The following is a 144179-nucleotide window of genomic DNA, read 5'->3' as shown; positions in this document are numbered from 1 at the left end:
TGGATGCTATCCCCACAGAATAACCAAACCCAATTAACAGGTTGTTCTTCTTACAGACCTGTGAAATCCCCTGGGTGTTCCTAAGGGCTTTTTGGTTTCTGGGAGTGTGGCAGAAAGAATGGAGTGGGAAGCGTATAAGGTGCTGTCAGAGCCCGTTATTAAAGAGCAGTGCGTATGTAAGTAGTAAACAGGGCTTTTCAACCAAGAGTCAGAACTGGGAACCAAACTGGCAGTTCATTACTTTCAGCACCTTTCAGCTTGATTGACATACATGGTAGACAGTCATTTTCAATAAGAGAAATGTGGGTTTGTATCCATTAGAGAAATGGATCGGCTGAGTTACAGAGCACTGTAAGTTGTTTTTGCCTTAGGTTAGATATTACAGAAAGTCAGAAGGATTCCATGGAGCTTGGGAACAAAAATACTAGAAGACATACATTTGTCACGTAATGATTGGTCTTTCTTAGAAATATTCACTAAACATTCAAAAGCCAGTATAAAGTGGGGATAGGTACAAGTTACTTAAATGAGCCATCCGATGAACAACTGGTGAAAATATGAACTATGTGGGGAGCAGGGGGACTAACATTCACAGCATCCAAATTAATTTAAAGGAAGGGCAAACCTCTGGGATCAAATAGAACAAATGTTTTATTAAGGATGCAGATAAAAGAAACACTGGCATGAAGGAAAGTGTGATGATTAATTTTATGCATCAATTTGAGTGGACCGCTGGATGCCTAGATTACACATTGTTTCTGGCTATGTCTGTGAGGTGTTTCCAAATGAGATTAGCGTTTGAATTGGTAGACTCGGGTCTGAATAGAACAAAAGGTGGAGGAAGGAGGAATTTGCCCTTTTTTTCCTGCCTCACTTTTTGAACTAGAGTGTCTCATCTCATCTCCTGCCGTTGGACTGGGATTTACGCCATTGGCTTCCCTAGTTACCAGGCCTTTGGACTCGACTGAATTATACCACCAGCCCTCCTGGATCTCCAACTTGCAGAGGGCAGCTTGTGGGGCTTCTCAGCCTCCATAACTGTATGATCCAATTCCTCATAATAAATCTCTCTCCTCTCTCTCTCTCTACATCTATATCTATATCCTATTGGTCCTGTTTCTCAGGAGAACCCTAATACAGAAGGCATATTAAAATCTTGCGTTTGAAGATTCGTTGTTCCCTAGAGTTGCTCTGGTAACGAAGATTGGAAAAAAATGTGTCAGATATTAAAACAAAGAAAAAGTTTCATTAGTATCACCAGCAATCAATTGCTAAACATAAAGTGGCCAAGAAAGCACATTAGAAGCAGGTGCAAGAGCTCAGGGAAGCCTCTCTACTCTGAGATTCCTTGAGCACAACTCTAGACCATGGGCTTCAGCTGGAAGTCTGGAAGCACTGGGTTAATCAAGAAGATCAAATATAAGCAACAAAGGGATGCACAATTCTTATCCCTGCCAGATAACCATGGAATAAGGGCAAGCAGAGCTATAGGTATGCCACCTGTGCAAGCAGCAGTCGGAGGGAAGGGAGGGGCATTTTTGGATCAAACGTATTAAGCAAGCCCCAAGGAAAAGGGAAAGCGCTGCAATGACAGCCCTGCAAAGGACGCGAACTGGTAGAAACCAAAGGAGAAAAAGCAGGAAAAGCCAGTGATCCTGTGTTGGTCTTTTCAGTTACTCTTTGATATACTGTCAGCTACTTAATCTGCTCTTTCTCCTTTTTTAAGTGAAAGATAATATAAAAGCAATAAAACCATTGTATTTATTTTTTAATTAACAGAAAATCATTGTATTTAGACATTTATAAAAAATATAGGACAGAAATCACTAACGGAGTGTTGCTTAAAATAACTAGTAAAAACATTATTTTAGAGAGGTATGCAAACGGAATTGTTAAACTCTGAAAGACAAAGTACACTGTACACAAATATTGAGAAGAAGCAACTTGATTAGATGATACAGTTGAAGGGATTAAATGACAGAATGTTCCTTCCAGATTCTTGTAGAATGGTAATATCAGTATAGTGACTTTATCCATAGTAGGACCACATATTTTAAGTACCTTTAAAAAACAACGGTGCTGAACATACAATGCATAGACTACCTAGAACAGGTGTGAAAAAAAGAAAACTGAAATAAGTAGAACACGGAAAAATCCCACATTTTGTTCCATGTGAGATAAATTTCTTCTTATACCCATTAGAACTGTCTATAAAAATCAAGCCATAACTTGAGTTCATTTTCCTCACGATATCCTAACAACTAACAGGATGTCCACTTTCACCAAATATAATTTATTCTATGTTTAATTCTGAATCACATTGGGCTGGGTATTATTCCAAACAAGGCCAATAGGAACAATTCATACATTTTAGAAACATAGGTTAAAATGGACAGTGGTAAACACACACATGTGTAAAAGACATACGAGCATAAAACACACCTACTAGTAAATATCTAAGCAACATGAGTATATACTAAACTTAATTATTTCTAGTGCTTTTAGCCCAATATAATTGAAAGGATGGCTAAAGCCACCTGGTTGGCTGAAACACAAATGCTCCTCAGAAGCCTACAGCTTCGGTTTGAGGGGAAGGGGAAAAAGCCTTCGGCCTGTGCAGGGTGGGAGACGGGAACAGAGTTTACACAAAGCTGAGTCTACAAATAACAAAGAGATCTTCTCTTCAGACATACACAGATGAAATTATGTGAGGACTGGAATTTCCTTCAGAATAATCCACCAGTGAGGGAAATGAATAGGGATTACTGATGAAACAAGAGTGGCCATGAGTCAATAACTGCTGAACCTGGGTTATGGCTCCATGAGGGTTTATTATACTATTTTCTCTACTTTTGTATATGTCTGAAATTTTCTAAAATGAAAAGCTATCTTTTTAAAGAACCATAGGATTAAAAGAAAAACCATAAATTATAGAAAGAAATTTGAAACACAACCGACAAAAGATAAGAATCCAAAATGTTTTAAGAACTCCTATAAATCAATAAAAGAAAGACAAAGAAATCAATTGAAAAATGGAAAAGCCATCAATGAGCATTCTATGAAGGGACAAAAAATGTCCAGCAAAATATCAAAAGATGTTTGGCCTCATTAAGTAAGCAGGAAAATGCAAATTAAAACCACAATGAGATATTTCCTACATCATGATAGACTAGGTTATATTGTTGCTGCCAACACCCAATAATCTTATACTAACAAAATTTTATGTCTCACTCACACTAACTAGCCATTTTAGGTCAGTTGGGAGGCTCTATTCATCATAGTCACTCATGTTCCCAAGGTCATACAGCAGTCACTTCCTGAATGTTGTAGGTCTCCTTTCCAGAGGGAAGAGAGTCAGGGAGGTATTTGCATCAGCAATTAATTGCTCCAGCCTGCAAGCGGCACACATCTTTTCATAACTCATTAGTCAGTACAAGTCACATGAACTCACCCAACCACAAGGGGTCAGGAAGTGTAATTCCTCCTTCTCTGTGCTTGGAAAGGGGGATAACTGGAAATGTGGTTATAGCAGCACTATTGGTAAGCAAATAAAAATCAAACTGGAAATAGCTTTCACATGCAGAAACAGTAAAATCGATAATTTTGGGAATATTTATTTATGAGATACCATTCAGTATGGAAAATGAATGAACAAAAGATATACACTTTTATTCAGTTCAATTTCAAAAACATCATATTGAGTGAAAAATATATGTCAAGAACTGTGGTGTTTTGGGAAAGGCTTAAAATAATCAAAAATAATATATTGTTTTAGGAATATAAATAAGTATGTAAATAAATAAATACATCTTAGTGAAGCACACAATTCAACACAGATGTCACCTCTGAGTGGACTGAGGGAGGGGTGTGATCAGGGAGGGACTGATAAGGTGGTAGTAATACTTTTTTTGGAACAATAAGATTATTATTTTAATAATGGAGCTTTAAACATGTGTTTATCTTATTAGTATTCTTTAACTTGTATGTATACATTATATACACTCTTATTTGTGCACACACACACACACACACAAAAATAACAGTGAAATACCTCTCATATTGTGGAGGAAAACCAATCAATAGGAACAAAACAAAATGGCACAAATGGTAGAATTAGTAGTCAAGTTTAAGAAGGTAGAGGAAAGCATGAACACAATGAAGAGAAAAATTAAAAATATTTTTAAAAACCCAAATCAAATTTCTAGAGATGAAAAATTAATAACTGATATAAAAATCCACTGAATGGGATTAATGAATTCGACACAACAGAAAAAAAGCTTAGTGCACTTGAAGGCATAGAAACTGCAAAAAATGAAACACACACAAAAAAAAGACAGGAAAAAAATGAACAGTGCATCAGTGATCTATACATTAACACCAACTGGCCTAATACGTGTATAATTGGAGTCACAGGGGGATCATGGGAAGGGGAGACAGAAAAATATTTTAATAAAAATTGCCTGAAATTTGTCCTAATATGAAGAAAACTATAAATATATAGGTTCAGGAAGTTCAATGAACTTTTTAAACTGATAAAATCTACAACATAGCACATCATAATCAATTGCTGAAAACCAGTAACAAAGAATCTTAAAAGGAGCTGGGTTGGGGAAGGGAAAGGGAGACACATTTTACATACAGAGGAATAAAGATGAGAATTACAGCAGATTTCTCTTCAAAAAAAAAAAAAAAATGCAAACCAGAAGACTGGAGTAAACTCTTTAAAGTATTTGGGAAAAAATACCGTTAACTTAGAATTTTTTACCCAGTCAAAATATCTTTCAAAAATGGAGAATAAAGATTTTTTGATAGATGCAAAAGCTAAGGACATACTTCACTAGCAGTTCGGCACTACCAGAAACACTGAAAAAAAGTCCTTCAGGAAAAGAAGCATGTTACAAAATGGAAACTAAAAAATACAGTTCTAATCAACCCATGGGTCAAAGAGGAAGTCACATGAGAAATTAGAAAGTATTCTGAACTCAATGCAAATGAAACAAGATATATCAAAATTTGTGTTATGTCGCGAAAGTAGTATTGTAAAGGAAACTCACTCCTGTTTCTCCTCTACTTTCTTACAACATTCTGCTCTTAATATACTTCACTTCCGGTCACAAATATGTAGCAGTTTTTTCCCTACATCAAGCAATTCTCAGCATCAGCTGGGTGTCCTATAATTTAACTCAATTCTACCACCATCTACCTGGAGACAGCGTCAAATCCTACAGGTTATTGGCTCAGTTCCACAGACTGTCCCCACTTTAGACACCGATTTCAAGTCCAGGTTGTCACCTGTGCTTCTGACATATCAGTTATAAGTTGGAGGTTCCCATGACTCCCTCCTAGGGTTTGATAGTTTGCTAGAGCATCTCACAGAACTCAAGAAAACAGTTTACTTACTAGATTACAGGTTGATTACAAAGGATATAACTCAGAAACAGCCCTACGGAAGAGATGCATAGGGCAAGGTATGGGGAAGGGGTGTGGAGCTTCCATGCCCTCTCCAGACCTGTCACCTCTCAGGACCCCCATGAGTTCACCCACCTGGAAGCTCTCTGAACCTCATACTTCAGGGATTTTTATGAAGGCTTCACAACCTAAACATGATTGATTAAATCACTGGCCATTAATGATTAAGTCAGTCCCCAACCTCTCTCCCCTCCCTGGAGGTCAGGAGATGGAGCTGAAAGTTCAACCCTCTAGTCACAGGGTTTATTCTCTTGGCAAAAGCCCCCACCCTTTAGGGGCTCTCTATAATCACCTCATTAGTGCAAACTCAGGTGTGATTGAAAAGGATTTGTTCTAAATAAAAAAAGACACTTTCATCACTCTTACCACTTAAGAAATTCCAGAAGTTTTAGAAGCTCTTTCCAGGAACGGAGACAAAGACCAAATACATATTTCTAATTACAAATCACAATATCACAAATGTTTAGAGAGAAATTTATAGCATTAAATCCTTACGTTAGAAAAAAATCTCTCATCTGTGACCTAAGCTTGCACCTTAAGGAACTAGAGAAAAAACAAATTAAACTCAAAGTAAGGAGAGGAAAGGAAACAATATAGATAATAGTGAAAACAAAAGACAGAAAATTAAGTAGGAAATAAACAAAATATAGAGAATATCATTACAATTAAATGCTGGTTATTTGAGACCAATAAGAGCGATTAACCTTTAGCTAGACTGATAAGAAAACAGAGATGATGTAAATTACCAATTATGGTGATGAGAGGGACGATACCACTACAGATGTTGTAGACGCTAAAAGAGAATATTATGAACAAGCTTGTGCCAACATATTTGTCAACTTAGAAGAAACAGGTAAACTTTTTGAAAGAAACAATCTCCCAAAGATCACTCAAGAAGAAACAGATAATCTGAAAAGCTCTGTCTTAGTCTGCTCAGGCTGCCATAACAAAATACCATAGACTGGGTTGTTTAAACAACTGAAATTTATTTTCACACAGTTCTGGTGACTGGAAGTGCAAGATCAAGGTGCCAACAGGGTCAGTGTTTGGTGAGAACTCTCTCCTTGAGGTGCAGACTGTCACTTCCTCACTGTGTCCTCACACAGCAGACAGAGATCTCGCTCTCTTCCTCTTCTCATAAGGCCACAGTCCTATCAGATTAGGGCCCCACCTTTATGACCTCACTTAACCTCCTAAAAGACCCTATTGGGGTTACGTTGGGGGTTAGGGCTTCGACATATGAATTTGGGGGGACACAGTTCAGTCCATAGCATTCTGCCACTGGGCCCCTAAAATTCATGTCCTTATCACATACAAAATACTTTCATTCCATCCCAATAGCCCTAAAAGTCTTAATTCATTCCAGCATCAACTCTAAAATTTTTACTTCTCTAGGATAAATGCCTAAGTGCTATTGCTGAATTGTGTGGTAAACATATGTTTAATAAGACTGCCAGATTCCCAGCATGGCTGTACCATTTTACATTTCTATCAGCAATGTCTGAGAGATCCAATTTCCCAGCATCCATGCCAACATTTGTTATTATAATTCTTCTTTTAGACATTCTAATAGATGTGTATTGATACACATCTTTAGGAGTTAAATTTGTATTTCCCTAATGGCTAGTGGTGTTGAACAACTTTCATGTGCTTATTTGCCAACCATGTATCTTTGGTGAGATATCTATTCAACACGTTTACCTATTTTATAAATAATTTTTTACTTTCTCACTGTTGAGTTCAGAGAGTTCTTATATATTCTACATATGAATCCTTTATAAGATACATAATTTGTCAATTTTTTCTCCCAGTCAGTGTCTTGTCTTTTCAACCTCTTAACAGGGTCTTTCACTGAGCAAAAGTTTTTAATTTTCAATTATCAGTCTTTTAATTCAAGCTGAATTACATTAAAAATTGGATAAAAAGGCCAGTCTCACTATGCAATTTTCAGGTACCCACATGGAGCCTGTCGCTAACTAGTAAATAACACAGTTTAGAGGATGGGTAGAATTTGGATGGGCATCCTTCCAGGTGAGGGACCAATATAAACAGGACCAGAAGTCAATTGGGTCTAGATTGTGAAAGATGCTGAACACTAAGAAGAGGGTGGAAGCCTTATCTGGCAGGCTCTACAGAGTCCTTGGGACTTTCTAAACAGGAGAAAGATGTTACTGCAGGCAGTGTTTTAGGAAGATTCACTGGTAGCAGTGTTCAAAGAGGACTGGAAATGTTGCAACCATGCTCTCCTCTCCTTCCTCCTGTTTCCCTCTCCAAACTCTCAGCCATGAGAGCCTGGTCTGGGATAATGTTGAAAACATTAAAGTTTTCCCCCTAATCTTGAGCACCTTACCCTATCTTGTTATTAAGGTACAAAGAAGGGGCTTAAGATAATATCTCGTAAGAAGCGAGACAGCTTATAGGTATTATTGTACAGAAAATAAATTAATAGAAACAAGACTTTATAAAAGAAGGTTGAGAAAATAAAGTTAACAAAAGTAAGAAAAACTCAGTGATAGAGGAGAAGCTCAAGAAAGTAAAATCTTTTCTTAATATTATTATCCCAAGGTTGACAGACATTTTTAGACAAAAATAGTCTATAATTTTTCACACTGATCAAAAATAGAAAAGACTACAGATTTGATATCAGTGATTAAGAGATATCAATGATTAAGAGATACATGAATGCGGTCAGTAAGTCAGGAGATAAGAGTGGTCTCAGACTGGATTTGTTGGCTTAACAATCTCATTAAGAGCCCAGACACCTTCAGTCCTTCCTCTCTGCCATCCTTAGTGCACATGTGATGGTTTGCCTCATGGTCACAAGATGGCTGTCACAGCACCAGGTATCACATTCTCACATGACACCACCCAAATTAGGAATCAAGACTTTGGGATTTGGAGTGGGGATTGCTGAACTTCCCCTATCTTTTAACAGGGAGGAAAATCTATCCCAAGCCTTCCACTAGAATTCTCATTACAATTCACTGACCAGGACTGGGTTACGTGACCACTTGTAGAACAGTCACTGCCAAAGGGGAAAGGGATTGCCATGATTGACTGAGGTCAAACATGACTCAACTCCTAGCACATTGTTGCCCTGCCCAAACTAAATTGAGACAGCAAACAGGAAGGGGAATGACTGATGGATAAGCAAGTAACCTTGTCTGCCCCAGAGAAGTACAAAAGAATTGACCAGAGGAGTATCAGGGAGTTAGAGAAGCTTTATGGGACACTAGTCTCATAAATTCCAGAATATACTACATATGTTTCCCATCACCACTGAATGTCTGGCACCAACTGTGCATATTGTAGGTGTTCAATACACATTTTAGGTTAATGTAGAATGCAGAAGGTGGCAAACTGAGTAGGATTTAAACATGTAGAAATATTTATGAGGGCTGAAAAATCACACTGACAATAAGAAAGTAGGCTATCTTTATCAGAGAGCCCAAATCCACAGTGTTTATTTTTCAGGAGGGCAAGGTAATAATGAAGCCTGGCTCTTCACCATGACTGGGTGTTGATGGACAGGGCATGTCCAGGAAGAAGACGGTGACCACCAATGGGAAGAAGAAAAAAGGTGGGCACCTTTGACAGCCCAAAGAATGCCATTTGAGGAGAAAGCATTAGTTCCTTCTGCGAATACTTATTGAGACCATGTTATATATCAGGCACTGTTCTAAGTACTCGCAATACATTAGCGAACAAAAACAACGAAACACTTCCTACTCCCATGAGCTTATATTCCAGCATAATAATAAGTTACAGCCTGCAAAGTGAATTAAGTTAGAAAGTGATTAAGTGCTATGGAAAATAAATAGAACAGGGTCAAAGGGGTCAGTAATCCTGGGGTGGGCGCTGTGGGAGGGGTTAAACAGGGTGGTCAGGGACACCTCACTGAGAAGGTGACAACTGAACAAACTCGCCAAGGAGGTGAAGGATGGCCAAGAGGACTTGTGGGAAGGCTGCGTCTAGTATCAGGCATCCCATTTCCCTGCTCTACAGAGGGACTTTATTATTGGCACTTGCCCTTGCCTCCAGCCCTCTAGAAACATGGGCCTTCCCTGAGAGATCTCAATGTATCAGGGAAGTGAGCCGCTGCTTCTCCTTGAAACAAAGTTGAGGACCTCTGTATGCCCATTTCGATTTTTGGCACTGATGTGGATTTCATATTTCTTTGCCATTTCACATTTAACACCAAAATATAGTGCTTGTGTTTAAGTGATTAAGGATGAATTGCCTTAATTTTATTGTTGCTTGTTTATTATCACATTAATATACTTTTCCAGTTAATGTTTATTTGTGAGAACTGTAACCTGGACGGTGTCATGGGAATGATTAGTCCTTGACAGGTAAGCTGAATCAATGCACTAGGTTTAAGATTTGGATAAATTATAAATTCTACAAAAATTTAGAGAACATTTATGAAGTCATCATGATTCTACCCTGATGTTCTCTAAGTGAGACTTCCCAGTTAAGTAGAAAAAGAGATCAGTCTTGTTTTGGAGTGCTACACTTTCCAGTTTTGTCACTGGTTCGTGTGACTTTAGGTAAACTCAATGGGCCTCAGTGTCCTTTTCTGTAAAATAAAGGGTCGAATTGGCTGATCTGTGTGATCCCTTCCAGCTCCCAGATCCTTTGACTCTAAATAATTAGTTTCAACAGGCCATGCACAGATTCCACTTTCTGCTTCTTTAAAAGAGACATTTGTTTTGGCCAAAATTGCATTTTCAAAAGAGTCGAATTCGTAATTTTCAATTACCTTGCTTTCCAAACTACTTTAGGTAGTGATCACTAGCAGTCTGTTTATACAAAATACAGATTAAATGCATATCACGACACCATGGAACTCAGGATCAATTCAGTGATAGTACATGATATGTTACAAAATAAAACACATTGTAACTGCTCTACCTTTTAAAAAGAGTAGGTTTTTTATTTCTTCTGAGGCAACCATCAACCCAGAGAGTTTTCAAATTCCACCATCCAAAGCACACGGGTCTAGAGAAATTCACCCTACCTTCAGGACTAGTGGGCTCTGTGATTGCAGGATGTTGCAGGGATTTGGGGGTTAACCCTGAGTCTTCCTCAAACAGCTGTGGATTTTGGAAAAACCATTTAACCTCTTCTGTGCTCAGTTTCCTTGTCCGCAAATTGAGGGAGCTGAAGAGGATGACGCCCTAGGTCCATCTCAGGTCGAAATTCTGTGATTCTTAGATAAATCACACTCCTGCTTACGGGAGTCTGCAGTAGCCTCTTCTCACCTGCTCTGGAAGGCCTTCTTGCTCCCTGCCACCCAGAAGGCAAACGAGGCTCACGAAGACTGAAGAGCCATCTAATGACTGAATAGGCTTTAATTTGGGCAGCTGGGTTTTCATTTCCTCTTATAGCACATCCCTTGGGGGGAAAGGGTACTTTCCAGTGGAATAATAACTGCACAGGGTATTTCAATGGCTGGAGGATGTCTCATTTGGAAATCAGGTTTAAGTCGCACTCCTCTGATAGTTTTCACTTTCAGAACAAAGTGAAAGCTCCCAAAGGAATGTTTATACTTAAAGTTTACATCTGCTGGAAAATGAAAAGTGTCTTTCAAAGAGTTAAGCATCTGTAAATATTTAAGACAGGATGAAACCACAAATACTACTTCTACTAATCTCTGTTAAGTTCGAGTAGAAGCCAAAAGGAACCAGCAAAATCCCGGGGAACACTTTGATGTTTAACTGTTAACTCTTGCAACTAAGACCCGATGCAGCCAAATAAATAAATATTTAAAAAGTTAACTCAAATCATGCCTAATAACTCATTATAACAGAGAGTTGGGGGAAATGCATAAATTGTCCCCACAAATACACAATCAACTCCGCACATGAGAAAATGGATCACGCAGAGGATCCCGAAGAGTCACTTTTCCTCTCTGATAAACTTTGATAGTAACGCAATCACATAAAGGCCAGGCTACACAATAAATAAAGTCAGTCTTTCTGCCCGAATTTTCATGATTTAGCCACCCCCACCCCTATATACCTGCATCATAGCTTTACGCATTACTCTGGTTTTCTATGACTACGGACCAGACACCATGTTAGATGTTTCATTCACATCACGGTATTTAATCTCAACAGCCCATAAATGTAGCAATTGTTTGCTCTATTACAAGATGGTGGAAACTGAGGTCCCAAGGGGTTATGTGTATGCTGTACACTGCTTTTCCTTCAAATGCCAAAGAACGTTAAGACAGTCCTTGATTATAGTCATTCATTCATTCAGAGACTCACTCTATTTCTAACATATCCTACTCTAAGGAAAGCATACTCTAAACCCAGCCCACTTCCCTTTCCTTATTCAGTTTTCAGTGAAGATGGGAACTCAGAGAAATGATTAGTTCAGTTGCATCTTTGCCTCCATTATCTGATTACCCCTCTATCTTGCCTTTTCCAGGATAAATTATAAAATTTCCTTTCTGCTTCTCTTTGGAACCATTTTTCAAAAGATATCTTCTAAGAGCAGAATTGCAAACAAGAATGAGTAGTTTGGGAGGGAAGAATGAAACAAAAAGATTACCACAGCATTTTTCCATTAGCACCATGACATTTCTAATAATCTACACAGAAGGATTTTTTTTCTAGCATCCTCCTAAGTGCCTCTTGAAAACCTCTGTGACATACACGATAGCTACTGACTAATTTGTTCTGGCAGAAAAATGAGTTCAGTATTACTGAAAATATGTTTCCTATCACCAGATCTTATTCAGGTCATTGAGTGGCATTTCACTGGTAGAAGGGAGGAGAATTTACCTTTAATGAAACACTATTGAGAAGAGAGAGAAAAATAACATTTTGACCCACTCCAACATTAGCAAAATGCAAATCACAGTCAATTTTCTAGGAGGCGATATTTCAACAGTTTGCATTTCTGTGGTTGTGCATCAGTCGGAAGTTTTTTAAAGTAAGGTGAATGAAGGGTGCATGAAACAGACGGTGAATAAACAACTGTGAAAAACTAAGCAGCTTTCAGCTTAGTGACTGAGATAATGCCATTTCCCTAGAGAAGTTCTAAATATAGAGGAATAGTGGATAGCAGTTTACCACAAGCTATGTAGCTGCCTCAACCAGCAGGGGCTGGGCATTGACTGGGGTAGGATTGTATAGTTCCCACAGCAATTTCAGAGATTGATTAAGGATGTACTAGCAACAGGTTCCAATGTGTGTGGTAGGGGAGGGGGAGGGGTGTCACATCTCATTTTTTTTTTTTCTTCCTGTGCAGAGGTATGGGTAGCTGCAATGTAAACTGCAGATGTGGATCATTAGGATGTTAAGTGGAAGAAAAGAGAGCTCTTCATTATTCTTCTTTTGGAAGTAAAGAGGGATAAAATTCAGCAATCATTTCCCTACAATTTGTCAGCACAGCTAGGATACTGACTTCCTTTCCAAAAGTGAGATTACTTCCTGCTGACACCAAGAAGGAGCAGAATGGACAAATGCATGAAAAAGAAAATTAAGCTCAAAGGGTAGCTTTTGTTTTGATGTTTGCTAGACATTTTTTCTTGCGTTAAAATTAGATGTATTGGTGACTGGCAGCCACAGGATTTTAACGCTGAGAATGCAGGGCAGCGTTCTCTACACAGATCCCCAAATGCATAAAACAAGTGTCAGTTTTGATAAAGAATTACGACTTCTTGGACTTTGTCTTTAGCTATGCAGAACCGAAAAATCTCAACATTTAGCATAATGCCATAGATAACTGTGCCAGAGAGTAATAGTCACTTCTATACTAATAAAAAGCTCCCTGGTCAACATCATACCAATAAATGCATATTTAATTAGAGTTTATAGACAGAGAAAAGATTCAGAGGTTCTCTCACAGACGACCTTTATAAGAGATGTCTTACTCTCAGATGCCTCAGGGCAAAATCTCAACCCAAATGAAATAAAACGAGATGTGGCTGGTTATTTAACAAGATCACTGTCATTATACAGAATTTACCTTTTTTTTTTTCAGAGTTAGAGCTTTATACATATTTTGGAGGTGGTTTGGTGATACAGTGGCTTAGATTTACAATTTTCTAATTAAAATCGTATCAATTTTAGAGAAGTAAAAAGCTTAAAGCTTAATCCATTGCATTTAATCATTGAGATCTGTTTTGACATTTTTAGAAACGGAACCTAATACAGAGATGTGATTACTTCCCAACATATTTGCAAGGAAGGGGACACGCCACGTGAGAATTTACGAATAGAGGGAAAATGGACTAGTCTGGTAGGGGAAGGGAAGACAAAAGAGATCGTGATGTCAAAAAATTCAAAGTACATGCATGATTTTCAAAGCGCCTCTCTCTGAAGTCTAGGATAACCTTGTATCTAAACTTTCTTCCATTTTATCATGCTTCACTGCTCTACCCCTGGCCCTCTTTACATTTGAGAGGAAAAAACAAGGTTGAATGTAAAAGTAAGTCTGCTAAACCAATAGCCAAAGGGTGAATGCTTGATCCACTCTGTAGGGGTATATGTGGCTTCCAATGGACCCGTCAGCTCACGGCCTATTGCCCAGCGCTCAGACCCTGACAGGATGCCCTAATACTGTTTCAACACAAACAGAGGGTATTTAAGAAGTGTCCTCTCCAGCTGCTCTGTACCCTATAAGAAATCCACCACAAAGATGAGATTTGTCAACTGGCCCCCTCCAGCCAGCCTAACTTCCTGGTCCCAGATGAGGGAGGACTGTCCACTGGTGACCTTGCTAAAGGGACAGGATTTAGAAACAGGGAAGCAGAGCAGGTGATGTGAATAATCCAATTATTTATTTTAAGCTCCAGAATGGAGGCCACTAGACATAGATGTAAAAAGGATGGGTGTTTTAGTATCAGATAGGCCTCAATTTGAATCTTGATTCTGACACTTAGTAGCTCTTTGACCTTGGGCCAATTGTCGAACATCTCTGTTCTTCAGTTACTTCTGTTATGGAATGGAGACTATGATACCTACCTTTTAGGGTTAGGGTGAGGTCTAAATGAGATAATGTGTGTGGAACGCTTAGCACGGCTTTTGGCTAATAGTAAGGGCTTAATAGCTTTTGTTTTTTTAGGGCTCAGTGCCTTTTTTGTTTTTAGAGTTCAATACCTTTTTCTCAAGGACCAGAGGGTCCTTGTCTTCCCCTCTAACTTTGAAAAGAGATTTATTTTTTTGGTAATTGCTTTTTTTATTCAGGCCGTTAAAATGTATTTGTTTTCTCTGAAATGGTGTCAACCAAGTTTAGACGATAATAAGAGTACTTTATATATTGGTCAGATGTGTACTGTTTTGTCACACCTGGAGTGTAAGAAATGTCCTATCATTTTATATTGTTGAAAAAGAATCCAGTTTGAGCTCACCCTTGCTGAATTTGGAGAGAAGTCTAAAAACGAATGGTTTAAAGGGATATGGAGAAGGGATGGGGAATCTCCCTTCTCCCTTCTCTCATTTAGATCCTAGAACATGCTAGTAGCTATTCCTTATATATATAAGGGAAGGGGCCTGATCTTTGGAATTCACAATCTTTCTGGTCCTACTGCTCTGTCACTTACTCCGTGCAGCTCTGACTGTTGCTCCTTATCTGTCGGCACCCTGCCCTAGGTAGATTACAGACATGCCCCCGTGGCAGCCCTCACCACAGAACACAGTCACGTTCTCAGAGGCTCCCAGCACTACTTGCTGGGTTGAGCCCCTACTGGCACCCATGCTGCCAGATCATATGGCTACAGAGGTTCTGAAACCGTGAGACCCGCTACCTTGGTATAACAGTCAGAATAAACCAGGTTGTGATAGTCCCAAATATTAGTAACCCGACTCACCAAAGGTTCATTTCTTTCCAAGCCTAAAGTACGAATGGAGCCCCAAGTACCATATGTCTAAGTATTTAAAAGTTATAAACCAAGGTAACAAACAAAATATGTTCTACCCTCTTGCATGGCTGTTAGCATAACCAATACCATCTTGGGCCTGTTCAGTTCTTCCTGTCCTTCCACTGAACCTACCTAGGACTGTACTGTGTAGTAAATCTCTTCTCTATTGTCAAAGGCTTTATAGTTAATAGATATTGTTTAATGTTCATTAGTTCTGGGTGGCCTCTATGCTCTGTTAGTCCCCAAACAATGATACTGACGTATTTCTGGCACCCACAAGACTAGTTACCCATCATAAGTCAGATACGATTGCGACTTAGGAATACACTCCTTGTCTCTGAGCACATACCCCCATATCCTAGTTTAACTATAAAAACGTCCCAAAGGCCCCTCAGCAGAGCAGAGAATTACAGTACAAACAGGGGTATCGCCATTTACCCAATTCCACTCTATATGTAATTTATCCTATAATAAACTGATCCATTGATTATATGCAACTGCCTACCTCATTTTTCAGTCTCAAGATACCTTCTTAGTTCAGTGGTGGGCACTCTTCATTCTCTCCGTCTTTGGACACTTCTTACCTTGAAAAATATGCCTTTATAACAACCTGGAAAATGAGATTTGAATTTAGAATTCCACGACTCCTTCCCTAATGCTCTATGTTAGAACATGGTAGTATAGGGCAGGATAGCCTTTTAGCCTGTCCTGCTCCTTGACACCCTATCCTATACATACAAGATCTGTAAGTATTCTCCTTAGACACCCCCCAAGGGGAGCCAGAATCCAAAAAAGATTAGCGTGCAGGCTCTGGAATCAGACTTGTAGACATTTGGGCAAGGAATTCTGAGGGCCGTGTTATCCAAACCATGGAGGCGAATCTGCAAATATGGAATCCACAAAGAATGAATAGTGACTGTGTTTTGTTTTGTTTGCTTGTTTTTGTCAAGAATTTCCTGAGAGAAATGAACAACTGGGTACACAGAAAGAGGAAAAGTGGCGTTACTAACTCTCCTGACCATTCCGGTTGCAAAGAAGCCCAGATTTTGAAGAATCTAGTGTTGAGTTCTTCTGAGAAGAGGAAGGGATCATTCCTTTTCTATTCTTTTTGCTGACAGATCTCTGTGTGGGGTGGAAGAGGACCAGTTAAGCACTGCCAGTTTATATCACATTGGTGATCACTGTGCCACCCACGACATGCCCTGCACAATTAGCCCAGTGCATTCTTCTTATTCCTCAGCTCACTTAGTCATCCATCACCACTCTCTGGGGTGAGGATGGCAGTAAAGGTGGATGGAGTAGATGAGTTGTTACAACATCCACTTTCAGATGAGGAAACCAGAGTTGAGAGACAGGCTGTAGCCAGTGACAGAGACTAGAGAAGGAAGAGACCTTGGAACTGGTCTTCTAGTGCATCCTCTCTTCCCAACCGTTGTGTGCTCCGAGAGTATAGCCATCTTAAATTCAAGGGAGAATCTTTTAAACCCAGAGAAGTCAACCAAGCAGGAGGTTCTGAGCAGTTTAGCCTGAACCACCCTATATAAAAAACAACATGGGCTTCCCTGGTGGCACAGTGGTTAAGAGTCCGCCTGCCGATGCAGGGGACACGGGTTCGTGCCCCGGTCCGGGAAGATCCCACATGCCGCGGAGCGGCTGGGCCCGTGAGCCATGGCCGCTGAGCCTGTGCGTCCGGAGCCTGTGCTCCACAATGGGAGAGGCCATGGCAGTGAGAGGCCCGCATACCGCAAAAAAAACGAACAAACAAACAAAAAAAACATGACGTTTCATGTCATTGACTGAGCATTCCTGCCGAGGACCACCCTTCACCTATTTCATTTGTATCCCTTTATTTGGTAATATTACTTAGTTCTTGAAGTTCTTGGAAGCCCTCAAGAGGTTACAGAACCAGAAAAATAGAGAATCCCTTTTCTAGGCCAACTCTTCTTTGAATCATGCAATTAATCACAGGCACAATATTTTGTTAGTAAGGAGAGCCCCTGGACTAACCACTACTGACATCAGGGAAAAATAAAATAAAACCTGAATAAAACAAAAAGAGGAGACATCACATGCCATTTCACCAATTTGGTTCCTTTGATCTCTGTTTATCATTTGTAAATTTTTTGCCTTCAACAAATGAATAACTTGCTTGCAATGGGCCAGGCATTGTCATATCAGCTCTACGTGCAAGTTAGTAAATCCTCAGATCAGCCCTGTAGGGCTGTCCTCTTTCCATATATGAGAAACTGAAGGCTTAGAGAGGTTAATTAACACAGCAAAGGTCACACCGCTAATGAGCTGGGATTCAAATCCCCATCAGTCTTCTCCATGAGCCATGCTGTGCCCTTAATCAGATACTCTAGTGAGCGTACTGGCAGGTTCATCATCACATCAATACATACCTTGCAGGGCTGGCGTGCAAATTAAAGAGATGATATATATGAAAAGTGTTTGGCAAACCACGAGGCCCTGCAAAGCTTCACTGTGATTATTTGTCAAGGCTTTACACAGAGGCAGCTCTGCTGTCCTTAGTGACCAAGTCTATACTAATCCCACAATTCATCCTTAATCCACCAAAGTCTTGTTTGCCTGGCTTTCTCTATAACCAAAGGGAAACTGAAAATATGCCTTCTGTAAGGAAGGCTTAACACCTGCTGCCAAAGGGTGCTGGATCATCAGAGGACACCAGATTCACTTACAAAAGATGTAGATGAATTTGGACATTACTTCCCTACATAAACCAGGCACAAGAAGGCAAGCAACCCAGGGAAGGATAATCGTGCTGAGAGTGGAAGCACTTATTATAAATAATTACCATGTAATTATCCACAACTTCCCTGAGGCTGTAGCCTGTGGCTGGTCTTAGGAGGTGGCCCTTCCTAACTAAGTGTAAGGAGACTGAAGCACTTCCATAAATTTATCAGGGCACGTGTCTGCGCCTTACAGCTGGGTCAGCGCCACCTGGGCCTACTTCTCAAAGCTGATGGCCAAGGGGCAGAAGAGCTGTGGGGTCTCAGCCACTGGATCCACTCTCCTCTCCTCTCCTCATAGCACAATGACTTTTTTTTGCAGGTGTCTGAATGCGACACATCTGACTTCTTTTCTGAAGCAACCGGCTTATAGAGCAAGTTAATACAATGGGCAGGCCGTGACATTCCTCTTTCTGACGTGCCTCCCAGCTGTGTTCTCAAGCCATGAGGCGCTGTTGAAGATACTAACAACACTTAAAAGGAGCAACGGCAGAGGCCATGACAAGTGTAGGGAGAGACAAAGACACTTCCAACAGCGGCATGGCTGTCTACGAGGTTAATCAACTCCCTTGGTTTTCATTCCAGGTCCACATTATCTTGGCGGCAGCAGCTACAAACGTGAAAGCCAAGACGACTGAAATTGTATTTACCTGCTTGAGACATGGAAACGAGCTACTCTCTGTGTCTTCTTAGACAGGATGTAAGACGTACTGCAAAGCTCCGGCAGTAGGTCAGTGAGGGACACACTTTTCTGTGGTGTCCAGATACCATGGAAGACACTGGGGGAGAGGACACAGTTTAGCACCTTTGGTGAGACAGCTGAAAAGCATGACAGTCACAGGACTGAAATCTCACAGACTGTCATGCTCATCATTACTATTGCTATAGCTATGGTTCATTGGGCCCATTCTATATGACAAGTACTTGATGGACACACTCTCATTTCACCCACTTAATAACACTGTGAGGTAGCTAATATTATTTTTACCATGTGTGGTTGAAAAAGCTGAGATTAAGTAACTTGCTGAAGTCACCAGATGGCAGGTCCTAGATCTAAACCTGGGTCCAACTCATGCTGTGAACCACCAGGGCTTAACAAACTAGAACCTTCCCAGGATATGCAGGTGCAAAGAACACAAGGGCTTAGGGGACCCTGAAGTCATCTGGACTGATCAACTGGCCAATTTAAAGTTGTTCTCAGAAAAGCCAATCAGAGAAGAAGGCTTAACCAATCTTTTTACACAGCCATTCTTTTGTCCACCTTTGAGAACTCTTGATACAGAAATAGGCTAAAAATACTATTTCCAGCAGTTTGATCCTCCTCTGCAAGTCATATATTTTGATTTTTCAGCTGTTAGGTTGATTACAATTATGGTCACTTGGAGAGAAATGTAAAGAAATGCTCTCTAAAGTATTAGTAATATTTGACCAGCTATGCCAAACTATGCCAGTGAATAGTGTAGAAAAGGAATACGTTTGTCTCTAAGGAAAGAAACGCACCAAAATCATCTCTCCCACGCTGCTGCCAATTATACCTGCACAGTCTGGATGCAAGCACACCCTACCGATGATCTCCTCCACTGCAGTGTCGTTTCCAAACAGAATTTGCTCATGGGTTCACTAGATGTGTCATTTCAGAAGCCACAGTTCACTGGAGAATGGGTGTGAATAAAGACAGGGAAATGATTATTTCATGAAAATGTACGGGTTCATCCTTTTTGCCCATCCCATGGTTAGCTGTCCCCAAATCCTCTCAATGCACCTAAATATCTTTCAAAGTTGTACCCTTTCCATAGGGAATGTAGTGGGTTGAACAGTGTCCCCTCAAAATTCATATCCACCCAAAACCTCAGAATGTGACCTTATTTGGAAAGAGGGTCTTTGCAGATGGAACTAGTTAAGATGAAGTCATACTGGGTTAGGATGGGCCCTAAATCCCATGACTGGCATCCTTATAAGAAGAGGAGAAGACATGAAGAGACACACAGAGAAAAAGCCACGTAAACATGGAGGCAGAGATTGGAGTGATGCAGCTACAGGGCAAGGAATGCCGGGGATTTCTGGGAGCTGGAAGAGACAAGGAAGGATCCTCCCCCAGAGCTTCAGGAGAGAGAGCAGTCCTGCCAACACCTTCATTTCAGACTTCTCCGGAACTGTGAGAGAATCAATTTCTGTTGCTTTAAGGCATCCAGTTTGTGGTCATTTGTTACAGCAGTTCTAGGAAACTAATAAAGGAACTACTACATACAATTTGGCCCAAGCCCTCATCATCTTTTGCAGGGATTCGTTTTAGTGAATTAATAGCAAGAAAAAATTGGAAGCAATTGAAATGACCAAATGTTGGAAAATGGTGGAATATATTATGGTATGTTCATATAGCTGAACAGTATGCAACCATTAACATCATGTTTTTGAATTAACTATGTGGGAAAATAACTGGGATATAATATGCTACCTGTTAAAGAAGATAAATAACTCTGTATAATGTAATTTCAGTTTTGTTTTAAACACATGTTCGTATAGAGAAAAGATTAGAAAAAAATGTATCATTTGCTTATCTCTTAGGAGTCACAACAGGATTTTTATCTGATCTTTTTATATATCCTCATATTTCTATAATGATAATGTATTATGCTCATAATAAAAAATAAGCAATATAGCTTACTTGAAAAATTCAGAAGACTTCCAGTTCAGTGGTTTTCAAGCTATTTTGACCTCATCTCCTAGTAACAAATATGGTTTGCATTATGACTATAGTAGACTGAGTAATGCCACTCCCTCCAAAGATGTCTATACCCTAATCTCCAGAAGCTGTGAATGTCACTGTTGGGAAAAGAAAAAAGTTCATTCTACCCTTTCTAGGTTCTTCTGGCTGGTGAGAATTAAACTGACATAAGACACTTTAACAGGAAAAAATCAAATTTAATTATGTATGTACAGGGGCCCCATAAGAAAAATGAGGGCCATGGACAAGTTAGTAATTGAGGCTTATATGCCATCTGAGAGAAGGAGAAGGGGGTAGGGGTTTGGGAACCTCAACGGGGAGAACGGAAATTCATATGGAGATGGAAAAACAAATGTTTGGTAAACAAACGTTTGCTATGCCATGCAAAGGCAATGGGACCCAGAGAGAACTTTGGTCTTAAGGCCCTGCTGAGTCCCCCTACCACACCTATAACCCATATTCTTTGTAGATATCTCTGGTGACGGTGCTCTTCCGGGACCAGTATCTAAATTCTCTTAGGCAGCTTAAGGGAGAGGTTAAAAAAAAAAAAAAGACTTCCTGAGTCTTCTGTTTCTTAAAGACAATCAACCTAAAATAATCCTCATGCCAAAGAGTAACATTTTAGGGTGGCAAATTTTGCTTCCCTACAGTTATGCCTTTGAAACTTCCCCAAGAAGTTTCACAGTCCAGAAGTTGAGTTGGTAGATTGTTCCATCTCACTGAACCAGATTCTTAGCCCTGACAATAGGTCACTTCGGCTAAACTCATTTCAGGAGGTGGTGATGCAGGTGAGCTCCCGGAGTTAGGACTATGGTGCAGGCAATCAGGTGTTTAATAAGAGGCACTTCTATGGAAACAAAGTAGAATAACGGCTAGTGATTGGAGCAAAACATAATCCCAGCTTCTGAGTTCTGAGGGTAGCCAGTAAATATTTCTAGATGTCTGGCTCAAAGAGTTTTCAGATAGAGTGAAGGCAGGTAGTGGCAAACTGACAAATTTTCCTAGTTTGCAGTTTGAATGTCTCTTGTGATCTTTCTGAGTGGCTTATATGGCAACAGATATGAAGACTATATATGAGCTATCATGGTGATTTCTCTGAAGTTTATATCAGGTTGTCCAATTTTAGCTTGCATGGCTTCAGAAAAAGGACAGTTTTAGTTCTTAATGATTTCAAGTCAAAAGGGTGGGAGAGAAAATTAGAAATGTTAGCTTGGAGAGTTGTAGCCAAATATTGGAGGAAACTGGAAGAATTCAGGATCCAATCCAGTTTATAGGTAGAAAACAAACCTCAAAGACAAGGGACAGTATTAGAATCTGTAGCCACAAGTATATTACTAAAACATAATTTTTCTCTCTAAAATCATCCTAATTTTTACCAAAGGTAGACAACTTAGGACTAATTTGTTTGCAAAACAAGTTTAGTTTAAAAAAACTTGGCCTGTTTATATAAGTATAGCAAGAATAGCAATTGACCATGTAACTCTTTTAATCTGCTTTGCTGGAACTTTTCATAAGAAATTTCAGATTGGACTTTTAAATGCCTCTTCAGGCCAGGAAGCCAAGCTAAGGACTTGCCATCAGACTCACGTGCAATACCTACACATTTCAGTGAATTCTTCTCTTCTCGAGGTCCCCCAAATACCTTGAGGTTCCTGTACCTTCCAGGAAGTGACCATCCTTACACACCTGGTAAGGCTGCCAGGAACCCTGTAAGTGAAGTACCTAGGAGGAATATGTCATGGGGTTGGGGGTTATGTGTTGTTTTACAGAGTACCTCATTACATGGAAATTTTCTTGAGGTTGGCAGGTGATCTAGTGCTGATCTAACCCATTCCGTGACCAACTTATCCTCTCATGGGTGCCTTTATGAGGTGGCAAGCACCCTAATGGCTCTTAAATGCTCGATCCATGTCAACCAATTTTGTGGCTCTGGCTTCCAAGATGTCCCTTAGCAATAGCTTTTAACCTCATGTGCCTATTAATCCACAGCAAAGTTTGTCTAAACAGATGCCAGTCTGCTGAGAACTGTGAACTCACTAGTCTTTGAGGCTCAAACTGCAGGTTCTAGGGCCCTATACAGCCTATGCCTCTGTAATTATTCTGTGTTTTTTCCTCCTTATGACAAACATAAAAGACAAGGACAAAGAAAAAACAGTGACTGTCTCTGGGAGGAAATGGATCATTAAAGCCATTTGGTAAATACCAAAGTGATCAGAGTCACTAAGTCCAAGGTACTGCAGTTCCACAGATATTTTCTCCTACTAACCTATATTTAGAAAGAGAGAGTGAAAACATTCACACCACTTTTGCTCTACCAAATCCCACACACAGAGATTCTGGAAGGCTGATATAATAGGAAATCTTACCTTCTGCCAGCTTTTATCAGATGTCCCAGGATCTCTTTATCTGCAGTGGTCTTCTGGAAAGCAGTTTTTCCAGCCAGTGAAGGATCCTGCTGGATACACCACCTATTTAAAAAAAAAAATTTCCTCATACTTTTTCTAGGTTCTTCTAGCTTGTCTAAAAATTGAATTGACCTGAGACAGATGAACAGGAGAAAATCAAATTTAATTACATACTTACAAGGGCCCCATGAGAAAAATGAGACACAAGAGACACACTTTGGGGTGGCAAATTTTGCTTCCCTACACCCTGGATTATCTGTTGGGCCCACTATGATCATGAGGATCCTTATAAGAGAGAGACAGAAGGATCAGAATGATTAGTAGGAGACGTGAGGATGGAAGCAACGCTTAGAGTGACGCAAGTACAGGGCCAGGAGACAAAGAATGGGGGCAGCTTCTAGAAGATGAAAAAGGCAAAGAATCATATTCTCCCCGAATCCTCCAGAAGGAATGCAGCCCTGCTGAAACCTTGATTTTAGACTTCCAACTTCAGACAGTTAAGTTTGAGTTGTTTTCAGCCACTAAACTGTGGTAATTCGTTACAGTACCAACAGGAAACTAATGCCATGACACATATGTACACACATTGAAACAGTTTCATAACACATGATATACTCTGATGTTTTCTTTCCCATCTTCATGGATTTCATTATGTTCCCTCAAAAAGATATGTTGAATTCCTCAACCCCCGCCTCCTGGGTACCTCAGAATGCAGCCTTATTTGGAAAAAAGGGTCTTCACAGAGGTAATGAGTTAAATGAGGTCATTAGGCTGGCCCTAATCCAATATGACTGGTGTTCTTATAAAAAAGGGGAGCATCCTATGAAGACCAAGGCAGAGATTAGAATGATGATGCCATAAGCCAAGGAGTGCCTGGGGCTACCAGAAGCTGGAAAAGGCAAGGAAGAATCCTCCTACTACAGTGGGAATGCGGCCCTGCAGACACCTTTATTTCAGACTTGTAGGCTGCAGAAGTGCGAGACAATAAATTTCTACCGTTTATAGCCACCCAGTTTTGGGTACTTTGTTATAGCAGTCCTGGCAAACACATGCTCTTCTGTTCTGTTCTATTCTATCCTATTTCATTAAGAAAATTGATTTTCCAGTCTACTAATTCTGAATGTCATCAGACTTCATTCAAGCTTTTCCCACACCAATTTTTAACCTCCATTTAGCCAACCTCTGATCCATCCCAAATGCATCCAGTAGCTCCAAACAGTCAATCATTCCCAGAACATAGCATCAATTCACAGACGGCATGCTATGTGCTTGTGCTATACCCTTTCCCCTCAATGTCTATTATTTTTTTTGTTGTTTTTTTGTGGTACACGGGCCTTTCACTGTGGTGGCCTCTCCCGTTTCGGAGCACAGGCTCTGGACGCACAGGCTCAGCGGCCACGGCTCACGGGCCCAGCAGCTCCGCAGCATGTGGGATCCTCCTGCACCGGGAAACGAACCCGTGTCCGCTGCATCGGCACGCGGACTCTCAACCACTGTGCCACCAGGGAAGCCCAATGTCTATTCATTTTTAATGCCCAGCTTCATGTCACCTCCTCTGAGGGGTTTTCCCTGGCTCCTATGTAGAGTCAGTTGGTTCTCTGTTCCTACAGCGATTTTAATAGGCCTCAATGATAGTACTTAGCATTTAAGTGTCAATTAAAGGATCAATTTAAGTGCCTCCCTCCACCTGCCCCCCCAGCTAAACTCCAAGTTTCTTAAAGACTGGTAAACAACAAGGGTCTGCTGTATAGCACAGGGAACTATATTCAATATCCTGAGATAAACCATAATGGAAAAGAATATTAAAAAGAATATATATATGTATAACTGAATCACTTTGCTGTATAGCAGAAATTAACACAACATTGTCAATCAGCTATACTTCAGTAAAGTATACTGGGACTGGAGCTTACTGGGAAAAAGGGAAGTGGCTGCAGACCAGGGGCTGGAGACCAGCTCTCCCTGCATCACCACATCTAGGTGCAGATCATCAAGAAGTTTGTATCTGGCCTTGCAGGTCATTACAAAGGTATATTTGTCAAGGTAGGAAGGTTGCACCTATTCTATTTAATAGTTTGTTAAGGGTGGTCTGATTTTGGTCTTAAAGGAAATTTTTTTCCCACCAATAAATTTTTCTCCATAAAAAGATAAGTGTGTAGAATGTACTTTCTTGCATAGTGTATGATGGCAGATAGTAATGGCTGCAGCCACCCAGCACATACTCTGGGCCAGATGACTTACATTTAGTGTCCAACACAACCCAATAAAGTAAGTATTTATGAGAAAACTGAGACTCAGTGACATTAAGCAAGTTGTTCCAGATCCGAAAGTTAATGCTACAGTTAGCCTTAGTGGCATAACAAACTCCCCAAAACTGAAGTGGCTTAAAACAACAGTGATCTTTTTTTCCCTGATTGGTGGGCTGCCCAGGCTGTTCCACTGCTGGTTTCACCTGGGCTAGCTCATGCAGCTGCACTCTGCTGCAGGGTGGGCTGAGCTGGAAGGTCCCAATGGCTTCTCTCACCAGTCTCCCAGTTGGTGCTCCTGTCTCTGGGATGCCTCGGTTCCCCTGCACATGACCTCTCACTCTTCAGGAGCCACACCTGCTTCTTGTCATGGTGGTCCCAAGGCAGCTGTCTCAGAGCAGAAGCTGCAAGGCCTTTTGATTCCTGGGATAGAACTGGCACTTGCTCACATTCTAATGGTCAAAACATGACACAAAGCCAGTCCTGATTCAAGGGGAGGGAAGAGAGACTTCACCTGTTGATGGGACGAACGGCCAAGTCACCCTGCAAAGGAGCATGGTGACGTTGTTTTGGCCAGCTTTAAAAACAATGGATCAGAGCTAGTAGCTACATAGCAGAGCCAGGATTCAAAGCCAAGTGGCCTGGCTGGGATGCTCTAATAACTGTGCCTTTTCTGAACCACGGGACCTGTTGGGGACTTAGTCATGGGAATGATGACACTCCTGTATTTTGTCTTATCCCCTTGCTCTTGCAATCTCCTTACCTATTTAGTCTTAAAAAACAAACTTCAATCAAGTAAATTTGAAGATTTAATTGGCTTTGTTAAGTCGTGAACTGGGTAGAATCCCATCTGAATCTCATCCAGCAAATAGAAAGGAGTCCCAAAAAGCTGCAGAAAAGGAAAAGTTTTTAAAGGCGGGGGTGGGGGTGGGATAGGAAGTCATAAATGAAAAAAAATGCATTATTTTAGGCTATTTCAGGCAACTTTGCCTTCTTTTGGAGGACAAAGGGTCCATCAGGTGAATTACCTCACTGGTGCTGACCAGGAAATTTCAGACTGCTGGTTAAGATTATGTTAATAGGGAAGGTTGGAATTGCAATCAGGTTAGGTATTAGGTCTTGGTTTGGTGACAGGGGCTTAGCACAAGAGACCCCATTTTGGGTCTGTTGTTTCTTTTTTTTTAACAAGTCTCTGTCTTCCTCCAGTGTCTGGCTTAGTGGCCAGCACCTGGTGGTGGTTAATACTACCTACTCAGGTAGGTCACTTACAAGAGATGACCCTGAATGGGCTCCTTAATCTCTCTAAGTCCCAGTTTCCCGCCTGCAAAGTGAGGATAGTTATAGCACAGAACACATCGGGTTGCTCTAATATTCCGATGCAGTAAGGCAGAGAACGCACTGGACACAGTACTGGCTCTCAGTGTGTCCCCAGTGTTAGCGCCATTACCATGTGTAATAACTATCCAGGAATGCATGTGGGCCTTTTAAACGGGGGGAGTAAAACCCCACTCTGCTTCCAGATGCAAACACCACGCTTGCAAGCACGGGCGTGAGGACATTATTTCAAAATACGGTGGAAATTCTAAGATAGCAGCTTCAAAAAAGCACGTGAGGGCTTCCGTGGTGGCGCAGTGATTGAGAGTCCGCCTGCCGATGCAGGGGACGCGGGTTCATGCCCCGGTCCGGGAAGATCCCACATGCAGCAGAGCGGCTGGGCCCGTGAGCCATGGCCGCTGAGCCTGCGCGTCCGGAGCCTGTTGCTCCGCAACGGGAGAGGCCGCAACAGTGAGAGGCCCGCGTACCGCAAAAAAAAAAAAAACAAAAAAAAAACAAAAAAAAAGCAGGTGAGAAAGTCAAAAGGAACACAAAGGAACAAACAAACCAAATGGAGCTGCACCGTGGTCAGTCTTTTCTCTGTTCATTTTTAAGATTTCACTCTGCGACTGCTGGCTTCTTCCACGACGGAAAGCGCTGACCGGGCGCGGCCAGGTCGCGGGGAGAGATAGGTGGGGACTTACCTTTGGCTCCTTAGGTCTAGGTCACGTGGGTCTCCTCCTCCTGAGAGAAGCACTCAAAAACTCGCGGGCTGCAAGGCACGCGTGACTGCGAGGGGCGACGAGGGGAGACCGCCTCACTCTTTCCGGACTCGGGAACCCGGCGGAACCGGGTCTCCGCGCACCGCGAGGCAGGGAGGAGCGCCGTGTGCCCTGCGTAAGTGCGCGGCTCCGCGGGGATTTCTGGTCCCCGGACGCACGGAGCGTAAGGAGGGCGGTCTCAGAAGCCTTCAGCACCGTAGAGAAAGCAAGCCCGGTGAGGTGAGATTGGGGTCAGGTGGTTTGGGCCGGCAAGTAGTTTCCAAATCGGAGTCCTGGGTGTGCTTGGTATTCTGCTCTGTGTGCGCCCGGCCCGGAGCGTGCTCCCGAAGGCTTCTGGCACAATCTGAGGAGGTCGACCCCGAGCTTGCAGGCCAGGCGCCCCTCCAGGGAAGCGCGAAGCTGTGTGGTCCACCATGACTCTCAGTGCGAGGGGTGGGCGTCGGACACGACCTCCTTCTCCTTCACCGAGTCTCTTTGGGGTGTTTTATTTCGTGGGTGCTGTGGAGGAAAGTGGAAAATGCCTTTAATTAGTGCGTGTCCCACAAAAGGAGACTTGGCTTGAGTGAAGGAAGGCACACGAAAAGGCTGTTTTTCCCGGAATGTAGGATTAGGAGAAAACCAGGGGCACGGCACAGGTGGAAGCAGCTTTCTGCCAAGTGGATTAGGTCCTTGCAGGGGAATTCATAGGAGCCAGAGGGACACGTAGAGATGTGTAAATGGAAACATCCAGTGTCTTTCAGGTCAGCTTGGTGTCCTGAAAAAAAGCTGCTTTGGCGTATGAATGGATTTGAATCCTAGCTCTGCCTTTGGCGAGTTGGTGACCTTGAACAAATTATTTAAGCTTACTAAGCTTCAGTCTCCCCATTTGAAAGATACTTGTACAACTGCTTTTTACTTTTTTTGGTGAGGGATGAGGAAGAACAGAGATGTAAGGAGAAAAATAAAATCCAAGGAGCATTTTAGTAACTTGAAAAATAACTTTTAAGAAAGCTGTTCAAAATGGGAATTGGAATGCTTTTGGAAAAGTAGATTGCACAGGCTTTGCTGGCATATGAAAGTCTGAAAAGTTGTCAAAACCCCTTAGCTGATTGGGCTTTCTAGAATTGTACTGCAGGCTAATCTAAGTGCAGTGGAAACCCTTTATAATGTGATGCAAGTGTTCTTAGCAAGAAGCTGTTTTATTCTTCTTTTATAGGAGTGGGTTCTTTTGGAGGGACGTAATTGGCCCAACACTACATATGAATCCAGCTTGTAAACCAATTTACAGTGGGGTTCTATTAGACTGATTTTATAGCCCGAGAAATAAGTGGACTTTGACTGACAGGCAGTTCAAATGACTTAGAAGAGTGTTTAGGAAGTCCACTGGGCTTATCAGTTCACTGCCCTTGGGGGGAGAAAAAAAATGCAAACAGCATAACAGTATTTTGTTAATGACTGTTTTTGTTTTGGAAAGTGTATGATTTGTTAGAAGAAAAGTTGTGTTGCATATTACCCTGGTGTGCATGAAACTAAGACAGTAAGAGAGAAAGAGCTTAGTTACTGCCCCAGCTAACATCAGATACCCCTTTATCTTTTCCCAAATACCCAAGGTAAATAGGTAATGACCCATTCTTAATAGGAAGTATAGTTCATTTTAAAGAGCAAACATGATTATTTTTAACATTCCCAGCAGTTTACAAGAAGAACTTAAGAAGGACAAGTTTCCCATAATTAGAAAGGTTCCTCTAGAATTTGTTCTAGAAGAACAAATCATTAATATCTATATTGATTCGGGAGAGGTGGCTAAGAACTGTACTTGGTCAAAACAAGTGATGGAGTTTGAACTTTCATGCTATATAGTTGCAAGTTCAAAGCTTTAAGCAATAGACTCAGTTCACAGGACAGTGATCAGGTGCTTTCTTCATAAAACCTACGCTCCTGAGTGTAACTGAACCAAAACCAGAATACTGAGATTCCTCTGCCTTGAAGATATTGCAGGTGCTGCCTTGGACGTGAAAGCACATGCTTTTCTTTTACTGCTTTAACCTTAAATCTGGGGAGCAAGATCGGGGTGGTGGTAATAAGTCTTGATGTCCCTAGATCCTTTAGCCTGAAAAAGCAAATTCTTAGCATCACATCTTGCCAGTATCCTTAGGTCTTACCTCTTAACCTTCTCTTTGTGTTCTGATTCTAGTTAGTGGCTGTCTTTAAATTGCTAAGGTTGCTTACTGGCCAAAATATTTATTTAGGCATCTAGGGGCTAGCTCTTCCTCCTTTCCCTTTTGCGACTCCATATTCTGTTACTCATCTTTCAGAAAGACCCCTTGACATATCTTCTTGTACCTGTATCTGGGGAGGATAACCCACCTCCCAAAAGATTTATTCTTTCATCCTAAATGGACTAATATTTTTACTGATGTTTGATTTTGAAAATTTTCAAACATTCAGAAAAGTTGAAAGAATTTTACAGTGTACTGTATACTCCCACCTAAATTCTATTATCATTCAACTGATATTGATTTAGTGCCTACTATTTGCCTGGAGGTAAAGACATAGAAGGCAGAGTAAAGTTGGGGAACACAAAAGGGTTTGATTTGGCTGGAACATAGAGTTTATGAAGGGGTCGTACCACTTTGCTCTGGAAAGTTATGCCAGAGTCACATTGTGGAAGACATTGAATTACATGGCAGGAAGTTTATACTTTATTCTGGTTGCAGTTGGGAACCGCTGAAGGCATTTGAGGAGGGAAATGTCTTGTGCTTTAGAAAGCTCACTTCGGCATCAGTGTTAGGCTGAATGGGTGTGGAGAGGACCTGAGGTCTGAGAGACAAGTTAGGAGGCTTTGCAAATGTCCCCAGGGCAAGTGAGGGTTGACTTATGAACCAAAAGGGAAAAAAAAAAAGAAGAGAGGTGGGATTTTGTGAATGACTTAACATGAGCCTTGGGTGTCGTTAGGAATCAGGAAGTTAGAGGAGGGGTAAGTTCAGGGGGGATGTTGATGTTTTGTTATAAGACTTGATGGGTTTGAGGAACCAACTGGGTACCCATGGAAAGGAGCCTTCTGAGTGTGGGGAGCCTAACAGCAAGGTCAGGAACAAAATTCTGGACTAGCAGTTAGTGATCAAGGGATGGTTGAATGAGAATGTACAGAAGGAGAGAAAAAGGGCAGGACCTTGAGGAAAATCTGAATATATAGAGTTCTTGAAACAGAAAAAAAAATACGTGTTAATTGTCAGTTTGTATATTAATGATGGTTCTATCTACGGCGTTATTGAAGCCACAGCTCTCCTTGATAACTTATAACAAACTAAAAAATGTACCCATATGAATGGAGTGGAGTCTTTCCTACTCCCACTGTAGGAGGCACAGGGGGAGGGTATGAAAAGAGGATGGAGAATAAGGTGGCAGAGGGCAGGAAAGAGGGAAACTGAAATATTTTTTGTCTTGGACTTTTAGAGTACACAGAGCTTTATCCATGTCAACCAAATATCAGGAAGCCAGGTAATTTAATGAATTTGTCTATCTTTTCAGAAGGCAGTGCCTACTTAATCTGGGAACCATAACAACCTATTGTGATGGTGGCCATATTTTCCAAATGAAACCTCAGGTGGGACACATTCTGAATGCATGGTCACCAAGCCTTTATCCAAATATTTAGCAACTAAAACTCCCCTCTCCCTTTTTATATTAATATTTTCATATATGCTTTATGTGTTGAATAAATATTCAGGTCTGCAAACCCATCTTATTATAATAATTCACTGACAAGGCAAAGGAAATTAGATTTAATTAGCATCTCTTCTGTGGTCAGGGACTGTTCTAAGGTCTCAGAAGGTGAGGGCAGGGACTGTCTTTCATCTCTCTGCTATACCTGGTATGAGTTTATATATGTACGATATCATTGTCACCATAATAATGAGTGGTAGTGTGCGTCCACTCAGTATACAAGTACTTTGTCTAGTGGTACAGAGTTTTTAAGTGACAGAGCCACATTTGAAGCTGTGTCTAAATTCTTTCTGCTCCTCCCATTGGACTGTATTACCTTCCCAAATACTTACTGACTGTGTGCCAGGCATTATATCTGGTGTTTGCACATGTGGGTTCCTTCATTTCATCCCTCTGGTTTAGTAGGTAATTCCAAGAAAAGCTCAAACCAAAATTGCTCAATTGGTTATTATTGGTGGGGTATCTACCCTCTTGCCCTATTTTATTTTCATTCAACTTCTTTTTTTTAATTTATTTTATTGAAATATAGTTGGTTTACAATGTGTTAATTTCCGCTGTACAGCAAAGTGATTCAGTTATGTATATATATATACATTCTTTTTCATATTTTCCATTATGGCTTATCACAGGATGTTGAATGTAGTTCCCTGTGCTATACAGTTGGACCTTGTTGTTTATCCATTCTATATATAATAGTTTGCATTTGCTAATCCCCCAATCCATCCCTCTCCCAACCCCCCTTACTCTTGGCAACCACAAGTTTGTTCTCTATGTCTGTGTCACTCAACTTCTTTAACTCTGCAGGAAGAGTCACACCCTCTCAGATATGCCACCCCCTAAGGCTGAGTTTAACAATCACTTCATTAATTCTCCTGAAGATCACACCTTCAGTCCTCTGCTGATTTCTTTTTAAAGTGAGCTAGAGAAAAGCTCTCTTTTTTATTTGTTTACTTGCTTGTTTCACTCCATCAATCTTCTGCTTTTCCCATTGTCCCACTTGTTTACATATTATGTTCCTCTTTTTCCTTACCCGAGCCCGGAACTCTCTTCTCCCTAGATAGTCACTTGAAATTCTCTAATACCTTGAGATCCTCTCACCTGTCACCACCTCAGAGAGGCCTTCCCTGACCACCCAATCTAAAATAATATCGCTCCTGGGCTTCCCTGGTGGCGCAGTGGTTGAGAGTCCGCCTGCCGATGCAGGGGACACAGGTTCGTGCCCCGGTCCGGGAAGATCCCACATGCCGCAGAGTGGCTAGGCCCGTGAGCCATGGCCGCTGAGGCTGCGCGGCCGGAGCCTGTGCTCCGCAACGGGAGAGGCCACAACAGTGAGAGGCCCGCGTACTGCAAAAAATAAAATAAATAAAATAAAATAATATTGCTCCTTGACCCCATCCCTCTGTAACCGTTCACCCTGGTTTGATGTTCTTAATAGGTTTCCTCTCTCTTGTCTCCATTATATGGGAAGCTTCATGAAGGCAGACACTTTGTCTCTCATTTTCTGTGCCTACATTGGAGTCTAGCACATAGTAGGAGCTAAAATATATTTGTTTATGGAATGAATAACTGGTCCAGTGAACTTGGAATCTGTCCCAGCTCTGCTACTGACTAGAGTGTCATTATTTGGGACATTGCTCCATCCACCTGGGCCTCTGTTGAAGAGCTGCATTAACTCCTTTCAAGAGTGGTGGTGAAGATCCAATGAGACTATGTGTAGAGAAGAGATGTGGGAAGTACTGGAATAATCTAAGGGAGTGTTGCATGGAGATTACTCCCAATGACAACATTATCTCTTTTGGAATCAAGGAGTTACCTGTCACCTGGGTAAGGTGACAACATGGAGTGATTTCCCAGGATCATCCTCATATAAAATATTCTTATCCATTATACCCAGTCTTATCCTTGTATTTGCCACACTGTGTATCCTGATTTTTTGTATGGAAAATTTAGTCATAGTAGATAGCAAAAAGGAGGATCGTTTTAAAAAGAATAGGGCTACATTTACTTCAGCAAAAATAAGGAATTTCTCAGTGGAAGACATTTCTTTTGCCATGAGGATTGAGGGCTTCATCCATCCCCTCAAATTATTTTCAAAACAGAAGGAAGCTAGATATTCATTTTGAAGCAATCTCTGGTCATGTGAGTTTCACTTCTTTGCAAATAAACGTGCCCTTAAATCACTTGCAATTTCAGCCCCTATAAATTTTGCAAATGGCATGCCAAGGTAATCCAGTTTACCCAGAATTCTGCTTTTGTCAAAATTTGATTGGAGGCAGATTTTGTTGTATTATGTCATTTATATAATGATATATGAAAAATACATGGACTTTGGAATCTTCTAGATCTGGCTTCAAATTCGAGCTTTACTATCTAGTGGTTGAGTCGGGGGCTTGAGAAAATTAAACCTAGTGCTTGAGAAACTAGTCAACCTAGGATTTAGTTTCCTCATCTGAGTATGTCTTATATAAATCTCGGAACTTAGGGCCTAAGGATAGTGACACAGTCCAATAAACACATGCTATCCAGTAGCAACTGAAAGGCTCGGAAATGTTCATTCTCTAACCAAGAAACCCGTTTAAGTTTGTTTAGCCCAGATTTTCCCAAAGTTTTGTTCTTATAAACTCTAATTATATATTGCTGAACTAGTATTCCATAAAGGATTCTGTGGGAAATCCTGGCTTACCAGAATGCCAGACGTGTCTTAAATACAAAATCAATTTAGCTTCCCTTTCCCATTTTATTGTTGACCTCTCAGAATTTTCGCTTGGATGCTTAATAATAACTTAAAGTAGAACTGTTTAAGTTCCACTCTTTGTAATCTCCTCCACCTTGACTCCTTCCACAGTCTTCCCAACTATCCGTGTATTAGTTTTCTAGGGCTGCTATAGCAAAGTACCGCAAACCGCGTGGCTTAAAACATCACAAATTTATTGTCTCAGATTTCTGCAGGCTGGAAGTCCAAAATCAATGTGTTGGTGGGACCATGTTCCCTCTGAAACATGGGGGAAGAATCTTCTCTCATCCTCATTTACCTTCTGGCAAAAATTTTATTTTTGTATATTGTATTTCCAAACTTACCTGAATTGGGAGATAAGCCCCTGGCACACATAGCACATTTTGGGAGATGCTGGTATGGGACTATAGAATGGTCTTTGAAAATTGATTGGTACCGGCCTCAATTCGTTGCTCTACTGCTTTCTAGCTGTGTGACCCTGGGCAAATAACTTAAATTCTCTGAGGATCAATTTCTCATCTGTAAAATGGGGTGATAATAGTACCTACCTGGTAAAGATTAGAAATAAAAATATAAAGCAGTTAGCACAGTTCATGTACCTGGAGTGCATTGAATAATTGGTAGCTTTTACTGGTATCGTTCTCATGAGGATGCCCTGGATCATGGGGATGGTCTATCTGTTTCAAAGCTGGTATTAACATTTTGGGACATGTCTACTTTGTACTTCCTACCCCCATGCCAATTTTCCTTCTGGTTGGAGTGAGATTTCAAGGTAAGCTCCCTACTATAGTGTCAGATAGTATTACTTCCTCCTCTTCCTGATTCTTTTTATTCTCTACCTGCCACATAACTTGAGTTTGTTTCCCTTTCCTGTGAGCCCAAGGATATGGTGGCAGAGATAGGGATGACTAATTCAACCAGCAAGATTAGACAGCACTGTCTGATACCAGAGGGGTAGCCTGTGGAAAGGAGATAGGCATGTAAGTCTCAGTGATGCTTCAGCAAAAGGTTGCCCATCACCTTGTGTCATGTACTAGTCCTTTCTGGGAAAAGAGTGCTTCAAATATCAATTTTAGAAATTAAAATGATGTCCAAAGGAAAATGAATACTGGATCCTTTGAAATAAAGGTTTTCTTTTACCATTTGTTTGCATGGAAATCCTTTAACAAAAATAGCTAGACTTGGGATTTGGGTTGGTATTTAATTCAGGGTTGCACAATAGCCCTTCATTACAGGATTCAAATGCTTTGGATATACCTGAATAATCTTGTGAGGTGACTGAGTCTTATTTGGATAGAGGGATCACTTCTTTTCCCTTTCTTTAATTACAGGTTTCATGGAAACGTCTGTTACTAGTTGGCCTGTTTTTTGTTTGTTTGTCCAGGGGAATGTTTTTGTTATGTTGGGAGCTATTAAGGCCAGTTAAATATGTGAGGGGACTCCAAATAATTGTTTTAATTGCAGCTATGACATTTATTACATGAATGATTTTTATCCTTTGTTTGGAATAATCTATAATGTAAAATGGAGACATGGGAAGGAGAGAAGAGGAAAACATAGGGCTGCTTGACACGTTTGCTGTTTGTTTCTTTGTCCTCATTCTGGAGTTTTTGTTTATGATTCTTTTTTTCCCTGGTAGAACACACACTTTCCAGTGGCTTTTTCAGGTTTCTTTTCTCTAAGCCTTGCCTATCTGGGCGTGTTACTGGTTGCTTCTACACACGGGTGACAACTTGCCAGATTTTCCCCTTTTGTCTCTTCTGATCATTTCCATTAGATTGGGGTGTGAGTTGATGGAACGTAGTTTCCAGCTCATTTTTCAAATAAGGAACGTGAGACTCACATGAGCAGGTAAATGTTGAACATCTCGTTCCCTGGGGTAGGGTGGGCAGGGGAAGCCCTGATTTGTGGCGTCTCTGATTTCTGTGGTGTAAATACTCCCACTGTGGCTGATTTCAAGCTACGAGATGTTACTGAACACCAGGTTGGAAAGGAATGCACAGTAGCAAACCATTATATAATCTGTCCATTAGACAAATACGAAAAATATAACTCCAGAGCATAGATGATGGTAAAATGTAGTAAAATAGTTAAGAAGTGATGAGTTTTGAGTATTTATTACTTATGTTTTTAATATAACTTATTTAATGGTAAGCTTTTATAGTTTAAATTTAAACAATGGCTGTGTTGAACAGCTGGCTCTCACAGTTCCTGGAAATCTAACCATTGGTTTTAACACATTGACCGGGACCCAGAAAAGTCAGTGTCCTGCCCAAGGTTCAGTGAATGAATCGTGTTAGAACCTGAATTAGTACAAATCATTTCTAAAACCCAAATTTCTCTAGAAAGATTTACTTATTAATGCTTCTGTATATTCATTTGTTTATTTTTTTTTACTGCATGCTATAATGATCTAGTGAAAGGGGTTTAGGACTATAATAGACTGTTACTATCTACTGAGACAATAAGAGTCAAAATATTTGAATATATATAATCATAACCAAAGGTGGGAGAGTGGAAAGCAGATTAGACTTAGAGCCATGAGTGAGTCCTGGCTTTGAGTCTTGGTCCTACTGCTCACCAGTGGTGCACTCTTACTTATAAGCTACTTGCTTACTTCTCTCGTTGTTCAGTTGTCTAGTCTGTGAGATGAAGGAGTTGAACCATATGAGCATGTACTATCGCCCATATGTCTAACATACCATGATTCACTATTCAGACCCACCAATTCAACACATATTTGCTTAGTACCAATTATATGCACATTCATTATGGACTCTACTCCAGGCAGAACTAAATATAAATATAATAAGAGTAATTATTATTAGAACAGCATCTCACATTAGTGTAGAGCGTTCTAATTCACCAAAGACAGACTTTACTTTGAGTCTCTGAGGTTCTATGGTTTTAGGAGATCAGGACACATCTTCACAGAATGTTAGAGCAGAACTTATTCTAAAAGAACAGACAGAACTCTTACTCCTTGGAAACGCGAGAGGTCATAACCAGGTAGTAATAAGGAATAAGGAACAAGCCATGCCTACCAGTTGCTTCACTGTGTGATAAAAAAGCAAAACCGAAAATAATTTTCTTCTAATTATAAGGTTAATTATTGTAGAAAATTTAGAAATTCTTAAGTGTATTAAGTAAGGAGAAAATACCATACATCTATTTTAATAGTCTGCTTTTCTTTACCTAATATTTTAGTATATTTTCCAAAACATTCTCAGTAGTCATTTTAATTGCTGTATATAATTCCATCTTTTTGATGTACAGTAACTTACTTATCTTAAATTGTTTACACTGTTGACAGTTTTTATTATTCTAAATAACACTGTGATAAATAGCTTTGTTTATATCAAAAACATTTACATTAGACACATGATTTCCGATTATAATATTTAAGGCTTAGTAAGACAGTTTTAGTGAATCACATGGTTTTGACCTTTAGCTTATTTGAGTCTGCCAATATTGTTTTGTATCTGCCTAGATTTTATTCAGTTTCTGAACATTTATTAAGAGGAACAGTTTGCCTGAATCCTTCAGTAGGATGTATTTGAACTGGAAATAGCACACATGTTTTCATATCACTTCAAGTAGCCACAAGATACACTGTAGGGTTAATAATTTTTTTTTTCACTCTCTGTGGGCAATAACTTCCAGTACAGGGTTTATTAGTTTAGAAAGTACTCAATAAATATTCAATAAATAAAAAGATTCTGGCTAATTTAGGATATGCAAAAACATTTGTAAAAGATGTTAAAAAAAAAGAAACACTTCTCCGTTCATGATATGGCTTTCGTTTTCATTAGGAGAGATGACAGCTAAGTGCAGTTCAGGAATTCTGACTATTAAATGAAACAGTGAAATGAAGTATGTTGTTGCTTTAATTCACCTACATGGGAAGCCATGACTCTAATAGTTATTTGATCAAATGTCAATGGGAGCTCCTAAATTGACCCAACTCTTACTTTTATGTGTTAGATTTATGTCAGTTAAAACGAGACTGGTTTTACCTTTCTGTCTTTAACATCTTTGAGTCAACATCTGCTTACAGAAGAAGTGCTGTAACTACCCTGGTTATTTTAATATTAATGACTTCCGTTAACGGGGGCTGGATGTTTGCAGCAAAAAGATTGAGAAATTAGGTGGTATGATTAGTTTCTTGTTTCTGCCCACGGGAAAAGACCTTTTAATGGAAGAGCTTCTTCCAACATGTTTCTGATACCACAGATTTTTTTTTTCCCTGCGAACCTGTTAGAGAGTAAGATTGTTGATTCAAGCATTCCTTGAAAGTAGCTGTTGGTAAAACGTTAGCATAACAAGTTCTCATAATTAAAAAAAAATGTATTATTAGTGCCATAGTGATCATTAAATTACCCTTGGGCTTCTTGGGAACCTAAATTTAGTTTCTAAATTCATTTTGTTCCTTATTATAGTAAATAATAGAGAAAAGCATTTTTTAGCTACATACTCTATTTGGTTGGGCTTGTTTACATTAAGTCTGGGAGGTTCTATTAAGTTAACCATGAAAGACTTGACAAGGATTATGTATTCAATCAAATTATAATTATAAACTTTTATCTTATTGGGGAAATGTGGCTGAAAAGCTTTTTAAATTTTCTGCAAGCAATATTTTCCTATTATGCCAAGTTGGGTTGTGATGAGCATGTGATTAATAGATTTCTACACATTTTGAGTTTTTAAGGCATTTTAGTGGCTTTGTATTTTAAAGCACTAAACAGTCAAAAGCGGACATTATATTCGCATAAATTGTATATTTCTTTTTGCATCCAGAAATCTGAGTGAGCAGAGTATTTAACTAGCCGCAGTGCAGAGTAATGTAATAGCACTGATGTAGGCATTGTAATACTTAGCAGAGTCAGGATTAAGGGGAAGCAAGTGAGGTGCCTGCCTTGGATATAAAATTTAAGAGTGCCAAAAAATTCAGTAATCAAGATAAATAGTATTTTAATGCAATACTTGAAAAAAATCAAAAATAGTACAAAAAAACCCCACGATAGACAAAGTCTCAAAATTTTAAAAAAGACTAGTTCGCACCCTGCATCTGCACTCAGACTCACCTTACCGGGGTCCCGGCCCTGATTGCATACGAGTTCCCATTTCTCTACTTTGATGTCCATGGATAAGGCACTCCTTTGAGTCAAGTTTTCTTTGTCTAAGATGGATGATAATAATCCTTGCTTTCCTGCTTGATTTATTAGGATGTTCAAATCAGCTAAAAATACATGGGAAAGCCCATTGTAAATACAGTTTATGTGTTTACAAGTTTAGAGAAATCACCGTAAAACTTTACGCCATTATTATTATCAGCTCAGATGAATACTCTAAGCAAACATCAGAGTGGAAGATCCTTGGAAAGCTTTGTGTTAATGAAGTGTGAAGTCTAACTCTTGAGTTCATTTGTCAGCTAGCTATAGGGGCAGGGGCCTGAAAATTGTTGTAGGACCCTCCCTGTCTCTTTCTTTTTTGTTCTTGGATGCAGAGTTTAGTGATTTGTAAGAGATAGAAACGTGACCAGAAATCACATGCAAAATGCCCAGGGACAGCTCAGGTCTCACCTTTTCTCAAGCTGTGCCTCCTACCAATGATGCCTTCCCCATTTCTTCTGCCTAGCTGAGTTCCACCCACCTTTTATTCACCTCCGACCTTGGTAAGGCCTTCCTAGGTTCTCTGGGCCTGAAATGTGTTCTCAGTCCTCTGCCTGTAGCAGATGACTGTCTCTCCCATTCATTTCATGATCTATTTACAGAGTCCCTGTTGTCTTGATGCTTCATGTAATCCTTCATCAAATTTACTTTCCAGACCACAGTTTTAGAAATATAAATCGTTTCTTTAGTTGCATTGTAAATCCCTTGAATAGACTTCCATTAGACTGTTAATTTCAGGGTGAGCAAGGATTGGGTCTTTCTTATTTAGGTTGTATCTAAGGTACTTAGCAAAGAGCTTTATATATATTTTTCTTTGAGTAACTAAATGAATGTCTTGCGTGTAAAGGGAATTGGTAAATTTTTACTCTGTATTTATTTGTGGAATGTTATTGTTTCCATCCTAGGTCTAGACAGACGGTTGGTGCCATGTGGAAGGCGCTTGCTTTGCTGGCCCTGTTGGTGCTCAGCCCTGGTGGTGATGGGCTGTTTCGCTCCTTATACAGAAACGCGCATGTTTCCACACCACATAAAGGAGATCCAGGACAGCCATTATTTCTAACTCCTTATATTGAAGCTGGGAAGTTTGCAGAAGGTAAGTTTAAATCAGAAACTTACCTTCTGGTATAGTTTCAACAGTTGGTTTTTTTTTTAGCAGTTGTCTCACAGGATCCAAAATACATTCTAGTATTTTACTCAATTGTTTATTTCAAATATTAATGATTTGGTGTCATATAGTATCAGAGTTTAGAGCTAAAATGAAAGTTCATCAGGGTCAGATTAACCAGTGGTTGAGTCCCTGCATATCTATTTATAAAACTAATATAGGGTCTGTCTACAATTGGTTACTACATGTCAGTTACTGCTTCCAAGCATTTGATATAAAAATCATTTTAGAATCGCAGCAAGCCAGGAAGTGCATCTGTTTTACACACAAGAAAACTAAAGCAGAAGGAGATGAAGTTACTTGCCAGAGTCATACAGACACCAGCTGGTAGATGCAGGATTCACACCCCAATAGCTTCATTCCAAAGCCTAAGCTCACAGCCACTGTGCTGGGCCCCTTTGCCTGGTAAGTTGACTTAACATCCTAGGACTCAGTTTCCTCATTAATAAGATGGAGAAAAAACAACCCACCCAAGTCTCAGGGATGTTAAAAGAATCATATGAGGAAATGCATGTGAAAACTCTTTATAACCTGTAAATTGCTCTCTAAATATTAGTGTTTGCTGATGGCTTTTATTTAGAGTTTGTGGGTTTTTCTATTATTAATACAAAAAAAGTATCTTCTGATGTCATCAGAGACTAAAAATTATGACGTGCCTCTGCCCTTAATGCTTCTTCATGCTTAGGTAAATCACTGTGTAGGATCAATTATGTAATCTTTCTGGACCTCAGGACACTCCTGAACTATAAACTGGTATATAGGCAGAGCTGTTTGTAAAAGGGAGCAGAGAAATGGGGTGGTGGCTGGAGGGAGTTATGGAGTCAGGAAGGGTCAGGAAGAGAGTTACGGAGGGTAGGAGGTAATGATGGAAATAGTCCAGTAGAGAGGGGAAAGTAGATTGGGGTGGGACGTCTGCTGTGGAACATTTTCTTGAAGGAGATGAGAATCCATGGATGGAGATCTTGGTGTTTGCTTCGGAGTTTATCCCTAGTCACAGGTGGGAAGGCAGAGTTAATGCTTGTGAGGCTGATAAGTTGGTAGATTTCATGGGAATGTGGAGCTGAAACTGGAAATTTTAGGGAAATGATCATTTTAAAGATCTAAAATAAATGTACATACTCTGTATGGAAGTTTAAAATAAAACAACTTTTCTTTAGTTCTCATAGTCAATAGGCTGTCATCACTTTTGTCTTCGGTTTGATTTAAAACCAAAATATTCTCCCCCCCCCCCTTTTTTTTTTTTTTGCGATACGCGGGCCTCTCACTGTTGTGGCCTCTCCCGTTGCGGAGCACAGGCTCCGGACGCGCATGCTCAGCGGCCACGGCTCACGGGCCCAGCCGCTCCGCGGCATGTGGGATCTTCCCGGACCGGGGCACGAACCCGTGTCCCCTGCATCGGCAGGCAGACTCTCAACCACTGTGCCACCAGGGAAGCCCTATTCTCCCCTCTTAAGGGTGCATTGGAGTCCTGCTCATATATCTTTGTCTGAAATATACATTGGCTCCATGTTTCACCATCTCTTTTCTAAGAAAAGATGAAAAACTTGGATAATATAGTCAGTGATAATGTAGTGAGGCTGTGTAGTCCTTTTTTTTTTAAGACTCGTTTTTGCTTGGTGTAGAAAAGTCATGAAAAGATGGCAGCCCAATGGCATAGGCTGATATCACTAGGCATAAATGAAGAGGCAAAATATCATTAACCCAAATCCAGCAAACTGGATCATATGCCTTCCTTTTGGCTTCCATGGATACTGATGACTTAGATTATGTTTATTCACAGTAAATCAAAGCAAATCATTTCGTTTGGAGCTGAAAAGGAGTTAAATACTCATAACCAAACCCTGCCAATTCACAGATGAGGAATTTGAGACTCAAATATTTTACATGACTTGCCCAAGGGGACATAAGTAATAGTAGTAGAGATGAGTCTAAGACCCAAATTTTCTGACTTGCGCTCTGTAATTCGCCTGCTATAATTTATTTTCCTTTGTTTAAGAAGCTTGTCCTCTTTTGGAGTGACCAGATGCACACACATGAAACAATTAAGGAATCAGGCAATGCATACTAAAGTTCTAAAGTATTACATTTGAGGAAGGCGTGCTGGAAATTTTTAGAAGGAAGCTATCCCTGTTGGTTGGCATAATCCAGATAGAAAGTAGTAGCAGTAGTAGTGGTAGTAGTGGTAGTAGTAGTAGTAAGGATAATATCAATAAATAGCTAACATTTAGTAGTAATTGTATCCCGAGTACCTGGCACAGCGGCTGTATGTAATAGGCACTAATAAATATTTGTAGAATTTAAATTTGAGACCTATGTTTCAGACGTTATGCTTTATACAAATTAGCTCTTTTAATCCTTATAGCAACTCTAATGAAAAATGAATACTTATTGTTCCCATTTTACGAATGAGAAAACTAAAGCCCAGAGAAATTAGGTGTCTTGCCCAGGACTATTTAAAGGTAGTAAGTGGCAGATCTGGAATTAAAACCTATTTCTGCTGACTCCAGAGCCTGAGGTATGAACCGCTGTGACCAGACTTGAGGGTGTAGGGTAAGATTTGGGCAGACTTGAGAGCCTGAGGTATGAACCGCTGTGACCAGACTTGAGGGTGTAGGGTAAGATTTGGGCAAATAAGAAAGGGCCTGTGCATACTGAGTAAGACAGCTTAAACAGAGCATTAAGGCAACGTGGCTATGGTGTCTCTGAATCCTACATCTGGTAGAACAAGTGCAAAGAATACAGAGAAATCTGCCTGAGAGATTGTCCACATCCCTCCCATTCCTGGATTTCTCGCCTACAAGCATTTCACGGTCATGGGTGTCAGCAGTAGTAAAGAAAGATTCTGAGGGAGATAGTTTTATCTTCTGTCCTTTTTTGTGCTAAGCCTGATAGATCACCATCTGATGAGTGACAACATTTAAAATATTAAATCTGGTGTAATGTCACTTTCTAAAGTTCTGTCAAAAATCTTTGAACAGAATTTTAAATGACTAATCCAAAATCAGGTACATCTGGGCATTCAACTGCAGTCCTGACAACACAATTAAGGATAATTGTAATCATCCGCTTTACTGAAAGTTCAGGAAGCTCTGGACAGATGGTCAGCTCACTCCGCTGAATCCCTTTTGTTTATCAAGTCTGTCAGAATCTTAGGAACATGAGTCTTAATATCGTAATGGAACATTTTTGAGATAAACAGTAATTCACAAAAAGACAAGGGAAATTTTAATTTTTTAAAAAATCTCCAACATAAACTAACTGGCTTAGTTTTATGTAACTGTAATTGCATGTTTGCTTTCTCTGCAGCTAGAATAAATCCTCACTCTCTGAAACAAAATGAATGTAGGAGGCCAGTTTTAGCATGTTTCCAGACACTGCTTTTTCACCAACTTTAAAGAATATTTTGCTATTAGGTCTTAATTTATTATTACTTACAGCCTGGTAGTGTCCTGTCCATCCTGATTATGATGCAAGTCTTTGCAAATATGAAGTACCTGATTAACTGGTTCAAGCCCTTCTTTGGTCATACTCTAATCTTTTTGAAAGTGTTTCTATCACAAGCACAGTAAATAACAAGTAGGAAGTGAAGTCGCTTCAAAGAAAACCTTTTTCCTTTTTTCAGCTGTTTTCAACATTTGTATTATGAGTCACGGTTCCAGGAAGAAAGAAACTCCTCCATCTTGGGAGTTTATTTTCCACATTCCATTAATAGATTCTAGAAGGATGAACGGGGACATTTGAAAATGCAAAAAATCAATTTAGTTGAAAAAACTTTTATTTTACTGGGGTTTAGTTAAAGGAAATTTAAAACAGGATGAAACACTTTTTTGTGGGGCAGAGAAAAGTCTTTCTAAATTTCTTGAGATCTTAATAAGGCCTGCCTGCCTTAGGAGGTTTTTGTAGAAGTAAGCTAATCCTAGTGCATTGCCAGTGTGTCATGTTTTAGTTCATTCATTCACATTTATTCATTAAAAAATGTGTATTGAACGTCTTAAGTGTATAAACCAGCATACTGTGTCCCTGGAGGTACAAAGATAAACAAGACAAATTCCCTGCTTCCCAATAGCCCCTGATCCAGGAGGGAAGGTAGAAAGTAAACCCCAGTCAGTACAAGGCAGCAGAGAAACAGCTTTACAATGCTCAGAAAGGAAGGACTGAGTAAGCATCTGAGTCATTTTCAGAGCAGGCCAGCAGACCTTGTGTTGTGCTGGTCTCAGAGAGAGAGATAGATTCAATCACCCCATCTCCCACAGTCCATTCCCTCCAGCTCCTTTCTGTTATATGTTTTCTCTTTTTCTCATTCTACTTTGACCTTTCTCATTTTTCTCTGTCTTTCTCAAGTGCTCACTTAGCCCTCTGGGATTCACATCTCACTTATTCCCAATGCTTCAGCCTTTGGTTCTCTGCCCTCCTTTTTGGGGGGGATCTCTGTTGGATTTTGAGAAGATTAATAGTTTTGTGAAAAATATTTCAAAAGTGTTTTAGGTACAAACTGCCAGCTACAAAAGACATAAGTTTCAGGGATGTAATGCACAGCATGGTAACTGTAGTTGATAATACTGTCTTGCTATTTGAAAGTTGCTAAGAGAGTAGAGCTTAAAAGTCCTCATCACAAGAAAAAAATTTGTAGCTGTGTGTGATGACAGATGTTAACTAGATTTATTGTGGTGATCATTTCACAACATATACAAATATTCAATCATTTTAAATATATCTGAAACTAATACCATGTTGTATGTCAATTACACCTCAATAAAAAAAAAAAAAAAAGGCCAAAAGAAGTGTTTTAAAGGCTGCCCAGCCCTGGAGGTGATCTTTCTGTGGGCTAATTGAGAGTGGAAGCAAAGATGGGAAGAGGGAAGGGTGGGGGACGGGGGACGGGAAGGGCAGGCACATACCACTTTCCCCAAAACATATCCCTTTTCTTTTCCTTAAAATCTTTCTTTGTTCTTTGCCTTTTTTTTTTTTTTTTTTTTTTTTTTTTTTGGTGGAGAGGGATAGATCTCATTGGGAAGAGAATGGCGAAGAGGTAAAGAGGTTGGAATAAACAATCTTTCCTGGGGGAACTGGACTGAGCCCCAAAAAGGCAAAGTCTTCTAGGCTATTCTTGAGGTGGCCCACAGGCTAATGAGAATCATCCCTCTCTTTGCCTAAGCCCTTATTTTATGTCCATCTCTGTGCTCAAGGGTCATATGCATGTTTTCATTTGATCCTCACACAAAGCCCAGGGGGGACAAATCAGTATCCACATTGACACCATGGCTTCCTGCATCCTATCTGTGCTGTCACTGAACGCCGAGTTGGGAAGAGATGTCAATTAGCACTCCAGGGCCCATGGGCTCTGGTACCCCACTGAAGACATCTTTAGTTGGTGACACATGAGTAGGATCATAGCTTCCTTACCTACTGTCTACTAAACAGTCTCCAACTTAATAAGTCTCAGACTTAAGTAGCTTTTCTTGAACAATTTTGTTTTTATTGGGGACACTTGCTTTGTTCCCCCTAAAGGACTCTTCTTCACCCAAACTTCCCCACCACACCCTGCTTCCTACCTGTTTACTGTCCCTTCTCCACTCCTTTCCTAATCACTGCTTCCCCCTCCATTCCCTGCTTCTCATACCTTTTGACTAACTCTCTAGCCGAGATGCAGTGTAGCAGGGTAGGGGCAGGGGCTAACTCCGCAGCCCGACTTCTGGGTTTAAATCCCAGCTCTCTGTTGCTAGCTGTGTGACCTCGGGCAGGTTACTTAACCTCTCTATGCTTCAGCTTTCTCATCTGTAAAGTGGAGATACTAATTATACCTACCACGTAATGTAAAGCCCTTGGTATAATGGCCTTGTAGGTGTTCCCAGTTCTATTGATAGTTGTATTGTTTACTCCTGGGCGCTTCACCTCTCTGAGCATTCCCTCTTTCCTCCCCCCTGTCCCTGTCCTTTTGCTGCCCTTAGAAAACCAGGACCTCTGCCCTCTACAGCTGCCCCTTGTCCTATTTGTCTCCTTCTGAGTAGCCACGTGATCACCCATAGTCTCACTGCCTGTCTCTCCCCACCCTCCCCAGCCGGCCCCAGTCATTCTTACTCCCCACATGCCTGGTCCATTTCCCTTAGTGGAAGTGGCAGGCCCTTTGCTTTCACCACAAGGAGAGTGTGGAGAACACAGGCCTCCCCCAGGCTGAGAGCTCCTTAGCTGTTATTTCTCTTTCACTCCTCCCCCGCCCCACCTTTTGGGGTTAGGTGACTTTATCCTGCCTTGGCCTTCCAGGTGGCCCCATGTGAACACCTTGGTTTACTCTTTAGAGTGGAGCTAAGGATAGGTGATTTTCTTTTCTTCTTAAAAAAATTCTTATTATAGCTCATAAGGTATGAACCAAAAAAAAAAAGGTTTAAAATGTCACTTGCCGTTGGCTGAATGGTGAATTTTGAATATGTGGAACTGGCCAGGGCAGGCTGGAAGTTGCTACCAGTAAACACCTTTATACCAATCCCCTTGTAGCCTTTCTGATCACTTCATTCCAGACCTGGCCTCTGGGAGAAGTCTGGCCAAGATGGAGATGGCTCACCCCGTATTTATTATTTGTCTAATCCTCAGGTAAATGTTTTCCCCCCCTAGGAAGACGGTTGAGCTCGGTGGCTCCTTTCCCAGGATGGAATTTGACGAGTTATTCCGGCTACATCACTGTGAATAAGACTTACAACAGCAGCCTTTTCTTCTGGTTCTTTCCAGCTCAGGTAGGCCCGCAACAGCGCCCTCACAGGACACTGATGCTCAAGAGCTGACTCTGTTGCTTCAGGTAGAAACATTGGTCTACAACCAACCTAAGGGTGCTTTTCTTTTCTTTTAAATCTTTTAGATTTTTTTTTTTCTAAAAATAAGTGCAGTGACTCTGCGTGGTGTTCCTGTTTATGTGCAGGAAACAAACGTTAGTGGGGGAGGTCCGGCTTTTAAATTCCTTGCAGCCTTGTTCAGAATATTAATACTGCCACCTTCTTCCTGCCACAGTCTTCTTCCTATCTTTTTGTTGTTTTGTTCTAAAAATACTTGAGGGCAGGGTTGGGCCTTGGGGAGCCAAGGAAGGACAAGGAGTGGGGAGATTCCTGAAGTTCACAGGTGATGCATGTCTAAGCCTGTTTAAATTTAGTCAATTGTAGTCTTATTTGGCTGCTTTGTCTATGGATTTTGCTGTGCCAATTATCATTCTTACACTCACTCCTTCATGCATCCAATACCCATTTACTGAGTAGTGCTCTGTGGGGATACAGAGGAGAGAGAATTGAACTCACTCTGTGGGCCTTTAGGGGAGGGGTGGGGAGGACCAGTGACCCAGGATGGCTTCCTGGATGAGGGGGCTATTTACCTTCTCACATCCATACAGACACAGGTTCGTATATGCTTGTACTTTAGCAATTCTGTTTAGCTCACGTCAAGGTCACACAGTTCTTCAGCAGGAACAAATTACTTTAGGCTTAGGGATACTATTGGGGTTATTGTAAGAGGTAGTGAGATGCATAAACAAATTTTATCCCAACACAGGGTAGTTTTCTATTTTTATTTTACAGATTGAATTTGCGTTAGAAGCCAGAGAAAACAAACAATGTTTACCCTCCTATGGAGGGTAGTATTTATATTTGCATGTGATTTGCATATAACAGCATTGCATATGTAATGACTGGGTAAATTGCTTGAACTAAATTGCTTCTCTTGGTACTGTTGGATCATATTTTTTTGATTTTTCATTTCTACTTTCTCAACCATAGCCTCTGACAGTTCACCAGGTAGTTGTGGGTGGAAGGAGGCATATAAGAAATGGGGAGGAATTCTAGATACTTTATAGTTGGAGCTCATAGCAGTTTTCAGGCTGTCACCCACTCTGGGAAGGCTTCTCCTGGACCCCTTACCTATTTCTTCCTCATTGTTACTGTTGAGTGAGGCAAGTAAGGTGCCTAGAGCACAAAATTTAAGGAGAGACTCACTTTCAGGGTTGTACAAGTGCAAGGCTGGTACCTGAGTGACCTCTAGACTCTCCTGCTGGTACCTCCCATTGGGGGAACCCAGCTGGAAAACAAAGGGCAAGGGAGTCTGGTCCATAGAGATCTGCCAACCAGGGCACAGAGCAGAGACTGGATCTTCAGAAGCAACCAAGTAAATATCCCAATATCCAGCACAGCTATCTTGAGGAGATAAATTAAGCCTAGAAAGATGACCTGTTTCTAACAGGTGGAAATTTTCTTCATGTTCTTGGAAGTCCCTTAAACTCCATGCCTTTCAGAAACCATACTGTATGGTTTGTGATATCACATCTATCCATATCATTGAATACAGGCATTTATCATGAATACAGGCATTTATCATGAATAGGAGTTATATTAGTTTTCTATGGCTATTGTACAAATTTGCACAAATTTAGTGGCTTAAACAACACAGATTTTGTATTTCACAGTTCTGGAGGTTAGAAGTCCAACACCGGTCTCGCTGGCCTAAAATCAAGGTGTCAGCCGGGCTGTGGTCCTTCTGGAGGCTCCAGGGGAGAATGCATGTCCTTGCCTTTTGCAGTTTCTAGAGGCTGCTGGCATTCCTTGGCTAATGGCTCCTTTTTCTATCTCCAAAGCCAACATCAGTGAGTTGACTCCTTCTTACATTGCATCACTCTGGCCGACTCCATACGCATATAACCTTCCGTGCCTCTTGTCTTTTGCCTCCCTCTTCATTTAAGGACCCTTGGGATTACTTTGGGCCCACTTGGATAATCCAGGATACTCTCCCTGTTTTAATGTCAGTTGACTAGCAACCTTAATTCCATCTGCAACCTTAATTCCCCTTTACCGCGTAGCTTAACATATTCACACATTCTGGGGTTTTGGATGTGACATCTTTGGAAGCCGTTATTCTGTGCAAAATGGATACTTGAAAATTTTACCTGGATTAGTGATTTGCAGTATGTTCTCTCTCAGTGATCCTCACATTTTATTGTACTTAGGAATGATCTTCACGTTCCCCCAGAGATTCTGACTTGTAAACTGGGAGAGGCCAGCAAGTTGTAGAATTAGCAGGTGGACCACACTTGAGAAACCATCACTCTAGCCTACAGGCTACCACCCTGGATTCAGTGCTCCTGGCCCCAAAGTGGCCCACGGTTCTTTTATTGGAAACACCTAGAGCAGGCAAACCCCAATAGAGGTGGTACGTTGTCCCACTCATCCGCCTAGGGTGAGGGCTAGAATGGAGGGCCGAGGCGGCGAGTGCAGCCTGTGGGGTCAGCACTCCTAATCCTGCTTCATGTTCCTCTAAGTCCTGCCGGGGCTCCACCTCCGCTGCACCCTCTGCCTCTTCCCACCTCCACCCCAGCCCTGCCAAACCCGATTCCTTACTCTCTCTTCTGCTTCGGTGGCTGGTTATGATACCAGTAAGTTCCCCATTGACTTCTACATGGTGACTTTTTTTTAGTAATGATCCAGATTTGTGAAAACAGCAATTAATGTTGAAGGAAGTGATCAAATGAAAACCAAACAAAGACCCAGTCTTTTCCCTTTTAGGTTGCCTCTGAGAGGTGAACAGCTTTATCTAGGATATTGGTGATTCTCTGGGACTATAAAGCTAGTCAGGGAAGTGGGCTTAGGGTCTGCTGTACCCACTCCTGGTTTCCAGACTGAAACCCCCTGCAGTAAACAATAACTGTGCTATTGGGGCCCCCCTTTTAATTAAATGAAGACCTACCTATGCACCCCCTGACCAGATTATGTTCTTCTGGGCCCAGAATTATAGCCCTAAATACATTCTAAGATGGTCCCAGAAGACATAAAAACCACACCACCACAGCAGGAAAGAAGATGCTTAAGACATAAAAACCACACCACCACAGCAGGAAAGAAGATGGGAGCTTAAGCACATAGTATTCTGTTGGAAGTGATAGACTGAGCTTCAGGAAGAGGCAGAGATGAAAAGATGGTACCATTGACAGCTGTCACCACAGACGGTACTAGGTGTCACCACATGGCAGCTGGGATAGATTTTTCCAAGACCTCCTTACAGGGGAGCCCACACGCCCAGTTAGGTCTCCAAGGCCTCAAGGCAACCATTCCTGCGGAGCCAGTCAGGCTGTAAATTATGGACCAGGCAAGTTTAGGTGAAGGAGATAAAGCATGCAAGAAGGAGAAGCAGTGGTCACCGAGATGGGAGAGAGTTCCTTTCATTTGGCAGAAATACTAGTTCGTTGCCTGTCACAGGGAAGCAGCTGATATGATCATCAGGAGAGAAGGGACCCCTTAAAAAAACTGAAGGTAGAGAAAATGGAAAACCCAGGAAGGATGCCACACTTGTCATATCCTCTGAGTATTTTTTTGGACTGCTGTTTCTGAAATTAATTTTCTTTTCCTGTTATTTCTGTGAGGCTCCCCTGTTATTGTATACAAATCAGTGCATAATGGGTTCCAGAACTTGAAATCGGTCTGCAGTTAGGGACGCAATCTACAAGAGAAATGAATAGGCATTTTGCATGGAATAAAAAATACAATGAAGGGCTTCCTGGTGGCTCAGTGGTTAAGAATCCGCCTGTCAATGCAGGGGACACCGGTTCAATCCCCGGTCCAGGAAGATCCCACATGCCACGGAGCAACTAAGCCCACGCACCACAACTACTGAGCCTGTGCTCTAGAACCCACGAGCCACAACAACTGAAGCCCGCATGCCTAGAGCCCATGCTCTGCAACAAGAGAAGTCACCGCAATGAGAAGCCCATGCACCGCAATGAAGAGTAGCCCCTGCTCGCCACAACTACAGAAAGCCCGCGTGCAGCAACAAAGACCTAACTCAGCCCAAAATAAATAAATAAATTTATAAAAAAAAAAGTACAATGAAGCCAATAAAAATGTCAGCAATTAAAATAGCTGTTCTTAACTGAACGTTGACTATGTGCTAATAAAGCACTCTGCATTTTCTTCTTAAGACCGTACTAAAGCCACATGAGGAGGGAATTACTGTCTTCATTTTACAGATGAAGAGGATTACAGAGATTAGATAATTAGCCCCAAGTTACTCAACTAGAAATGGGCAGAATTAGATTTTAAAATGAGGTCTCTGGTGGAGAAATCTTTGCTCTTGATCATCCCATGTTGATCCTGAGAAAACTAGTCATGAAAGGCAATAGATAACAGCTGTGAAAAGTATAGCTCTTGAGTTAGTCAGGCTTGGATAAAACCTTGCCTCCACTCCTTATGCCAAATGTGACCTTCCTTGGGCACATTCTTAACTTCTCTGAGCATTGGTTTCCTTGTTTTAAAATGAGAATCAAAATACCTTCTGAACAATGGCTTTGAGAGAAATGAGATAATATGATAAAGTCTCAGAATGGTGTCAGATACATAGTAAGTAGAGTTGCTATTAGATACATAGTAAGAGAGAAAGAAGAACAAAAAAACTTCAAAGTCTTATAGGAAAACATAGGCAGAACACTCTATGACAAAGCACGGCAAGATCCTTTTTGACCCACCTCCTAGAGAAATGGAAATAAAAACAAAAATAAGCAAATGGGTCCTAATGAAACTTCAAAGCTTTTGCACAGCAAAGGAAACCATAAAAAAGACCAAAAGGCAACCCTCATTGCACAGGGAGATCAGCTCTGTGCTTTGTGACCACCTAGAGGGGTGGGATAGGGAGGGTGGGAGGGAGAGAGATGCAAGAGGGAAGAGATATGGGAACATATGTATATGTATAACTGATTCACTTTGTTATACAGCAGAAACTAACACACCATTGTAAAGCAATTACACTCCAATAAAGATGTTAAAAAATATTAATAAAATAAAAATAGATGCATAGTAAGTAGAGTGGCTGCTATTATGTCATTATCATCATCATCATCATTATTGTTAGTTTTCCTCGTATTAATACAAATACTCTACAGAACAAAATCAGACACAATTGGGGAGGTTAAAGAAGCAAGAGATAAGGAGCAATTCCAAATTGGAAGGAGTTGGATGCCAGCCAAGAATGTGGATTAATTGTTACTGGGTAAGGAAATTACAAAGTGAAATTGGGATTTTTCATGTTCACGAATATAAAAAGACATATGGATTATTATTTTTTGATATTAGCATCCTTTTCATTGGAAAAAGATATCCAGCAACACGGTCCAGGTCCATAAATCCACAGTGCGGTGCAGGGGCAGTGAGCCACTCTGATGCACATGGCCAAAGCAGAAGGCATTCTCTCTGGGAGCAGGAGAGCAGGTCCCCAGGGGTCCCTGGAAGCCAGTAGAAAAGCCCACCCAGGGAGTGCAGACATGGAATCAGGCTCCACGGGGCCTCTGCACAAAATCAGTTCACTCCCTCCTCTGCGTGTCTGGACTGCTTCAGTAACAGTCAGGGTGGTAGAGAGCAGTAGTTCCCAAATTTGCTACAGCTCATCAGACATACCTGTGGAGCTTTACAAATATGACAGATTCCCCAGCTCAGTGTGCAGTCTCTCCCAGCAGAGATTCTGATTCATTTGATCTGGAGAGGGCCCAGGGATCAGTATTTCTATCAAGCTCCACAGTGATTCCAGTGCAGTTGTCCGTGCACTTGAATTTAGGAAGAGAGAACTAGAGGTCAGGAAACTGGGATTCTAGTTGCAGGTCTGCGGTTCCTCACTATATAACTTGGGACAGGGCATTTATACTCTCTGAGCCCCCATTTTCTCATAGAGAAATAAAGATGTTAAAGTTGATTCCTAAGGTCCCTTCCCAGTCTTACATTCTGTGGTATCTACAGTTTTAGTCGGCTTGCCTACAAAACATCCCTTAATGTGCAACCAAAGTTATAAAAGCATCCGAGAACTCTGGTTTGTGAATGAACTCTTGAATTTGTGGCCTCTGTGGTAACTGGCCTTCAAGAGAGTCCCCAGTGATCTTCATTTCTTGGTATGTGTTCTCCTGTGTAGTCCCCTTCCATACTGAATCAAGGCTGGCCTTAGTGACCCACACATTAATAGCAGAAATGATGGTGTGTGACTTCCAAGCCTGGACCATTAAGAACAATGCTGCTTCCGCCTTGGTGTTTTGGACCACTCGCTCTGAGGGAAGCCAGATGCCATGCTGGAAGGGTGCTAAAACAGCCATATGGACAAACTCTTCTGGAGAGGAAGTGAGGCCTCCACCCTCCAGTCAACATTGGAGTCAGGCCTTCAGACAACTTGCAGCCCTGGTTGATATCTTGACTACAACCTCATGAGAGACCCTGAGCCATAATTGTCCAGCCAGATAGCCCCAAATCCCTGTCCCACAGAAAGCAAGAGAGATAATAAGTGATTATTATTGTCTTCAGCCCCTAAATTTTAGAGACGTGTTATGCAGCATTAGATAGCTCGTAGAGCCTCTTGTCATGTACTTTTGGGCTATGTTTGTGATATCTTGTGACATCTAGAACTTCTGGAGTGGTGACTACTGTACCAGTTTTCTTTTGGTTGTGTGTGTGTTTGCGTGTGCGCTTTTGTGTTTTTTGTACTTTTTTTTTTGTTTTTTGTGTTTTTTGCCTCTCGGCTCCAGTTCTACCCTCTTACCTGCTCCACAGTACTAGAGTTTTAAGTATTTTTCCTATAAAGCAAACACGATATTTTTTTTTGAAGACAAAAGCAAATTTATTTACATATTAAATCATAATGTAAAAGCAAGAATACAAATGCTATCAAAATGTTCACAATGATTTTAGGCTAGGAGGATTAAAAAAACTTTTTTCTGTCTGTTTTATGCTTTCCAGATTGGTTTCTACGAACAAGTATAATCTATTTTAAATTTTTAAACAACTTTATTAAATACACCAGATTCCTTATGGACTGGTTCCTGCATTTTTCTCTAATGTAATCTCCAAACGTATTTTCTTATACTCCCTATGTTCAAATAATAACTGATCAACTTAACGTGTATTGAATTTTCAGTGAACACGATATTAAGCTTTGACAGTAGAGGGTGCTGGAGGGACATTGCAGGAGGAAATTGGCTTCTTTTCCTGCCCCCTTGTCCTGCATTTTGCTTTCTCAGTCTGTCAGCAGTGTGTGTGGAGGGACAACCAGTGGCGCTCTGCCTTAGCTGGGCACCCAGACCGCGAAGACCCTCAGCAAGCTTACAGTCTGGACTCTGTCCCAGTGACCACCTGACTATGGCCCTCGCAAGATAGACACCATTGATCCCAGGTCTTGCCAGGGAGCAGGCTTCCTACAGCCCAGCTTTCTCTGGCACCCTCTCACCAGCCTGGACCACCTGCATCCCGGAGAGTGGCTTCCCACAGCCCTCCTGACGTGGACACCGTGCACTCCTGGTTTTGTGCCTTCGTTCAAGGAAGGAGGCTCCCAACATCCTGACTTCCTCTGCACTCCCGGCCCTGCCACCACAGCCCACTGTCCAGGAGGCCTTTCCTACTTGCCCAGGGGTTGTTGGCCAGCTTTGCCTGGGCACCTCAGTGAACTTCTCAGCTACCCAACAAGGTCTGGACCGTAGCCTTGGGAAGGGCCGCGCCCCACCTTATGAGTTTGTCCATCTGTGGACATTCTCCCTCAGCCCAGGATACACTTTAGAGTTCTCTTTATATATTTATGGTTATTCTCCCATTATAATGAATACCCCTTTATGTTAAAATCTCCCTGTTCCTTGGTGGACACAGGAAGCCTACCTAGCATGCTGGCATTTGGCGAACACTGAGGAAGTGGCTCGGGGGGAAGCAGACCCCTCTGGCATTCTGCCCCTACTCTTGCCCTGGGCTGGATATGATACTCATGGCTGATGGAGGCCAGGGCAAACACTAGAACTTGTAACAGAATTGAAGGTCAGTGTTTCCGGGTTGAAAAAATAGTAGTTAAAAAAATAGAAAAATTTACTGTGTGTTTGCTGAGAAGGCGTCAGGAGCCAGGGCAGCCAGTCTTTCTGTCTCAGCCTTATTCTGTCGAGACCAGTGGGTCACTCATCTGTGCTTCGTTACAGATCAATGTGCTTTGCTTCTACAGGCATTTGGCAGAAGATGGCTACCCTACAGTTTCCAAGCCTATCTGTCCTTGGATTGTACAATCAACAGAGATTAACTGGCACTTCTCCTGGGGGCAAAGTGTGATTGGCCCAGTTTGGGTCAGGTGTTCTTTCTTGGTCCAATCAGCTGAGGCTGAGGTTGCTGGGTCATGTGATAATAAACATGGCTAATGGGCTCTTTCCATTGGTGAATGGAGAGTCAATTCTTAGAGAAGGAAATGTGGTCTGGACAGATCTCTTAAAATATGTCTACCACGGATGACTACAGATCCACTAGTAACAGTAAAGATGTGGAGGTCACAGACATTTATCTTCTTAACTTTCACTGTTTATCTTCTCTTTGCTATGTACTAATGGCATCAGAGACCTAGAAAAGTAGAAGGTAGGTGGAGTGAGACAAATCAAAAAGAAAGTAGCTAAAAAAGATAAATTACAGATTATCCCATCCATAGATATATCCAATCTTTGAAGAAACCTTTGCATGCCTAATTCCCTTTGAGAAATGACAATTTTTTTTTTTTCTTTTTTGGGATCGTGGGCCTCTCACTGTTGTGGCCTCTCCCGTTGCAGAGCACAGGCTCCAGACGCGCAGGCTCAGCGGCCATGGCTCACGGGCCTAGCTGCTCCATGGCATGTGGGATCCTCCTGGACCGGGGCATGAACCCACGTCTCCTGCATCGGCAGGCAGACTGTCAACCACTGCGCCACCAGGGAAGCCCTGAGAAATGAAATTTTAACATGGAGAAGAAAGCAACCTTTTCAGCAATTTCTTTCTGTGCATTAAGAAAGGAAAGTCAGGCCTTTTCTCTAACACCCTCACCTCATTCCTTCTAATGTCCAACTTTCTTGAAGGAGGCACAGAGAAGCCAGAGTTACCTCATGAAGGAATGAGAGCCAGGTAGAAATGTTAATGAGGAGAAAGGTAAAGAGAATTCTAGTGGGATGTGAGTTGGCTCAAATTAATGAGACAATTCAAAGCTTGTTGAGAGTCAGTGGGAGCTTGGGAGTGATGTAAGGAGGCTTCAGAAACAGAAAAAAGTTTGGAAAAGTTAGTTGTCTGTATGATAGTGCAGTGGCAACAATCATTGTATAGGAAGTTTTAAGTGAGTGGTCGAAACCAACCACTGTTAGTAAAATTCCCCTGAAAAGCACTGAATGTCTTAAGCAAGTTGTTTGCATGTGTTGGGAGTATGTATGTAGAATTTAAATGTTATTAGGGAGACTTCTCTGGTGGCACAGTGGTTAAGAATCCACCTGCCAATGCAGGGGACACGGGTTCAATCCCTGGTCCGGGAAGATCCCACATGCTGCGGAGCAACCAAGCCCGTGGACCACAACTACTGAAGCCCACGTGCCTAGAGCCCATGCTCTGCAACAAGAGAAGCCACTGCAATGAGAAGCCTGTGCACTGCAACGAAGAGTAGACCCTGCTCGACGCAACTAGAGAAAGCCCGCGTGCAACAATGGAGACCGAAAACAACCAAAAATAAATAAATTAATTTAAAAATACTATTAAAAAATGTTGTTAGGTACCTAGTTAACAATTCTAGGCACAAAAACAATTGCTTTAAATAAAAAGCTCTGTCTTGATTAATACCATTAGTGTAGCAGCTGAACTGGGATCTGTGTGGCAAAATGGGAGTCCATTCAAACATACTCGGGGGAATTTCAAGACATTTACTTGGGGTACTAATGACTTCCATTATGACAGAACACATTACTTAAACCAAAAATGATCAGCTTCTGCATATAGAAGTGTGAAGGGGGCCTTAATTAATATACTAATTGCACTTCTTATTTTAAGTGGTACATTGATTTGGGTCTATAGTGGTTAAGTTGCTGTTTTCTCTTACAGAGTGTGGTGTTCCTTGTTGGGGGTTCAGGAAGAGGGTGGCTAGAATATGTACCCAGCCCTAGGCATTGGCAGAAAATATTGCCCCAATACTTGTTGGGTACCTAAGATTCCCTAGAGTTACTCCAGCAAGTCCTCTGTGTAAAATACAATGTTGTTACCTGAGAGTACTGAAATTGGCAAGTGTTTAGTGCTCCCCTGGCCCTGATGTATGACTGTACTACTTCATTGATTATGTGTAAGGCCTGAGTAGAAGGTTTTCTCTACCACGTGATGTAGAGGAGGGCCTGGGAGGGCGGAACGAAGATGGGTATGGTTTGATGGGGAGCAGGGATGAAAAGGAAGATTCAGAACATAAGGGGATGCTACCCACGTGGGAAGCAGTAGGGCAGGAGGGTTGAGTACTGGTTTCATTTCATTAGTGTTCCCATATAGAGTCTCCTCTACGCTCACTTAGAAGCAAGGAGAGAGGAAAAAGCTGGGTGTTTCTAAGAATCTCTTTAAGTACAGAATGTTAAGCCAAATAAATGTTTTACTTACTTCGAATGACAATCTATTAAGGCATAGGGTAGATTTTTTCACTATCATAGTGAATAAATAATGGAATGTGCTAATGTGAGAGACTGAAATTTACTTCAGTAGGGATCTAAAAAACAATAGATAACCTGCCTCCTTCTGGGCTGTTCCTTTAGGAACAAACCCTGAGGGAGGAATGTCCAAGTTCATGAATTGGCCACCAGGGGTCACCAGAAGAATTGAAAGGCCTTCTGAGGCAAAGCCATAGTTTCTTGCTCACCAAGAAGAGGGCAGATTTGTGGGACCTGCGTGCCCACCCTTCTGTTGTTAGAAAGACTTCTCACTTAACTATTTATGATTCCTTTGTCCCTTCTTTTATATTTAGAATTTCCTTGTCCCTTCTTTTTGATCATCAGTTCTTGCTACACTACTCTGACTTATATGTCATTAGTAGAGATTTTATTTTCTTTTTAATTAAATATATAAATTTTTATCAATAGGGGATTACTCACCTTTCCGGTCTCAGCTCAAATGTTAGCCCATCACCAGAGGACTTCTTTAAGTGTTCAATCTAACGTCTCTCCATTGCTCTTTCATATCACCTGCTTTTTTATTACCTGTCTTCCCACCTTACCAGAAAAGTAATCAGAGCTAACACTTAAGTAGACATGTCAGGAGCTGTTCAATTGCTGGGCGTATATTAACTCTGAATCTGTACAGCAATCCTGTACGATAGACATTATTATTATTATTTTCAAGCAGAAGACACTGAGACACAGAGACGTTAAGTAACTTGCCCAAGGTCACACAGCTCTAAAATCACATAATTAGAATTCATACCCTGGCAGTCTGGTGCCAAAACCTATGCTCTTAATTATTAAGTATCCTTCCTGTCCATGAGTGGAGCTGGTCTGAATCCCCAGCCCTAGACTAATGCCTGTTCATGTTATATGTTAAATGAATTAATACATTGTCGTAAATTCAGAGTGTCGGACTATTCAGCCAAATGATAATATGTACTGATACGAAGATATTTCCACAACATGTTGTTAAGTGAATACAGCAAATACAGAATATTATGTATAGCCTGATTCTATTTTTGAAAAAAAAAAGTGCTTATGTATATCGCATATGTAACATCTGTAAGATACGTGTATATGTACATGTGGGGAGGTGAGGTGGGGTATAGAGAAAAATCTGGAAGAGTAAATATTTCTATGATCATCTCTAGGGAATAGGATTGGTGGGGCAAGGGGGAATTTTTTTATACCCTCTTTGGAAAAAAATTAAGAATAAGTACTTTCTTTATAATATGAAAAGCTTTAAGTAAAATTTTTCAAAATTTGGACAAAAATAAACACATTCTCTCTCTTGTTTCATACACCCTTGAATTATAGTTTCAAAATAATAAGTACTTTAAAAGTCCTGAATTTTGTAAATCTGTAAATGAAGTAAAGCAGTTGTTTCTTACTTCATTTGATCCTAAGTTTTGCAGTGTGGTTTTGTTCAGGGTGTCTTCATTTACTTTTATTCTTTCCTAAATGGGGAGGGTAGCGAGTGGGAGAAGGGTTTCATTCTCACAACTGAGAGCTGAATATATCACCCAAGGAATTATCACATAATAACTTTATGCCATTATTATTGACATGACTATTGTTATATGTCATGACATTGTGATGTCACAGCATATTACAGAAGTCCGCAGGCTGTGTTATAACTAACTTTTTGCGATGTACATGTGAACCTTTCTTTTCCAGCATCTGACTTTTGCATTTCGTTCCAGATAAGGGTAGTATTAGTTCACAGGTTGGTTGGCTCATCAGAGTAAGAAGATGTGTGCGTGGAGTTTTCTTGTAAAAAATGAGCTTCTTCAGAGGTTGTTGAGCTCATTCACCTCCTTCAGGAAAGTAAATTTGAGGAGCAGGGTCAGCTGAGGTTGGAGGTGTGTGTGCAGATCTCCTATTATTTAAGCATTCCAAGAATTCAGTGTCCTGTGCTTCAAAGTCGCATAATAAAGATGTTTGGCACTGAGGTGTTAGACTTGACTTTGTAGTGTGGCCTCTCAGGGTCAGCCTATTTTTCTGAGAGCCCGGAGGTCCCATCATTGTGCCAGGTCACAGGAAGGGACTTGAAAAGCAGGGGAGGATAGGGTGGAGATCAGAGGGCCCCGGGCACCCAAGAGGGCAAACTCTCTATCACCCTCACAGATTTTCAGCCCTGCCTGTACATTTAACCACCTGGGAGCTTTTAAAACAGACTGATGCCTGCCTCACCCCAGACCAGTTGAATTGGAATCACTGGGATTTGGGCCTAAGCAGTAGTTTTTTTAAAAAAAAAAACTCTCCAAGTTATTTTAATGGGTGGCCAAGGTTGAGAACCACTGGCTTATGGGTAGCTCTCCAGGGCTTCTAGAAGCTCATGTGCACGATAGGAAGGAAGTGGGGGGCTGGAGGTCCGCTGGAATGGATGGACTCTCTGTATCTCACACACCCGGGAGGCTGGAACTACTTCCATCTAGATTCCATCCTCTCTCCACCTCTAATACTCTCCTGCTGCTGAGTGAATAAAAGTGGAAGGTGGTCCTGGGGAGTGATATTGAAGAGCAAGATAGCGGATTGGAGGGGAGATAAAAATCATTTGTTCAAACAAAACACACAGTTGGGGCCAGGCAGTCTAGGGCAGAGGTAGTTACATTTATTCAGCACGGTAGAGTTGACAATATCATTTCATGATACATTTTCTCATTAGGGTCCTTGGGCAAGCCTGTGAGGTGAGCATTTATTGCCCTTTGATGGATGAGGCAGCAGAGGGCTGGAAGAATCTGAGGCCCAGGATTACGCAGCTATTACGTGGCCAAGTAGAACCAGCACCTGTCTGGCTACCAGTTCCAGGGTCACTCTGCTTCCCTACAGTGGCTTTAAAAGTCCAGCTTTGGTGTTAATTTTTTCTGCTTCAACTTATAAGTTCCTGGTTCTCTTGAATTCTTTATAGACATTTACAACACTTGAGGCAAGAGAACCAACTAGCGAAAAACTGACCAGGGAAGATGTCCAAAGGAGCGAGAATAAACAGCAAACGACCCACTTTTCCTATTCTCTCATTTATAGATGTTTTACATGAAAACTGTCTATAAATTCCTAGTATTTTTCTATTATAGTTAGTTGGCCAAAAAGTTCCTCGGGTTTTTCCGTAAGATGGTACAGAAAAACCCGAACTAACTCTTTTGGCCAACCCAGTAGCAACAGCTAACATCTGTAGAGCAGGCACTATATGCCACTCACTGGGTTTTATGAAAATTAATTTATTTAGTCCTCCCAGCCACCACATGGCATAGGTACTATCATTGATCCCCATTTTACAGCTGGGGAAACTGAGGTCCACAGGACTTAGGCAACTTGCCTAAAGTCACACAGCTAGTGGCCCAGATTGGAACCCAGTTTGGGACAAGAGCTCACAAGACTTATCCATTACACTGTGCTGACTCTTGGAGCGACAGCCCTGGTCTGAGTTCCCAGTCTCACTCTGGGCTCCAACTTTTTCTACCTGCTTCCTTAGTTTTAATAATCATTCGTGCTTAATGTGCTTTTTATCATGCATTAGGTTTTGCTCCAAGGGCTTTGCAAATATTATATTATCTCATTTAATTCCTTAACACTGGAGAGTGGATCCCAGGTGGCCCCTCCTAGGCAGGCTTTTCTCCAGCTCACAGCTGTTCTGACCGCTGCCACTCTTTCAGCCCGCTCCCTTGGCCCCTCCCCAAAGCTGCCAAAGGACTCTGTAGATATTTGGTGACTAGATAAGAGAAATCCCTCTGTCCCTGCTGTTTTCATGGTTAGAACCCTGTAAGATCAGCTCTTCTTCCAGGTTCTTGGCTGTGGGTCCCAGATCCCCTCCCCTTGAGTTCATCTTGCCTTCTGCCCACAGCCTTCTCACATCATCCAGGTGGATGCGCCAATCCACTTTGATCTTCTAATGCAACACTGATTTGTCTCTGTGTGACTGGGCTAAGTAAGAGGTTGCAGGATTTCATTCTGGGCTGAAGCAGTAGGATCCTTTCTTGCCAGACCTGACTGACTGCACATCAGATGAGCCATGACATCAAATGAGGACTATCAGGTTCTGCTTTGAGCCTTGTGGAGACCAAGTGGAGCTTCTTTCAGATTGCTCCCAAGGCTTCATGTAGGGCCAGGCAACCTCCATGCTCACTGCTCTCCCACCCAGTTCTTCTCTGTCTTGAGGATTTCTTCCATCTACAGCATCGTTCCCTGGCTCTCCTTGTGGCTGGATCCTTCTCAGCTTCCACGTCTCAATTTCACTCTCAGGATCTCACTGAGAACTTCCCTGATCACTGTGTCCAAAGGAAATGCCTCTTTCTTTGCCCTCACTCGCTCTTTTAACATCACCCTTATTTCCTCTCCACACTCTTTAATCCTCGTATTTATTCATTTATTTACTGTCAGTATTTCCAATGAAATGTCAGCTTGAAGAGGGCAAGGAATTGTCTTTTTCACTCACTGCTCTGCTAGGACCTCCTCCTAGCGTGGTGCCGACCCCTGCGAGGTGCTGCGTGAAAGAAGTAAAGACCACTCTGTCATCAGGGGTGACGGTGTTGACCACTACCAGTGGCTCATTTCCAGCATCCCAACCCTGCCAGTGACCTTTCCTTATTTACATCAGCCACATCTCCTAAATAAATCCATACCTTGTTCAGGGTTTTGTTGCTATTGTTTGCATGGACTAGATGGCTCAGGGCCTGTCTCTGTTCTTCTCAGTTTCATCATGTTGAATGAAGTTCCTGTTATCTCCGTGGTCACCTTCTCTGTAAATAAAATCAGAAAGGCAATTTGGGCTCTCAGTGAAAGGGGAAAATTGTCACTGAGGAGGATGGATTCTTTGTTGTGCCTCTTTGGGAAGATGTTGGTCAAATGGAAGAGTCCCCAGAAAGTTTAAAGAGCTTTAAAAAAATCTAACCGTGCCCTAGGCGGTATGCTGGGTGTCTAGGGGCACACAAAGGCTAAGCTTCTACAATCTGTGGCTTTTATGGCCATTAGTGAGAAAAGACTTAACTGCACAAGATAGATACCGGCATATGAAACAAATACTAAATCAAAACAACAAGAGATGACAGTGGAGAGTGGTCACTGGGGTTTGGGAAGGCTTGATGAGACTTAGATGAGTCAAGGCTGTGAAAGACAGAGGGTTGGGGTAAATTTGCTTGGATGTATTCTGCAGCCTTAGCGCTCTATTTAGTCACTGGGTTCTTTGTCCCTTCTAGAAAGAGCCGTGGAATGCTCCAGTCGTCCTCTGGCTGCAGGGAGGGCCGGGAGGCTCATCCATGTTTGGACTCTTTGTGGAACACGGACCTTATGTTGTCACAAGAAACATGACCGGTAAGTGCTGCTTGGACTCTGTTTTCCCATGGAGAGTTTTTCATTTGAACCTTATATCTGCTCTAGAAATAACTTAGAGTGAGCAGTGAGCCACTAGTAATAGCTTTACAGTTCCAGATTATAAAAACGTAACTTTCTGGCAACGTTTGTCCAAGAAGGAGGAGCCACCAGGGTGCGTGTCCTGGCTGGGCTGCTTTCTCCCTTAAAATTTGGGTGAAAGGTTCCAAGCTTTGTTCTGCTAGTCTCCTCCTGACTCAAGCAATCCGGGCTTATGAAAGCAGTTGGTATTTATTACTATTTGGGTAAGCCCTTTTGCGTAGGACAAATGGGTGGAATTGTATCCCTAGTTATTCACATGAACTGAACACTGTACGGTTCAGTCACATGAATGATCGGATATCTTGGAAGCAAGATACTGAGGGCTGGGGCTGGCATGAAGGAAGGAATGGAGAAGGAACCACATCCAGCTCTAACCCAGGTTTACCTCCATCTCATGTTTTTGGTGGGGAGGGGAGACTGTTTACTTTCCCTGGGTCAGAATTTGGAGGGTGAACCAGTTTGTGACTCAGTATATTCATGTACACAATTCTGTTGAAGTTGTGGTTCTCTTCAGCATTGGATGGGAGGAAGCAGATTCTGGAGAACTGGACATTAAGGATGATTCACCCAATTTGGGCAGATGGGTTTATTACATCCCTGGTTGATGGGTGTTTCTGCATGAACCAGTTGCACGGGGTTTTGTTTCCCAAGTTCATCTTAGATGTAGAAACTCTCTGGTTCTGGGAAAAGTAAAGGAGAGGAGGGGAGAAGAAAAAGGCGCCGGTATCTGTTCCCTACTATGAGAGTATAATGCAACGTCAGAGGGACACCAAGGGTTCGCTCACCTGAAGAGGACAGGCAGGCGTGTTGGGCTCCTAACCAGAGCTAGGCATTAGATGGGATGTTTTATTAATGACCCAGTCTAAAACCTCTTCTCTGCTTTATTAGTACGTGCCAGAGACTTTCCTTGGACCACTATATTTTCCATGCTCTACATTGATAATCCAGTGAGTATCCCCAGGGTCCTGTGAAATGGCAGTGTTGGTCTCTCTTGTCTTTTTTCTTTCATTAAGTACATTTAAGAAATAGAAAAAAATACAGATTTAATTTTTTTCTTTTTAAAATATAATTGTCTATTTAAAGAACACATTTGAAATTTAACTTTTCTAACATGTATCATTACATCCAAGTTTGGGGATTTTACTTGCTACCTTCTCTCCTTCCCTCATTTCTAATCTTATAAAATGTCCTGATCACTGAATTATACCATCCAGGATAAGGGATTAGTTTCTTTCTCCTGATGCTATGGGTTTCGCTATAGCATGGGTTATTGTATAGTATGGGAAGTCCTAATCTTTTAAAAACTGAGTTCTAGATATAAAAGGTCAAAACTGGCCCCCGTCACTTATCACAGTGAACAGAATGCCTCATCTCAGGGGGAGCAAAAGGTGGAATTCTCCTTAGGAAGTTCTTATGAAATTAAATCCTATAAACTGCAGTATAGGAAAGTAACTTTAGGGTCAGCTTCTGCAGATTGGGAGTTTCTTCTTTGTCCTCTAACTAATTCCTCTGACTTCTTTCATTTCCCAGATGGTTCAAAGATAAAACAGAAAAATAGGGAGAATAAAGTCCAGCATTCTTGCCCTCCCCCATGTTTTGTCAACCATCCTTTTTCCTAGTCTATAATACCATATTTAAATAAAAGTTTAATTAAATGTCCTGTTCTCTTGGGTGTTTGGAGAAAAAACAAAAGCAAAAGTATTTACAACTGGTGTGTGTGGAGGGGGTGCATTCCTTATGTATATTATTGACCCAAAATAAATAGTAGCTTCTTCTATTGATTTACAGCTCAGTTGTCCATGAACTTCTAGGTATAAGGAAATATTAGTTTAAAGCTAATCTTTATTTTAAAGCCCCTTGTCTGCTGAAGGTGAAAGGGCTTAGTGGCCATATTCCCCATAAATAAAGAAATGGGAAAAAATAACTACACACACACACAACTATCTTTTATCTCCAGCCCAAGTTCCTTCTTAGCAGGCAGAGCAGTGCACCCTCCAGGTTTCAGAGAGGAGACAACTTGAGGTCTTTTGATACTGTAGCAGGAGCCAGGAAAGGTGAATTTCTTGTTCTTAAAGCAACATCTGGCAGGGTCCCCGCTGCAGGATCAGCACAGCTCAGTCACTGACGTCAGGGCAGAGCTTTGCGCTGCTCTTTTGTTGGGGCTTGGAGGAGGGAAGGGGGACCTAGGTGACATGCAGCATCCTCCTGCAAGGACGGCTGAGTGCATGTGGGTGATGGCAAAAATCTGAGGTCAAAGTCATGGCCTTTGGAATAAGATTGATTTCTTTCCCAGGTGGTATCTCTCAGCAGGACATGTGTTTCTCTATGTTTATACCTGCTTATTTATTTCACCTTCAGGTGGGCACAGGCTTCAGTTTTACTGAACATCTCCAGGGATATGCAGTAGATGAGGACGATGTGGCACGAGACTTATACAGGTAAAAGGCCTTGACTCTTTCAGCCTTCTTCAGACCAAACGTTTTTCTATTTCAACAGGAAAATTCTTCCAGTAGTAGAAGTATTATTATTATTATTTATATTTTTATTTTTTGCGGTGCGCGGGCCTCTCACTGTTGTGGCCTCTCCCGTTGCGGAGCACAGGCTCCGGACGTGCAGGCTCAGCGGCCATGGCTCACGGGCCCAGCCGCTCCGCAGCATGTGGGATCTTCCCGGACCGGGGCATGAACCTGTGTCCCCTGCATCGGCAGGCGGACTCTCAACCACTGAGCCACCAGGGAAGCCCTAGAAGTATTATTGATTGGTCTTCATAGTCCATTTCCTGAAGATCTTTTAAGAATACTTCTATGTGAGGGGTGTGTGTGCGCGCACACGGCCTATTTTCCACTTTATTACGTTATCATTGATAAGTATGAAAGTACAGAAAGTAGCAAGAAGAACTGACATCTTAAGGCATAATTTTAATTTTGTAAACATAGCTTTTGAAAAACAATGGAAACAGAGCAGAATTGTTCAACCAAAGATGATTTTCCAACCTTTCACCTAGATGCCTAAGAGGTTTCTGCTTGCTTTCCAACATTATATTGAACTTAGCTCTTGCCGGGAAACAACATCTTGGATGTTTGTTTGTTTTCTTTCCCAGGATTCCTCCTTTTGTGGCCTTCACAAAATGCAGTTTTTTACTCTTGTGTTTCTCCTTCATGCCTTTTCCAGGCTGAAAGCTCAGCTTGTTAGCGAGTCTCTTACTTTTCCCTTCATATTACAAAATTATTCTTTTACTAAAAAATAAATTAAGGAAAATGTGACGTTGTAAGCCTGATCAAACAGTATACGTATAATGTCTTCCTTTCTTTTTCTTACATTCATTATAGCTATTTTTTAGTACTTGTTTTTAAAGTAAGTGACCGTTCTTATTCGGTCACATTTTTTTTTTTCAGTCTGTAAATTATTACTAGAGACCAAGTCCTGGATTCTTTCAGATCACTAGGGCACCCCTTTACGCATTGTAATAATTTACTAAAAGAATCCTAGTGGCCAGGAAGAGTTAACTAGCTCCTTTACCCTGCCCCCCACTTTTACCAAACACTCATTCTGCTAATTACTTGGTGAGCAAACCCAACCAATCCCCAAAGTGAAAGTGAATCTAACAGGAGTCAGAGTTTTTTGATCTCTGACAAAAGCTTTCCGTTTTATTCTTCTTTCTCCCCAAGGCCAATGGCTGGGAGGGGTGAGAGTGGGGGAGAGGAAGGAAGAACTTCCGGCCTCTCTCCCAGAGATTTTTCTCTCTTCTCTGCTGCCCCAGAAAATGATATGGTTGTTGTCTGTCTTGCACACTTTCATCTGCCACATGTCCCATTATTTTAACACTTTCATTCAGTTTCTAGGCGGGCTGGATAGGACCCACACTTCTGCTTCCAGATACAATGAATGGGTCCTGGGGGCAGATTAGCCAGATCCTGACAGGGGTCTCCTCCCTGCCCGCAGCTCACGCACCTCCTTTTTCCCGCCACAGACATAATCCTGCCGGCCGTCTTTTACAAGTTTACTCAAGCGCCATGTCTTTCTCATTTAGCACTGACTGTGAGCTCTCATTTTTCAGATCGGAAACCTACTTCTCCCCCATACCCTCCTCCTACTCCAACCCTCTTTTGGCTTAAATCCAAACAACCTCAGTTGTTTAACTAGCAAACACCCTGAGGGCGGAGGGTCTGTATTAAAGAAATTCATCAGACCCTCTAAGCCGGAGCCTTGCACCCTTGCCCTTCCTTTTCTGGCTCTCTTGCCCCTCCCCCAGAGATGGTCACAGCTTCCAGTTGACCCTCTGAGTGGATATTTACTGCTGACATGTGGTTCATCTCCTCTTGCAAGACATGTAAAGAGAACCTATTTCAAAGCATCCATTGTTTATAGCTGCTTTAGTTCTTTTTGCTTCAGGCTCTTAGAACTGGAAAGTAGTTAATCAAGAGTAGTGCAGAAAACTGATTTCAGCTGTTTCCTTTATGGTTTGCACTATTTGTTTCCCTTTGTGACTAGAGTCTTCTCTCCAGCTGTCCAGATGGGTGTTTGGAATAAGAAGGTCGCTTTGAAACCTATAAATTGTCTACTATTGGTCTAAAGAGTAGAACATTCTTTTTCTCCCTTTGAAAACCATCTTTCTTTTTTTCTGAAAATCCAATTCCTTTTCACTATTATTAGTGCACGGCTGTAAGGAGACTCCTAAAGACATTTGACATTCACATTTAGGCTGCTTTTCTTTGTGTTTGGAAGTGAAACTTTTTCACTAACAAGATGTTTAAATTTTTTTTTTTTTCTATTTGGAATGTGTTTAGGACCACAATGCCGCTCTGGTTTAGAAAAATATATAAATTTCCTAAAGAATAATAAATTTTCTAACTGGAGTAGACCAGCTGGTGCCACTCTCCCTCTACCACTATTTTTGTGTGTGTGTGTGTGGTACGCGGGCCTCTCACTGTTGTGGCCTCTCCCGTTGCAGAGCACAGGCTCCGGACGCGCAGGCTCAGCAGCCGTGGCTCATGGGCCCAGCCACTCCACGGCATGTACCACTATTTTTTGATTGCCTACTATGTGCCCGACATGGTTCCTGGTGCTGCTGATACAGTAGTAAGCAAGCTCCCCAGTCCCCACTCTCCCAGTGTGCCTGAAGTTATCTTCTTAGCGGCCAGACAGAAATGCTGCTATTCTATTCCACGTATTGGTTTGCATGGGAGATAGTATGTATTGCTAAACAAAGCTTCATGACAGTGTGACTATGAAACAGGTTTCGTATATTTAATTAGAACAATACTGCATGATGGGTGCAGGCAGAGATCATGGCCTGGCCATACTAGAAGTGGAATGAATGAATGCAGAGGATGGCTCCTGATCTGATGCAACAGAACGAAACCACTGAGATTCTTGTTGCTGTGCTTCTTTCAGCCTGTCAGCAACAAAAGCTATACCTTGTTTGGCTTTTGTTGGTACGGAGCTTCTGCTGAGATTATTTTAACCTCATTTCTCCTGGATGTCTTGTAGTTACTATGACCCTGACTCCACTAGAGCTGACCAAAGTCCAAGGCTGTCTTTGGATCTATAATGCGTTATCATTTACGTCTATCTTCTCTGCCCCGAACCCATCTTCCCTTTAAAAAAAATTATCTGAGGAGTATTTTCTCCTACTCATTCACCCTTGCAATCTGTGTTTCATCCTATTGTCCTTTAATGTACCTTTCTGCCACCAGGTAGCCTTTGACTAAAATTTGACTCAAATTGACAAGGCCTTGGCACAATGCCAGCAAGGTCGTCAAATGGAAACACCTGGAAGAGGCATGCCTTGTGTGCCATGTGGCGTTTGTGCCTGAGTAAATGCATGGAGTGCACGGCACACACGTGTATGTATTATGCCTTATGTATTTTGGCGTTTCTACTTCTAAAATTTGCAATTTTATGTGAGCATGATTCTAGGTATTATTTTGAAACAACCCTTCACCACATAATGGTATAGTCCTTGATGAAAACACAGTTCAATGAGCAAATGATATGTGTACGTGCACTTACTAAATTTATTTTTTTTATTCTTCGTTCCCATTTAAGAAAGACCTACTAAGGCCTTGCTATGATTAGCCAAATTTTTGTTCATATCCTACTGTGAAATTAAATCTCTGTGATAGCTTCCTCAAGTGGGACCTTGCCTTGGAAACTTCAGCTAGATAATCCTGCTTTTTCAGGCTGGAAGCAACCTAGGAGATTATCTCCTTCAGCTAAGATTGTCAGATAAAATACAGAATGCCCTGTTAAATTTGAATTTCAGATGAACAACGAATAATGTTTTAATCTATGTATGGCGCGTGAAATATTTGGAACATATTTATACTGAAACATTATTTGTTGTTTATCTGAAACTCAAATTTAATTGTACATCTTTTGTTTTTATTTGCTAAATCTAGCAGCCCTGACAATCCTCCAACAAATTCTTTAAGGAAATAAGCTTTAAGCTAAAGCACAAGGCTTAGTTCAGCTTTACTATATTAAAATGTCTATTGCCATTCCAACTAGCAGGCAGAGAGAAAGGCAAGCAGTTTTTAGCCTGAAGTTTGGAGAGGGAAGGCTGGAGAATAAACTCCTATTTTTATATCAGCTCTAAAGCTAGCTCATTGCCAGCACAAACATGGACGCTGTGTAATGCAGCTTCCCAGATTTAGTTGCTACAAAGATTTTAGTTACTATAAATAATAAACAGAGAAATAAACTGAAACTCTACAGTAGAGCTTAATGGTGGGTTTTTATGAAGCCTTTGAAAATTAAGTATTTCCAGGATCATGGTGATTGTAATGACCCAGTTTTGCCTCTGGGTGACCCTTGAACTTTCTCTTTCTCCTGGTTTTGCAGGGCCTCCTTGCCTTTCATGTTCACTGGCTGGTTTACGTCTTTTAGTCCCTCAGCAGGAAACTGGAACAGAAACCCTGCCTAGTTTCTCAGGCATTGCAATCTGGGTCAAAACATTCATAAAGCTTCTGAGTTTCACAAGTTTTTGTTTCCTTTCTGAAAGATTTTGTTCAAGTAGAGAATGATTCAATAATCCACCCTTTTCTTGCTTATTATAAAATAATTGCTGGAGGCTGTTTAAATCTATTTCAGCTTACCAAGGTGGCTGTTGGCATTCTTTCCTAAATGTGATTCTTTTGACCCTGGAGGCCACTGTGCATTTACTTCAATGTCTGTGACCATTTGGTGGTTTTCCCTTAGACTACAGTCGTTTTACACCTTTTCTGTTCTTTGGTTATTAAAACACTGAAATGCTGGGAGCCCCATTAGAATATAGAAATGTTCAGCTTCCCCACAGAGAGAGGTTGGTAAGCAACTAAGGTTCCCATTACCTCACCGCTACCCGAGATTAATAGGGTCATAAGGTTTGCAGAACTAACTCCACAAATTGCTAAGTAATAGGTGAAAGCCTGTAGCACTTTGCTCAAGGGTCCCCTCAACAGGTGGGTGATCCAAGTTGGTAACCCAGGGAATTGGAAACCTTCCCAGAGTGTTGATGTTCACTTGTCTCAACTTTGAGTATCACAAAGTAAGCCCACAAGTATTCTTCTAACCATCCACAGAGTATGGAGTGTTACGCACATGAGACGTTGAAAAAATGCCTACAGGAACTTATAGCATAATAGTTTAATTCAAATGTGGAGCCTGTTGTCCAAGGGTGAAATTGTGTAGCATGATTCCGAGTGATTTTTATTGTTGTTCTTCTTTTTGCAGTGCACTTACTCAGTTTTTCCAGTTGTTCTCTGACTATAAAGACAATGACTTTTATGCCACTGGGGAGGTGAGTTGAAGTCATGTTTTCTTGCATGCTTCCAACATCTTCAGGACTGAAATATATTATGACACTTGTGGTTTATTCATTCAGTATATACACACACACACATCAATATTAATTCAGCCCATATAAAAAATTCTCCAATTATCCCCCAGATGTCCTCCATAACGTAGTTTTAAAAATTCAGTGCCCAATAAAGATTCATATATCACAGTGGGTTGTCATGTCTCGGTACCATGTCTTTGTTGGTGTTGTTGTCATTTGTGATGATGATTATCTGGAGTCTAGACAAGGTGCCTTGTAGAATGTCCCATTTTCTGACTTTGTCTGACTCTTTTCCAATGCTTAGATTCACTGAAAACATTTGGCAAGAACACCACATAGAAGATGTTGTTTGCTTTCTATTCAATCACATCAGAAGGCATATAACATCTTTGTTCCATTACTGGTCACTTAGTCAAGATGGTATCTGCCAGATCTCACCATTGAAAAGGTACCATTTTCCCTTTGAAATTAATAAATAATCTGAGACCATGTGAACATCTGTTTCCCCCAACACATACACCAAATATGTCACCAAGTAGTTTTAGCATCCACTGGTGATTCCTGTCTGAATCAGTTATTACACTGGGGGTTATAAAATGGTGATTTTTCTGATCTATCTTCCTTTAGATATCATCTGGCATTCTTCTGTAGAGAACATCTTTCCTTCTTCCTCTTCTCTGATATGTACTTTAAAAATATCACTGGGGACTCATGGATTGTAAATTCTGTTTGCTGTGTTAAATTTTATTGCTATCATTATTGTTTTTGATGCTTGTATTTTCCTATATTTGATCAATGGGAACCCTTCAGGCTGGCTCCTGTGTCCTTTTGACACATTGTCCCCGCTTGTCCCCATTAGCCTTTGAGCATTTCCTTGCTCTTTGGCACAAATTAGTTATAAGTTATAGGATTATCTTGTACTTTCCCTGCCCTAGCAGGGAATTAATTCTGTTTTTTTCCAGGGTGATTATGTTACAATTTAACGAACAGTTCATTTGCATATGTTGGTTTCAATCTTAAGGTTTGCTATTTTTCATCCTTTTAAATTTAAGGTTATTTTAAAAATGTATAGCAGCCAATATTTTGAGAACACAAAAATTCTTAGGTGCTAGGAATACAGTTGTGAACAAAACAGAAAAAATCCCTGCATTCGCACATTCCAGAGGTGAAAGCAGTGATAATGAAAGAAATAAATATGTACCAGATGGTCAGGCAGCGATATGTCTGAAAAAGATGTCATGAAAAAGATAAGCAGGGTGAGGGCTGGAGAGTGATGGAAGTGTTATTTTGGATAAGATTGTCAGAGAAAGTCTCTTCGGTAAGGAGACAATTGAGCAGATTCCTGAGTGACGTAGTGGAGTGGTCTCTGCAATATCTGTGAGAAGAGCTTTCCTGGAAGAAGGAACAGCAAATGCAAAGACTCTGAGGTAGGGACAGGCTTGGTGCACTCAAGGAGAAGCATTGAGCCACTGCAGAAGGAGCTTAGATGGGAGAGGCAGGCTGATTGTGTAGGGCCCTGTTGCTCATGGCAGAGTGGTTAGACTTTATTCTAAGTGTAATAGGAAACCATTGAAGGGTTCAGTGTTCCCTGAAACAGTATTGAGAATCAAATTCAATTCAGTTCAACACATATATTGAGTATGTACTATGTCTGAGGCTTTGGACAAGTATTAGAAAGTCAATGATTAAGACATTAACTCTACTGTAAATCTGAGTCTAACCATACAGAATGAAGAGAACAGTTAGAGAAGTAGCTGTAAAGACAAATAGTATAAGGTGAGCAAATAGCTACCTCTCAATATGGGATCCTCAGGAAAAGTCAAACAGAGGAGACAGCAATTAAATTGGATTTTGAAGGATAAATATGGGTGTATTAGTCAAGGCTCTTTTGCTTGCAAGTGACAGAAACCCTGTTCAAAGTGTCTTAAGTAAAACAGGGGATTGAATTGTTGGCCTCAGGTGTGGCTGGATCTGGTTGCTCAAACCTTATCAGGATCTTGTCTCATGTTCTCTCCATCTATTCACTTGGCTTTGCACTTCACTGATTTCATTCTCAGATAAGTTCTTTGCACCTGTGCCCTTGACTCTCCAACCCACTCCAGAGCTCTAGGTATAGCCTACCAGCTCAACTTCTCTTTCCCAATAATTCCACCATATACCTGAATCTCATTATCCATTTGAATCCCATGGCCATTCTAGAACTAATAACTGGAGTCAGGGGGATGGAGGAAGTGACACTCCTGTCATTTTGGTAGCAACCCTGGAAAACACCCAGTTCTCCACCACCAACAGAAGAGTGATCTGCTTAGTGTGTAATTCCTCATCTTGCGAATAATGTGACAATGTTGTTAACCATCATGTTGAACTTTCGGCAAAGCTACCAAATTCCAAATGAAAAATTTGACTTGTCTATCTCATGTCTGCCTGGTGGTTTCATGCATGTAGTTTCTGAATGTGTGTGGCAAAGGACAATTTTCTTTTTATATTCTCTGCTGCCAGGATGAATACTTTTAAGGAAACCTGTGCCTTCCAAGTGATGAAGGAAGACGGGAAAGAGGGCAGGCAGAGCCTGGGATGGAGATGCACTTGCCAGGCAGCAGCATCTTCATGAGAACCACACAAGATACATTAAATCTGGGGGCACATCTTTTTCTAAAAGGTAGAGCACTAAATAACGCCTTGATGGTTTATTATTGGCAGAATGCTGTGTTTCTCTAGTCTACTTTGTCCCACCTGGTCTTTCTGTTTTAAGGCTAGGAGGCAGAATGGAGAAGTGGAAGGAATTCTGGATTAATAATCAGGAGACCTGAGGTTCATTGCTGGCTTTGCCTCTCTCTGGATGATTCCAGACAAGTTCTGTGACCTCTCTGGGCCTCTGCTTTTCATCTTACAATCAGAAGGGTTGGTTTTTAAATTAGATCACTTACGGGGATATTTTACTTTACTGGATACTCAACTGTAGTTACCTAGATGTACTCTTAAAGCATCTGTATACAATTGCAGTTTTAACATAATACCAACCCACCCTCCCCGTGTCCGCCACCATAAAAAATGTTGTAATAGATTTTTCAAGAAAGGGAAATCTTTTATCTTGTGAACTCTTAATTTCCTGAACAAATAATGCCGTTAGATTTGTAGAATTGTTCTTGGAAAACAAATGCATAAACTCAGAAATGGTTTTCTGCTTTTGATTGCAAAGGTACTAGACCTAAATATCCTCCACATTTGTGTGCTATGAATGAGGGTAGCCTGGTGCTCAAAGGGGCTGGAACAGCTGTTCAGCGCCCTAACTTTGGTGTAAGGGAGTCTGGAAGTAATAACAGTACCTACTGCATGGGGTTGTTTTGAGCATTTAATTAGATAATCCTCCTCAAATATTTAGCAGAGTGACTGGCTGTGGTGAGTACCCAGCATATGATGACTATTATTACCATTCATGTTGAAAAGCTGGATTAAAATGTTATGGCTCCAAAGCATATGGCCTAATGCATGTAAACAGGGGCTGAGATGTTTACAAGGCTCTGCTCACTTGTTCTTGGGGTATGGCATTGTCTCCCCTCTTATTTTGAAATCATCTTTAAAAGAAATTGTTTGCTCCGTCAGAAAATGATGGTGGAGCTTAGAAGTTTTGGATGGTAGCAAAATGTGTGGGGACCGATTCAGGCCCTTCGCCCCTGCCGTGTGGACCACGCGAGGCCACAGCAAGGCATAGTGCAGACCTGCAGTTGGGGCAGCGGAGAAGGAAGAACTGCTTTGTCTCCTTCCCTTCTCTCCATTTCTGCCCAGAACACCAACTGGAATTAATTTTCTCTAAAGAGAGACAAATGTGTCTATAAATCACCCTCCTCAAGGCATGAAAAAAATGTACTTCAAAAAGAGAAACAAGCTGCATTTAATTCATATAATTAACTTTCTTCCTAAGTGTTATCCTTTCCGAGCCAGTAACTATTAGTGAGATTGCTCTTTTTCTTGAGGTACAGACATTCTGTAGGATCCACTCAAGTGTATGTGGGCCCAGCTAAAACTTAAAGCACAACAGCCCTGGCGCTGGAAGGCAGGGAGGTGACGGTAGGGAGGGGTCTGCCCACTGGCCTCTGAGCCTGTGGCTTTCTGTCCACTCATGGGAAAGATTTAGCGTGTAGAGGCATTTGTGCCAATGGGTGGGAGCGCTTCCAAACTGGCAGGGCGTGTGGTTAAAACTGGGCATCTCCCGATCAGCAGGAGAGGCCTACTTTCCTTAGAAGCAGTTTTGCAACCGTGATTAATTCGAAGGCTGAATCTGAGGCAAAACTTTGAAGCTATTTAAAAATTAGTGAGCTTAATAGGATACTTTATCTTCATCTGCATGAGTGAAGTCCTGCTGGGCTCACAGAGTCTGATTTCTTTATTGAAATCGTCATGGTCCTGGATTCTGGTGGCAGGCTCCCAGGAGGTGAGAGCCAGGTTTGTTTCATTTGTTTCATACAATACCAGGCACAGTGTTGAATGGATGTTATAGGGTGGCTTCACACAAGGCATTTGCCAGATAAAATAAAAATATCAATGATATTTCTCTTTGGCTGTTTAACATCTCTTTTCATGGCTCTTCTCTCCCTGTACTGTACCCCAGGCCCTGGGAACCTCCTTTCTACTCCCTTATTTTCCAGGGTCATCCAGTGCCCTGCCTGCCACCCAAGGCCTTTCTTTCCTTGGCTGTGCTGTGCTCAGGTCCTATTTCTCCCATGCTTCTTCCATCCCCATCATGATTGTACTGTTTCTCTCCCCCATTCTGACTTGTTACCATCTCACTATCCATCAGAGAGAATCTGATCAATTAAATGTACTTCCAACATACTTGTCCTTGAATAGAGGACAGAGCCTAACCATAGAAAGATACTTGTAATAGGGGAACTTCACGCACTGACATACCTGTGAAGGGGTATAGGCCCTATGTGACTAAAAGTCATATAGGCCCTAACTATAGGCCTATAATTGTTTTATGTAGGTCATACCTTTATCTTATTAGTCCAGGCTTATGATCATTAAATTTGGTGATTAGAAGGATGCCTTCAAACGTATCTAGTCCCCTTGTTTTATTTGTAGATCTTATTTGAGAATGTTTATTGAGAGTGGATCATATGACAGGCATGATGCTAAGCAGTGTTTCATGCATTACCTTGTTTAATCGTCACAGCTGCCTTATGAAGCAGGCACTGTTATTATCATCCCCATTTTACAGTTGAGATGACTGAGGCTTAGAGAGGTCATGTAGGCTTTACAAGCTCACCCAGCCAAGATTGGAACCTAAGCAGCCAGACTCCATCACCCAAAGACTGTAGTCACAGGATGGGCTAAGGATGGTAACCCGCTTCGTGAAGATGCTCTCTGGAGCCTGGCTCCTCAAAACTGCAGTTTCCAAGACTTGCCTTTTCCCACAGAATAGATCCACTGTCTGTACAAGGGAGTCGGACATCCCTTACATATTTTGTAAAGAATCTCTAAGGGTTACTAACCTTATACAAACAGAAAAGAAGTTCTCTAGCTTCTTGGATATTTCTGTCTTTTGATCATCAAGTTTTATGGAGTAAATGGAAGTTTCAAGTGATATAAAGGCTTGAAGTCCTTGGAATGTAATTCTTTCTCCAAGCTTGGAACTTGCTGAATATGACTAGATGACATTTGAGCTGGTTTAACTCTTGAGCTCATGACAGATGTCTATTTTCAATTATGTTCCTCTGACTTGCCAATATTTTCTTTTAGAATTGAAAACGGATTTGTGACTATTTAATGAATTTAATATTAGAAAAGTCAAGGTTTACGCTGCAACCTGGAGAACTGAACAGGGGCATATGGAAATGTTTGCAAAATTGGGCCTTGGGCTTTTGGATAGCATATCTAAGTCAAATCAACACATATTTGCTGATTCTCTGGTTACGTGGAAAAGAATATGAGTAAATCAGACGTCAATATAAGCTTTGTCTGAAGTGAGCTACTATGCTGGACCAAGTGGCATGGCGACACAAATAGTACCCAATTGGATGAGATGTCTAGGCTGGGGACCAGAGATGCTAAATTATATCTATTACGCAGCTTCAACCTTCTGAGTTCTATCTATAGTGAGCAAGTGAAGGACTCAGTTTGTTGACTGTGGCCCAGTATATTCACACTCTTTATTTAAAAGTCAAATTAACTGTAATCTCTAAACAAAAGGGTTTATTCATCTGTTCAAGTCACCTGGCTTCAAGCTGGGTATGAATTTCTCCAGAACTGGCACTGAAGGTAGAGTTGGGGGGAGGTGAGGTACATCCTTTTCACGTATGTTTGTCACTGATGGAATTAATTTTTAAAGAAGCATCATCTCAAAACGAAATAAGAACATATTTGAAAGGCCGTACATACTTCTGCATAAATTTATGTGACTAAAAGTTGGATACACATCAAAATGTTTTTCTCATATGTGTATTCCTGTAGATTCTACATTTCTTTTTAAGCTCATAGTCAAGAGAAATAGATGTTTAGATAAAGTCATATTCTCGTTAGAAGCCTTTTTTTTTTTTTTAAATCACAGCAGTGTGGTCTTGAAATTAGATGACACATGGTCTAGCAATGTCTAGGAAGCTGTAGAGATTACCACAATACCAAAGCTCCAGTTTTCTCCATTCATTAATTTTCTGAACTGGCCGTGTTAAGGCCACACCTCTTCTCTCCTCAGAAGCAATAATGGTGCCAAGTGAAGTAAGATTCTACCCCAAGGCTAGATGAAGTCAGGGTCACCCTAGCTTAATCCTGTCCTCTTGGCTGCCGTGTCCTGTGTGACTCCGTTAAACTTAGGCTTTTCACCAAGTTTTGTAGTTTTCAACGTGTGTATAAAATTCTCTTCAAAGCATATCCCCCTATTCACTCTGGCCACCCCTGTACATGGGGCTGGTTCCACCATAGTCTGTGTTTGGGGACAGCTAGAGGACATGACACCGATGTGACTCTCTCCAGAAGGGCAGCCCACCTGGTTTCCTCCCGGAAGACATGGAAGAGTTCTCACCAGCCCCGAAGTGAACTCTTCAGAGACATTCATTCTAGCTGGAGTGGCTGGGGGTTTGGGGGCAGAGCAGGGAAACGGACATAGAATGACCCTGACCATCCTTGACATGCCATTGTCGAGGATGACAACTCCCTTTTTCCACTTCCAGGCAGAGGTGAGGAGCTAGGGCCAATGAATAGTGACACTTGGTAACCAGGTTCAAAGGCCATTGCTCATTATCACTGATAAAGGTTCTGCAAGTTTTACCATAAAAGGTATATTTAGAAGCAAGTCAGAGAGTGAATGTAGCTGCATCTACTTTTTTTTTTTTAAACTAAACTTCAGTAAGAAATGCAGACGACCAAGAGTAGCTTAAACAATAGTAACTGCTAACATATGTGATATTTCTGTAAGAGGACATTGTTTCCATTATAATATTATTCTCTGACACGATTTTGTTTCTTCTGGAGGAGCTGATTGAAGCTTGATTTTCGATATGGATTTTTTGACTCCCTTAAAAGTAACCGGGTGGCAGGGGTACAGTAAGTCGGCTATGAATGTTGTTGAAACATGTAAGAAGGGAGAGATTCAGATGGAATACACAATTACAAGTTTCTTTAAGTCCAGTTTCATTTTGCTTTTACACATCTGGATAATTAACCAAGTATTACATTCTCTCTAGACTATTTTTACAAGTACAATATGCTCCTAACGTGATTTCCATTAGGCTGTTCCAAACATCATGTAAGAACACAGAAAGATTGCAAACCAAGATTCAAAAACACTATTCAACTCTGATGTTGAGACCTTTTTTCTCTCAGGGGGGAAATAAAAGTTTGAGAGCTGAATTCTGAGATCCTTCTGATGTCAGAGGAAAACTGGAGGTTTACTGCTTCTTTAAGCTCATACAAACATACCCTAATGGCTCTGGCCCTTCTTGTCAGAGGTGAGCTCAAAATATGGTCACCGTGGGGCAAAGGAGCCATACAAGAGTAGTGTTGGAAATTGCAGCTTCTTTAAATATTGGAAAGGAATAATTACTAAGGGCAAACTAAAATCCTGACGTGTTGATTGCTAATCTAGTTTGAATTATCATGTTAGTTAAATATGTTTGTCTGACTGAGTTCCTCATTTGAAGGTCACTGCTGAATTCTAAAATAGTATGTGTTCACACAGTTTCTGGATACACTTTTCCTCTTTCCTTTTATAATTGCTTTGATGCTGTTCAGAGCTTGTTTGAGGCCAGTGTCTGATCTGAGGGTAGAAGGTTAGCGTTAATTCACAGACTTCAGGAGCTTCATTGGCCAGCTGCTGACCACATTGGTGAACCCCAGCCAGAGATCAGAGAAACCACAGGGCTAATAGTTGTGGTTGTCACTGCTTTAGTTGTTGTTATGGTCAGAACTCAGAACAAAAGAAACAAAGAGTTCATAAAATTACAGGGTCACAATTATAAGTCCTAAGGGCCATATAGTCCATTTCTGATCCATCAGACAACCACACCTAACTTCTCAGAGTCTGACATTCTATTCTATTTAAAACATATCCGGAAAAGGGAAAACTGGGTAAAATCAAACATACTTGATTTATTGTCTGGTTGTCTTTTAAAGTGCTCGTGGTGGTCAGAGAATCATTAAATCGAGAAACAAATGGTTCAGGAAGAGTAAACAAATCTCATCTTGAAGAAAAAAGAAATGTGTCTCAACAAGGAGAGTGAAAATAATTGAAATTTCGTTGTAACGTTTCGGTGTCTGTTTTCCATAAAATAATCCTATAATTGTCTACTGTGTGACAGCCTGAGTCGCTCAACCAGTGGAATGATTAATGAAAACGGCAGTGAAGGATTTGTCACACTGACACAGGGCAAGGAAGTGTGTGATAGTCATTAGAAAGCCAAAACCAAGGTAAACATCATCACTGTTAGGTTAGTAGATGTAGACTGAACATTGAGGAATCTGTTTTGGATGTGGTTATAGAACTACCCATCTCACTGTCTCATTTTCCTAAATGGTCCACTTAGCAAGTGTACAGTGGATAAATCCAAGTGTGGGTCCCAGGTTGGGGGACCAGAGATCCATAGTCTATCCAGGACCCTTGACTGAAATGTGATTTGATATGAGAAATTGGAAGCGTGGAGGCAGCCAAGCCCGGACAGAATTCCAGGTGGGCATGTGAAGCACACAGACCTTTGTTTTCATCATTTTAAAATATAGGAAGATAATGGTAACTTTACATTGGCTCGAATTAAAGTAGGTGAAATAATCTGTTTATGGTGGATGCTCAGATTGAGTGGGTGTTCCTTTTTAATCTCCTGCCTGAATCCCAGATACATATGATTGTCGCAAGGGGGAAGGTGCCATAAAAATGTGACTGTTTTAGCCTAAGTTTGTCATCACTACCTATAAAGTACATACCCTTCTATCTCTGAAAAAGTCAAGGGAGGTGTTTTGTTGCTAGGTCTTATAACAAGACACCTTGAGTGCTAGCATCACTGGAAGGTGTACTTTTTAAGCATTTGTACTGATTTCCAACAGAGAAAACATGTTTAGAAATAATGTCAGATTAGTCATTCATTTATCAGCTATGTTTTTATGTACCTACTATGTGCTGGCTATTGTACACATTGTGGAAATAATAAGCCATGAAATGGTAGACTTTGCCTTATCACATTTGAGTCAAGTTTTCCATAATGTATTTTTAAAAGATATTGTGATCTTTACAAGTTTTGTGCTTTATTCATTTTTGTGTCTACTCAAGTATCTGTTATGATACCTTTGACAGAACAGTTGCCCAATAAACCATCATTGAATGAAGATTATATAACACATCTGTACCAGTGAAATGATTAGTCAAGAGAATTTGCTTTTTTGGCCAATTTACAGAAATTTTACTTGATAAATGTTCACGTACTGTCCCTAAAAGGAGAATATAGCAAAGTTATACAACAAAGCAAATTTCAGACATGGAAGCTAAAAAGTAGTCATGAGTATGAATGGATACGCTGCTTTGATTTAATACTTTGCCTAAATAATTATTATTGCACAAGAGGAGTGCATCAGTGAAGGGATCTTGTGTGAGTTATGTCAATTAAGTTCTTCCATCATAATTTGGAAGAGGTTTAGGATTTGGAGTAGGTCAGACCAGGTTTAATTCTGACTCTATCACTTAACCTCTCTGAGCCCCAATGTCCTTACGTTGAAATGGGAATAATGATAACTGCAGCATATGATTATGGCATGGAAAAAATGAGAGCTCTCCAGAATTCCCAGTCTTTGAAGTTCAGGGCCCTGGAGAGCCTTGGACATATTGTGAAAGTTCTGCAGATCCATAGGTACCCACATAATGCATCTAGTCTATCTAGAATATATGTGCATTGCTGTTTTTCAAATGCATGTAGGCTAATTCAAGATTCATTCATTGAGCAGCTGGTTATTGAGCACTAACAAACAGCATCAGGTACAGGGGATACACTAATAAACAAAACAGACAGATATCCCTGTGTCTGTGGATCTTCTCTTCTAGTGTGGGTAGGGGAATAACAATACACAAGGTAAAAAGTAAAAGTTTGTTGGAGAGTGATAAAGATTAAGACGAAAGAGGAGAGAAGGGGAATATAAAATATCAAAAAAGGGGTGTTAAATTTTTTGATAGGGTGGCCATGGAGGGCAACCCTCAGAAAGCCTCACTGAAGGAAGTGAGGGAGTTAACCATATGGATACCTGGGGAAGAACATTCCAGGGACAGAAAGAGCTAATGCAAGGGGAGGAACAGTACAGATCACAATTATGATTTGGTCTGAGAGAGGCTGGAGAGGAATGAGCAAGAGGATAGTAGGGGGTAATGTGAGTGAAGTGACCAGATCATGTCAGCCCTTATGCCCCAGAAAAAGCACTTCACTTTTGCTTTGAGAGAGATGGGAAGTCATTAGAGGATTTGAGCAGAGGAATGGCATGATCTAATTTAACAGACCACTGTCTTGAAATTAGACTGGATGAGGGTAAGAGCAAAAACAGAGGCCCATTGAGGAGGCTGCTGCAAGAATCCAGGCGAGAGATGACGGTACCTGGAGCAAGGTGATAAAGGGGGTGTGTGCAAAGACACTGGATTCCGGATGTGTTTTGATAGAATAGGTAGAGTTGATGAGATTCACTAATGGACTTTTCACGAGGTGTGAGTCAAAGAGATAAACAGTGGCACCAGGATTTTTGGCCTGAGCAGTTAGAAGAACAGAGTTTACATTCATGGAAACGGAGGCTGCAAGAAGGGCTTGGGGATTGGAGCTTCGTTTTGAACATAGGAAGTTTAACATTAGACATACAAGTGGAGATGTCAGGAAGGCAACTTTTTAATGGAAGAAACACAGAACTATTTTTAAATATTACTGAACCAATAGTGGCTCTTTTCAGCATAATCTAAAAGCAGTATTATCATGTTTGTGTCAGCAAACTATTTTGAAATTGAAGAAGAGCCTTGTATTGGAAAAGGTTGGAAACAGAGGTGAGTTCAAGTGACCATTTTAGTGGCCAATAAATATTATTTATCCTTTTCCTCTCCCTTTAATACATGTTGATTTCAAGTTTTGGCATCATTGTACAGATTTTGAAATCTTAATTTTGGCCTTGGGATTTTTTTTTTTTTTAAATAAAGCCTGCAATGGAACTTTCTGGTAAGGAAAACCCTAAGGGTGGCAGAATTGTGTTCACTGGTGTCCATGTTCTTTCTTTTGGAAGGAAATTAGAATGTTCACTTAGGACACGTTCACTTATTATTTTTTTGCACTCCTAACCTGTGACCTGCATGTCACTCCATGCTATTTGGGATGACAAAAGAAGGAAGGGACAGAGCTCCGTGCTATTGTCAAATTTGCAATGCAAGGTTAAGAAATACATGTGTCTTGTGGAAATACTGTTTTATTGTGATTTAAATTTGCATAAACACCTCATTTCAGTAGCATTGATTTGTGATGGTTCATTTTAACGTCTACCCTTCTCAGTCTTACGCGGGGAAATACGTGCCAGCCATCGCCCACTACATCCACATGCAGAACCCCGTGATGACCATGAAGATCAACCTGAAGGGAATTGCTCTTGGAGACGCGTATTCTGATCCCGAGTCAGTAGGTGGCTCTTTTTTCCTTTCCATTTTGTTCCTTAAGGAGAGTAAATACCCTTTAATCAGATGGAGGCTCCTCTTACCCTACAGACCTAACTTCGTCAAGGGAAATACTGTTGGTCAGTTGACTTTCTAATGATTTAAATCTTCTAATTTTTATCAGATGTTTTACAGTGTCAACTTACTATATGTCAGCCTACATTGGCTGTGAGTGTGTCAGTGTGTGTATGTACAAGTGTGTGTACCTGTGCTTGGTGTGTTTGTGTGTATTTTGTATACATGTGTGTTGTATGAGTGTTTGTGTGGTTATGTGGTGTGTGTTTGTGTATGTTTTGTGTATATGTGTTTGTGTGGTGTATTTGTGTGTTATACACGAATTGTGTTTGTGTGGTGTGTGTGTGTTTGTGTATGTGTGTTTGTGTGGTGTATTTTGTGTTGTGTATGCATTGTGTGTGTTGTATGTCTATGTTTGTGTGTGTGGGGGGGGTGTATATGTGTGTGTGTTGTCCTGCTCCCCTAATTGAGAAGTTACAAAGGGTTATTTCACAAGCAGATGGGCTTCCCTCACATCCCTCTCTCTCCATGCAGCGTCTGTGTTTGCTTCTTTTCTCCTCAGATCATACAGGGCTATGCACCATTCCTGTTCCAAATTGGCTTGTTGGATGAGAAGCAGAGAAAGTACTTCCAGAAGCAGTGTGATGAGTGCGTGAAATACATCCAGGAGGAGAAGTGGTCTCAGGCCTTTGAAGTGAGTTCTGTGGCCTGCGCTGCCCTGGCGCAATGAGCACCATCTGAGAAGGTCCCGGAAGCACTGCGGTGCCTGGCCTGGCTCTTTGTTGTTAGCAAAGGTGTTTCCTTGGTGCCGTCCCGAGATCAGGAGGCAAGACAGTGGGCTTGTAAGGAAGAAAAGAGCCATCTGGGTTTCTTTGAATTTACTTTGACCATATTTTAAACCTGAGATCACCTCGGGGTGTTTATCTAACTGTGTCTTTCATTAACTGTTTTGATTTCTTGAAATGCTGTGTAGGCCCTCAAGGCATCCCTACCATAAAGAAATCAGAAGAAAGGCAACCTGGAAAGTGGATGCATATGCTTCCACATGTGCTCTAAACCCTTCAGAGGGTAATATCCACACACAGGGCTCCAGCTGGGGAAGTGGCCACAGTGTAACAAATGTCACATGTTCCTGTGTGTCAGGAACAAAGAGTATAAAGGGTGGTCACTTGAAACTTTTACAAAGAGCCATTGGCATTTGTAAATATCGCCACACTGCTCTCCTAAAATTAAATTTGAGGATCAAGTAACATAGTTATATTCTTCAACCTTTATTTTTTTTTTTTGGTTGTTTAAAATGTAAGACTATACTAAATATTAGGATGCAGGAGGGTCTTGTTTGTTGCTCATTTGGTTTTTGGCCAGTGCAGACAAAGATCATGTGTAAGCAATCTTCCTTGGGGGGTTTTGTCACCTTTGCCATAGAGCCTGTGTGTTTGACACATTAGTAAATGAGGTGAGGACTGAATTTTGAGACCTTTAATCTTGTTACTGGGAACACAGCCTGTTGCAGTTTACCTAACAGCATTGTTATTATTAAGGCCGAGGCCTGGTATTAATAGTCTTTTAGGCGCTGTAGGTCAGCTGGTTCAGATCAAAACAGGAGACATACAAACTTATGGAGAAGGGTGGGGTAACAAAGTTGTGCTCCATTTTACAAATAGGGTGCCAGGGCAGTGACTGCCCTTGTTGTGAGTTCTGACAGCAGCAAGCTGTGTAAATAGGAGAACTCAGGAAGTCCCGAGCCACCCCGCAGCACCCTGGCGGGCTCCCCTTTCTGTGCCAGGACACTTGATGCGGCTGCAGAGCGTGGATTCAGAATTTCTTGTGCAATTGTGAATGTGAAGGAAAGAAGAAGGATCTTATCAGGGACATGTTGGGTCATTCTTCAACTTGCAATCACAGTATTTTCAAGACCGGTTTTAGGCTGTCTGCTGTGGTAGGCAGAAAGGGTAAAAAGGACTAAACGTTTAGAATTTAGAATTAGTATGAGATTTTACATTGCATGAGACCCATCTGCAAGTGAGACATTTGATGTGTTTCTGAAGAAGCATATGTCAAGAGCAAACGTAAGCAGTGTCAAGAGCAAGAATATTTGATAGACTCAAAGGGATAAAGAAAGCAGAAAGATGTCTGTGGTGCGTGATCCAGCAGCCTAAGCGTCCACAGGGTTAGTGAAACTGTTGAAAAGTTCAGATATTGTGTGTATTCAGAGATAATGACAAGATGACCCATGAGGTCTCTCCCAAACCAGATTCATCAAAAACTAGAGAAACCCCCCACCCCTCCCCCCACAAAAAAACTCTTGAAGTTATGCAGTGTCCCCGTGACCACTGGTCCAAAATCTTGTGTGATAAATGAAAAGACTTTTGCTTTTTCACAGGAAATAGATGAAATGATACTTAGGAAAGTAATCAAGTAGTGGTAAAATGTGTTTCACGTTATGCAATACAAGACTCCAAGAAATCCTGAAACCCAAGAGAATACAAATGTCAAAATCTCAAGCCTCAATAATAAAGCCTTTTTGATGTTCTGATCCCTTAAAATGATTTAGTTAACAAAAGAGCGGTAAGTTGGAGCTGAAGGGATCAGCTTCTCTCCCGACACATACCCCTGGCGTTCGCCTTCTCATTCTCTGAATATTTTGGCTCCTGCCTCAGTGTCACTTTCCAGCATTACTCTTGTCATCATTTCTGGTGACTGAAGTCTCCACATGGATGATCTTTTTAATGCTTGGTCCCTCAGTTTCTTAGTCTCCTCTCATTTAGTGATCTTGTTCTCTTTACCTTAGCTGCTTATTCCCATTACCCCCTGCAAAAAAGCCAGCAATCACTCCACAATCTCAGATTCAACAGATTCAAACGTCTTCCCCCAGCTGCCACCTCCCTTCCTCCCAGCTCACTTCTCTGAATTACAGTCCTGCAACCCCATTGTCTTTCAGTCCATGGATCCTACTACCTCTTCATGGTCCCCTACCCCTGCAGGTCTTAATTTCTCTAATTACCCAACATAAACCCAAGCTCAGTCATTACATACATTCCCCACCTACGGCCCCCCTTTGCACCTTCTCCAACTCCTTTGGCCAAACCACAGTCCTGGCTAGATGCCCCTCTCTACCACTCCATGCCTGCTTTTGTGCAGCTCAACATGACCTGAGAAAAGCACACAACTATGCTGACTGCTCTCACCTTCAGCTGATGACCAGGTTTTCAATGTCAGCAGTCGAAAGATAACTTCCACCAGTTCCAAGCGCCTGGGTGTATGTCCATATCCTCTGCCCTGTCTCCTCGTACATGGGTGAGTGGTCAATGATCATGTTATGGTAACCCTTCCCCACAAGACTCACTCCCGCAGTCGGGGCCTTTGGGCTCACTGTTTCCTCTACTTGGAAAGTTCTTTTCCTAGATGTCTTCCGGGCTTGCTTCCTTCCTTCCAACAGGTCTTTACTCAAATGCCACCTTCTAAGTGAGACCCGTTTCCTCCTCTCTGCAGTGTCCCCCACACCCACCACCCAGGCACACATACCCCACAGGCACCCATGGCACTTCCTATACCCTTCTCCTTGTTAGTTTTCTCCTTAGCCCTTATCATTCTCTAATACACTGCATATTTTACCTATGAATGCTTGTTTATCGTACCCTCTAGAACATAAGCTCTATGAGGCAGCATTTTTGGCCTGCCTTGTTCACTGCTGTTTCCCCAATGCCTTGGACAGTGTCTATAGCGCAGAGAAGATGTGTGGGAAGTGGTTGTTGAATGAAATAGTTATTGAATAAATGAAATGACAAATGCCTGTATATTTTTACCCACCCTGATGTTTTCCTCCTTCCTTTCTCCCCTCTCTCCCAACCTAGTTACTGGATAAGCTACTAGATGGTGACTTAATAAGGGAGCCTTCCTACTTCCAGAATGTTACAGGATGTTCTAATTACTACAACCTTTTACAGTGCACGGTAATGACAACAATTTTAAAAAACATAATAGTGTTTACTTAAAACTTTTGGCAAAACCAAACTTCCTCCAATTTAAGAAATAGGAGAGCTGACTTTACACTAGACAAACATGTCCAAACTCTATTGCGTTATTTGGTATACTAATCTATAGGATTTTTTACCCTGCCAGTGTTGTATACATTATAATCTGACCATTGAGAGTGTGTGATATTCCAGATAACTCAAAAAAAAATCTCCGATTAACACAGTTTCCCCCCACTAGAGCTTGTTATACAGAAGTTCTTTTGTGAAGGAGACAGGCCAGGACTGCAGTTCTGGGTATCAGGTCCCAGAGCTCCAATCCTGAAGTGAGTTTCTTGAAAATGCCCACATTATTTGTTCTATACTTAAGACAGCTTGGATAACCCAAACTGCCAAAGCCTTTATGAAAATATTTGCTTTGTCTTACTTTTAACTTAAGATGTTTCATGCATTCAGTACGGCCCTCACTTCAAGCCCTCTGGAATATTTCTCAAAATATTCAATTAGTTTCTTTCATAAAAGTGGGCCAAAATTTGATGCCTTTCGGGTAGAATTAATCAAATAAGATAGAGGGAGCCAGACTGGGGATTTGGATTTGTATAACCATGTCTAGTGGATATGACAATACATTCTGTTTTTAAAATTGCCTTACTTACTATTTTGTAAATAAAATATAAAGCTAATTTCAATGGAATTTGCCAACCCTGTGGTTTTGGATTTAGATTCTACCAAGAGAAAAACATATGCTAGGCAAGAAAGAAGCAAAATTTGTGATTAATTTTTTTTCTTTACAAAGAGAATGTATTCACAGTTAGCAAAAAATGTTGATGATTCACAAAATTGTTGATTTCAAACTCTTTTTTTTATCCTTTTGTAACTTTATAAAAACAGCATTTACTCCTTTTTTTTTTCTTTTAGCGTAATGAATCTTACAGAGACTTTTATGCAGTATTTTTAAAAAATAAGGCTCATGGACAACTTCTCTTTTGTCTTATGTCCTTCATAAGGTATCATCTGTTCTTACACTTGATATATTTTCCTCCTCAAATTATGGTCAGCTGATTATTTTGTGTGTGTGGTTTTAATAAACAGCAGAACATGAAAAAGAAATCCTCAGCTTTTAATCCACCACATCACCTCCCTGGCCCCTTGTGGTCCATTTCACCTTCTTTTCCAAGAGCCTCCAACAAGGAGCAAATTGATTTTGATAATCTCGCCTCTTCATTTTTCCTATTTTTGCCTTGAATGGGGTTTTTGTTTTTTTGTTTTTTTTTTTTTTTTTGCGGTACGCGAGCCTCTCACTGCTGTGGCCCCTCCCATTGTAGAGCACAGGCTCCGGACGCACAGGCTCAGCGGCCATGGCTCACGGGCCCAGCCGCTCCGCGGCACGTGGGATCCTCCCGGACCGGGGCAGGAACCCGCGTTCCCCGGATCGGCAGGCAGACTCCCAACCACTGCGCCACCAGGGAAGCCCCTTGAATGGGGATTTTAATTGGAGTTACAGATCACAAAAGTTTTGTTGTTACAAAAAGGAAAAATCCAGCATTTGCAAATTGGATACTGGCTCCAAGAGTATCAGGTCATCCAGATTTGCTTGATAAAATTGAATTTCCCCAACCCCCCAAGTTAAAATATTCAGGGTAGAGACCAGTTAATAGTGGTGTCACATCTTGTTCATTGTGATATATGTTAGGAGAAATTTGAAGCTTTCCCCAGAGTACTGTTCCCACCACCCACTCGTTTTCCCTAATATTTTTCTGATGCCAGGAACCTGAGGACCAAAGTTACTACACGAAATTTTTGTCCCTCCCACAAGTGAGACAAGCCATCCACGTGGGAAACCAGGCTTTTAGTGATGGATCCAAAGTTGAAAAGTACTTGCGAGAAGATACAGTAAAGTCAGTGAAACCATGGTTAACTGAAATCATGAATAATTATAAGGTAAGAAACTTAACTTTAGTTACTGTCTATTTTAGGAACTTTTCAGATCACCCAAAGCAGAAGTGACCTTCTTTTATTCTTAATTTGACTCCTGCCTTTTTTTACTTTTATGATATCTTACAAATGTGAGTAACAACTGCTGCATTGTTTGATTTCTTTGAATTAAAAGTTTTATTTTTTTCCTTCTAATTAAATCACTTTACCCCAAAAGTTCCTAAAAATGAAATTCTCTTTGGCACATGACACCTCTCATCATTTCTTGAAAATAGACGGAGAGCAGAGCCGAGAAGATGACTGGCCTTGTGTAAGCCGATTTTCCCTTATTGTTTGCTTTATTATGTTAATCCCCATGAAGTCAGGGATAAATGAAATCAACTGGTTATTCCAAAAATGCTTTTTGCTTGATAATTTCATTCATTCACGTTGCTCAATCACAGTTTCTTCAGGGCCGGCTTTAAGCCAAACATTGTGCTAGTCTGTCAGGTTGAAGCGTTGAATGAGACAAGGTCCCTGTTTCGAGGCATGTAAAGTCAATCACTGTGTTATCTGACTGAGATGTTCTGCCTGATTCCTTATCTGCTGCTGGTGCTACCAGAGGTTCAAGCAAAGGACCTGTGGACCCTCGAATTCTCACTGTGAGGGAAGGACCCCACGAGCAGGTGACAGGGAGGCAGTCATCCTGTGCATTTCTTTCCCCTTTATTTCTCTTCTCACCTCCTCCTCTGATCCTCCAGGACTGTTAGCATATGTCCTAGGCACGGTCTGGGGGTAGCTCAGCAGGATAAGTGTGTTAATGATAGAGAAGATCACCACCAGAGGTGATCCACTTTTGCTCTGTTTCCTGGCAGAGGCAAGAGAAATGTTTGGAATGAACAAAAAGCAGGGCAACCAGTAACCAACACATGAATCAGACAAAAGGCAACCTCTCCTCAAGACACTTTATTTCTGTCTGTCCAAAAATTGTCCTAATATACTGCTTTTATTTGAACCAGACTCTTTACTGCCGTTTTCTGACATAAGGAAAACACATTTCAACAGTGTCTATGTTAGGAATAGTGTCTCTTGGGATTGTTCAGTGCACAACCTTCAGTACTACCCAGGGAGCCCTTGACCTAATACACCCTTACTAGATTGTGTTTTAGAATATGCCCGACCTAGAAGACCTATTTTCTGATCCTGCCTCTAGTACACAGAGTTTGAATCCTAGACATACAACTTTTTTTTTTTTTTTGCGGTACACGGGCCTCTCACTGTTGTGGCCTCTCCCGTTGCGGAGCACAGGCTACGGACGCGCAGGCTCAGCGGCCATGGCTCACGGGCCTAGCTGCTCCGCGGCATGTGAGATCTTCCCGGACCGGGACACAAACCCACGTCGCCTGCATTGGCAGGTGGACTCTCAACCACTGCACCACCAGGGAAGCCCTAGACATACAACTTTTATTCAAAATAATCTAAGGCCAATGGCATGCAGAGTCTACACACCCATTATATACCTGCAGAACTTCATGAAATACTTACTTTGTAGGCAAGAAAGGGCCTAACTAGATGAGGTCAGGATTTCAGCCACTCTTGTGTTTGGTTCTGTCAGGGAAATGTAGTTGGAGCCTTCTCTGAGCACCTTCAGGTTGTCCTCTTCTCTGAGGTCTCAGACCATGTGCTCTCTGCTGCTGCGGTCACACTTAGCACACTGTACTGCCATTGTGGGCTGTCAGTCGTAGCACCAGCCTTGAGCAGATGTCAGTAACACATAAATGAATGAATGAATGAAAATTCAGTTCTATAAATTAGTGGTCTATCAAAAAGATAGCTAATAAACTTGTTCATAATCCATCAGGTATTTATTATCCACAAATTTATTAAACCAAAAAGAGCTTAGCGCTTATGTTTTCAAGATGTAAACACTGGGCTATAATGTAACATTAAGGAATGCAAAATGGTTTTTTTGAGTGGAGAGCAGATAAGGAAGTTCCCATGTATATTTTTCTGTGCCCTTGCAAGATAGGTTTTCTCACTGTATACATTTAACTAGAGTATGATTGCTTTCTCAGCCAAGTGAGGATAGCGTGAAATATATAGTTCACCTGATGGTGTAAACTCTCCTGGTATTGGCCAATCGCCATACAGTGTCCACTTGCTTGATAAGGGAGAATATGCTGATTAAAGATAGCCTGCATCTTGATATTTAGACATATCTGTTTCTGTTTCCCATGTATCCTAAACCTATCAATGTGAATTCCAATGAAATCAGAATGTTTTCTAAACTTTCAAACTCTGAATCAGTTGTCAGAAAAAGAGAATAGATTAGTGGTGCAGATAAACCATGTTTCCAGAAAGAAAGAGAACAAAGTATGCAGTCAGTCTGAGTGCAGACCAAAAAGTGGCTGTTGCTGAAATAGACCGCGTATCCATGGCTGCAGCTGGCATAGCCCACAGGGCAGCGATTATCCTTGGCTTGTCTGCTAATGGTGGTGAACCTCAATGTGTATGCAGTGGAGTCAGAACAATCTAGGTTGGCTTAAAACATTAGTACCCTCAAGGTTATATTTATGTAAGACTCAGTAGTAATTTGTCATAGAAAATAGTGCACATGCTTCTATTCATAGGAACGTGGAAGTCTCTTTCTAGTACTAGATTCATTTTATGCCATGTGGAATATCTGATGGGCTGAGGAAGACCTTCATCAGTTTCTGGAAACTAATAGAACTAAGAGAACAAGGGTGTAGTACATCAGTTTCTGTACAGACTATGTGAAAACATAATCCTTTTCTTGTAAAGACCTACAGGGGATGTGTACTCAAAGTCATCCACTTTTCAGTAATTTCAAATATTTAGGTGGTAAATTGAAATATCATTTTAGCAGTTTCCAGAACAACTAGAGTGAGAAATAATCTGTTGGACTATTGGAATTCATGATTAAATCAGATCATGGTTAAATATTATCACGATTTCTAGGAGTTACCTGGGTCCATAGCACGTGGTGGTTATAAGCATGGGTTCTCACGTTAGACATTTTGAGTTTGAATTCTGTTTCCGCTATTCACTGGCTATGTTCCTTTGGGGGAGGATACTTAAAACACTCTGTGCTTCAGCTTCCTCATCTGTGAAATGGGAATAATAATGGTACTTACAGGTGAGTTCTTATGAGGTTTAAATAGATTATGTAGATAAAACACTTAAAACAATGACTGGTGCTTAGAAAGTGCTTGAAAATATAAGCTATTACTAATGATGTTCAACACATTTCAGCAGAAGCCTTTAAGCACCTGCTACATACAAAAGTTATACAAAAAACCATGGAAAACACAAAAGTAAAAGAGACTTGACAGACTTCTGGTTTCCAGTCTGGCATGTCAGGAACTTGGAAGTTACCATTCTGTCCTAACAACAAGTAAAAAACTGAACAAACTGAAAAAGCAACAACTCCTCTTAGATCTGTGAGAGAAGTGAAGTCATCACAGGGCAAACTACTTCACAAACAGGAGAGACCGAGAGGTGGGTACAGAGAATCACTTTTCTAATCAGAAATCCATGAGCAGAAACCTCCACAAGAACCAGTGCCAGGATAGGAAAACCTGAGCTGTAATTCATGAATTACTGGAGGCTCAGTGGGGATAAGCCTGAGACTTAAAAACTCCAGGGGAATCCAGTCATGGGAGGAAGCCCCCACTTTTGTAGTTTTATCTCCAGGAGTTCTGCAATGTCTTCACAGTGAATACTGGAGAAAAATCCCTTCTGCTTATGGCAGGAGGAGGTAAAAGTAGCTACCTTGAAATACACCAGAGCATTTTGTTTTTTGTAACAAGGCCTGCCCTCAGAAAGCTATTTTACCACAGCCTAACCCACTGAGGGGTTATCAGAGCCTGATCTACCTGTGGGAAGGGAAATACTCAACTTCAGCTCTAGACTTCCATGTGGGGGAAAGGAAACACCCAATTCCAGCTGCCTTTAGCTATGCTGTCCCACCTAAGAGGTGAGGGGGAGCAACTGCAAAGCACTGGTGAGGTTCGCAGTCCAGGGGCATAGGCTCCTAAAAGACTGAGACCTAATCCTAGGACTCTAGTATGCTTCCCATCCCCCACATCTTACCACCATGTTACAAAAGGGTTATTTACCACAGTACCCTGTATCCATCCAGTGCATCATGTACATCTTTCAACAAAAAATTACCAGGCATACTAAAAGGCAAAAGACACACTTTAAAAAGACTGAACGAGCATTAGAACCAGAGTCAGATAGGACAGGGATGTTGAAATTATCAGACCAGGAATTTTTGCAAACTATGATTAATATGCTAAGGGCTTCAGTGGAAAAAGTAGGCAACATACAATAATAGATGGATAATGTAAGCAAAGATATGGAAATTCTAAGAAAGAATGACAAAGGAAATGCTAGAAATCAAAAACTGTAACAGAAATGAAGAATGCCTTTGATGGGCTCTTTAGTAGACTACATGGCTGAGGAAAGAATTGCTGATCTTGAGGATATGACAGTCGAAACTTCCAAAACTGAAAAGCAAAGGGAACAGAGACTGAACAAAACCAGAAAATCCAAAAACTGTGGAACAACTATAAAAGATGTAATATACGCATAATGGGAATACCAGAAAGAAAAGAGAGAAAGGAACAGAAACAAAATCTGAAGAAATAATGATTGAGAATTTTCCCAAGTTAATGTCAGACACCAAACCACAGATCCAGGAAGCTCAGAGAACACCAAGCAAACAAATGCCAAAAAATGACACCTAGGTATATCATATGAAAACTTTAGAAAATCAGAGATAAAGAAAAAAATCTTGAAAGAAGCCAGAGAGGGGAAAAAACACCTTACCTATAAAGAAGCAAAGGTACGAATTACATCTGACTTCTCCTCAGAAACCATGCAAGTGAAAAGAGAATGAAATATCTGAAGAGTTGAGAGAAAAAAAGTCACCAACCTAGGATTCTGTGTCCTATGAAACTACCCCTCAGAAATGGGGCAGAAATAAAGATGTTTTCAGACAAGTACAAATTGAAGGAATTTATTGCCAGTAGACCTACCTTGCAAATTATGTTAAAAGAAGTTCTTCACAGGGAAGGATAATGTTATAGATCGGAAACTCAGCTCTATATAAAGAAAATAAAAGTATTGGAGAATGAATAAGTGAAGATGGCATGATTGTCTATGTAGAAAATCTGAAAGAATCAATAGAAAAGCTCCTGGAACTAATAAGTGATTATAGCAAAGTTGCAAGATACAGAGTTAATATACAAACACCAATCACTTTTCAATATACCAGCAATGAACAAGTGGAATTTGAAATTAAAAATCCAAAACCCTTTACATCAGTACCAAAACTATTGAAATACTTAGGCATAAATATAACAAATTATGTACAAACCTATATGCAGAAAACTACAAAAGTTTGATGAATGAAATCAAAGAACTAAATAAATAGATATTCCACATCCATGAATAGAAAGGCTTAATATTATCAAAATGTCAGTTCTTCCCAACTTGATCTACACGTTCAATGAAATCTCAACCAAAATCTCAGCAAGTTATTTTATGGGTATTGGCAAACTAATTCTAAAGTTTATATGGCAAGGCAGAGACTCAGAATAGCCAACTCAGTATTGAAGGAGAAGAACAAAGTCAGATGAATGACTCTTCTTGACTTGGAAACTTAATATAAAACTGCAATAATTAAGACAGTATAGGGCTTCCCTGGTGGCGCAGTGGTTGAGAGTCCGCCTGCTGATGCAGGGGACACGGGTTCGTGCCCCGGTCCGGGAAGATCCCACATGCCGCAGAGCGGCTGGGCCCATGAGCCATGGCCACTGAGCCTGTGTGACCAGAGCCTGTGCTCCGCAACGGGAGAGGCCACAACAGTGAGAGGCCCGCGTACCACACACACAAAAAAAGACATTATAGTATTGGCTGGAGAACAGACAAATAGATAAATGGAAGAGAATAGAGAACCCAGAAATAGACTCACATAAATATAGTCAGCTGATCATTGACAAAGGAGCAAAGGCAATACAATGAGCAACGTCACTTATGAGCATATATGTACAAATCCTAAACAGAATATTAATACAACCTAATCCACCAGTGAATTAAAAAGATCAGGTTGGGTTGATCCCATGAATGCAAGGATATTTTTGTATTAGAAGTTCTATCATGTAATTTACCACCTAAAATGTTAAAAGAGAAAAATTTTCTATCTTAATAGATGCAAAAAAGTGGATTTGATAAAATTAAAACCCACTTAGGATAAAAATTTTTAGCAAATGAGGAATAGTAGTATCTGTATTCATTTCCTATGCTTGCTCTAATGGATTACCACAAACTTGATGGCATAAACTACAGAAATTTATTTTCTCGCAGTTCTGGAGGTTAGAAATCCAAAGTCACTTTCACTGGGCTGAAACCAAGGTGTCAATAGGGTGGCTGTAATGGGATAATCCGTTCCAGCTTCTGGTGGCTGTTGGCCTTCCTTGGCTTGTGGCCATATTATTCTAACATCTGCCTCTGTGGTCACATTGCCCTCTCCTCTTCTGTGGTCAAATATCGTCTGCCTCCCTCTTAGAAGAATACATGAGATTGCATTTAAGGACCTCCTAGATAATCTCCCCATCTCAAGATGCTTAAGTTAATCACACATGCAAAGTCTCTATTTTTTAAACTAATTAATTAATTTATTTATTCTGCATAAGGTAACATTCACTGGTTCCAGGAATTAGGACTAGATATGTTGTGACAGGGCATTATTTAGCCTACCATAGTATGGGACTTTCTTGACCTAATAAAAATCTACCAGTAAGCATTATTCTGTTCTATAAAACATAATATGCATTCCCTTTAAAGTCAGAGTTCATGATGATGTAAACAAATAAAAAATGAATGGGAGATAAAGCCAATTAATAAATGTGTAAGAAATAATGGAATAGAAAATCATTATTTGACAAATAGGACAGTAATAATTGCTTCAGGAAAGAATCATCAGTGGATACTAACATCAGTTAGTGAAAGTATGATGAGAATCAGAATGTTTACATAGCCTCAAAGTATCCTCCTTCAAAATATTTATGATGAAGGGGAAAATAGTAGCTTTATAGTGGAGAAGTCTGGCATATGAACCAAAGGATCTAAGTTAACATCACCAGTAATGGGACAAATCAACATTTGTGCCTCCTGATATGTTGCACTAAGAAGGACACAACAACACTAATGTGTGTTGCCAGAAATGAATGAATTTGATCATGAGGCAACAGCAGACGAACTCAAATTAGGGGACAAATTTAGCCACAAAATAACTGGCTGGTACTTGTCAAAGGACATGAATGACACACACATACCTACACACACACAAACACTGAGGGATTAAGGAGACTTTACAACTAAATATATATAACATGTGATCTTTTATTGTATCCAGGATCAGAAAAAGGTTATTAAGGGACAAGTGGAAATTTTTTAATAAAATCTGTAGCAAGAAAATAGTATTATATCACTGTTAATTTTCTGGTTTTGATGATTGCATGGTGGTTATTTAAAACGTTAATATTTTGAAGGCTACATAAAGAGTATGCAGGATTTCTTTATACTATTTCTTTAACAGCTTGATTGAAGATATAATTCACATAATACAGAATTCACCCATTTAAAATGTTCAAGTCTGTAGGGTTTTTTTTGTTTTTTGTGGTACGCGGGCCTCTCACTGTTGTGGCCTCTCCCGTTGTGGAGCACAGGCTCCAGACGTGCAGGCTCATGGGCCTAGCCGCTCTGCGGCATGTGGGATCTTCCTGCACCGGGGCACGAACCCATGTCCCCTGCATCGGCAGGTGGACTCTCAACCACTGCGCCACCAGGGAAGCCCCAAGCCTGTAGTTTTTTAAATATGCACAAATTTTTGCAACCATCATCACTGTTTAATTTTAGAATATTTTTGTCATGTTCTCCCCAAACCCCTTATGCTTTAGCAGTAATTCCCATTTTCTCCCTCCCTCCACCCCCTGGAAACCACTAATCTACTGTATGTATGGATTTACCTATTTTGGATATTGCCTATAAATGAAATAGTATTATATAGTGATTCTCTCTGTGGGGTAGACAGATGGGGGTTGGGATAGGGGAGAAGTTCACTGGGTAGATTCAATGATATTGGTACTATACTAGTTCTTAAGGTGGCTGGTGCATCTGTGAATGTATATTTATTCTTATACTTCCTAACCTACAGATATGTTATAATACATTCTTTGGTGTATATATAATATATACAATAAAATTTTGAAGGAGGTAGACTGTGATTACTGCTTTGCAGAGATTTAATTGACCATGTCGTGAGCATGTGGACTGCTTAGTATGGCCTTGACTTTAAAGTCCCTCAGCATACTTCAGAGAATTATGAGGCATTGTGGTGGAGGCAAGGACACTGATCTGTTCTCACAGAAAATTCCATCAGTTTTCCTCGCTGGTAGACATTGATTACATAATCCAAAATAGCAGGTAATTAAAATAATCTTTTTCTACCTGGCTCTCTATGCTCATTGGTGGGTAGCCAATTTACTTGCAAATTATGTTACAACTCCCTGATGGTGATGTTAAAATATGTTCGGTGTCGGAAGTCAAGCTGCCTGGAATTGAAGTTCTCCCTTTCACTTCCTAATCTGTAAAATTCTATCTCATAGACAACAAACTGTGTAAGGGCAGCCATCTTACCTTCTTGTTCACCACTCTGTACCCAGGGCCCAGCACTGTGCCTGGCACATAGTAGGCACTCAACAAACTTTAATAATGAAAGAAGAATTGTCTTGGGAACAAAGGAAGTAATAAAAGGCTTCACAGAGAGTAGATGTTGCTTAGAACATTTTACTTCCCTTAATCTTCTCTTTTTTTACCATTCTTAAACTGTTCTTCCACTTCAGCTGTGGTTCACATTGCTCTCTTTGCATTAGAAGTGCTCAAAACATTAGAAGGTACGTTTGTGATTTATGGCAACATAAAAGTAGAATTTAATCTGGAGCCACCCAAATACAGCAGAGTGAGGGTGTTACAAGAGGAAAGATATTAAGTGGTGATACCATTTGTTATGTAGATTCCAGGGACCTAAAAATCAACAAGCTAAGAAACGCACATTTAAATCCAGTTGCTATGAAATCCAGCTGGTTATGAAACACAGGCAATTACATCAGTTGACTTTACTTGGAAAAGATAAATACGGAAAGCGTGAGAAGAGTATTGCTTTTTGGGAAGCTTTAAAAAATAATTAATTACGACCCCCTCCACCAAAGGTTCTGATTTAGTTGCCTAGTATAGCAACTAACATATAGTAGTGTGCCGTAAACTTTGAAGAAAGGAAGGAGGGATGGAAGGAAGGAAAGGGGGGGGGAAGGACAGAATGACAGAAAGAAGACAGATGATCTGTTCATTTACATCATAAGCTGTCTTTATAGTAAACTTATTTGAATTTTAGTAAGTGCAAATAATTCACCACTCCAGTTACTATTGATTATATTATGTATGTTATATTCCTTCCTCTTTTAAGCAGCATTTTTTAAAAAACAAAAACAAATACACTGATTGTAAGATGTATCCTGATTTTCAACGTAATAAAATATAGTAGCGGGTGGATAGATAGATAGATAGATAGATAGATGGACAGATAGATAGGGATAGGACATCTCTAAAATCTAGGAAATGCAGCCCATACCCCATAAACGCTATTGGTTTTGAATCCCGTGTTCTTTGTAGAAGTCCCCCGGTCCTTAGTACTTTATGATAAAGAAGTTACATTTTCTTATGAAGATTCTTGCTAGAGATTCTGAATATGTTTCCAACCTCCATTTCTCTGTTTGGTTGCAGCTCTTGCCTTCCTAAAAATATATAAGCTATATTTTCAAAGACTAAGAGTACATGAGAGAGAGAATGTGAGTGTGTGTTTGTGAGTGTGTGTGTGTGTGTGTGTGTGTGTGTGTGTGTGGTGTATTTCCTGTATGAAACCATTATTTCAAAAAAACAGGAGCTACAGCTCTAGAGGCCATTTGGATCCAAAGAAAAATGTTGCCCTTGGATTGAGGTTGCCCTTGTTGCTAAGTTGTCTGGAAGGCCACTGATGTTTTAAGAGGTACCATCTCCAAAGGCTAATACCTCCATATGCTTTTGCTTTTAAAGGTTAAATTGCCCCTGGGTAGGGTTTAGTTTGCTGTGTTTAAAAGTTCATCTAGTCAGGAAATTGTAAATATAAAGTTACATTTCCCTGTCACTTATCATTCTGCAGCTCATTAAGTTTCAACTAATTGCATCTTCAGAATTCAGGATCTTAATGCTTCTCAGCTTCACCACCAGACTGAAATCTTAACACCCAGGTGGTCAAGAGTTTTATTTACTTATCCTAGGCTATCAAAAGCTCTTCCTTTAGAAATGGGCAATTCCTGGCTAATGGATGTGACTTAGAAGTTTGAAAGGTAAATTTTTCTAGTAAATCTAAGTCATTTTAGCAGTCATTTTAATTTCTTGTGGCATTTTCCTTCATAACATCTTCTGATGGCAAAATGTCAATGGTGATAGTGCCAGGAAACTAGATTTGATAAATGTCTAGCGTACCAATAAAAATTTAACACTTAATTGGGTCCGATTCTTCAACTGCTAAGTTGGACTCTGAGCTTCCATCGGACCGTGATGGGAAAAGTCTAGCTTTGTTGACTATAATCTGATATGATCACTTTTCTTTCAAACCCTTTGAAGACCATAAAGAGAATGCCAGTACCATTCTGTGAAAAACTTCTGTGAGGAGGGAGTAGTCTTTAGGGAAGCATAACAGAAGAGAGGGAAGCTAATCCTGGGACATGTGTTTTATGTAATCGTACCATCAATAAGCAGTCATCGCTTTGCAGGCAAATAAAAATAGTTGCATTTGAGTATCAGTTACACTGTCGAGTTCCTTGTGAATTACTTTTACCTATTTTAGTTATAATCCAAGTGCAAGTCACTGCGCCACCAGGGAAGCCCAGCAGTAATTTTTTTTTAATGAGGCATGCTTCTCCTGGGCTTCTTTGTTTTTTAAGCATTTCAATGAGTAAAAGGAAGAAAGCATACCCATAAATTATTAAACAGATTTTGATTTCACCCCAAATTGCCATGCTATTGAAGCCTTTTCTTTGTCCTTTAAACTGATGTTGGGATGAAATACTCAAATGAGAACGAGCATATATTTTTATTTACTCTTACTTATTTCTTTAAGCCATTTGATAATATATTCTGCTGTGTGAATTGGTTTATTTCAAATTGCTTTGCTTGTTGATGATGTGTTGTTTGAAGGTGCCTCATGCTCAAAACATTAGAAGGTACGTTTGTGATTTATGGCAACATAAAAGTAGAATTTAATCTGGAGCCACCCAAATACAGCAGAGTGAGGGTGTTACAAGAGGAAAGATATTAAGTGGTGATACCATTTGTTATGTAGATTCCAGGGACCTAAAAATCAACAAGCTAAGAAACGCACATTTAAATCCAGTTGCTATGAAATCCAGCTGGTTATGAAACACAGGCAATTACATCAGTTGACTTTACTCGGAAAAGATAAATACGGAAAGCGTGAGAAGAGTATTGCTTTCTGGAAACAATGAGGAATATCTCTTGTGCAATAATGTCACCACGCTGCAGTAGCTTCTCAGTCTTTATTTCTTGTGTCTTAGTATAACAGAAGATGCAAAACGATGCCAACGTGTTCTAAAAGATTGGATTGTTGGAAACCAGTGGTCTTCAAAGTAGCGTGTGCCAACCACCGTCCCCTGGGGTGTGGGGGGAAAATAGTGTACATTAATATTTTATTTTTTAAAAAAAGGAAATTAAGAAATAAGCTTTTGGGCTTGCCTGGTGGCGCAGTGGTTAAGAATCTGCCTGCCAATGCAGGGGACACGGGTTCGAGCCCTGGTCTGGGAAGATCCCACATGCCGCGGAGCAGCTAAGCCCGTGAGCCACAACTACTGAGCCTGCGCATCTGGAGCCTGTGCTCCGCAACAGGAGAGGCCGCGACAGTGAGAGGCCCGCGCACCGTGATGAAGAGGGGGCCCCACTCGCCGCAACTGGAGAAAGCCCTCGCACAGAAACAAAGACCCAACACAGCCAATAAATAAATATAAAAAAAAAAAAAAAGAAAAGAAATAAGCTTTACTCGTGTTTAATGGATAGATTGGCACTAGGGCGCTTATTTGCTCTCTACGATAGTCATATCAGGTGTGATAGAGCCAGGGTTTGGGTTTGGGTTTGGGTTTGGGTTTTTCTAATCACAGTCATCATCATCACCATCATCATTTAAGTCTGTTTGCCACAGGATCGGCCTCCAGGCCCAGGGCTCTTTGCACTGCAGTTTCCTCTGCTTCCATCTGAATGTGGATGACTTAATTCCGTGGCTTTTGGCCCTGGCCTTGTAGTCCAGTAAGGAGAGCAGCATTCACATACTTTCCCACTGCCTAAGGAAGCCACATTCACAACTCTCGGGCTCTTCCTAGGGGCTTTTCCCTACTGGATTTGCCTGGCCTGCACTGTAGAAGTCGTCCAACCCCGCACCCCCACCCCCCCCAACGGGGCAGCCTGTGCTATCTACTTGCTCGTTATGAGCGGCTCTCGAGTGTTGTCACTGGGTAACAGCACCCGGCACAGTGTCCTTGTGCCGAATGGCATGTGACTAAATGAAAGCCAGAAGAACCTTCAACCAAGCTTTCGAAAGAATCGCTCTGGGCAGGAGCCCTTGACCTCCTCCGTCTTGATTTTCCTCACCTGGTGCTCCTTTCACTGCACCTTCAAGTCTGTTTCTTCAGCCCCCTGACAGTCCCCCTATTTGTTACAGGGATGTGTACAGTCCTTTTGAGACCATTTGACGTTCTCTAGGAAGAAAAGGGAAAGGGATGCTTTCCTTACCAAATAAGGGGGAGTTGTGTTTGGGGGAGGAAAAAACCACCAAAAAAAACCCTATTTGCAGAGTAATGAGGGGACCTTGGTGAATATCACTATTGAGAGTATGGGGCAGAGAATCTTGCAACCTGACTGATACCAGGTTTTCCCATGTAGATGAAAACATAAAGAGGCCAGAGCACCACTTAGACTTTTAAAACAATTTTTTGATAAAGAAAAGTAAGCTGTACAACCAGCCACTTGCTTTCTTTCGTGAGATCAGCCTGGCTGGAAGCTTTTCACTGACTTTGCTACTCACCTGGAGATTGATAACAACAGGTAGGAATTAGACTTGTAGAAGTGACCTCTCTGGCTCTTTGGATGAGAGCCTACTTACTGTCACTCTAGTCCTCTCCTAAGAGAAAGGCAAAGTAATCTTCATCCACAGAGAACTAGAATTTTCTCAAGCTAGAAGGAAAGTTTATTATGGGAGAAGTGGGTCGCAAAGTGAGCTGCACCTTGCTGCTTGGTGAGTACTCTACGGACTCTCTAAGGCCTCCCTTCCCATTGTTTATATTCCTTTGGGAGCTTCCAGCTTCCTCTAAATTAATGCTTTTTCCGGGTGGTTTAGCATTCCTCCTGCAACAAGACCACTCTGCTCTCAGCTGGCCCTCAGGATAACTTCAGCAGGGAAATCATTCCCTGTCCTGCCTGGGCACAACGGGTAGTAGGGCAGCAGTGACACTGTTTAGTGGCAGGGGCTCAGCTTTCAGGTTTTGTTCACCCTCAAAAGCCTTGGTGAATCCATTCAATTTTATGGCGACAACTATTGTTTTTTTGAACTTGAGTGATGTTGATAATGTTGGGGAACAGGGAGCTGGCAGGGAGACTTGATGGCAAGGGGTTTTCCTGTAGCTCCTACCTATTTCTGCTGTAATGATTGAGACTGTAGGAGCATCTTCCACTCCTCCATAGGAAATTCTTTCTGATTTGCTTAATCCAGCTTCATGAACTGCAGATCACTCCTCTAAGAGTGGCTGTCCTTGGAAGTTACTGCTGTCATCTGTTGACAAAGGGACCAATTTTCTTTGCAGGATATACCAAATCCAAGGTATATGGCTGCTGTCCAATAGAAATACAAGTCACATATAGAATGTTAAATTTTCTAGAAGGCACATTAAAAATATCAAAAGAAACAGATGAAATTAATTTAATAACATCTTTTCTTTAACCCAGTATATCCAATATGTTATCATACCAGCATTTAACCAATATTAAAAAATTATTGAGAGATTATACATTCTTTTCTTTGTATTAAGTCTTCACAATTCAATGTGTATCTTAGAGCACACCTCAGTTTGGACTAGCTACATTTCAAGAGCTCACTGGCCACGTGTGGCCAGTGGCTACTGTACTGATGAGTGTGAGTCAATTCCTATAGACTTAAATATTATAAATTATAGCAATTCTTGTTTGCTTTTTGGGGCTGTTTCTTGTTGGTTTGGTTTATGTGCAGATGTGTACTGATTAATTAAGTACATTTAATAATGTGGAAAGATAAAGAAATTGGTTCCTCAGCCCACTTTTTTAGTAGAGTGATAAGATTGGCAAGCATGGGGCAGTGTTTGGAGAGTACCCTTGGCATGACCTTGAAGCTGGCATTCTGACAACCAGGGAGGACACTCCTCTCTGGAGAGACTTGTCTGGGGGAGAGGTAGGCCTGCTCCTGGAGCACTTTGAGTTCATTAAATCCAGTTACTGAGGATGGACAATAGGTGAGAGGTGATGGTTAGAGGTGAGGGGATCAGAAAAGGGCTATGAGAACAGACCCTGAAACAAGAAGCAGAGCAAAGGACCCCCTAGAGTGGGCCCCCAGGACTCTTCTACTCAAATGGGAGGAAAATATTATTCTGGGTCATTATTAAAAGTCATGTTAATTATGCTGTTCTAGGTAGTTAAATTTTTTTCAAAGATCCCTGGGTTGGAGTGATGGCTCACTGGATTATTTTCAAGTTGGCTTTGCTTCTTGTTCCATTCTAAAAGCAACTAAATTATTTTATTTTATTTTATTTTTTTTTTTTTTGCGGTATGCGGGCCTCTCACTGTTGTGGCCTCTCCCGCTGCGGAGCACAAGCTCTGGACACGCAGGCTCAGCGGCCATGGCTCACGGGCCCAGCCGCTCCACGGCATGTGGGATCTTCCCGGACCGGGGCACGAACCCGTGTCCCCTGCATCGTCAGGCGGACTCTCAACCACTGCGCCACCAGGGAAGCCCGCAACTAAATTATTTAGAGTTAAGTTGCAAGAAAACAGGAATAATTTTCTTAGTGTAATCACTGGACACTCACTATTATTTGTGTAATCACTGGACACTCACTCAAACTCCCTGCCCCACTCTCATTTTTCTTTACTCATCTTGGCAAAACCAGCTGGTAGGGGAATGGCACGAACACGGGGGTGTTTATTCTAAGTCCATTTTCTCTCTTTCTTTGTCTTCCTTAAACTTGGAAGCAAAGTATGTCTCATTTGAAGAACGGCTTGGTTGCAGAAGTGACTACTGTTTCATTCAATGCTGGCATTATTTTTCTACCACAGTCTCCTCCAGGCAGGCCCAGGGGACTCAGGCTTCCGGAGTGTTATAGCCCTATATCCCTGCAAAGTCACCAGGAAGAAGTAGGGCCAAAAGTGCGAGCCACGGGCAACTGGGGCCCAGGCGTTGTCCCTGGAAGAATAACAACTCTGCCTCCAGTGGGGAAAATTGCTAAACGTTATACTATATAGCTGAAATTGTTTTTCTTTTGCAGCTGAGCTTTTGAGAAACCCTTGGGGATTGCCCTGGGTTGAGTTGGATATTAATGAAATTAATTCTCTTCTATTTGGGAGAAAGTTACTGGCGGGTCATGCTAATTGCTCCAGGCAGAGAGAACTCCTGGCTATGTTGGAGTTTGTAATAGAAGAATGATAGGTAAGGCAGCCAGAAGAGGAAGTGTGGGGGGCTGCTTTGTAGGAGTTTCATTGATTTAGCATCTGTAGGGAAGGCTTCTTTTAAAAAAAAATTTTTTTTTTTTTTGATTAACGAACAGGAGAACATTCAAAACTAAGACAGACAGCAGCCAACTGGGAATGCTGTGTAGCCTGGAATAGCTTAGGCTGTTTCCCCAAACAGGAAACCACAAAATGTTAGAGATTAAGGTCACTGGATCATTGGGAAAAGAGCATAACTTTGTCTGCAAAGTATTATGATGGATTGTAAATGGGCCAAAATATAAGCATAAATCTTTCGTCTAAAAACGCAACAACAAAAATCCAGCCTTCTCACAAAAAGCTCAGTTTGCTTTCCTGTTGTGCTGAGAGACCAAAGCCTCCTTCTGCGGCATCTCTGTAATTTTCCTAATAAGTAGGGGAGGTATCAGGGATTTAAAGAGAAATGCTTTGTGTTCTCCATCAGCAACACGTGTGTTTCAGTTTGGATTTTTAAAAAGGTAAAGTTTAGACCAGAAAGTGGGCCTAATGTGATTTATTTTCAGGCTTATGCTTTAATACAGGCAACAATGAAAATATAACAAAATGCACATTTATATACATTTTTGCCCCAAACCCCTTCTTTCAAGTGTTCGCAGGCACCATCAAAAACACAGTTGTCTCTTTTCCCCTTTGAGTATCATCCCTTGTCCCCCAAACTTACTTGAAGTCAAAATCTGAGTTTAGAGGGTGTGGGCTCTTCTTAGTTGAGTTGGCAGGTAAACTGGCGTGCAGCTATCTTTAGCTGGCACAGTTGGTTGCTTTATATCTGCCTGGAAAATATTTATCCTTCAGAAGCTTATACTGTGTAAAATAAGGGTTAATCATCATCTGATTCTTTTCACTAGGTCTTTCCTAGAGGGAGGTTTTCTTGCTGAGAGGGTGAAATCCATGAAAAAACTACTGATTTATGTACATCCAGAACCTGAAAAGTTTATGGTTTGAAATGTTAAAATGATTTAGATTTTAGAAAGATTTAAGTGAAACTGACTTTTTTTTTTTTTTTGAAACTGACTTTTTTTAAGTCCTCTTTTTAAGGAAAACTTAGAGAACAAAAGAGTAAACTTGCTTTTCCTCTTTTGATTATTCACTATATTGAAAAGTTAAAAATATATCTGGAGTATAAGGAGGACAGGGTCACATCTTTTCATGTCTGTTCTCTTGGTGCCCAATCCTTAGGCTCACCACAAAGATTTACTGTTGGATAAATAGAAATTTCACATGAGCAGATTAAACAAACAAACAAACACATTCCATGTATAAGTGAACAGGAACTCTTTTCTCCAGCTCAGACAAAAGGCCACTTCCTTTCCATTTCACATGGAAGTGAAACTTAGCTGAAGAAAATGAAATGAATGAGTAGGGCTGGATTGAGACCTATTGATCTTTCTTTTCTACCCGTGACAGAGACATGGATACAGAGGAATATGTTTCTCTTCTAAGAAGAACGATAGCATAAGCATTGAATAAATGACAGCTGCCCTTGCACCTCTGTTGGGGGTGAGGGAAGGACACTCAGGAAGGGGTAGGACTGTGTCTTAGGGAGATAACTATTGCACAGCCTGCACTCATCGTGGCAGAGTGGAAATATAGGCCTGGCGTGGTCAGATGTCTGGGTATTTAAATGACAGCATCTAATTGCAAAAACAATAACAACACCTTGTGGACCTAGGTGAATATATCTGCAAGCTAAATGCAGCCAATTGAAAACGTTTGCACACCACTATAGAAATTTATTTTTCAGATTATTCTTAATAAAGAGTAACAAAAACAATAATAAAACCTTGTTCTTCAGCTTATAGGATATTTTTATAACTGGTATCCCATGTGGTCCTCCCAAGAACTCTAGGATATAGATATTCCACTTCACAGAGGAGAAAATTAAGGCTCAGAGTGAGTAGATGACAGCTCCAAGGCATTCAGTAGCACAGGCCTTGGGAGGCTGAGCCAGGGCTGGAGCTCAAGACTCCTGTCTGCAAGTGTCATACGACTTTTATAAGCCCCTGCCATTTGTTTTATGAAATTGATGACCTAGTGCAGTTACGTTAGAACTCTTGCCATCCTAAGCGTTATTCTAACTCTTACCTCCAAAATCACAATTGAAATCCACAGGTAACATCTCATTTGGAAATTGTGGAGCTATTTGAATAGCTATGTTGAATTATTCAAATGCAATAATAATAATAGCTAGTGTTAACTGAACACTTACTATGTGCCTGGGACACAAAGAGCTTACATGCATTATGTTATGTAATTCTCTCATACATGTTTCTCTTCTATCCATTTTACAGATGAGGAAACTGACCTCTAGACAGGCTATGTAACTTAATCAAGATAATCCTGCTAGTAAGTGGCAGAGCTAGGTTCAAACCCAGTTACAGAGCCTGTGCTCTTAACTATAAACATGTATCCTTCATTCCAAAGAGTCATGCTTACATTTAAGTTTGCTCCTTGCATGTGTAATTACAAAGAATAAACCACCTGTTCAGTGTATTCTCTGGGCGGGGGAGCAGTGGAGGGAGCGGAATACACTGAGCAGTGTGGAAGAGGGGTTAGAAGCACACACTTTGGACTCAGGCAGATCTGAACTTGAATCTCTGTTACCAGCTGGCTCACCTCCCTGCATCTCTGTCCCTTTGTTCCTAAAATGGCATAAATAACACTTGCCTTCTGGGGGTGTTGTAAAATCATGGATGTAAAATGCTTAGCACAGTTCCTTCAACATAATTAGAACAATGAGAGTTCTACTATTCCCAAATGTCCTTTTAAAAGCTATACTCTTAACCATACTTTTCTAGCATTTAGGTATGGGGAAATTCCTTGGGATGCTTCAAAATTACAAGTTCCTTTTAAAGGGTAATTTATAGACTTATGACTCTGAGTACCAAGAAAAGACTGCTGAGACACCATGCCCAATGTGTGTAAAATTAGTCATGAAAGACATGTTATTTCATGCATCTGAGTACATAGAGTTCAGGTTTACCCTGGCTGGATTCCCTCCTACTGTTGGCCTTTGTCTAAAAGAGTGAGACTGACAACCAAGTATTTGACACAGAAAGACCATATGCGTATTTTGGAGGTTTATTCTAGAAGAAGTTCTTTGTTGGTTCAGTCTTCTAAGTCATTATCACATTATCAACCTACTTGAAGAGGAGGACCATACTTACCTGACTCCCCCAATTTGTATCCAGTGCTGTGCTTAGAACCCTGTTCATATTTTCTCATTAATTCTCACTACAGTGAGATGTAGGTCTTACATCTACATGTTCAGGAAAGGCAACCGCAACTCATGGAGGTTAAACCACATGTCCAAGAATTCCCAGTTACTGCATGCTAGGGCATGTGAGGCACTGGTCCAATGGTGTATGAGTTTGGATTTCATGCTTTTAGCAACAGCAGCAACTGTGGTTACTTGAAGCATGAAAAGAACTGGTCAGAAGACAGGATAGGTCACAGAATTCATGGACAAACTGAAGAACTAGAGTGAGGAAAGATAGGGACCAGGAAAACTGGGGATCCAAGTAGCAAAACTAATGGGCAGACTCATCAGGGAACCCTGTGTCATTCTGTCCACAATCCAAATTCTAGGGAGAGAGCATTTGAGTGCCCTAGCTTAGGTCACATGCTCATCCCTCGCATAGAGGAGGAACACTGATCGCCAGCCTACGCTAGGGCTGTATCCATTGAGGGAATGGGAATACAGTTACCAGGGGAAGGGGGAGTGGACCTGGGCCAAACAGAACCGCAATCACTATACAGCATTACAGAAAGCCTTTAAAGAGCACAATTGCCTGTACTCTACAAGTGTCCATACATCTTATGGGGTGTCAGGTACCGTGCAGGGGCTGCAGGTGGAGTGAGGGCTAAGAGATCTCTCTTCTTCAGGAGCTGATGCTGTTCCACAGCTGCTTAATGAGGGCCAGTCCCTGTAACAGAAGTGAGGCATCTGTTGCCAGCTGAGTAATGTCCTTGCACACATCCTGGTCCATAGAGCCAAAGTGAGGAATGAGAGATGTCTCCAGAGTTGGACCAACCGATGAGATTGTTTCTGAACTGGAGATGTGAACTATGTCTCCTTCTCCACCAACTCTGTTTCCTAAGGCTTGGAGTAGCACTTAAACATGTAGCTGTGGGGAGTCAGTAAATGCTTGCCGTTTGCAGGAATTTAGCTCCTTTCTTAAGGCGTTTTAGGAAGAAGTTTGCAAGTGTGGGATCTAGGATGCATTCTGACACCTCCCTGTGTCACGATTTCCTTTACAGTAAAGTGGAGGTGGGCCCTGTAATACGTCTCATCCCCACCCTGTGAAGCTGGATGTGAATAAAGCTGTGTGTACATGAAAACACTTTGGAAAGTAAAGAACATTAAAAAAATGATTTTCTCATCTCTTCCTTTTGAAAAAAAAAAAAGAGAGAGAGAGAGATGCTCGTAATCCAAATCACCTAGTGCCATCTCTTGTAAATGCTTGAATTCTGGAATGAGTTTTTAAGATCATCTATGATTGAACTAAAGTTATGCTGTTTACCTAGTTGTCATGAAAAAAACTGAGAGCTGGTAATACTTGAGTTAGCACAAATTATTCCCCAATAAAGACCCATCTTTTGCCAAACTGAGGTGTCCAACCTCCTAGTGTTATTGTTCTTTTTATTATTTTTTCGTTTTGGAAGCATCCCAACATACCCCCAAAATTTAGAAAATAGCCAAGTTAAAACAAATCGCCCATATTTTAACTACCTTAACTGCTAGTATTTTGATGTATTCTTTTCCCAAGTTTGAAGCATCCTTTAAAAATATAGTAATTATAGAGCATGAACAGTGGGATCGTAGTTTTTTCATTGATTTTTTAAATAAGTATTTTTCCATGTCTTCGCATCACCATCAGTTTCAACAAACTAACCAGTCAGACCTCTAAGTAGTAAAAGAAAAGAAAATTCTCTAAAAGGAGTGCCTCTGCTCTTTAACTGAGGCCTCACAGCTGGCCAGAAAGTAAATTGAGGACACTGGTTGTTCAGGGGTGCTGCCTGCTGTGTCCCTGGAAACCTGCTCCAACCAGCGCTTTCCCTGCCCTTTGTTTTGTTAGAGTCACTCCTGACAAGGGAAGCGTAGCTAAAAGCTGCATTCATTTCTGTCTCCACCTCTCTGTCTTTACACCCTGTTGCTTAAAATACCAGCAAGCCTCAGGGGAAGGTTTGCCCCAGACTGTCCCAGTTTTAGCCTGCAAGCCCTGCATCCTGGGAAACTCCTCCGTCCAGGGCAAACCGGGACAGTTCACCCCACCAGGAAGAAGTGGGCGAATGTGTGCAGATCCTTCATAAGTGGCCAGCCCGTTGAGGTTTAAGCCTTGTCCTGGAACTTTTCTGTCTCTCAGGATGTGGGTGGCCAACACGTGCCCTCCGGCTTCAGGACCACCCAGCCCTGTGCTACACCCACCTGGCTTCTCAGCTCACTGTCGCCAGATCCTGGGATATCTCACCCACTCACCCAGCCCTGGAGGCACCCAACTGGGATATTCCTGTGGGGGCTGAAGAGAGTAAATGTGACATTTAGATAAAAATAGAAGCTCTGGAATTCTTATAGTTAAGGCAGCCTTAAATGCCAGCTCTGAAATCACTTCGCTTGATCATTAACCTGATTTCTTTTTTTGTTGCACTTGACTCATGTGCCCTTTCGTAGTTAAAACTGTTTTCCTTGCTTTGCAAAGGAAGGATTTCCATTTGCCCCCAAAAGTAGGCTTTCTGCACATCACATGCACAAAATTACGCAGTCCAGCCCTTCACTGCCTCATTCTGGAGTGTTAGTATTCTTGTTTATGATGTCTTGAAAAACAAGGGAAATGGCTCAGGGATGGGCTTCGTTTCAATTCATTTCAACAAACGTGTACCCTAATGCTGTACATATCAGCCTGGTTTTGCTGTAACCTGTGGAGTTTGCTATCATCCCTCAAAGATGAAAATTCAAACCAGTTTCAGAATATCCTGATGATAGTAAGGTAACAATATCCTGATGACACTCAGAAAGATGCAAGCTTCATAGAGTAGCCACGAAGAGGAAAGATGGCTACATACGCTTGTGTGTTTGCTAGGTCATCAGCATCTTTTCACTGAATTCTAGAAGAATTACTTTATGGATGATTATCTTCGTTAATCAGCTATAATCAGGCCTTCCTAGGATGGTGAAGTATTTAAGCCTTGTTTCCTGGTACAGATCATGTGTAATTGTTTCCATACTGTTGGCAAAACAGCTGTAGGAGTTTTGCATGGGCCATAAGTATTCAAGGTCTTTGAGGCAATTTCTTTGTATAAACAATGCAAACTTCTATTGCTATAGTTGAGTTTTTTAAAAAGGCTTTAAATCCATCAGGATTTTCTGCAAGGGGGGGTTCTTCATAGGAGAGTGGATGTGGTGATGATGACTGAGTAACATGAAAGACCCTGTGTTCCTATAGGTGAGGCCCAGGGCTCTTTCATCTTAGGCTGAATCCTGGCCCACTGCTGCTTGAGGATTTGGAGTGTGTAAAAGTCCTGGGCTTTTTAATTATGTATAAGCCTTTTAAGAAGCCTGTACCAGGAGGGCAGAGATGGAAACATGCAGTGAAACATTTTATATCCAGTTTGAGGATTCAACCGAAGGTCTTCACTTGAGTCAAACCAGAGCTTCCAAATAGATCAAAGGTAGCATGGAGTTGAAGAAAATCTCTTTGTTGGTGGTGGAGTGATAATACCTTATGAGAATCAACAAGTGTGAAAAATAGCCTAAGGAGAGTAGAAAACAAAGGGGGAAATTACTCAGATTTCCACCACCAAAATTAATCAACTCTATTCCTTTTTTTTAAAGATTCATTCCATATATGTAAATAAGGATGTCAATTTTATATATCATAATTGGGATATATATTTGGCATTCAGCTTTCCTACTTAACATTATGTGATAAGCATTTTCCACATTGCTTCGTGGTTTAGTCCAACAGTTTATTTATTTTTACAAGAAAAAAAATTTTTTTATTTATAGAGAATAAATGAACCACAACTACTTTGTGAGAAAGCTGATGATGAACAATTTTTTTTTTAAATCAGAATTCTTCTTGTGGCATTATCATCCACTGAGTTTGCACTTACACTATAAACAGATGTAAGATGGACATAGTATATGAGGCAGTAATTTTCAGACTATCAACAGGCAGTAAAGAGCACAGATCCAAAGAGCAGGGCAGTGAGCCCCATAATGTGCACTTCTGGAATGAAAAATGGGCTGAGGAACACAAGCTTAAGACAGCCATCTCCTGAGTTCAGGAGAAAGAGGCTGGACTTAAGGAGAATGAGGTGACAACTTTGTAGTCCAACAGTTTAAATGGCTTTGCAATATCCCATAGAATTTCTGTACCGTGGTTATTTAACCACTCACTAATATGGAACTTTTAGACTGTGTTCAAATTTGTCATTATAAAGTTTCAGTGAATATTGTTAAATATATATATTTTTTATTTCTTTGGGCTTATTTTCATAGAATTTATTCCACAAACTGGGATTACTGGGACAAAGTCTCAACATTATAAAGTCTTTGCATTAAAAAGTGATGGTTGCTTTCCTGAAGAGTAATGCCATTCACACTGTCCCCAGTAGCTTCACAACTTCAGCAGCTTTGGGTATTATCTGAATGTCTTGAAAGCTGTTTGGGAAGAAAAGACCAGAGTTGCCTCAGAGTTTCTCCTATAGTACCCATCAACTTGGCTAAAAAAAAAATGTATCTTAGGCATTTTGAAGGACATTCCTCATTTTTGACAAGTGGCTATCCTATTTAAGAAAAGAGGTCTTTGGAAGTGGCATAGCAGACATGTTTGCCTCCAACAAATAACAAATTTGAGGCACCTGCATCTATCTGTCTGCCTCAAAAAATTATAGTTGTCACTGAAATGTAGGAAGGGAAAGCAACATGGATTACCAGCAGCCACGAGGGAATGCCCAGCTTGCCAGCTGCTGCAGGGCCTGAAAAGTGAAAATAATCAAATGCAGGCTTCATGACAATCCCAGTGTGTACCATTCCTTAGTTCCACTGAACTGTAACCACAGTCTTCTTCCTTAACATAGCCATGCATCCAAGTAAAACCTATATTGCTGGGTAATACAGCACAAATGCTTTTGCAACAAGAGAGATGTTTGCAGATTCCTATGAAGAATCATACTTTTGGAAGAATGCAGTGGTTGAGACAAGGCTTGAGTTTATTTCAGGTTGTTGGTGTATGTAGCCAACAGGAAGAAAGTGACCCTACTGAGTTCCTGGGTTGGCGTCTCTGAGCAGCACCCCAGAGCAGCTAACATTCCCTTTTCTCTCTTGTGTGCACTATCTGTACCTAGATACATTGACTGGCTTCCCCTGCTGAATCCTGCATTTGCTCATGGCTCAATTTCGTTTCAGGTTCTAATCTACAATGGCCAACTGGACATCATCGTGGCAGCTCCCCTGACAGAGCGCTCCTTGATGGCCATGAACTGGAAAGGATCCCAGGATTATAAGAAGGCAGAAAGAAAAGTTTGGAAGGTCCTTAAATCTGATCCTGAAGTGGCTGGTTATGTACGGCAAGTGGATAGCTTCTATCAGGTATGAAAATGCTTCCCAGCACGCAGGTTTTGAGAATGGGATGATGAGATTGAAACGAAAGCCCGAATACCCATAAGACATGGTCAGCCTTAAGCAAAGTCATAACAACAACCAAAAGGTGTCTTCTGTTGCCCTCCTTTCCACAGGGAAGGGTGGTCTGAGTTCATATTAAAATACAAATACTCAATGTTTAAGACAAAAGTTGACAGACAATAGTGTAGGTATTATTTAAGAGATAAGGTGACAATTAAAAAGATTAAAAAAAGGATAATACTCAACCCCAAAAGGTGAATCATTAATGAGAGAATTAGTCTATTTGGGGAACAAAAGAGAGCGTGAACAAATTACATGAGGAAGGTTCAATGTAATCTCCTCTGGCAAACCTATGATCACATTCACGTATTACACATGGAACCGCAGGACAAAATCTATCTGATGCCCTAGTGTGACCTCTCCTTTAGGGGTCAGATGTTACTGTGGCCAAGCCTGTCCACTGCTCCTCCAGTTTGCAGGTCTCAGCTCCTCGAAGATGAATAGGTCTTCCTTAATGTTTACACAATGATTACACTGTTTACCTCCAGAAAGTTTCTGGAGAAATTAAGAAAGCCCCTTAGTTTTGCTTAGTTAGTCTCAAGAGGAAAAATGTATTCTTCTAGACTTGATTTTATTCCCCAATTTTTTATGTGAGGTAACACTGGGACCTCAATTCTGTACCTCCAAGTATTTGGAAGAATAGCTTTCTAATGCTTGAGTTTTCCTTTAGGCAAATCCATGCTCCAAACAGAAATTAATCATAGGAATACTACTTCAAAAGTACTTTGCTTTGGAACTGTAAATGAGAGATCACAAAGTATTTTATCAGGGGTCACTGGGTTATCACCTGAATTACTCATTTATGTTTAAAAAAATGATAGATCCAGCAGAAACTACGGGTATTCTAATGTGAAAAGGTAGCCTTCCTACCCTACCCCGGTCATTCTAACCATTAAATAACATGAAATTTAACAGAAATTTAACTATTACACAAAATGTTAACTACCTTGGACAATGGAAACAGTTGAGAGACATATTTCTGGGCTCAAGTGAAGGTAAACTTTGAAAAGTTATAACATTACAGTTTCTAAATCGAGATAAATTAAAACAAAGAATTAACTACTGGTGGAATGGCAAACTAAATGTCTCAGAGCAGGAACAGTTCTGGCAGTATATATATGAAGTCTGAAAATGGGACAGGGAAGGACAGAAAGAAGTGTCTGTTTACATGCAGAGAGATCTCAAGAGAGGATGGGAAGTGCCTTGTCAGCCCCATCTGCTTCTGTAAACTTGAGCGATCTTGAATCTGGTATTGAGTTGCGGACCACAATAAATAGTTAACTCTGAAGACAGATTCCAAAATATTGAAATTCCTGGACAAGTGGAGGCTCTTCAGTTGCAGAAGATAATCTGGACTTAATTTTTTTGTTTATTTGTCTCTTTTTAAGTAACACAAGTTATATAGCAATTCAAATATTTTTAAAAAAGAAAAAGTTCAACAATTTCAACATCTGAAATTGCATTTTAATTGATTCATATGTTCACAGGTACAGGTTTTTGCATAATTTTAACAGTGTAATATAAGGTTGATTCTACTTTGTTACTTACTGAGTTATAACATAATATGGAAAAGTGAACAAGTCACAAATATACAGGTAAATGAATTTTCACAAAGTGAACATACCCCTGTGACTATTACCTAAATAAAGAAATAGAATAGAACCAGTGCCCCTCCCCCCCCACCCCATAGTCACTACTCCCCTCCTCCCCAAAGTAACCACTGTCCTGACTTCTAATAGCCTAGATTACTTTTGCAAGTTTTTGAATTTTTATAAATGGACATATTCAGTATGTACTCTTTCCTGTGTGGTATGTTTGCTCAGCTTTGTGTTCATGAGATTTATTTATTCTCTTTTTATATGGTAGTTGGGTACTTTTTCCTGATATGCTTAGAAATTTTCAGTTGAATGTCGGGCATTAAACAGGTAAAATTATGGAGATAGTTTGAGTTTCTGGCTGATAATATTTATCTTCAAAGAGATTTTGCTTTGCTTCTGTCAGGCAATTAGAATAGAGGCAAGCACCTTTATCAAGTCTGGAATTGAGTGACTTTAAATCTGTACTTTTTGTCTCCCAAAGCTCCATTCAAGTTTCCAGTCTCTTAACTACCACTTTATGCTTGGTTTTGTAGCCTCTTGGCCGCTGAATCAACTATTGCTTTGACGTGGACAGGGCCAGAGAATGCCAGACTCAGTTTGTTGCCCTCCCTTCAGTTTGCAAGCCTGGCCCCTTGTAGTGGGCAGAATAATGGGCCCCCAAAGAGACCTTCCCCCTAATCTCTGGAACCTGTCAGTATGTTGTATCATATGGAAAGAAGGAATCAAGGCTACATATGGAAATAAGGTTGTTAATCATCTGACCTAGAGATGGGGACATTATTCTGGATTATCCAGATGGGCCAGTGTAATCACAGAGATCCTTATGAGTGAATGAGGGAAGCAGGTGAGTCAGAGTCAGAGAGGGTTTCAAAGATGTTCTGTTGCTGGCTTTGAAGATAGAGGAAGGACCATGAGCTAAGGAATGCAGGCAGCCTCTAGAAACTAGGAATCACAAAGAAACAGATTCTCCCCTAGAGCCTCCAGAAGGAATGGAACCTTGCCAACATCTTAGTTAGCTTAGCCAACATCTTTAGTCCAGTGGGACCATTTCTGACTTCTGACCTCCAGAATTATAAAATAAGAAATTATTGTTGTTTTAAAACACTTAAATTTGTGGTGGTTTGTTATAGCAACAATAGAAAACTAATACACCCCTTATATCCTGGCTGCCTTGGGTGAGCCTCAGAATTTTCAAGTGGGTGTGTTCTGTATTTTGTCCAGCTTTTCTAGTTTTTCTTAGTAGGAGGATTGAGAGCAACAAGTGTCTCTGCCAGTACAGAATGTGGCACTTGCTGTTTTGTTCTTTTAACATTATATCATACATATTTTCAAAGTTACAGTATAGATTCTTAACTTATTTTTAAGTAATACTCCATTGAATTGATAAAATTAATTTTCTTAATTACCCTCTAGTTGGCCACGTAAGGTTGTTTCCTTTTGTTGCTGTTATTATTATTATTAATTATAAGCTAATTTTCCAACTAATATCATGTATGTCAGTAGTCCTACTGATCTACATAAACTATGCAAATAAATCAGGCAAAAAGATAGATTATGATTTTTTGTGTGCAAAATAAATGAAAGAGAAGAGGCAAATAAAAGATCAGAGTTATAAGGGATGGGCTCACCTACCTATATTTAAGTTCAATGATGATAAAGATAGCTTTGGTTTGTTGAACACTAAATATGTGCTGGCTGTTGTGATAGGTACTGCATGGATATTAGAATAACCTCTGAAAATTACATAATTTCCATTTTACTTACATGTGAGGAAACAGACTCTGAGAAGGTAAACAGTTAATCCAGAATCATCCAATGACAGCACTGGGATTCAAACTTTATTCAGTTTGTTCCCAGAGCCTGTGTGCCTATGTCTGTCAGATTGCCTCTGATACTTAATTGCCAGTAAGGTGGAGAATGTTAACTAAATAGAAGAGAAGAGAAACACTCAGGAAAAAAACTTATTTAATTTTTTCACGTTTGAAAGACATTCGTTAGGCGTTCCTTAGGGGCAGTATAAAAAAAAAGATATTTATCGGGCTTCCCTGGTGGCGCAGTGGTTGGGAGTCCGCCTGCCGATGCGGGAGACGTGGGTTCGTGCCCCCGTCCGGGAGGATGCCACGTGCCGCGGAGCAGCTGGGCCCGTGAGCTATGGCCGCTGAGCCTGCGCTTCCGGAGCCTATGCTCTGCAGTGGGAGAGGCCACGGCAGTGAGAGGCCCGCGTACCGCAAAAAAAAAAAGATATTTATCAATACTCATGAGGTTCTAAACTTACCTCCCATGATTAGAATACAGTAATACTTTCCCTGTGGCTAGAAATGAAGAAATATTAGATTAATAATGAAATGCCCACATTCTTTTATTTCTGATTGCATCCTCCCATTCACTGACTGGATGGTCTGGTTGCTATAAAATCAGCAGACTGAATATGATAATAAAGTCTACTCTATCAAGGAGATTTTACTCAAAGGAGGGAAGAAATAAAGGCAGAAAATAAGCAAATATAGACATTCACAAATCAGATAATGCCAGAAAATAAAACTGGATGATGTGAAAGAGCTGGTACAGGGACTACTTTGGATGGTGGATCCCAGAAGCCACACTGAAGAGGTGAGACAGTAAGACATGAAGCAGCCTCCATATGCAGATGTGGGCCAGTGTTTCCATGCAGAGAAAGTCTAAATGTGCCAAGGGGCAGAAATAAGCTGGATGTGCCTGAGGAAAGGAAGGAGGGCCAGTGGATCTGAGGGAGGGATAGGGAAAGAGGGGAAGCAAAGATGGAGGATTGGCTGTGGCCATATCATACGGGACCTGGTGGGTCAGGGTAGAGTTTGTACTCAGAAAGTTAATCACATCCCATAGACAGAGCTCTAAACGTCTTGCTCTGGTTTGAGATCCCTTCCAGTGCAAATTCTGAGTATATGCATGCTCAGAATTTGGTATCTTTGACCCTCTACACACACACTCTTAATTGAGTTCTTTTTTCCCACAAGGAAAAATTTGCTTGTAGACATCTTTCTGTTGGGGAGATTTTTTTTTTACCTCAACTACTGACTAGTTTAGGAATGATCATTGTTACTGAATAAAACTGTATACAGTATTAGGTTATATGGATATGTGTGTTTGTGTATGTGTGTTATACATGTGTATACCTATAAAATATGTAGAGACTGTGTAACAGAGTGGTTAGAGACCACTATAGAGTGGCCTCTAATACTATAATAGACTATTATAGTGGTCTCAGTACTATAATAGAGTGTTCCAGTGGCCTCCAATAGTATGGTACAGTGTTACAGGGGCCTCCAACATTATACTACAGTGTTAGAGTGGCCTCCAATACTATAATAGAGTGTTCCAGTGTCCTCAGTACTATAATAGAGTATTTGAGTCAGGAAGACCATGATTTGCCTCCTTAATCTTCTACTTAATAGCTATGTGACCTTGGGCAAGTTTTTCACCTCTCTATACCATGACTTCATTTCCTATAAAATAGGGATAGTAATAATATCTACCTGTTATGGACTGAATTGTGTCTCCCTTACTTAGGATGTTGAAGACCTAACTTGGGATGTGTCTGTATTTGGAGATACGGCCTCTAAGGAGGTAATTAAGGTTAAATGAGGTCATAAGGGCAGGACCCTGATTCTATGGGATTAAGAAGAGACGGCAGAGAGATCGCTTGCCCTCTCTCTGTCTCGGCCATGTGAGGACACAGCAAGAAGGCAGCCATCTGCAAGCCAGGAAGAGAGCTCTCATCAGAAACCCAGTCAGCTAGCACCTTGATCTTGGCCTTCCCAGATGCCCAAACTGTGAGAAATTTCTGTTCTTTAAGCCACTCAGTCTATAGTATCCTCATAGGATTATTGAGGGAACTCAATAAGCTAATTAGCTTAGAGCAGTCCCTGACTCATAGGAAACATTTGCTATTATTATTGTTACCGTGGATCACTTATAAGAATATACACACAAAAAAAGAAAATTATAAATGGCAAAAATCAAGATCAGGGAAAATATTTGATTTTCCCTTAGAGGAAAGTTGGAGTATTAGTATTCAGGCCATTAAGGGCAAACATGCATGCCGAGCTGCCAGGGAGCGATGGGCACGTCCTTAACCCCTGTCCGCCGCACTGCTTTATGATAAGAACCCCACCAGGCACATCCAGCGTGTCCTCCAGATCCTTTGATGGCTGCCTCAGCCACGTGTTATTCTGTGTCCCCTGGACCTTCCTTGTGAAACGCTCCAGTGCCTGGCATCACACATGTCCTGCTCGGTGCTGTGCACGGAACGCCCAGCTTGGGGGGCGATATCGGGGCTGCAGGGCAGCCTGGGCCGTAGAGGTGGGAAAAGGGATTGACCACCACTCAGAAGCTTGTGGCAAATGTCACACTGAGCCCGCTGACTCTTGTGGTGAATGCAAAACACATTGAGAGATGAAATGGCACTCCTGTGGCTGCCAAAAACTGGCTAACAAAAGAAGCGAGGCCCACATATGTTTGTGATAGAAGTGTTTTACCACACAGCGGCGAGGGATCCGCGTTTTATGTAGGTGATTTTACAGTGCTGGCGGCGCTCCTTCCCCTAATGCCTCGGCGTAGGATTGGGGGTGGTGTGTGGAGATTGGGGGCAGGGGCAGGGATGAAGGAGGGAAAGGATCTCTGGTGTTCACAAAGGCATTCTCTGTGGATTAAGGATACTGTTCAGATGTCAGGCATCTGATGATGAAAGAAACGGGCCTCAACCATGGACTTGGCTTTTTAGCATTTGACACACAGAACAGAAGCATGTGTATGTGTCTGCCAAAAAAGAAAACTCACTCTCCGCCAAACTCCACAGCTCTTAATTTAAAAATCGAAACCAAAGTAGACTTGTCTCCGGATGGTTCCCTAAAATGTCCACTTAAAGGAATGACAGCTCTCCCAGGGGACTGTCAAGGTACGGAGATGGGCAGCAGTTTCTCCATCAAGGGAGGCCCAGGAAAACCAACCAGCTCCGTCAAGCCTTCGGAGATCAGATGAAGAATGAGTGCTATTTGTTGCCCCTGGTTGGCCTGGCCTCCACAATCAGTGCCATTCTAAGACTTGCACCCTCCCTTGTTATATCATCTGGGAAGTCATGGGCTTTTCTGAGCTTCAGTTTGTTCATCTGTAAAATACAAGGTTTGAACTGAGTTATCGCTAAGATGTCTTCAAAGAAAGATCTGAAATATATTTTTCATTAATGTCCGGAGGGGCTCAGTTTGCACGCAATATCGAATAGATAGTTGCCTTCAGAGTGCGATGTGTGTGTTTGTATGACTCAATAGTGTTGCAGTATAGAACAAAGGTCTAATCCTCTCTCTCCCGCTAGCTGGTGACAACCCATGTCCATCACCGTCAAGGCCACCCTGCTGCTCCTTTTGGGGTCTTTCTCCAAATGTCACAGTTGCTGTTCATGATCTGTTTTGATGTTGCCACTGCTTTTGAAATGCAGGACATTTTGTTCTTACATCACTGAATTGGCATTTCAACTCCAAAGACTTTTTGATGCCACATTTAATATAAAATTTAATCAGAATATAAAATTTTAATCAGAATAATAACACTGATGAATTTCTTTAAAAACATCTTTCTAGAAAAAAACTTCATGAAGCTAAATTTTCTGAAAAAAGCATTTTTTCTATCTTGATTTCAATGAAAATACTCTAACGGAGATTAATTATTTTCCATGTAAACATTAAAAGGAAGACTTGAGTCCCTGGTTAATTTTCATTCCTATGCAATCATACTGGGTGTAGCTTCTTCTACCATGAGTTTTGCATTGTTTCCAACAACTCTCTTTTTCTGATTGCAATTTGAGTCATCATTTATTTTATGTTTTCATTATCAATATCAGCTTAGGTTATTCAGTAATTATAGGATGGATTATCTCCATACTCTAGGTAGCATTTTCTGGTTGAAACAAATTTTAGATCTCATTTTCCAGGTGGGGAAACTGAAGCCCAGAGGTTAAGTGACTGTTCCAAAGTCTCCTACCCATTTCATGTCTGGGCTGAGATTAGATTCTAGGCCCCCTGGCTTCCAGCCCAGAGGTTTTCTACCTCACAAGGGCACCCACCTCTGGAATGATGGATTGGCAGTAGTAAACTAGTACAGTTAAAATTGGAGCCTGCATACATATCTGCCGTAATTAAAGCAGGCCTGAGAAATAATGTATTTTACTTCCAGTGTTAGCTGTTCAGTTACATGCATGTGCCCTTCTATAGACAGAGTATCGGGATTTTTAAAAAGGTGCTTGAGTTCAGTAGGTGGTGAGGCAAGGTTCATCCAGTGTTAAGAAAGGTTATAGCTTTACCTGGGAATTTCTGACGTTAGTAAAAGAACAGATGCTGAAACTGGCTAAAATGAACAGAGGAAACATGGTGGGCAGAGCCTCCGAATGAGAGCGTACAGGGCAGCGTACAGGCAGAGCACACAGTCTGGTTTCTCATCTGGAGGGTAAAGGGTGAAAGCTGGGAGAGAAACTGGAAAGAGATCATGGGACCTTGATGGTAGGCAAAGGGGTGAGTGTTCCATTGTTTAAGTAGTGGGGGGCCACTGAAAGTTTTTTTTTTTCCAATGTTTTTGATTGTGATAAAATATACATAACAAAATTTGCCATCTTAAAGTATACAGTTGAGTGGTATTAATGCATTCATAATGCTGTGCACCATCTCCTCCATCTGCAGGCGGACTCTCAACCACTGCGCCACCAGGGAAGCCCTCCACAGTTCTTTTCCTCTTGTAAAGCTGAAACTCTGTAACTAAACACCAGCTCCCCATTACGCCTTCCCCAGAGCCTGGCAACCACCATTCTACCCCGTCTCTATGAATCTGACTACTCTAAGTATCTCATATAAGTGGACGCATACAGTGCTTGTCGCCGTGGAATATGTTTAAGCACATTTTCAAAGCTTTGGAAAGTTTAAAATGGCAGCAATAGGATGAATTCAGGGTAGAAAGAGGTCAGAGAAGGAGGATCCCCAGGAAATAGGGAGTCATGTTAGGAGCTGTATTGGAAGAAGGTTCTCCATCTGCTTCCTGAGACCACCCTCTTGATACTTGATTCTGAGGTCCTGAAAAAGAGGAGACAAGTTTTGTAATGTCTAAGCTGTGAGGACTGATCCCTGTTTGAGACATGGTGTTTCCTGTGTAGTTAAACCAGCTTGAAAGCTAAGTATCCACAGGGAGCACCTGGCATGCTGGTGTCATCCTGGTGCCCTCCTCAGGCAGCCACAGTGAGTCCCCCAGCCCCCAAAAGCACAAGCCCTGAGCCATGACTTATACTTTGACCTTGACCCAGGTTTGGCTTATGGACTCCTCAGGACTGTGTTCTGCCAAACTCTTCTCAGGGGCTTCTCCCTGAGTTTCCAACAGGAATCAGACCTTCTGTTAGGGGTTACATACAGAGAAACCAAGGGAAGGACCCCACCACCCTCAAAGCTTGACTGTTTTGGAGAGTCGTGACCAATGGGAGGCGGTCTGGGGTAATGAGAGGAAGGTGGACTGTGGAGTTAGACCAACCTATGTGAATTTCAGTTTTTGCCATTTACTGGCTGTGGGCTGGTCGCTGGTGCATGGGGGTGTCAGGAAGGCCAAAGGAGACACTAAGGATGGCTACCAATCCTTCAGCATTTGCAAGCCCTCAGGCCAGTGGTCTGCCACACACTTTCTTATCCACAATTTTATGGAATACTCATAGCTCCCCTGTAAATTATGTGATTTTATTTACTAATTTATAAATGTAGAAACAGAAGTTTCACCTGGAAAACTTGATTAAGGCTTCAAATAGTAATAGCATCTGACATTTGATAGCCCACATCTTGCTCTTTCCCCGGCACCGCTGTGCTTTAAGTACCTGTGGGGGCCATGGAGCGGGAAGGATGGAAGATTCTGGTTGGCCACCGGACCAAGGCTACAAGTCTGCCCTTGGTGGTGGTGGTGACAGAGGTGGGGAGAGTGGGGGTGGTGGCCAGTGTGTTTGGCAGTGCATCCAGTCCACATAGAAGAGGCTGTTTTCGGGCTTCCCTAGTGGCGCAGTGGCTGAGAGTCCGCCTGCCGATGCAGGGGACACGGGTTCGTGCCCCGGTATGGGAAGATCCCACATGCCACGGAGCGGCTGGGCCCGTGAGCCATGGCCGCTGAGCCTGTGCGTCCGGAGCCTGTGCTCCGCAACGGGAGAGGCCACAACAGTGAGAGGCCCGCATACCGAAAAAAAAAAAAAAAAAAAAGAGGCTGTTTTCTAAAGAAAAGCAGAGTGCTTACAAGGAGTAGGAGGATGGGGAAAGCCCGGCGTGCAGACAGAAAACAGTTAACAGCTACAGTTTCTTAATTGTGCTTTTCTAAAACTGACATCAACCATTTTGTTTCTTTGACTACACACAACTGAAAAATGGAGAATAGAATAACCACAGTCCTTCGAGTGGAAGGGAAGGTCAGGCTAGGATTTCATCATGTCCATGGATAATCCACAGAGAGGATGACTGAGCTGGCCACCTGCCTCTCTTGAACTTTCTGATAATTCTTTTCTTCTTTTAATTTAGAATTTTAAACATCTTAGGGAGCATTAGAAACTATTTCTGAAGAAACCAACAGTTCTAGAAAGGTCTTCAGCAAGTCCTCAGTTGCACTGACAAAATCAGAGTAAGCAAAGAGCAATAATTGTAACTATTGTATTCAACTGATTGATAGGGCATGAGAAGTTAAAACAGTATTTAATGGAGGAAAGTAACTGTTAAACAGATTTGAGACAGTGATTACCAAATGCAGCTAATTCCTGGGGAAATGTTTTGGCTTTGTTACAGAAATTGTTAAACAGAATCTTCATCTCTCTCCCAGCTCTTGATTTTTACCAAGAGGGATGGCCTGATTCATGGGTTCTTTGTCTCCATCTTCCAGACCTGGGGAAAGTTCTTCTGTCCACTTTTGGGAATCAGACTGTGGGCAGAAAATCAGACATAGCAATCAAAACATACCCCTGCCCTCAATATAAAACTTGTCATCAAGAGCTTCACGGATTCTCCAGAAGCAGGCATTGAGGCAACGTTTGGAGTGCAAGATGTTTATTAGGGATTAACACCTGAGAAAGGAAGGGGTAGGAAGCAGAATTGGCAGAGGAGAAAACCAAACTATGATAGAGGCCTGACAAACCTTGGCCAACCTGCAAGGGAGCTCCAGAGACAGTAGTTTCCATCAGAGCATCTTACATCAGACAAAAATGATCAGGCCTTTATACCCACCGCCTCACTTAGTCACCAAATGTGGGATGCCCCAGGAAGCGCATCATTTTGGGGAAAGGCTGTGCTCTGCAGCTGAGGCAGACCCCGAAGGAGCTGGAGGCCGTCTGCTGACTGGACTTCCCACAGCTGGGCCGCAAGTCCGTCCTTGAAAGGGGATCTGACGATGCATCTGTCTACCACAAAGGCCACCAAGACAATGCAGTTGCAAGCTCTCAGGGTTTGTGTGGGGGTGGGTGAATAGAGAGCAGCAGGAGTTGGTGGTTTGCCTAAGGCCACATGGGGTATTGGTCTTCCTTTGTTTGCATAATGTAAGCTTTCACTTGAGCTCTTAGTGTCATTATGTCTTCTATCTGCATTAGAAAGATGGATCCAGCCTTGTTTTTCAGTTCACATCAAGATTCCAAGATAGGAACAACAGATCTTTCAGGGAAAAGAATCAAGAATTGTCAGGAAATATTTCCCTTTTTCAGTTATTTATTACAGAATAAGAAATCGCTCCAAAACTTACTGGCTTACCACAACAATAATTTATTATTTCTCACAATTATGTGGGTGGAATGGGCTTCTGGAGTGGTTCTTCTGATTGGGGTAGGCCGAGGTCGCACACGCAGCTGAATTCAGCTGAGAGTTTGGCTAAAGCTGGGTGAGGTAGTCTCCTAGATAGTCTCCAAGGGAATCTCCTGTCCTCTAACCATGTAGTGTCCTGGCCTGGACTTCACAGCATAGCAGCAGGTCTCCCAACCTGAGAAGCAAAAGATGCCCGTCCTTTTAAGGCCAGGGTTCAAAAGCCCCAGACTGTTATTTCCATTGCATTCTCTTGGTCAAAGCAAATCACAGAGCAAGGCCATATTCCTCCTGATGGCAAGAATGGCAAAGAATTGGAACCATCCTTGTCCTCTACATTTTCCTAAGCCATTGTGTCTCAACCCTTGCAGATGTAGATTCCCAACGCCTATTTCCAGATATTCTAACTTTACTGGTCTGGGGTAAGACCGGAGCATCAATATTTATGCTTCTTAGGGAATTTAGTATGCAGCTGGTTTGGGGGAACCCTAAACTGTGATGTCTTTTGTTCCTCTATTGATAAGGAAATGGCTTCCATCTTGCAGGAATCCTGTGTGGCTTACGTTTGGAGAAACTTCCGTTCTGATGCCTAAAGGGTGCTCTAAATCCTGACCTATTTTACTTACTTACAGGCCAACCAGAAACCTGAGAACATAGATTTACTCTTAACAAACCAGCCATTGATCTGAAGCATCACATTTAGAAAAGTGTCCTCTAGTCAACAGTATTTACTGGTATGGCTCTGGTTCTCTGAAATCCTCAGCCAAAACCTTAAACTAAATTTTAAACCTCAATTCCCTGCCATGCATTGTAGGTTTACAAGTGATCTTTGTTCTCTCAAAATACTGATAGACCATTGGTAATTTAGACTCGTAGAAGAACTCTTTTATTTACTCAAAACATTAGCTTCCTTTTCCCAGCAGCATTCTGTCTCATACTGAAATGATGCGATCCTCATGTGCAAAGTCTTCTGTTACTTTGCAGCAAAGATACAACTAGATCAAGCAGGGTCTCCTGTAAACAGCATCCAGAGGAGTTCTCAGCACAGATGTTGCCCACCAGTCACAGTGTGTTTCTGGATATTAATTGTTGATCAAATACTATTGATATCATAGATTGATACAATTAGTTCCATGCCAAAGCAAAAATAAAAATGCAGTGATTTAGACTGAAGCCTTATCAGGAGTAAACTTAGCACTTCCATTAGGTGATCGTTAGGTTATTTAATAGATTCCTAACCTGGGGTAAGGGTTTGTGGTTAGGATTCAAGGGGTCAATGAACTTGCATCTTTATTTTCACTAACCTCTAACTGAAGCATCATTTCCTTCCATTATGAATGTAGGCAACAAACCACAGCAGTAGTAGCAGTGCCTTTGACTTTGTCACCATAGAAAGCAGAGATATTTTCATATCAAATACAGATGCTGTTGCAAATAGCTAGAAACAATGCTATGACCATCACTACTTTAAAGTTACAGGAGTTATCAGACCCACAGGTTGCTCTTCTATATGTGTTTATATAGAAGGATGTATGTTGATGTATCACAAATTCATGTTTAGCTGTTTTGACCATTTCAATGTAATGGCTTCATTTGTAATCTATAATATATATGTATATATATCATGATATGAATCATAATATATATATGAGTGAATCGTGTTTAAAAACATTATTTTGAGAGGTATCTATAGGCTACACTGAACAACCATAGGGGTCCAAGGCTCACAAAAGACAAAGAACCCATGGATTAGACTATTTGAATTGTTGAAAATAATTCATAGACTCTCCCCAGCCCAAACCATGGACCACCTTTGGTGACCTCAGATTGAGAAGTTATGAGCTTGAATTTTATTTTTTATTACCTTGGCGATTCTCACTACTTCTATTATCACCATACTCAAGTGACATTATAGTTTAGGGATTAAGATAATGAATACTGTGTTAGACGTGGATTAGCTCCCAGCTCTACCACTTACTAGCTGTGTGACCTTGGGCAAGTTATTTAACCTCTCCAAGAGGTTCCTCATCTGTAAACTGGGGTTGATATTAATACCTACCTCTCTTGCAGAAGGACTCATTATTAGAATTAATTAAGATAATGCTCATTTATTACTTGACACTCTGTCTGACATCTAGTAAGCATTTAATACATATTTATTTTATTGTCTTTGTTGACCTCTCCTAGCATGAATCTGTTCTCACAGGGCAAGACGCTTCCCCCAACCCCATCTAACAGGGTCCTTAAGAGATATTATGTCTTAAAGACTCAGATGATGAAATGGGATGAGTATTATTCATCAGATAGGACTAGAAATACTGCAGTTGTATCTAGTTTTCCCTTCACCATAACAAGGAGACTGTCTTGATGAGAGATGGAAGAAGTAGAAGGGACTGGGTAGGTGTTCCGTGTTTTGCTGCATGGCAGTCTAACAAAAGTACATGAAAATCACTAAATTGAGTGATGAGATGTTTCTAAAGCATTGAGTCCCTTCTAGTTTAACAATAATCTGAAACATCCCTGTTGACAATAAATGAAGCATCCAGCCTTAATGCTTTTGTTCTGGTTTTGTTTTGTTTTGTTTTGTTTTGTTTCATTTGTACTGAGCTTCTAACATATAGAAACAGGGAAGAAAGGGAATATAGGAGCTTAGATTTAGAGAGTAAAAAATAATCTAGCAAAAACAAAAAACCAAATGTTTGGCAACTTCTTGCTCTTCTGCTGTCCAGCATGGAGATGTGGGTGTTATTTTTGTTCCTCTATTTATTTTTTTATGCAGCAACCGGAGCCCCAAGGTTTCTATTCTGGCACCAGCTCTGTCTTCTTGGAGCTGCTTGCCAGAGGGGGACTTCCCACTTTTGCCTTTGTTTCCTTCAATTGCTTCTCTGTATCCTCCCCACTTATTGTTTTTAGATATAGGGTTCATCTCATCATCCCTGTGTTGGGCAGAAGGAAAAAGCACAACAGAGAACACGTTAAATTTCTTAAAAGATTCATTTTTGTGAGTTTGGCAGCATCAGTGGTGGGTTTTTTGTTTTCTTTTTTAGTTAAAAATTGAATAATATCCAAAAATACGTATCATACTTGTGTAAGATAAAACAAACAATGATAAATGAATAGCCTTGTGCTTACCAGTCATTTAGGAAATGGAGCATTACCAGCAGCCCATCCCCTTCCCTCGCTGGCCCTGGAGGTAAACCACTGCCCTGGATTTTTTATCACCCTTTTCCTTTTTTAAAAAAATTAATAGTTTTACTGCAGATATACATCTCCATAAATGATATTTTACTTTTCATGTTTAATTTTATATAAAAGGAATTATTCTGGATGATTTTGCAATATACTTTTGCTCTTCAATACTTTGAAATTCATCGTGTTGATACATGCAAAATTGTGCTTCGTTCCTTTACATTGCTGCATAGTATTCCATTGTGTGATTCTATCATTTGTCCATTCCACTGCTGATGGGCATTTGGGTTGTTTCCAGCTTTTTGCTACTGTAAATATTGCTGCTGTACACAGTCTTGCAAATATCTCCTTGGGCCTGCGTGCAAGACTTTCTCTAAGAATAATTCCTAGAGGTGAAATGGATGAGTTCACAGGGTCTGAGCATCTTCAACTTCCTTAGGTAATGCCAAACTGTTTTCCAAATTGATTGTAGTCTTTCCAGTAATGTACAAGGGTTCTGGTTATTCCACTGTCTCGCCAACTCTTGGACTTGTCTCTAGGCATCTTTCAGCTGGGCTTGTTAAGTGGAAAGGGGCACTTAATGTCTTTTCCCATGTCTAATAAACATGGTCTGTCTTCTTTTTCTCTTGCCCTCTTTCCCATCTTCCTCTCTGGCTACCATCAGTTGAAAGACTGTAGCATCTACACCCAGTGAAAGGGTGGAGTGGACATGTCATATCCAAGTCTTGGTACTGCTTTGGTTGTGTGGATGCACTTTTCTTTCTGGATGGCCTGGGCTGATGCTGGCTATCAAAATAACCAGCTTTAAAAAAATTAGAAATTATTCCTTCAACACCTTATCACTTCAGCTTACCAACAGTGGCTCAGTATAAGAAGCAACTAATAAAATAGGCATTTCAACTTAAGCCTGGATTTGCAGGCAAGGCCTAGACCACAGGGAGAAGAACCTGAATCTTTTTTCTAACGCAGCACAAATCCCCTCACTTCCATCACTTTTCCATTGAAACAACAAGGAAGTGAAGTTTTTTAGCCAGTCGCTTTGCTGTGAGTCTTACCAGAAAATTAAGAAGAATAGTAATTGGCAAATACTGCTCACCCAGTTCTTTAGCTAGCCTTTCTCACATCTGCTTTATAGAATCCTTCTCACTGACCTGATTTACTCACTTCCTACTGCTTGACACAGAAACCACAAAGAACTACTTCAAAAGAAAAACACTGATTTTATACAAACCAATAAGAAATGTACAGCATTTTAGGGGACATAAAAAAACAATGGCTACCCTACATTATAAATTCTAGAATGAAATAGTTTTTGCCTTGTGGTGTTTTAAGAAAAGGCACAAATTTTAAAAGATGCTATTCAAGAACACTCTGAATATGTGTTTTTAAGTTGTTTAAACTTTTTCCCTTTTACTATAGCCTCAGTAACTGGTCTTAACTAGTCTCCTTTCTCTCCAACCTACCCTTCTCTCTGTGCTTTTTCCAAAATGCAAGTCCGATCCTGTTTTTCCTTGTTTAAAATCCCTCACTAACTCCCTGATACCTGAAGAATAAAGTCTGAACTCTTTACATAGAAGAGTAAAGATGTTTGATCTGGACTCTGCTTCCTTCCCCAGCCTGGACTCTCACTCTCCCTCCTTCTTAACTAGAATCCTGAAAAATAAAACAAAACACCTTATAATTCCCCAAGCACACCTTACTGTTCTGTCAGCCAATAATTCCCATGGATTCCCTCCGCTTTTCTTATAAGGCCCTTCCTACTCCTCTGACTGCCTGGAAAACCCCCATTTGCCTTTCAGAGCTAAGTTCCAGCATCACCTCTAGGAAGCCCTTCTCCCAGAATTCCTTCTTCTCTGCAACTCTCTCTATGTACATCTCCTGTTGCATGTACCACACTGGGTTTTCATTTGCCTCTTCAATTGCCTTCTTCCTCTATTTGACACTGAGCTCCTTGAGGACAGGAATAATGTACAATTTATGATTGTAGCAAACCCCTTAGCACAGTTCCTGGCACTCAGTAAATGTTCAGCGAATTAGAATTAAAATCAAATTGTCCCCTACCTTATGCCCACACCCCTCTCATTTGTGTGTATATTCAAATACTGTAATTCTCAAGGAATGCAATAGTTGCTCACCATTTGTACACACCAGAATGTCTTCTAGGAAATAGACTAGACATGCTGAGATGATGAATAGTTCAAAACAATGCCCATCAAACGAAAGGATGCATTGTTTATGTCCACTGAAGACTAGTTCCTTTCTGTGTTACATAAGAGAAAAAAGGAGAAATATTCTGGGAAAAAAAATTTATGGAAGGGGTTGTAGAAGTTTCATTATCTCACCGGCTGACTAGTGTGTCCTGTCCTTTAAAAAAAATTGAATTCTCAGTATTTGAGGGTTTTTTTCCCTTTTCTGAAAAAAACATACAGCTTGCTTCTTGAAAACAAAGGCAATAATAAACAATAGCAACTCCCAATTTTACTCTGATTATTTGCCAAGAGTCGTCTTAGTTCATGTGGTTCTATTTCATTAAAGAGGACTGATGAGCTTAAAAAGAAGGCTACTAAATTAAGCTACCCAAATATGCACTTAGTTAATACTCAGGGGGCTAATTTATTGTATTATTTAAACTATAAATTGGATGGCAGATCTATTTGCTGAGGTATAACAGCTCAGCAATGATGCATAATTATCTCTTAGCTATTGAGTGGTTTTCAATAATCTATTGAAATTTAACCGAGAACCATTTCATTATGGGAAGTGAATAAATACTAAGAAGGCTAACATTTAAAGTATTATCTGCCCATGGAGAACAGGTTTTAAAAATTAATGTTATTGAGGAACAAAGAGGAATGGGGGGTTACCTTTTAAACAATAACTTTTCGTTGTTTCAATTTGAAGCATAACCAGATTTACAAAGTTGTTTGTGGGAATAGTAAATGGAGCCAATAAACAAACAAGGTAGAGCGTGGAGTTGGGTAGAGAAATGGGCAGCATGAAGGAACAAAATAAAGTTGTGTTGCAGTATTGCTACGTTGTCAGCTGGACTAAGGGCATTATTTTTGCCTCGCACTCTTTCGTTTAGCAGTAAAGACAGTGTGCCTTGTTCTGTTTCAGCAAATGGCATCATTGAAAATGTTGCACCATTCGCCATATTTTGTCTTCTAAATTCCCGGAACCTGGGGGCATTTGCGGGTCTGGGGTCCCCTTAGGCTGTGGGTCAGGAACACAGTTGAATGTAGATACCCTCTCTGGTCAGGAGTGGCCCCAAAAAGACCACCTTTGGAGTGTCTTAGGGGCTCTGATACACAGAAGGATCCCGACAGCTTGGTGGAGTGGTCTTGAAACTATTACTGCCAGTAATACTAGAACTCAGTGGGGACAGGCAGGAATGGAAGCAGGCAACAGGACCTTCTGACCTTCCTGCAAATATTTGAAACCCAGCCCATCTGATATCCTGCACCAAAGTTTCAGAGAAGATAATTTACCCATTTGAACGGATATTTCTTTGATTTATTTTGGGAAAGAGGAAGAATGCCTTAATGTCTCATGTTTCCCCAGGAACATCAAAATGTCAGAGAACCAGTGGTCTGAGAGTAAACCAGCTTGGGAGGGAGGGGAGCCACTGATCTGTAGTGTTTGCCAATTTCCGTGGTGTAAATGCTCCCACCATGGCTGATTTCAGGCTACCAACATGATGTCACCAAATGTGGAGTGGGGCAGCCACGTGCATAATCCAGTCTCCTAAACCAGTGGAGAAGAATTCCAGCACACCACTGCTGGAGCTAGCCTGCACTACTGTTTGCAGGAAGCAAAATTTTGGCAAGTTGGCTGGCTCTTGTTTCCATGTTAGCCAGAAGACAGTGAGTCAGGATCTAAGTCCTCCCAACACTCCTGGCAGAGAGCATTTGCTGCTATAACCTCTGCCCTCTCCTCCCCCATTCTCATTCTCTCTTCCCAAAGAAAACTACAAATGTGGATCATAAAGCTAGATATTGAGTAAGGGTAGTTAATGAACTGGATTGTGCTTTTTATCCTCTTGTGGATATCTAATATACAAACTGGACATGGAGGGAGTAAAGTTTTGATTACTTTTTAATTGCATGAAACCCTATGTTGTAAAGTGGGTTCTTAAAAGGGAAAAAAGACACAACAGCTTTTGCCATTCTGCTGAGACAAGTAAGGTCTTGCTTGCTTGCCATTTCTGTGTGGGGAGAAGAGGGTGTTGGGCATTGCATGAGGTGAAAGGGGGTAGAAAGAATGGGATGGATCCTGGTGGTGTCAGGCTTAAGGGATACAATTCACTCTAGACAGTTAAGCCTATTGACAGAGGTTTGATTTCTTATTAAAGTTGCTTTCTTACTTTAACTGGAACATTCTTTCCCATGGGAAGGAAAGATTCATAGCACGGAAATAAAAGAAGCCTGGAAGAGAAATATTTCCCCTCCTAAAGAAAATATTATAATCTATCTTTCCCCTCCTAAAGAAAATATTATAACCTACCTTTCTGAAAAAGTATAGTAAGGAAGTTTACAATTCCTAGTAACTTCTAATCTTTCTCTGCTCTTAAAGGGAAAACATATTCCTTTGACCATAACAATTCAGATAATAATAGTATGATGACCTTTGGTTGAGCGCTTATTATTTGCCTATATGATACGTGGTGCAAGCTTAATACACATCTGTGGACCAAGTGCCATGTAACATTTTATATGCATTATTTCTATGAATTCTCACAGAAAGTTAAATATTCTTAGCATGACTAACTATTCCAGATCGCCTGGCACTTTTTCGGTGTTAGCACTAAAAGTTTTATGTTCACAGTAACTCCTAAGTCCTGCGAAAACTGGAACGACTGGTCACCCTAATTCTTATCTCCATTTTACAGATGGGAAAATAGAGTTAGTTAAGTCATTGTGCCCAAGTCATGGAGCTGGGCTCCAACCCAGATCTGCTAAATCCTGAGTCCATGCCTTTAAGCTTTTACTGTTGTTCTTAATAGAGTGGGGTTGGTTTGACCCATGCTATTATTGTGTCATAATCAAAAGTGGAAATCCTAAATTATGATATTGTTGAAACTGATTAAGTTAGATGGTGCACCTAGAGAGCCTCTTGGGAACTGTAAGGTAGCATCAAAGCTCTATATTGACTACTCTAAAAACGATGCCACTGCGATGGCTACATTTAGGTCAGCTAAAGCACCCTTTCCCCTCAATAATTATTTGCTACCCTAGAACTTACAGTGGTGAATCTGAAGGCATTTTCCCTGAGTGTTGTGGGAGCAGCCCTGAGCCTTGACCTTCACTTTGTTTTTTGGTTTTTTTTTTTGAAAGTGACTTGCCTCACTCTTTGTTAACAGGTAGCTGCTAACAAGCTTTGGCTTATTTTTTATTCTCATTACCAAGTACCCTTTCTTTTTAGTATATTTTTTATTTGAGTGCATAGTTATTTTATTTCTACTCAGGATTAGTGTCTGAAAACAAAAAGGTAGGAGTTTGTAAATGTGGAATGGAATAAAAATAATAAAAGAAATTTAGTGTAAATCAGAAACTAACAAACAAGATTCTCTTGAGTGTCTTTATCAACCTGTAGTAGAAAACAAGGACTATAAACTATCCTGTATCACCTGCCTCCCAAACCTGCTTCTGCCATGTGCCTCTTTTCTTCTTTCTTGGTTAATAACATCACTTCTCGCAAAGCTGCACATGTCAGAAGCCTGAAATGGGGAGGATGTTTGTGTGTTGGGGGGGGGGGGGGCTTTCACTTAAACTTTGTGTCTGATTAATCACTAATTTTATTATTTCTATCCCAGCATCTCTCTTCCCTTCCCCTTCTCACCATCTGTCTTATGAGCCTACATCATCTCTCACCTGAAGATCTAGTCTCCTAATTTGCCTCCTTACCTCAGTATCATTTCCTTCCAAATCAGCCCCCTCATTACATATTAAGTCATCTTTCTACAATGCAAATCTGAGCGTATCACTACTCTGCTTAAAACCCTCGAGGATATATCCAGAATAAGCAAACCCATAGAGACAGAAAGTAGATTAGTGATTGCCAGGGACTGGCAGGAAGAAGGGAATGGAAAGCGATTGCTAATGAGTATAGGGTTTCCTCTGGGGTGATGAAAACGTTCTGCAACTAGATAGTGGTGATGGTTGCACAACACTGTGAATATACTAAATGCTACTGAATTGTTCACTGTAAAACAGAATGATAATTTTATATTATGTGTATTTTAACACACGCACGCACACACACACACACAAATCCTATAGGATAAGGTCCATGCATCCCAGCAGTATGTTATATGGGGTTTACCTGTTCAACTGTCCCTTCTGCTTTCCCACTAACTCTTTACAACTGGAACCTCTTTTGGATTACTGCACATGCCATGTAGTTTCATGCCCCACGGTTTTTTTTGTTTTGTTTTGTTTTTTTAAATTTATTTATTTTTGGCTGCGTTGGGTCCTCGTTGCTGTGCGCGGTCTCCTTCCAGTTGCGGCGAGCGGGTGCCACCCTCTGCTGCTGCGCGCGGGCCTCTCACTGTTGTGGTGTCTCCTGCCATGGAGCACGGGCTCCAGGCGTGCAGGCTTCAGTAGTTGTGGCATGCGGGCTCAGTAGTTGTGGCTCGCGGGCTCCAGAGCCCAGGCTCAGTAGTTGTGACAAACGGGCTTAGTTGCTCCCTGGCATGTGGGATCTTCCTGGACCAGGGCTCGAACCCGCGTCCCCTGCATTGGCAGGAGGATTCTCAACCACTGCCACCAGGGAAGCCCTCCCCACTGTTTTTGAACTCACAGTTTCCTTTGTCTTTAGTGCATCCCTTTCCCCCTCCCCACGCACCATTTTCCGGTGATCTGCTCCTCCAAGACTCCCAGGAAGTCTCCCCTGACACATCTATGTCAACACACCCATTGTGAATTTCCCTCTATATTTCATCTCAAAAGGCACAACTGAGAAACCTTTATTGCCAGTTCCATGTTTCTAGTTGCAGGGAGCATTGTATTGTTTTCTAAAACGTAAAGTGGAATGAAGCTTTAAAGTGTTTTGTATAACCCTTTGAAAATTCATGACATCTGGAACATATGAGTTTAGGGGTTTCAGTTCTAGTGTGAAAGCACCCAAATACAGTTTCTGGTGATGAGACCAGTTCTATCCAGGGAGCCTTGAGATTAATCTTGTCACATTTAAATATGCAATCATGACCCTGTCACATTTTTTTACACAGCTCTAAAAACTCTGTAGTGATTTGTGTTCTTGATTCGTGAGTGGTGAGTGGCTTGGCTATAAACAGCAGAGTGGGGTTTTTTTTGCAGCACTCATAAATTTATTTCTGAGGTTTACTTCAGTAAAATGCTGTATAGGAATCTGATAGAGAACATCGAGAATTTTGTAGTATGTGAAAAAGACTTTGTTCCGAAATGAGCTTTTCTTTCCAATCTTAATGACATCATTTATGATGTCATTTGATCATTACATATGGCAGCTCAGAATTGGACCAGGGATCAGGCAACTCACTGTGAATAAGAATTATAACACCTAACCCCTGTCATCTCTTCTTTACCACTTGTTTATCATGGATGTAGAAGGTGGATGTGTGTGTGTGAGTGTGTGAGAGACTGTGTGTGTGTGTATAAACACCAGGAGAGCAGATGATCAGGAAAAAATACACTAAGGTGAGGTCACGAGTAGATGTTAACCAAATTTCTCTTTGTATTCTCCCTTGATGTAAAAACAGAACTGCCTGGTTTCTCACAAAATAGAAAGTTGGTTTAAATAGCAGTTCTCAAAGCGTAGTCTTTGGACCAACAGCTCCAACATTACTTTGGAACTGTTTGAAACACAAATTCTTAGGGGCCTCGCTGGTGGCACAGTGGTTAAGAATCTGCCTGCCAATGCAGGGGACACAGCAGTCTGCTTTAACAAGCTCAGGTACTTTTTTGCACGTTTGTTTGAGAACTACTGTGTTAACTCGCTTAAACCAAGATTTTTCCATGCTAATGTAGGAACACAATGTTCTAGGTTGGTTAGGTTGATGCAAGCATTTTGATCTTGGAATTTGAATATAGATAATTACTGGAAGAATAATTACAACGGCTGATATTTCTTAAGTACCATCCCAGGCCAGGCACTGTGCCAAGTATTCCAATATTATTCCATTAATTCCTTATACAACTATCCCAGGACATAATATTTTATTCTCTGTTGTACAGTTAAGGAAACAGAAACTCAGAGACATGAAGTTAATTGCCCAAGGTCACACAGCTTGCTGTGCCTCTGGTCGTGCTCCTGCACTTCGACTCCCGAGCCCAGGCCATCAAGCACTGTGCTATTCCCCCATTAGTGGCAGCTCTGGTCTGGAAGACAGGATGACCTTTAGCTCCTGAGTATTCAGTTTATTACTGTTCTGGATGGTTGCCACCAAACTCATTTCCAGCTTAAGCAGCTGGGTTTTGTCATAAACATGACTTCGTTAAATGTCCTCGGCCGAGCTGAAGCTGCATAGAAATCGCTCATCGGATTCCTGCCAAGGCCGGAGAATTGGATGAGAAGCTACAGGAAGAGAATTCTAGCCTGGGATAGTGGGGGCAGCAGAAGTTTCCCTCCAGAGCCACATGCATGGGCTCTTGTCACAGATGTGTTTACTTTCAGTCTGTGACAAAAAGTGGGACACGGTGGGTTTCCAGATGCAAGCTGGAACACAAATGGTAGATGGACGCCACTGTCAGAGCAGCAAGGCACAGATGACGGCTGATGGAGGGTAGCATAGAGCAGATGTCTCCAGTGGTATATGAGGGGTAAGGCCAATCTCAGTCCTCACCTACCTCAGAGGGCTGTTCAGAGGCGAGTGAAATGTTCTGTGACTAAGCCATAAAGTTCTGTTCAAAGTAAGGAATTATTGTGTAAGTACTGTAATTTGATTAAAAACACTGGTGTTTGCATTAGAAGCCAGGGTTCTAGCTGCTTCCTCCACTTACAATTGTATGACCTGGACAAGCCCCCTTATAGCGCCAAACAGTCTCCTCAACGCTGCTGTGAAGGGTGCTCTCTGCTGTTGTTCAGGGCACAGCTTCTACAGCTGTAAGCTGCAAAATAAAATTCATCCAATAATGTTGATCCACTTATCTCACAGCAAGGTTGGAAGATGGTGGGTGTTGGGGGGAGGGGGTAATATAATCAACACACTATGCAAATATATATATTTTTTTGTTTTGTTTTCTGCTTCAGTTCTTTTCAGATTGATGCAGGTACAAGGTCGGCCTCTAATAAAGGGACTTTTTTAAAGTAGCCTTTAATTCTTGCTAGAAGTCACTGAATGTGATTGCTTTACTGCATGTGTTCACTTACATCAGCCACTACTAACTCCTGTCCATTCTCCACATGTGCAACAGGACCCCTCAGGCCACAGGGATCTCTCCTGCATGCGGCCTCCCAGCACTCAGTGTCGGTTCTTTCCCTTTTTGAATCATGAAGGCCTGCCCTTGTTGTAGAGAGGTCCTTGGGACATTGGCTGAAGCCAGACTTTCCGAGTGCAGAGCCTGGCGTTAAGGGTGGCCCCTTGTAGGCTCTTGTGTGAGTCTGAACTCACCTCAACTACAGAAGTTTTAAGGATGCTTTATATATCCTGAGAGGTGACAGAGGGGTCCATTGTTATCCAAACTTGTTGAGTTTACCCCTAAGGCTAGTGGATTCCGTTATATGTAAATTATACACAGAATTTGGGGAGACGTATACTGATACCTCCATTTTACTTTGAAATGTGTCAAAAAGATAAGGTGGATTAATAGATGAATAGTGAGATCCACCTGTAAGAAGAAAAGTGAGTGTTAATGAGAATATCTAAATGGTGCATATATGAAATTCTTTCAAATTTGCTATATGTTTGAAAATGTTTCATAATAAAATGTCAGGAGAAATAGAATGTTCTCTTTGCTGCTCAAAAATGGGCTCTTAAAATTTCAGCTATCAAGGATTTCTCTTTTGTTATTGTTTTAATTTTTTGGAGGATCAAAATATCTCCTTTATTAATGGTACAGGCTAAGGTGGAAGGTATAGCTTAGTGTGACAGCCAAGTGGACCAGCTAACTGAAGGGTGGAATTAGGTAGATTCCTCCACCCAGTTGCAGGCAGAGCTGGTCTGGGGTAGGTCTCCCCACCTTAGTGCCATAACCGGGTAAGAATTACAGCACAGCACAGCGGCGCAGACAGCTCCGTCCCAAAAGGAAAAAGACAAGGAGGAATTTTCCAGTTCTGTACATGTGAAAGATGAACGCAACTTGGTATAAAATTGAATAACTACACAATCTTAAAACTTTCTTACCTTAAGGTACCTATTATTAATGCTATCAAAAGCAGACAATCAGCATATCCAAAGGCATGGATTGATATAATATGTTCTTTATTTCATGTAAGCTTTAAGAATACTTAAATCCAAATTAAAACTTTCCATTTATCTGGAATATCCGATTCTCTAGATTTCAGTTTTTCTTCTGTTTTTCTTCTTTAAGGTAATTGTTCGAGGTGGAGGCCACATTTTGCCCTATGATCAGCCTTTGAGATCTTTTGACATGATTAATCGATTCATTTTTGAAAGAGGATGGGATCCTTATTGATGGATCAGCTACTTTCCTAAAAGAGAACGTCAGGGATTTTAATCTTTGAAAAGAAAATTTTCAAAACAGAAAATGTCACATAAATAGGAAAATTATCTTTTTAAATCTGCAAAATGTTTCTCATCAATAAAAATTATCCTTGAAACAAGTGAGGTTCTGTTTTGGAGGATCACTACAAAATTAACTGTAAGAAGATGCTGTGCGTGAGTTAGAATTACATCTTTTAACTTAAGGGATGGAAAGGATGGATTCTGAGACACCGATTCAGATGGAAATGGATAAATAAATGGGATATTGGGGCCTTGAATAGGAATTTTAAATTCCTTCTAAAATGATGTGAAAAGTGCAGTAAATGAATAAGGTTGTAACTACATCTTGTTCTACACATAACAGAAAAGTTTATCATACCATGCATCCGAAGGTGTTTGGTAAATATCCGGTAAGAACATCTGACATCATTCCAGAGGAATGGGTGACCTTATAATAGTGGTGAGGAACAGACTTTGGAATGTAGAAAGTCTTAGCAAGAAAGGTAGCTTGGAATTCTTTGAATTAGAAATCTTATATGTAAAAGAAATGATGTACTGATTGACGATAAGCAGAGGATCTTAATCAGAGAACATACTAAATCTTTGCCTTTTCTTTCTTTCTTCTGTTTTGTTTTTTTTAGTTCATCGGTTCATTTGAAATATACGCATTTATCAAACAGCCTGCAGGCCACATTAGTTATGAGCCGTTTTTAATTTGGGTTTTAAATTCTGTACTTCTTTTAGCCAAATAAAGAATAACCTAATTTTGTATAATAATTGTTGGAATATCAAAAAAATTTGAGATCATCTTGCATCAAAATATATACACTTATAAATATGCATACATGAGTAATTTTCCAACTAAAATATCACATCTCAGCACATCTTTCCTATTTATGCATCACATGCTCACATCTCTAATTCTACAGCACATTTGGCTTTTTCCACATCATTTCCCCCTCATATTACCCATCTATGAGTTGGCTCACTGGGGAACTAAATTTAAAAAGTCAAAGTCTCTTGCTGAAGATATTTTATTGAGTTCTTTTAATTTCTCATTTTGTTCCTGATTTCATTCAGGGTTGAGATTTTCCTTTTTTTTTTCTTTTTTTAATACATGTTGTTCATTGTGCCCATATACTGTGAGACCTCAAATTGAACATTCTGATCAAAAGCAAATTTTAATTATGGCAGAGAATAAACTGGGGGAAGTGTGCACAAAGTTTTGCATATAGCCCCACATGCAAGTTAAATAGTTGCATTTGGTCCCAATAATATATAGTGGAAGGAGCACCAACTGTGGCTGGGAGACCTGGGATTTAGTTCCAGGTGTGTCACACATGCACTGGATGTTTTGGATAAGTCATCTCACTGTACTGGCCTCCCAAAGTCTCAGAGAAGATAGCCAGAAGAGATTTCTGAGGTTCCTTCCAGCTCTTATATCATTGTCATAGTGATGACAAGGAACCATGTTTGTTTCACCACGGTACCATGAGACGATATAGGCAAGCCTCATTATTAGTGGATTCCATATTTGCATCCCCTACTGATTAAAATTGACTTGTAATCCCCAAATCAATACTTGCTCACTTCGTGGTCATTTGTGAACATGCACAGAGTGATGACGAATTTGAGTTACCCAATGTGCACATTCTCAGCTGAGGTCAAACGAGGCAACACTGCCTTCTTGTTTCAGCTCTCCTAATGTAAATAAACATCCTTTTGGCAGTCTACTTAGTGCCACATTTTCCGCATCTTTGTGCTTTTATTGGTGATTTTGCTATTTAAAAGGACTCCCAAGCATAGTGCTGAAGTGCTAGTGTTCTTGAGTACAAGAAGGCTGTGATGTGCCTTATGGCGAAAAGATGTGTGTTAGATAAGGTTCGTTTAGGCGTGAGTTATATGCTGTTGGCTATGAGGTCAATATTACTGAAGCAATGACATATGTTAAATAAGGTTTCTTTAACACACATAAAACAAGGTTATGTTTTGATTGGATGACCAAAATGTTGTGACCAAAGGCTAGTAGGAACCAAATCCTGGATTTCCCTGGGAGCAGTGTTTCAGAACTCTAATTCAGTGTTTAGGGAGGTGTTCTAGAAAATATCTACAGTGAACAGGCAGAATGGAGTGTTCTTATGGAACACTTAGAGTAGGGATCAACACAAAATCAGAGCTCAATAAGTGGAAGTGGTAGATGTTGTCATTATTTTAGATGTTGTCATTTTTATCATCTCCCTGTCCCAGGCACTAGGCCAGTGGGGACTGTTGGGGACAACATGCCAGGCCTTCCCAGAGCAACCCTAGCCAAGTCCCTTGAGGCTACAGTCCTATGGAGACTGAATCTGCCAGGTGTTTTACATTAAAAGAAGGGAGGGTAGGGTAGTTCAGAGACTAAAGAAAAGCAAAATTTTGAATTTAATTGGAGAGAGTCCTTTGTGGGGAGACTCTCCCAGTGGGGTAGGCATCCTCCATGAGACACACCAGTCCATTAAGGTGCCCTCCCTCAGTCCAGACAAGAGACAGGCAGAAGGTGTCACATGACTGCCGTTACTGCAAGCTGACAACTTATATAAACAAGGGGAATTATAGTGAGGACAGGTGAGGCATCTTCTCAAGCTTCTGGGTCCAGCATACTGCCAGTGACTGCGATACTGTACATGCCTGTAGGATGTTATCAATGTGGTTCATTTCATAAAAACAAAGTCTTCAAATAGTAGGATCTCTATAACTCTTTGCCACGCGATGGAAAATGGCCAGGTCAGTCTCTCGTACCACATGGGCTATCTCAGGGCAGTGTATTTTAAAGGAGCTGTAGAACCTGAGAATGGGTCCTGCATTCTTTCTTTCTTTGACAAAAAGACAAGGTGCAGATGAGTGAGTGGCTATTGTTAGTATGTCATCTAGCAGATACTTTTTTAAAAAGTAAGCACATAATCTGCCCTTTCAAGGTAGAAGTGATACTTTAAAAATTAGTGAGAATGTAATTTCTTTTCAAAAGAAATTTAATCTATGGCGAGAGCATTTTGAAAACAGATGTTTGGAAATATTTCCATTTACTGTGTGTGCATTACCAAAAAAAAAAAAATCCTTAACTCAGGAAAAATTTCAACAAATGTCTTTACATAAAAGATGGGATTGAAAAATGCATGTTGGGAGTTAATAAAGCTCATCTAATGAGGTATTGCTTCCATTTGGATCTACATCTCTGGAATGTGTCTTTTTCAGCTCTGATGGACTTGGAAACCAAGTGTCCAAATAAACTGAACATATAACCAGACATTTGAATGTTACCTCACAAAAGGCTACCTTAAACTCAGTACCACTAAGACTGCACCCAATGGGGGAAGACAATTACCGCCCCACTGAAAAAAATCAAAACAAGGTGTTGTTACTAGAAGAAAGGAAGCCCGGATGCCAGGCAGCCCAGAGCCAAAAAATGTCCACCATATGCAGAAGTCAAAGCTCAGTAGAAAGAGTAAAGCCAACCTCTACCTTTTGACATACAGTGGGAATACACACTGTTAATCTTCCTTATTTCCCAATGAATATTTATAATCAAAACTCACATGTACATCTAGTAATCTTTGCTGATTAAAATTTTCTTACATGAATCCAAGGGGAGAAGGGAAGTGAGTGCCTGACAGAATTGTGGAGGGGGAAGGGGGAGCATTGTTGGAAGAGAACAGGAAAACCAGATACATCAACATTATGAATAGAGATTCTCCTGGATCCCTGGCCCCATCATGGCTGCCATCATGGTTGCACCAGGATGTGCCATATTAAACCTCATAGGTGACAGGACCTGTTCTGGGTGCTAAAGATACAGAGACAATTTTTGCCAACACTCCCCTGCCTCTGAGACCCTCTAACTGGGGAGAGGGAAGCATGCGAGAGGGAAGGTGGGTAACCACTGCACAAATAACCATAGTCCCAGAGTGCTAAGTGCTTTCGTAGAGGAAGGTACAAAGCGCTCTGAGAGCAGAGAATAGGGAGTGATGAATTATTCCTGGAGAGGAGGAGTTTTCCAAACTGAGGGGTGGAGGAAGGCTGGAGGTCCAGAGGTCAAGAGTAGCATTGACCTTGCCTAAAGCATGAGCCCAAGTGTGCTGGGGAAATGGTGAGGCTCTGGGCACCCCTGCCTTCTCTCCTCCTGTTTTTATCCTCCCACCCCTGATAGTTCAATTATTTTGTTACAAAATCTGAATTCTCAAAGAACTACTCTGAACTCCTGTGATGGAAAAAGTAGGACTGATTCCCATATTCAGTTGATTTGAGTAAACCCCTAACGACCATGCTTTCGTTTTTCCATCTTGTCTCTATAGAGTTGGGGAAAGATTTCGAAGGCTATCTGCCTGTAAGTCCATCCATCAAGTGGCTTTGGTGGCATGTGAAATGGCATTTCTTTATTGAAATCCCCACACACTGTACAGTAACATATTGGGACAGGCTGTCTTATACCAATTTCCCATCTCCCCGGGGAAGAGAAACATCCTGTAAGGAGGTCATTTTGAGATGGTCCCAGAGTGTGACTCACTGGAGGGAAATGCCGAAAGCTTTGGGGCAAAAATAAACAAAAGTGAAAAAAATACATCAATTCTATCCAAAAAAAAAAAAAAAAAGACTGGGAGTGGTGTTGCACTGGAAAATTGAAGCTGATCTTGGGCAGGACAGAGGGAATAGTGGAGAGGGATTTTGTTTAGTAAATTGTTTGTTCAGGGTAAAGTTTCACCAGCATATACTTTCCTGGGTAGCGCTGTGAGGGACAGAGGGAAAGGGATCTCTAATAAGACACGGCTCCCTCGAATGAGCTCCTTTTACCCCTGAAAAATCTTAACATTTGTTAGCCTAGAACCTAACAGGTTCTAAGAATATTTAAGAGTTCTAGTTCTAAGGTCTTTAAGAGTTCTAGTTTCTTATGCACTGAGAGATGTAGTTCTCTTTTGGCCTCTTAAATAAACCGAACTCCATGTAGCTTTGCTTCTAGATCATATTCTTCCCTTGCTGGGTGGTCAGAGAGTAAAAAAGATGCACCAGCCCAGGGAGCATGTGATTTTGAACCCCAATTCCAAATTTTCTGGGATTTTCAACTCCTTAGTGGAATTTTTTTGGCTTAAGTAGAGTAAAAGGAGTTGTTAGTCACATATTCAATTTGGAAACATTACAAAGACAAGAAAAAGAATTCAATAAACTTGAGTTATTAGCATACACCCAGTTATGAAAACTGGAATTGGGTGGTTTAAAAACACTAGTGCCAATCATTAAAGAA

General features: G+C 41.0%; 1 protein-coding gene across 1 annotated transcript; it reads left to right on the top strand.

The window, feature by feature from the left end:
- The first annotated feature begins 40105 nt into the window (after positions 1-40105).
- CPVL (carboxypeptidase vitellogenic like) lies at positions 40106-139642 on the top strand. The gene is made up of 12 exons (XM_024755008.1): positions 40106-40271; positions 46953-47071; positions 62973-63087; positions 64075-64133; positions 65545-65624; positions 70900-70966; positions 82996-83118; positions 83731-83862; positions 87023-87121; positions 88910-89083; positions 113388-113570; positions 138777-139642. Exons 1-12 carry the CDS (start codon positions 40106-40108, stop codon positions 138879-138881), a joined length of 1422 nt encoding a protein of 473 aa, XP_024610776.1. The 3' UTR covers positions 138882-139642.
- The last annotated feature ends 4537 nt before the right edge of the window (positions 139643-144179 follow it).

Source organism: Neophocaena asiaeorientalis, unplaced genomic scaffold (assembly GCF_003031525.2).
Source record: "Neophocaena asiaeorientalis asiaeorientalis breed wild unplaced genomic scaffold, Neophocaena_asiaeorientalis_V1.1 scaffold36, whole genome shotgun sequence".
In the NCBI taxonomy this organism is placed as follows: Eukaryota; Metazoa; Chordata; class Mammalia; order Artiodactyla; family Phocoenidae; genus Neophocaena; species Neophocaena asiaeorientalis.
This window is presented reverse-complemented; position numbering and strand designations above follow the sequence as displayed.

What these genes read in the sequence shown, in the direction of transcription:
- CPVL (XM_024755008.1), top strand. Translation starts at nt 40,106, where the DNA reads ATGTGGAAGGCGCTTGCTTTGCTGGCCCTGTTGGTGCTCAGCCCTGGT. An exon ending in CGTATTCTGATCCCGAGTCA is followed by an intron (nt 83,119 to 83,730) that starts GTAGGTGGCTCT and finishes TTTTCTCCTCAG; the next exon opens with ATCATACAGGGCTATGCACC. An exon ending in ACAACCTTTTACAGTGCACG is followed by an intron (nt 87,122 to 88,909) that starts GTAATGACAACA and finishes TTCTGATGCCAG; the next exon opens with GAACCTGAGGACCAAAGTTA.